This window comes from Atractosteus spatula, chromosome 2 (assembly GCF_055471065.1).
Source record: "Atractosteus spatula isolate fAtrSpa1 chromosome 2, fAtrSpa1.hap1, whole genome shotgun sequence".
Lineage (NCBI taxonomy): Eukaryota > Metazoa > Chordata > Actinopteri > Semionotiformes > Lepisosteidae > Atractosteus > Atractosteus spatula.
In genome coordinates, this window is record NC_142707.1 from 69,274,756 (window position 1) to 69,397,794 (window position 123,039).

The 123,039-nt window shown below is 42.1% G+C and overlaps 7 protein-coding genes across 10 annotated transcripts; 5 read left to right on the forward strand and 2 right to left on the reverse strand.

Annotated features, from left to right (window-relative positions):
- Window positions 1-3,076: 3,076 nt before the first annotated feature.
- Window positions 3,077-8,326, forward strand: smim8 (small integral membrane protein 8). The gene is made up of 3 exons (XM_088907304.1): window positions 3,077-3,143; window positions 4,238-4,397; window positions 5,914-8,326. Exons 2-3 carry the CDS (start codon window positions 4,260-4,262, stop codon window positions 6,070-6,072), a joined length of 297 nt encoding a protein of 98 aa, XP_088763430.1. The 5' UTR covers window positions 3,077-3,143; window positions 4,238-4,259; the 3' UTR covers window positions 6,073-8,326.
- A 3,821-nt stretch (window positions 8,327-12,147) lies between these two features.
- On the forward strand, window positions 12,148-33,639 carry LOC148840139 (uncharacterized). The gene is made up of 23 exons (XM_088905551.1): window positions 12,148-12,270; window positions 13,310-13,384; window positions 13,875-13,998; window positions 14,672-14,774; window positions 15,100-15,222; window positions 15,377-15,493; window positions 17,090-17,250; window positions 17,821-17,967; window positions 18,434-18,536; window positions 18,953-19,078; window positions 19,245-19,427; window positions 19,943-20,166; window positions 20,337-21,440; window positions 22,786-22,897; window positions 23,473-23,580; window positions 24,433-26,223; window positions 26,524-26,646; window positions 27,714-27,842; window positions 28,003-28,198; window positions 28,316-28,440; window positions 29,417-29,610; window positions 30,810-30,943; window positions 31,689-33,639. The coding sequence occupies exons 1-23, from the start codon at window positions 12,252-12,254 to the stop codon at window positions 31,919-31,921; spliced, it is 5,754 nt and encodes a 1,917-aa protein (XP_088761677.1). The 5' UTR covers window positions 12,148-12,251; the 3' UTR covers window positions 31,922-33,639.
- Window positions 33,640-36,530: 2,891 nt separating this feature from the next.
- Window positions 36,531-48,406, forward strand: cfap206 (cilia and flagella associated protein 206). 3 transcript variants are annotated; one of them, XM_088908806.1, is made up of 12 exons: window positions 36,531-36,638; window positions 39,452-39,535; window positions 39,900-39,990; window positions 40,323-40,511; window positions 41,125-41,288; window positions 41,559-41,777; window positions 42,848-42,971; window positions 43,520-43,705; window positions 46,098-46,238; window positions 47,326-47,519; window positions 47,858-48,019; window positions 48,179-48,406. In XM_088908806.1, exons 1-12 carry the CDS (start codon window positions 36,531-36,533, stop codon window positions 48,404-48,406), a joined length of 1,890 nt encoding a protein of 629 aa, XP_088764932.1. The 3 variants fall into 3 exon arrangements, with proteins under 3 accessions (XP_088764932.1, XP_088764931.1, XP_088764930.1); XM_088908805.1 differs by having other exon boundaries at window positions 42,848-42,967; window positions 43,507-43,705; window positions 47,876-48,019; XM_088908804.1 differs by having other exon boundaries at window positions 41,125-41,283; window positions 41,563-41,777; window positions 42,848-42,967; window positions 43,507-43,705; window positions 47,876-48,019.
- Window positions 48,407-51,115: 2,709 nt separating this feature from the next.
- Window positions 51,116-64,490, forward strand: slc35a1 (solute carrier family 35 member A1). Its single transcript, XM_088931321.1, has 8 exons — window positions 51,116-51,320; window positions 51,883-52,060; window positions 53,343-53,502; window positions 56,024-56,176; window positions 56,891-56,957; window positions 58,598-58,774; window positions 60,622-60,756; window positions 61,102-64,490. The coding sequence occupies exons 1-8, from the start codon at window positions 51,311-51,313 to the stop codon at window positions 61,233-61,235; spliced, it is 1,014 nt and encodes a 337-aa protein (XP_088787447.1). The 5' UTR covers window positions 51,116-51,310; the 3' UTR covers window positions 61,236-64,490.
- Window positions 64,491-65,979: 1,489 nt separating this feature from the next.
- rars2 (arginyl-tRNA synthetase 2, mitochondrial) lies at window positions 65,980-83,804 on the reverse strand. Its single transcript, XM_088931308.1, has 20 exons — window positions 83,633-83,804; window positions 83,248-83,321; window positions 82,593-82,695; window positions 81,928-82,011; window positions 80,421-80,521; window positions 79,782-79,837; window positions 78,762-78,845; window positions 77,290-77,366; window positions 76,517-76,675; window positions 75,540-75,646; window positions 74,352-74,447; window positions 74,019-74,079; window positions 73,753-73,829; window positions 73,334-73,458; window positions 71,460-71,527; window positions 69,773-69,882; window positions 68,671-68,766; window positions 66,641-66,715; window positions 66,487-66,550; window positions 65,980-66,163 (listed from the first exon to the last, which is right to left on the reverse strand). The coding sequence occupies exons 1-20, from the start codon at window positions 83,666-83,668 to the stop codon at window positions 66,077-66,079; spliced, it is 1,740 nt and encodes a 579-aa protein (XP_088787434.1). The 5' UTR covers window positions 83,669-83,804; the 3' UTR covers window positions 65,980-66,076.
- Window positions 83,805-83,887: 83 nt separating this feature from the next.
- On the forward strand, window positions 83,888-108,027 carry orc3 (origin recognition complex, subunit 3). The gene is made up of 20 exons (XM_088940192.1): window positions 83,888-83,980; window positions 85,332-85,386; window positions 86,573-86,670; window positions 87,636-87,780; window positions 88,210-88,314; window positions 88,720-88,889; window positions 90,614-90,753; window positions 92,171-92,330; window positions 93,928-94,041; window positions 95,144-95,277; window positions 97,108-97,171; window positions 97,606-97,722; window positions 98,345-98,424; window positions 99,596-99,729; window positions 101,020-101,117; window positions 101,751-101,848; window positions 102,664-102,805; window positions 103,650-103,766; window positions 104,252-104,331; window positions 106,549-108,027. The coding sequence occupies exons 1-20, from the start codon at window positions 83,957-83,959 to the stop codon at window positions 106,652-106,654; spliced, it is 2,181 nt and encodes a 726-aa protein (XP_088796318.1). The 5' UTR covers window positions 83,888-83,956; the 3' UTR covers window positions 106,655-108,027.
- A 1,547-nt stretch (window positions 108,028-109,574) lies between these two features.
- On the reverse strand, window positions 109,575-116,990 carry akirin2 (akirin 2). Of its 2 annotated transcripts, XM_088935352.1 has the most exons (6): window positions 116,750-116,822; window positions 116,413-116,654; window positions 112,825-112,968; window positions 111,203-111,352; window positions 110,991-111,062; window positions 109,575-110,264 (listed from the first exon to the last, which is right to left on the reverse strand). In XM_088935352.1, the coding sequence occupies exons 2-6, from the start codon at window positions 116,588-116,590 to the stop codon at window positions 110,254-110,256; spliced, it is 555 nt and encodes a 184-aa protein (XP_088791478.1). In that variant the 5' UTR covers window positions 116,591-116,654; window positions 116,750-116,822; the 3' UTR covers window positions 109,575-110,253. The 2 variants fall into 2 exon arrangements, with proteins under 2 accessions (XP_088791478.1, XP_088791470.1); XM_088935344.1 differs by having other exon boundaries at window positions 116,413-116,990.
- Between the last annotated feature and the right edge of the window lie 6,049 nt (window positions 116,991-123,039).

Genomic DNA, 123,039 nt, shown 5'->3' on the forward strand with positions numbered 1-123,039 from the left:
GCAAGCAGTGGACGCAAGGCAAGGCGCAACCAACGGCAATTGTGCAAACGCTCAAGGAGTGCTCATCATTTACTTGCAGAATGGGATCCTGATGATAAGACATTTAAACATTCTGATACCATTCAACCCATAACCATGTAGAAGTGATTGGCATTCATCAAGGTGTGAGGAACCAATAATTCATATATCCTCATGGTACAGGTACAAGCCTGAAGGAATAACCATCCATAACAGTCCTGTTAGGTCAATAAACAGAGATGTCACGATTGTAGTCCCTCCCCCTTAAGGGTGCTCTGGCTCTTTCACATTGTAGTTGATTTTGTGCACCTGCTCCCTGTTCCAGCCCACCTCAAAAACCAGACGCTGGTTTATTGCAATTTCTTGCATTAGGAATTTGTCTTTTCACATACCCCAACTTGCTCTCCATGAGACACACAGACAGGGAGAGAAGCTCGGGGTCAGAGCGCAGGGTCAGCCATTTATACGGCGCCCCTGGAGCACTTGGGGTTAAGGGCCTTGCTCAGGGGCCCAACGGAGTAGGATTGCTCTGCCAGGCGCGAGATACAAATCAGCAACCTTCCAGTCACAGGCATAGACCCTCAGCCACAGTGCCACCAGTGTATAGATATCATCAAATATTTTGAAATGATTTTCTCCAGGCTCACGAGCATGAACTTTTCTGAGGTCCTCTGAAATCTCTTTTTAACATGGCACAATATGTTTCTACTAATCTGTATGGTGAATACCAATCTCAAAGTTTCTAACCGTTATATACAGTAGATTCCTGATTGCCCGAATGCAGTCATTGTTGACTTGATTCCCAATTGTTTAACCATCTGATTATAATTGCCGCCTTAATTGTGCTACGTAAACTGGGGGTTCTCTTATTATTTCACATACACTGATTTTTTAATCATGTTTTGTACTCCATATGCCACTGTGTCTCAAAGAAATACATTGTTAAATATAAGGCCTCTTGAGAAAGGCTATTTAAGAAAAGACCAGTTTTGGTAAAACAATATTTTAACTGAAGATCTTTTCTCAGCGTTCTACATAGCAAATTAAATTCAGTGTAAGTAAATGTAAAATGTTGCATATTGGTAAGAAAACTATAAGAATTATGCCATAGAAGGAATATAATTAGAACACACAGTAAGAAAAAAACAAGTGGGCAGTCATTGATTCATTTCTTTCGGCGTCTACTTTTTTACAGCAATGCAAAAAATAAAAGGTAAAATGGAGTACATAGTAAGACAGCAAGGGGTGTAAAATACAAATCCATAGCAGTCATCTTTTAATAGGTAGGTCCTGAGTAAAACACACCCTCAGATAGAAATAGAATAGAAATCAGTATTCTTTATTTACAGTGCAAGGAATGAATGTAAACCACAAAACCACATAACAAAAGCCTAAGGTTTTCCTTTAACGTCTGACTTTTCCTTTCCCTCTCTAGCAATCACCAGGCAGTTTAGCTGCTTACCAGCTTCCAAACACCAATGTTCAAAGAGAACTTTTTTACTAAAAACTTAAGTTTATCTCTGAAACTCTCTTCTCAAAAACGCATGTCCAGAATTCTCAAAAGGTCCAGTATCCATTAAACACCAGGTTGGTCAGACACTTCCATTCCTCTGATGCAATCATATAACACAGGGTCAGCCCTGTGTCTCTAGACTACAGATGTTTTCTAGTCACCTGCTGGCCTCCACTCTTGTTTCAAAAGTCACCTGACCAACTGTCTTCTTCCAGCTGGCCAGGTGACTGAGGACAGCAGCTCATTCCCCACAGTCTCTCTTCATGTCTGAAGAGACTGTCCACACATAAACCTCACTCAAAACTGACAAATAGCCCAAAAAAGGTCCAGGATTTCGGTTTGGTTCAGAAAAGGTAAAGGATTCAGATTCACTATCAAAACGTTTGCAGAAGATAACAAAAAACACAAACACAGATGAGATATTTTTGAGGAATCCTATTAAGTATGATAACATAACATGTGGTTTGAAATCAGGTACTGGCCACAGTAGGGACTCAAGACTAAATTTTGGGACAGGAGCTGTATTTTTGAAGGGAAGTGAAGAGTTTTCTTTTTAAATTCATCAGACAGAATATGTCAATCTTCCTTATTTGAATGTAGTTTTTTACGGATCAAAGTTAGGCTCTTTTTCTGCCTCAGTTTACAAAAGCAGGCTCACCTGTGGAGAATTATTTTACGAATGCAGTTTTCCTTTTGAGTATAGACATTTAAAAGTAAATTGTTTTCCAGGACTTAATCAGGTGCTAATTGAAACGTACCCAGCACTCAAATTGTATCTGGGGGAACCACTTTCCTCTGAGTCTTTTTGTTCTGGACCCAGTCAAGTTCTTTATTGCTGGCAAACTGATTTCAGTTTTCTGTGTCAGTTGAGGTTTTACATTTTCTTTCAGCTCTCTCAGCTCTCTGGCTGTCTGTTCAGCTTCATCTGAAGATTTTCACTTAAGAGTTATTCAGTCGGAAGTGAGGGAGCTATTTCCTAACACGTTGAGGAAAGACTACATCAAGTTATGCGTGTTGTTGAAAATAATGTACTTTAAGTTATTGGTGACTCCAAGGACTGTGTGCAGATGAGGTTTAAAAAGCAGATCAATTACAGTGAAGGCATCTTTTACCGGGCCTCAAAAAATGATCAGGTCAGCAGCCACATTCCAGCTGTTCAGCAAAACCAGAGCTTTCTTCCTGCTGTTCGGCAATTGAATTATTCCGTCACATCAGTCAGTTTATTAAAACCAAAACAGCTGGCTCATAGTGGCAACTGCAAAATAGCGCCCTATGAAAGTTTTAACATAGCACCCTGGACCAACTGTGGCTCAAATCTGATGGACAAAAACAACAGTTCTGGATGATGAATACATTTTTACAGCTCTTTTAAATGTATGACACGGATATTTGTGTTAGCACCGGTATAGTTAGAGATCTACTGGATCTGCTGGAGCACCAATAAGCGAGGGGTTTCCTTGGCAACGTACAGTATTTTCAATGCACCGTGTCGGTATGCCCGGCAGCAGAGGGCGCTGTCTCGTTTGCCGAAGTATTTTCATCGCTCTTCACAATTTCTTCCCGATGGAAGTACGTTGTTTTATGTTGCTGCCTGTTACAGAGGAGTGCGCAGGTAACTAACTTTTGATTTCGGTTTAAAATATGAGCCCTGGACAATTGAGGCGTATTTACTGCTTCAGACCTTAACTAAGCAGATATACGATAATAGTGAAAAGGGAACCATGAATTCTTGTGCTTAATATCGTAGGTACAGAAGGCTAAATATATCGAGTATTAGAAGAGTATTTATTGTAGCTAAATACTCAATGAATATGAACCAGCAGGTGGGTTATATGTGATATAAATGTACAAGGTATAAATAGGGATCTTTTGTCATCATCGTCACCCATTTAGTCAATAAAATGAACCACTTCAACGAGACACAATAAAACTGCACTTTCGGTGTGTATAAGCAGTCACTGATCATTTGCGTTTTCTGGTTAATAACATTATCGTTCAAAATGTTCACGGTCGTCTGTTCTTTAGCTTTATGCGTTTGCTTAAATAACGTTTAGGGGCTTGAGCACAGCGCGTTATTCTATTATTTCTAACTAACAAGTGAATATGTTTCCTTCGGAAGACGAAGTTTAAAGACCTTGATTGTACATTTGATATATTTTATTTTTTTGGCCACGTGTATTCCCTGTGTATAACAAAAGTGTGTGATGAGGGCACATTTATTTTTTTTTTAGTATTAGTTTATTATTTGGTCCAATTGATTTGTGTTAAGCGGACGTTACACCGACCCAGTCAGTAGTGTGTAATTCAATGATCTCATCTCTCAGGTGTCAGTTTCTAGGACAAGTATAAGAATCACAGTCCAAAAGGGTTCGTAGGTAATTTATAATCATGGCCAAGAAAAGAGCTGGAAACACTGACAGCAGACCAGTTAAGAGAACAGATACAGTTTCCCCCAAGAACCAGGAGTGAAAATCAGTGCCTTATAGTTCTGAGAGCGTAATGCACAGTTACCATGGGCCAGTACATGACACTGCAGAACACATCTCTCTCTGTTATATTAATGTCACGGTCCTTCTTCTAATCAGGATGTAAGATGGTGCAGCAGGATTTTAAAGGTCTAAGCAGTGAATTAACGGCGGAACATAACTTGTGAACATAATCTGTGAGCGGGAGCAGTCAAGGACACTGATGCGTGCTTGTGTGCAGGTTCTGTGTGCAGGCCCTGACCATGTCCTCACCCTCTCCTGACCCGGCCAAGGCAAAGACCGAGCCGCCGAAGGAGCAGGGCTACAGAGCCCCGGGGCTGAGGGGAGTTCAGACTACCACGCTGTTCCGTGCCATCAACCCCGAGCTCTTCATCAAACCAGTAAGAGTTCAGTGTGTGTTCAGGCCTGCTAAAGGATAATGAATACCAAAGAGCAAGTGATAAACATCAAATGCTGAATACTGTCATTGTGAGACAGAAAACATAAAGATAACACTGGTTGGAAGTGTGATAAATTTCAGTTCTTATTTGGTTAGAAATCTGCTCCCTTTAAGCGAAACTGCCTTATCTTTATGGTACGATGCCCTGTCACTGATGATGTGGGAAGTTATGATGGACTGCTCACTTTTTTTACTCCATCAGCTTGCACTTTCCACTGACATGAACATGGTGATTCTGAAGCATCCGATAACCTTATGTCCATTGGGTTATAACTCTAGATACTGTAGGTAAATGCATAGTTCCTTGCTTAAACCCTCTCTTGTAGCTTGGAGATTGCTTACGAAAAGCAGTTTTCAAGCCCGTCTGCAGATTCTCAAAAGGATTCAAGTCAGGAGTTTAACTTATAAAGGTCAGCTTTATAATGCTTTCTTATACTCAAGCCACTACAGTGTTGCTTTTGATCATTGTCCTTCTGAAAGGTTAATTTTTGTCCCCGGTTTAGGTTTAGCTTAAGAAGCCAGAATTTGTCTGGAGCAAGTTTCCCTGTTTGCTTCATCTCCTGACAATCTTCCCAGTCCCTGCTGATGAAAAGCAGAGCTATGACATAATGCTGCCACCACCATGCTCAACAGCAGGGATGAGGCTGACTGAGTGATGCACCATGTTGGGTTTGCATTAGATAATGTCATGTTTTGCATTCAGACAAAAAGTTACGATTTTGTTTTGTCTGACCCAGATCCTTTTGTCACACACTTACAGTGTCATGTAGGTGCTTTGTTGCAAATCCCATATAAGATTCAACATGTTTTTTTTTAAGTTCCATACAAACTCCTTTTGTGTAATGACGGGGGTATGGTTGATCCATGGACATTTTCTCCATTACTGCCAATGAACAACAACTCTTTCAAAAAAATGAATGTTGATCATTAACCACTATTATTACTAACAGAGACAACTCAAATAATTGTGTGGTTTGTTAATGTGATTGTAAATTAATTTAGAATTGCCACAGCAAAGGCTTTGAATACTTATATGCCCATAACTTTTCTATTTCCAGTATCTTTTGTGTTTATTTGCTTCTTGCTTTCTGTTTTTCAATGTGTGGAGTAGGTTGTGTACTGTATATATTATTTGTTACTTTAAGTTGTTATGACTGAATGTTTAAAGCAAAATGTAAAAACTGAGCAAGGGTCTGAATAATTTTGCAACATATATGTATATTTTTTGTGTATATGTAATCCTGTTGCACATAAATATAGTTGCTGTTTATGTTCTCCATGTAATGGTTTTGCAAAGCATCTTTGTTTCACTAGATGCACTTAAAAAAGTGTAGGGCTTTTTCATCACTTTTACATGAGTGTCCTCACTCTTGTAAAAAGACACTGCTTTAGTGACAGTGTTAGACATGATGTCGGATGCTTATCCTATATGTAATGTTGTTGTTTCTAAATTACAGAACAAGCCTGTGATGGCTATTGGACTGCTCACACTCTCACTGTGTGTGGGATACCTTGGATATCTTCATGCCACCACAGAGAACAAGCAAGACTTGTACGAAGCCATTGACAGCGAAGGAACAAGACACATGAGAAGAAAATCATCCCGATGGGATTGATTATGTGCTCTGAGCATTGCTTTCTTGGGTATAATGGAACTGACCTACCAGTGTTATTTACTGTTTCAGCTGTAATGCTCAATACAACACTGGTGATAAAATAAGACGTCAAAAACTACAGTAAACAAATGCATGGAGAGTGTATAAATATGTCTTTTTTGGTGTGAGAGTCATTTTCAATATTCTTTTAATTTATCATGCTTGTAGTGTTATACATTTCTGATTTTCCTTCCATTGATTTTAATGCTGTTTTGTAAATCTTTTTTTCAGTTAAAAAGAAATATAGCCTTTAAATAAGTAAGCTGTCCAAATTTGCTTCTACTGTCTGTCATGTTTATCTAATCCTAGCAGTGTTTAAGGTTCTTAAACTCTAAGCTGAAATATTTTTTTCAGTGTAATAAACCCAACCATTATAAATGTGTATATACTGTATGGATTATATCCAGGGCACCATGGTGGTGAAGTGGTCCTCTATTGGCAATCCTCTATTGGATAAAGAGGTTAGAAGATGGATGGATTTATATCCAATCTTATGAATAAGATGTATTCTCCATGCTCCTGAACACCATCTTTCTAAAGCTGTGTGAAAGGCAGCAATATACAGTACTTAAACATTGTATGAATGTCAACAGAAGTACTGGACTGTGGGTCTACAGCCTGTGTTTGATTCAACATCTGAAAGGCAAAGTCCCTTTGAGACGTTGTTAGCGGATTTGGTTGAGATTACATAGATTAAAGTCTTTGCTAACGTGGCCATTGACTAGTTTATACTAGAGATAAATCCTAAAACATTGGCTCTATGCAATAAAAATACTCAAAAATCATTAGAAATATATTTTGTTAAACCTTTGAACTGTAAAATTCTTGAGAAACTTAAAAGCAGTATATATTATTTCTGGAATACAATTATACTTTTGCGTAGTAAGGGCGGCTATTCTGATTTTTAAATTTAAACAAAGCAAAATTAGAAACCTTTGGACAATTCTACTTACTGACTTTATGAAATGGTCAGCTAGTTAATATTCATACTGTATATCCCAACAAGTTCAAGTTGATTGTCTTACATACCCAAGTACAATGACATGCTTATTTGTGTGTTTTCCTCTCCTGACAAATGACATTACAAATAGTTGGAGACAGAAACATGGCAGTAGGTGTAATTTTAAGTATTCAGATAGCAGTGGTGTGCAAAATTCAGGTAGTGGCAGTATTTTGAGTTCAGTGTAAAAACGGGGGTGTCGGTGGGGGTGGGAGGATTTAAGAAGTGCAGTTTAGGAATCTTATGGCTGTGAGTTAGAAGCTTTCTTTGAATTTAGAGGTCCGGACTTTTATACTCCTCTAAGTCTTCTGCTGAAAGATTTACTCTAATGTCAGCTCTCTGTCATGGGAAGAACGTAAACAGTGGGGTTCTATTGCATCACAATAGCTTCACTCCAGAACTCATTGGACACAGGAGTGGACACAGGGCTATTTTGGTGTCCTGCTACAGTACATGGCACCTCACAATCAGTTGACTCATGATCAGTCAGCTTTGCTCAATACTGAAACAACATTTGGAGAAAACAATTATTTGTGCCTGGAAATGAAAAATGAGTTTGTTAAACTAGTATCAGATTACCAATGCGTTTGTAGTAATCCAGCTGGAGGGAGGCCATGTCTCATACAGGAACCTGTTTCCTTAGGACTCTGCAGTCCACGGGTGTGTCGGACAGAAGTATGCAGAAAGGAAGTGCTAATACTTCTTTCTCCATCAGCAAGTTGTATGAAGAATCAAAACCCTTTGGGACACAATGTTATACCCACATCAAAATTATAGGTACAGTATATTCAGAGTCTACTGCAATACAATTTAATTAGAATTTTGTCACGTGTCTTTCCACAGCTTGCGTTGTAAGACGTATGACACATTACTTACAGAGATTGGTGGAAAGATACACCAGCGGTACTTGAAGGAGTTTGAGAAGAGTAAAGAAGCGTGTAAACGAGAAGTTGTCGTAAAAGCCTGGTTACAGGTAAAAAGTTCACATTCAAACTGGACTAAACTACTCAATCGAGGCTTTTCATTTTGGAATGAGGTGCATTTTGTCAGATGGTAGGTTATGGTCAATCAATGTAATTAGAAAACTCTTGAGATTTTTGCACCCAGTCCTATAGTTTTCAAATGTTTGAGTGCATTTGTATCTGATTATACTGTACTTTACATTAATGCACCCTAAAATGCTATTAAACATACACCTTGACTGGTATAATAAAATAAGCCTCTTTGTGTGTTTTTAAAAAAACAGGATAGGTTTTTGTGATACATATCTATACGCAAGAACATTACTGTCCTCAGAGATAATCCTCACCCAGACTCTATAATCGGGAAAAGTTGTGACATTCAAGACATTTTGTTGTCGCCACAGAACAGTTCTGTTAGCATTCATTTGCAGTGCACAGTAAGTTGCTTAAATGAACTAACGTGTATGTACAGGCTGATGTTGAGACCGAAAGAGCCGTGTTAAAAACTCTTCAACTGGCCAGAAAGGAGCGGGAGAAACTCATGAAAATGGTTATGACTGGATGTGACAAAATACAGGTACTGTATGCAGAAGGGTTAGCAGTGTTGTTATGTTTTTCCACATTTTATTCATGGTACAATAATGCTGTAATGTTATGTGTTATATTTTCCAGGGTATAAGTCAGAATTCACAGAAAAACTGACTTGCAGTGAGTGTTAACACCATGTACCATGAAAGAGTACATATTGGTATTTTTTGGACAGAGAAGATTGTAGACTTTGAAAGTCAGTTAAAGTCTGTGGTACACTAAATCAAGAGTTCAAGGACTCTGACAGTCCAAAGACTTTCTTCAATTATTTAAATGCCTCTTATAATTATTATTAATTTAGCTGAAACTTCTGTCCAAGACAGCTTACAGGGCATTAGAGCTACTTTATATACAGTTATTGGTATCTGTTCACACTATTAAAATCTAGCAAAATCTAGCAAAATGACACAATGCATCACAGTTGAAATATTTATCAGAACATCTCAGCAAACACTGGCAAACATCTTCCGCTTTGCTTTGAAACTTTTAGGAAGCTTTACTGAGGATTCACACAAAAATGAAGCAGCAGATGGCATTAGAGATTCAGAGGGCCCATAGCAGTGCTGAACAGCTTGCGTCTCAGGAGGTCCAAGAGGCAATACAGAAACTAGCACTGCACCACGCCCGGGTCCGGGCTAGAGCAGAAAGGACAGAAAGACAGATAGCAGCTCACGCTGCTGCAGTCTTGCAAAAGTAAGTTGTCTGAGATCATCAGAAAAAGGTCCGTTAGCACCGTGCACCCCTTTAACTTGAACTGTCATGAACATGTAATAAATGAAATCGTCATTAAGCTCTAGTCACTTAAACCTGTTCTGGCTCATTTCCAAGTGATGTCCGAAAGATATCTGTGAACTTTATTGGTAAATAAAGTAACTACTGTATAACAGCTACATTTACAGTATGTCCTGCAAGACAGTTCTGTACTGTTCTATAAGAATTTAAGAATTTATAGAACATTATTATTTATTTTCACTTTACTTTTCCTAGGTGCATTAAAGTGAATATTATCTGAAACTGTTCATACTTTGTATAATTCAACTTTCTCAGCATTAAAGCATTAAATGTTTGCCAATTGAATTGCCTGACCCATTCTTCCCTTTTCATTTTTAGTCTGTCCTTAATTCTTTCCCCAAGTGTAGAGCCACATAGCCATCTACTGTAGCTAGATCACCCTATAATTCACAGCTGCCAGCCCACTGAAGCTCAGCAGGTGTGAGCCTGGCCAGTACCTGGATGGGAGACCTCCTGGAAAGCTAAGGTTGCTGCCGGAAGAGGTGTTAGTGGGGGCCAGTAGGAGTTTACAATACTGTAGAATGGCACCGCCCTTCGGATGAGACGTAAAACTGAGGTTGTTAAAAAATCCAAGGGTGTTTCTCGAAAAGAGTAGGGGTGCTGTTACCCTGGTGTCCTGGCCAAATTTCCCATTGGCTATACCAGTCATGGTCTCCTAATAATCCTCATCTATGATTTGGCTTCATTACTCTGCTCTCCTCCTCACTGAGAGCTGGTGTGTGGTGAGTGTACTGGCGCACTATGGCTGCCATTGCATCATCCAGGTAGGGCTGCACACTGGAGGTGGTGGAGGGGATCCCCATTACCTGTAAAGTGCTTTATAAGTGGGAGCAATTATTATTAATTATTAAGTGCTATAGAACAATTCTTTAAAAGGGACACTTGAACAAACTTTGTCTTACTGTGCTGTCCTGTTCAAGGGAGTTTCTATGGCAGGCGGAGCAAGCCCGGATTTTAGCCAGAAAGAACAAGGACGAGATCCTGGAGGAAATCGGGCTGGAGATGAGGAAAGAAGTGGCCTGGACCCGCCGGGAAGAGCGGGAGGCGGCGCGTCTCGCCCGCTCCGCGCTGGAGGAGAAGCAGGGGTCTGAACCGGCGGGGCTGAGGAGGGCCGCGGCCGAGTCCCGGGCCCTCTGTCGCAAGACGCTCCGGGAGCTCGCGGCAGCTCTTGCGGAGAAGGGAGAGCTGGAGGCGGACCTGGAGGAAACAAGGAACGCTTTCCAGCTGTTCATCAGCCAGCAGTTCCCGGGCCTGGGGCCACACCAGGCTGGCTTCCTGCTGCCGGCAGAGAGCGGTCCTTGAGTGCCCGTTCGCCTGCGCAGTGCTGTGACATTGGCATCCAATAAAAGTAGCACTCACTGCACTGACACGTGGCATGGACGGTTTTCTCAATTAATCAATAAGTTCTACAGCACTCAATAATGAATAATAATTGCTTCCACTTATATACAGTAGTGCTTTTCTGGACACTCCACTGAAAGCCCTTTACAGGTAATGGGGATCCCCTCCACCACCACCAGTGTGCAGCCTGGATGACACGAGAGCAGCCATAGTGTGCCAGTACTCTCCCCACACACCAGCTATCAGTGCGGAGGAGAGCAGAGTGATGAAGCCAGTGTAGAGATGGGGATTATTAGGAGGCCATGATTGGTGAAGGCCAACGGGAAATTTGGCCAGGGCACCAGGGTAACACCCCTCAAAGAGGAAAAGGTACTTGGGAAGCCCATTAAAGCAGCCGAATGAAAGTGGAAGCAGGTACAAACCTGAGACCCAGTATTTTAACCGTCAGCAGTTCCGTTCAGTTCACTTCTTCAAAAACATCGTTAATATGCTTTGGTCCCGGCACAAGTACAGTGAAACATGAGGTATGACAAAACTGTGCAGAATATTTGATTTACTTTTTATCATCAATCGGTAATCCATACTTGGAAACAAAATATTTTTCTGCCCAGTGCTGGGAATTCCACGGCTCTCTATGTCAACAGAGGTCATTTGCACTAACAGACAATGTATGTACAGTATACCTCAACACATTTTGACTGAGGCAAATGTGCCTTTACTTCAACGACCCCCTGAACGTGCAGTTCATTACATTTGCAAATCAGTGCCTTGTAGCATTTATTTCTTGTAAAGCGTAATTTACGTCTCTGTTGCAGTTTGTGTTTGGTTTTCATTAGAATAGCAGTAAAAAGGAACTTTCTCCGCAGTCTTTGAGGTGACATTTACAGTACAACGCAGTAATAATCTTTGTGGTAGTGGTTAAGGATGCAAACATCGCTTCGCCAGCTAGGTGATCTTGTGATTAACCTTTTCAAGACCAGTCCGTTTTGAACTGCGAGCGGTGTGGGTTCTGCTCAGATATTAAGTAAGCAGGCGCGTGAAACAAATGAATGACGGCATTAACACATACCACCACGACTGCCACGAATAACAAAACACATACAAGAGTTTCTTTCTTTCCCATTCTTGCGCTTGGTGAAGTACTACGCCCCCCTTGACACCGCTTTGGTCAGTCCTGGGCCCCTGCGAAGTTATAAATTGGATCTCCCCACGGGCTGTAGGTAATCCTTCAGCTGCCTGATCCTCACCGGACTGCGCGCAACATGGCGGAAACTCAGGGGCGACGCATCCTAATTATCTTCTCTTAAGGTTGCTTTGTAAACCATTTTATTTCCAAAAGCTGCACGTCGGAGAGGACGAGCCGATAGTTTCTTCGTCCGTGTTCAATATAGAGGGATCGTGTAGCCTCAAACTATGGAAACCGGGTTACCTTGTGTGTGTATTGGAGAATTCACACAATGAGTAGCAACGCAACAGGTAGGAAACTTCTGTACTGGTACAGTCTAGTTACTGGTTACTCTGTATTGCCCGATTAAAACGCCTATTTTTTTTAAACATGAAAAAAACTCCACATAGGCGTTACAATACTTGCGGATCACACGTTTCTCATCTGCTGTTCAATTCAGTTTCTCTTTACCAGCTGCTGCTAGATTATAATAAATGGTCATTTGTATCATCTTCTCGGGAATTGCCTGCAACCATTACAAGTCTTTCCCAAAGTTGATCATTTTCTTTAATGAAATGGCTATGATGCCTCACAAGAAATTACTTGTTTAGTAGTTATCGGTTACAGTAGTAGCTTAGTCTAACGGAGTCCAAGCACTTCCAAGCTTTTCTTTTAAAATGTCAACAGTCCAGCGTCGTACTAGATTATTTTAAATGTTAAACGTCGAATGTACTGTTATAGCTTATGTGTGAACTTTAAGGTTTAACTCGCCCATGTACAGAAACTGAATATATCTCCATGGAAGATATTAAAAAGCAGTTTCCTGGTGGTGCTAGAGGTGTTCTGTGCTCCACAATTGCTTATTTCGGTACTGGGGTGGAAGTTCATGCGTAAAACCGTATAATACAGTGTTACGATAAGGGTCATCATATACTGTACACTGAGATTGACTGTGAATCAGACAGACTTGTGACTTATTATTGAGACATTTACTTCACTTTGAACAATTCTGTTCACAGTCGAGGTGCAGCGTACTTTTTAAACCCCTCTCGTATTTCTGATATTGAGCTGAAAAGTTAACCGTCTAGACGCATTTGTAGTGAAACGTGTCGTTTTGCTGTGGGGATTTAGCCAAATAGAAATGCAGTCTTTTCATTGACAAGGACACCTATTTCAATTAACTTCACGAGGAAGTGGAAAAGCTAGAATTCCTGCTTGGAGCTAAAATAGCAAACAGTAAAAAAGGAGGTTGGTGCTGCTTTGCGGCTTTGGCATCGCATATCAATAAACCGCGTGATCGTGTTTCGCGTGTTTTTTTTTCTTCATAAATTTCTCTTTTTTCCCGCACAGGAATCCAGGGGTCTTCTCCCTGTTTGCAACTGCCTGCAGATCAGGTTTTAAACTCGGGAGCGGTCATATTTCACGGTAAAAACGTCAAAAATAAATTCTCTAAACCAGTTACGTTAAAAAGAAAACTCTTCTCTGCCTGGCTCCAGTGAAATCTGGTGATGGGGAATGAATCCGACCGCAACCTCATCTTGGTAGGGTTCTGAGAGAATTGTGTTTAGAGCAAGGGGACGTTTATGCGTTTGTATGCACGTTACTGCAGTCGTAGTCTCGTTTATTTTAATAGGACATGATGTCGCCTGTTCATGTTTCTGCTGCAGAATCACCTGTGAAACAGGCATCGGACAATACAAATGGGGAACTATGAGGAAGTAGTGTACTTTTAAAACCCCAAACAGGGAGGCACTCTTTTACACAGAGGGTTGTGGGAGTGTTTTGTGGTGCAAGATGCACAGCATTGTCCTCAGAGCTGACAAATGGTTACTAGGAACTAAATGAGCACAATGGTGCAAATGTTTTGATGGCGCTGGTTTTCTTGTGCATTAAGATCTCTCCTTTTTTTTCCCAGGTGGCTTTGATCAACAAGGATGCCCACTTGTTGTATTTCCTGCTGAAGAGCAGAGCAGATTGACTACTGACCTCGCAAAAGAAGACGTTGTCGGTTTCATAAGATATTTCCTGTATCTGCATAAGTAAGCAGCACGAATGCTTTTCAGTCTTCACTCTGCCTTTCGGGCAGGGAGTATCACGCTGAGACCTCTGTTCCCTGAGCCCCACTGATCTTGTTCACCTCCAGTTTTTACCTGCTAGCTCTAATTTTAAGTCAGACCTGGTTTGTTGGTCGTAGTTGCTAATTGAAAGGAATCTGACCCTCAGCGACTGGTGTCCTCCTACCTCTAGCTTCCTAGAAAATGTCCAAAAATGGTTGCTTAAAATGCGAGCTTGTACTGTGTGTTCTCCCTGTGTTTTCTATGTGGGTTTCCTCTGTGTGCTCTGGTTTCCTCCCACAGTTCAAAAACGTACTGATAGCCTAGTTGGCTTCTGGGAAAATTGGCCCTGTGTGTGCATCTGTGTCTTTGTGTGTGCTTTGTGATGAACTGGTGTCCTGCCCAGGGTGTATCCTGCCTCATGCCTGTTTCTTTGCTGGGATAGACTCCAGCTCCCCTGAGATCCTGAACTGGAAGAAGTATTTAGAAAGTGGACGGATGGGTTGCACAGAATGCAGTTGGAGGAGTTTGGCTCGGTTGTGGCAATATTTGCCTCGTTTTTACATTGTGTAGGGAAATAGCTGCCTCCAAAGTGTTGATGATCACTTTTAGTTGTGCAAACAGAATTAATGATAGCTGTAAATGTTTTTTTTCCCAGTAAATACCAGGAAAAGGAAAGTTTGATTTCGGTGGTGCTCGATCTACGTCAAGCTACGCTAACGGCAGCAAAGTTTATTGGTGAAGCCCTCTTGCTGCTTGAGGTAAACATCGTTGTTTAATTGCACTTAAACACAGTCACATGTGAACCTATGCTTAACCAAGTCTGTCTGGCTAGGAAACAATGCATCTGCTCACTTTTATCTTTTATATTCAGCCTTTCCACGTTTTGAGCTTTCTAAGCTTTTACTAGGCTAATAATTGGATCAAACTTCCCTTGGGCATAACTTTTTAAATTTCAATAACTTAAGGTCTATACTTTCTCATTTTTGCCAGTTATTGTATTGTAAATTGATTAAAACTGCCTAAAGTTTTTTTTTCTAGTGATTATAGAATACTAACATTATTTTCATCACCTTTCTTTTAAAGCAATGTAAGAGGTCCATTAAGACAATATATGTAATCCAGTCCAAAAAGAAGGATGTACATAAACATCTTTTAAAAGTGTTAGGCCTGAGTCCCTCCAAGAAATACAGCTCAGCTCCCTATAAGGTAAGATGCCTCTTTGAATATAGAGCATGAATTCTGCAGTGTCTGATGTGTAATTTTAAGTTTTTGAAAGTTTCTTCCAGAATGGAGTTTAGTACTAAAGACATTTAATTACATCCATGAATGAATGTCAAGTGTTTTTTTTTTCTTGCAACAGTGTGTTCTCCTGAAAGAGGTCTGTGAACTGTATAATTACATTGACCGCAGCCAGTTAACTGCTGCTCTTGGCGGTTACCTGGTTTATTGCCACAGAAGTTGGGTGCAGTTCATCAAGGTAGGATTTATTTAACTACTGAATTTCTAAGGTACTGCATGACGTCAGTGTAGTTGCATTGCTGCTCTGGATGTTTTTGTGTAGTCGTGAATTTCATTTCAGCTTACCTGTTTTCACATTTGTATTGAGTGGTCTTTTTGTCCTTGCAAATATTTGTGCATTTTATGTCTAATGTCTAGTTCCTGAGAATTATTCTGTCCTGCACTTAGTTTTATTTTAATGAACTGCTTGTTTTTGGTTATAAAAAATTGATTAGTGGTAATTGTTAATCAATTTGGGATGGTCCTATGGCTTGGTACAGCTTAAAAGTAGTAAAAGGTAGTTCTTGAAATTACAGCAGTTTCATACATTTAAGACGTAAGCGGTTGTTTCATAAAACTGAGTGTAAATAGTGGTACTATCAAAGGAGCAGTTTCCACTTTCAATTTAAGTCGTATTGTGTTTTTTAGACTGCTTCCAAATTAGTTGAACTATTCCAGTTAAAATTACTTCCAAAGACTATTAAGGAAGAGTAAAGAGGAAAGAAAACATTTGTGGTCATGAGCAGTATTCCAATTCTGTTTTTTATGGGCATTTTGTGAATGGAGTTGTTGAAAGTTAGGGATTCATTTGGGAAGCTGATGTAATGACAAACGTAAGGAACAAGTCGAAGGACTTGTGCTTTGTAGCTCAGGAGGCCCCTTATTCCATGCAAGTCTCTCCTAACCTTTACGAATCCATTACTTAGATTAAGTTCTTTTGCATGTTCCTCCAATGTTCTGAGGCATCTGGTGTTCTTTACAGATCACAGGAGCTTCTGCGCACTGAGGTATAGTGCGCGCTGCGGCTTTAATGCGTCATCTCATGAGTTCCCCAGCTGTGGGGAATGTTCCATTTGTAGCTCCATTCATGAATTGATGCAATGCTGTTCCAGCCTTTTGTCCGTTACCAAGGAGAAGCCTGCGTAGCTCTGAAAGGAATTCATCTGACCTCATTAACAACTGAAAAGGCAGTTCTATTCATTTGGTTTCATAATATTCAGTAATGCTCTGAGGTGCACTTAAAAAGCATCATTGCTAGCGTTTCAAATTGTACACATTTTACCAAAATGTGACTCAGTGTTCAGGTGACCATTTTTGGTTATTAAAGGTGCAGGGATTTTACAGCAGTGGAATAAAGGAAATCCTTTTCGCTGTGGGTTTGGACAGAAACAGGTTAGCACTTGGATTGTGCTTGTTGCCCAGATGAGTTTGTGTAAATTATGATGTTCACCAAAATGGCTTCATGTTCATTTCAGAGGTCTTGGTAATGTTTTCCTATGGATATAAGCTGTGTAATAGTTGTGTAACGCAGGTTAGGAAAGAATGTACGCTTGAATACATGCACTGAAAATGGTTCAGTATAACTGTTTTTGTTCAGTTCTTATTGAATTTGAACTTTGATGCCATACGTAAACGGTACATGTACTGGTACAATGGAATTCTTACTTACAGAAAGTCTCTCAATTGTTAAAACAAGTGTAAAAACACAAAGTGCAGACAGTGCATCAAAACAATATGGCAAAGTTTATTTTAAAAAAAGACTTGAATTATACGTGTTTTTCTCCTCCCACTGCAGGAAATCGATGCTTTTGTCAAGGAGTTTTTTTCAGTTGTGCATAGGCTGCCGTCCTATATAGCCTCCATCCAGGAATTATCTCAGCAGGAAGTTCCTCGTGGGTTCGAGGAGCTCCGATTGTACTGCTCCAGAAACGAGGCCCGGTTTCAGGCACTGAGGAGGTGAGCAGGTCCCTGAAGAAGAACCTGTGCATTTTTTATATGAATGAGGAAGGGTCCTTGCACAAACCTTTCATGGGTGCTGTAAGCACGGGTTTTTTCAGAGCCCTCTGTACTGCACTTTCACTCGGAAGGGTAAGATTTCACAGCTCCTGTTACAAGGCCTGTGAATTATTCCCGCTCGGATCGTATTCCTGCGGCAGTTATGTGTCCTGTTCACTTGTTTTCCTTGTCACTTTTAGTGCTTCAAGTGTACAACTTAAAGTTCAGTGCTTTTTTTTCCCCCAATTTGACAAGTCCTTTAAAAATGGAGAGGTTTGAAAATTAGCCACTTAGTTTCTTTTAATGCTTGTTTTTACAAGAAGAATTTGGCGTTTGTCAATTCTGCTGTTTAGCTGCTGAATGGTTTGCATTTGTTGGATTTTCAATAGTATAATACTGCTTAATAGGCCATGTTTGTTTGTTGTTTTGACTACTGATGTGCCTTGGTAAATGTAAGTGGTTGAGTTCAGATCAGGAGCTGCTCCGAACCTGAGCCAAAAGGGGTTCTTCTTTCTTTCCTGTGAACGCCAGGGATCTCGGCCTCGATGAGTTACTGCAGCACTGCAAGCAGATAGTGGACAAACTGCGGTTTCCAGAAAATGAGCCCTGCTACCAGGCCATGGCTGGGACTGCCCTGTTCACCCAGACCGCCTACGAGATGCTGGAGAACTATAGCAGGTGCAGCTGCCGGTTTGGTGCCTTCATCTTGTCTGTGGAAGCCTGGCAACCAGTATCTCTCTTACAAAGAGCCTTATTTTGTGGGATTTTGAAAGCTACCACTGGCTTTAACATTTAATGAGTATTGTGTGCTTTTAATTTTTCTTCAGCGGTAATCGGTTGAGTGTAAGGGTGCTGATATCCGGGCAGATTTGGTTAAGGTTGTTCCAATTTAACATGCAGTGAGTTGTACAGTAACCACAGTATGTACGGTACATTGCAAATTCATTTTCCTCTGCACCCAAGTGAAGTTTGTTTGCTCTGGGGGCAAGAGCTTGTTTGCAATGTGTCAGTCGGGGGAGGGGGGAATTTAGATGAGTGGATAGGAGGCTTAAACAGCCACAGAGCCATTCCGCTTTCCACATTGAAATCCTGCTTGTGCTCCTTTAGGGAAGCAGGTTTATCTTTATGCTCGCTGTCTTTATAGGATAACGGCTGCGGTGGAGAAGGTGGAGTTACTGTGGCAACAGGCTCTGTCCAAGGCCCAGCTTCAGCTGGCGAGACTTCAGCGCAAGAGTGAAGCCCTGCAGGTACAGCCCGGCCTTTTCCTGTGGGGTCAAAACGTCTTGGCGCCAGTGTGGTTTTCCCAAAACTTAAACCAGGATTGTTTTTGCTCCTCTTTTTAAGTATTACATTTTAGCTGCTTTATTGAATTCAGTTTATTTTTATATAGTGCCTTTCACAACAGGGTTGCCCCAAGGCACCTTGAGCTGTGTGACAATACACGATGTTACAAGACAAAAAGGCCGGGAAACAACACAGGAGAGGAACCAAAAACTCCTCAGTAAGGAGGAAAAAAAAACCCTCTAGGGGTCCAAGGTCAACTGGCTGCCCAACCCCTCTGGGCATGCTAACATTCTACAATTTACTATTTGCAGTGACAGTACACTGAGAATTAGGTTTGTTTCATTGTCCAAATGTTTCTTCCCCCCACCCTCTCAAACAGATCACGGAACAAATTCAGAAAGAAATGGAGAATCTGCAGTCTTACAGGGTTGAGGTAGCTAAAGATGCTACCAAAGCAGAGATTTTCAAGTCTGAGTTTGAGGCCACAATCTATAATCCTGGTTTGGTAAGTGACTCCCCCACCACACACACACTTGTCTCAACACCTTTTTGTCCTCAGTCACTTGGCTTAAATTTATTTCATCGTTATGGCTTGGTCCTGAACCCAGGAGTGTGAAACTCCGCTGCTGTGGTTCAGAGGCGTGCTGCAGGACTTGGCTCTCTGTTCGCAGGCCCTGCTTCAGCGTGCCGATGTGCTGCAGACACTCATCGAAACCACAGTGCTCCGGGAAGGACAGAGCCGAGAGGGCTGGGCTGAAGAGTTGTACAGGGTGAAAGAAAGCTTCCGTGCTGCTGTTGAACTACCCCGACAGACCCTCAGAGCAGTGTCTGACTTTCACTACTATTTTAATAAAGTACGTGTCTAGATTTAAGCTTCACTTTGGGTTTTCTGTTTTATCTGCCATGAAAACAACCTCTTTCGAAACGTTCCAGGCCATTTACTTGTGTTAACCTTGTATTTAAGTGTGCACACTGGATCAGCCGTTGTAAGAGGGCGAGGGTCATTGACTGCTGGTTTAGACCCTTACTTTCCCCAGACATATCAATTTCTGTACTGTGATTTGTGGAAGGAAGTATTTTGCTGCCATTGAAGTCTGTTTGTGCATATGATGTATAAAATCAATAGTATGGTGGTTTAAAATGACTTAATAAAAGTAAAAAATGATAGCTCAGCATTCTGAATATTTTATTAGCAACAGCTAAATATTTTAGTGTTAAGTCACTTCATTGCTGCTAAGGATCAGGACTGCCAGCTTTTTGTGTTGAATGGCCTGTTTAAGATGAGGCGTCCTGTGATGTGTATATTTCAGCGTTCATCTCGTAATTGTAATATTCTCCCCGGATCACCTTTTCTGTCCTCCCCCAACAGGCCAAGAGGTGGCACAGCGTAGTCCTGTCTCAGAACTTCTTCCACGAGCCCCTGTGGAGCAGAGCCGGAGCCCGAGCCGGCATGGCGGCGTGGAAGCGGGAGGTGGGCGATTTCGTGAGGCGCAACCCCGCGCCGGAGATGGAGGAGCTGGTTCAGCTGGCGCACCTGTGCGACGCCATTCCCGATGTCCTCCCGCGCAAGTCGGGAAAGCAGCTCTCTCAGCGGTGAGACTTTTTTTTTCCCCCCTTCCGTCTTGCAGTGCCCAACTAGGGAATGTAGATGAAATTCCAAAGTCCTACATAGAAAAATATCCATCGTGCTTTCACATCAAGTTCAAGTGTCTTGCAGTCTGGATTTCTTATAAATTCTTACCCTTTTTCCCCTCTCCTCCTAGATGCATGCTCCTGCGGAAACTGCTGACCTCCCCAGGAGCCATCCCTGTGCCTGACCTACAGCTGGCCCTTCAGTGGCAGCTGCAGTTTCTGAACAGCACTGAAGCATTGCCCCCTCAGTGCGGTGAAAAGGCGGGCACTGAGGGTTTTGAAGGACTGGACAAGAAAATCCCCACCCCAGAGAACACCTGTGGTTCCTCCAAGGCCTGTGGGAACACCGGATCGACAGATGTGCACTCTGGGGGGAACGTCCCCACCAAAGCCATTTCTCAGAGTAATATCAGCCTGGACAAGCGGGAGCCAGGAAAGGGACTCTTAAGGCAAAATTTCCCGAGCACCGCCACAGGCACCTTGGCTGTGTCCGGGAAACCACCTTCACTGTGCTCTTTTGACTCGGGGTTTGATGGAGCTGGAAGCTGCCATTTTGATGGTGCTGTGAGGGAGAGCTGGGAAGTGCCCCACAGGCCCCAGGGAGTCAGAGAATTCTCTAGATCGGTGGCGAGCCAGCCCCGCGTTCGCGAAGACCTCTCGAGCGTTTCCGACTCGGAGGACTGCAAGGGGGAGGGCGACCGCGGCGCCGGCGGGAGGAAATCGCTGACCAGAATCCAGATTGTTCCCAGGGTTCTGGTTGACTCTCTGAATTTTGAAGTCAAGGTGAAGCGATCCGCCACCCGGCCTAAAAACCCGTGGCTGAGCCTCCCCCTTGAGGACCTGGAGAATTCTTACACTGTGACCATCACGCCAAAAAGGCCAGAGGAGGCAGACCAAAACGATTCCCCTGGTCCTCCTGCATCGCAGATATCCGAGGCGCTGGAGGCTTGTGGGAAATTGAAAGACCAGCGAACTCAAACTGAGAGTCCTGTCTGCGATGTGCCCTCTGGAGGAGAAGGGGCTTTCACAGAGTGTGGAATTCAGATGGAGGAAAAAGCCGGAGTCCCTCAGGGCCTCCTGCCTAACTCCTCTGCACTGAGCCCGATTTGCTGTGCTCTCTCAAGTACCCTGAATGACAGCCTGGATCAGCTGAACTCATCTGCCGACAGGACTCTGCTCTGGGACACCTATGACCTTCACACCACCACACCAAACGCAGACGGCCATCATCAGAGGTGCAGCTTTTAAAACCAATCACTGGCCCTTAGCTGCAGTCTTTCCAAAGTGTAAAGTCTTATGACTATTACATTTCTACTGATAGTTCATACCAGGCTTGTGCAAAGTGACATTTAGTAGTATTTGGTTTCTTTACCATCTTCTTTGTAGTGGTGTTCAAATAGTTCCAGTACTGGTTATGCCTGTGTAGATAGTGTAGTATAGGAAGACTGGAGGGCTGTTATTTAACTAACACTGATTGCATCTTCATTGAGGCACTTTTGGGATTTAAGCAGAGTGACAGTGTTCTTAGGAAGGGGCCTTCATATCTGGTACAACCAAACAATTTGGACACGAGTTCGTTTTGGAAGCCAAGTATTCTGTGTTCTGGCCTCTGTGGTATATTAGTTTTGCATCACGGTGTATTCCAGGTGAAGAGCGCAGGATTTACTGATGGGGAGTGATGCTACATTAAGACAGAGCCCTAGTTCAGATCTCCCTCGGAGTCAGGTAGTGTGAACTAGGTTTCACAAGCAACAGAAGCCAAACTAGCGGGCTAATTAAAGACCATTCTTTAAATTTTTTACAAATGGTGTTCCACACTTCTGATGGCTAGTACAGAGGAACCTGTAAACTCCTTTTACATCTGTGGCTTAAAAAACAAAACCCCAAACATAACCTAGTCAATTGAAAGGTCACATTCAAATGAGTCATTTTCAGAAGATCTGGCAATGCCTTTGTAAAGGTAAGAGGCACAGAAATGTTGGACGGACCTGATATTTTAGTTCTGGATGAACGTCTTGGGTGGAAAATACTTGGGCCTGCATATTGATTCTGCTCCAGCCCCTCCCCCCCCTTGCCCTCCAGTGTCAGTGTGATAAAATACTCAATGCTTGTGCTGAAATGGCTCCTTACATACAAAAGTGGCTGTTTTCTGAGTGTTTGTTTTGCTGTTGAATTGGTCTTGGGCAGTATGACGATTGTCAGCACCTTTCAGTGCTGGTTCACTTGGGGGGGGGGGGGGGAAATGCAATCTTCTATCTCAACTGTGTAAATGTAGTTGTCTGCTGGTGTGTGTTGCCGTCTTGAAGGTTCCCCAAAGTAAACCTGAAACTACTATTTAATTTTGGGGGGTTGGGAAAGCAGCATTTGAGTTCAATGTGCTTTTATGGATCTTCATAAGTTCTGAAAGTCCCCCAGGGCAGAGGTTTGTTCTACAGCTTCCCATACCACGCAGTGATTTATTAGGAATTAGAGCAGATGAATGATGCTCCCTCTGTGAATGGATAAAATCCGGTTTCCGTTTGGGAATGGCTTTGGCTAAAGCAGTAAATCCTGGGAGTTACTTATGTGGAATCTCCTTAGGTGGTGGAATCCCGTGGCTGATGAGCACTCCTTCAGCGACTGGGACCTGAAAGAGCAGGAGAGCCTCAGGGAGGTGGAGAAAACACTCCACCGGGCAGCTGGCATTCTGGAGGCTAGTGTATTTAGCTCTGTTTAAGCAGCAGTGTGAAAACGTGAGGATGGGGTGTGAGCACAATGTGTTTTGAAATGATTTTTAAGAGATGTGCAGTAAGTCCTCATCTCCATCTCAGTAGAGTTTTCTTTAGTATACAGATACTGTACATGTAAGGCAAAACTTAAAATGGTGTGCTTAAATTTCAGTTTAAATGTAATTTAAAACATTTTACACATTTGGTTTTGCAGTTTGAGAAGCTTATAAAAACCCCTGGAATAATATCCTTAGTTCTTAAATCTCAGCGAAATAGCATGTTAGAATAACATCCAAGATCTCAGACGAAAAGATGCTTATTTCCCATTAAAGTGACCAAAGATAATCTTCTTAGTAGAAGCCAGCCAATAGTGTAGTACTGGTGAAGCTTGTTTTACTTCCTTGAAGGCATGTCAGTGTTATTTAACCATTGCGAGGATATTAGATGTTACAGCAGTGTGCTCTTGAATACAGCTATCTGGGGAGTAGTGTGAGGTGTTACAGTAGACGGGCGTGTTGTGGGTAATGGTTTTTACCCTTGTAATGTGTGCCAACACTAGGAAGAAGAGAGCGTGCTGAAGCAAGAGGAGATGCTGGATCTCTTGGTGAAGACGGAGAGCTGCAGCAAGCAGTGGGCATTGTGGGGCAGTGAAGACCGGCTAAACGTGGTAGGGTTTATAGTTTGCACTGCTCGTCTGGAGTGTGGTGTAAGTTCCACTTACTGTAGGCTTCTTTTCTAATAGATGCATAAGTGTTCTGTCATTAATCAGTTCTGATGTAATGACTTGCCCCCCATGTGTGTTTGAGGGAGAAATCATTAGGACGTTAGGTCAAAGACTTTGCACATTGGACTGCAAGTGTGTAAGAACTAGAGACCACTGCTGATTCTTAAAACAATAACTGCTTTCTGAAGACTCACAGGCTATCCACATGTTAGCCAAGGCCTTTCCCTAGGTATTGTGATTTTAAAGTTAACCATAGGATGCATTCAAACTATTTACTGAAGCATTCCTTTTAGTTCAGTTCATGCTGCTTCCATGTTCTGTTGTGGTTTAAAAGAGGTGTGGAGTGGCCAGCCCTGGCCCTTCAGAGCCACAGTCCAGCAGGTTTCATGGATCACCCTTAAGATGTAGCTTTCTTAGCCCTTGGAACAATTTGGTTTGACCCCTTAAGTAGAGATCGTTTGAAGTGCAAAAATACCACCTCCCTGTTGCTCTCAAGGACCACGGTTAGTCCTTGCTGAGCTAGTTTAGTATTAAATTGTTTAAAGCTTGCATGTTCCTGGTCTTTACATGTTGACTGGCTCTGTAGGACAAGGACTGGTCGTCTGCGGTGTCATGGCTTCAGTATGCCTAGCGAGAACTCTCGGTCCAGGTATAGTTTGCTGGAGAGGTTTTTGCTTTGGCCAGCATGTATTAGATACCAGTGAGAAGCTGGACACGTTTGGTCCGAGAACTTCTTGTACTTTGTTTCGTGGAACGTGAATTGTCAGCGTGACGCCAGCTTTACTTCTTTCCTAGACACCGATGACCTCCACTGAGCTGGCAGAAGCAGGCGTTCTTGGCATGGAGGGCTGCCCCCTGCCTGGCACCACTGATCCCGAGTTTCTGCACAGCCCACCTGGCACTACCATCCAGAGGAATGGTGCAGCGGATCTCAGCCCAAAGAACAGTACAGAAGCCAGTATGAGCTTGGCGGGGAGACAAAGACTGTCCAGCCGCCCCAGTAGTTCTGGTTTGCTCGAAGAGCTTAAAGGCCTGCACATCATTGACGAGCAGATTTTTGAGGAGAACCTCAAACTAATTGAGCTGAGGCGCTCCGAGGAAGAGGAGCTGTGGAATGAAAGGCACTGCTCCCAGGAAAGTTCGCGCAGGTCAAGGCCGGAGAGGGATACGTTCTTGGTAGGACTGGAAAAGGAGAAACGCGAGGTGGAAGAGATGGAGAAGAGTCTCGACAGTGAGAGAGCTCAGAAATCCAAACCGAAGCACAGATCAGGTCGGGGCTCTAAGCCTGCCTGCAGCAGTTCGCGGTGGTCTAAACCCCCAGAAGATAAAACACTTCAGAATCAAGTTTCAGTTGCATCATGCTGTAAGGACAAGGACAAGCCCCATGACATTGTACATACTGACTCTCGTCTCCCAGAGGACAGTGCTGACACTGCCTGTCACATCACAGAGAAGACTTTAACACATAGTGACCAAAATCACACTGATAAACCAGATAAGTCTTATGACAAACCAGTGAGGCTGAGCTGCGTAGCAGATTCAGAGACCTCTTTTAATTACGTCAGTGAAGCGAGTCGTAGCAGACATGCTCATGGAGAGATGCTCCAAGGGCAAGCACCTCCCTTAAGCTCTGTTTCTCATAGTGCAGTCAGTCCTGAAAGTTTGAAGAGAGAACTCATGGCTGATGCGATGTGTAAACCAGCCTGTAATTCAGCTGAGATCTCGGTTGTCAAATGGTCTGACAGCTTTAGAAATGAGACATTCAATACTTTAGATGACTGCACAAGAGAGGGCCAGATTGAGAACAGTGGTTTAAGCACACCAGGAACTGACAGCCTGATTTATCTCAGCGTTGAGAGGAGAAGCAGTCTTCTAAAAGTGGATAAGAGCACAAATGCAGTTTTTGTAACACCTGTAGGAAGTGATGGCTTTGACCCCAGTGGCAGCATCACCAAGACTCCAGTACCAAAACCAAGACGACTGTCTCGACAACCGAAAGCTGAACAAAGTCCGCTGGACGTGTACTTGGAGGATCACAGTGGTGAGACTGATCAGGTTTCCCTGGTAGCTGATAGAGATGATCATGTATCTGCTGAGGCAGCAAAGGCTCAAACACGCAAGGAACCTCCAAAACCAAGGGAAAGGAGGACCGTTAAGCAGCTTGAAAAGCCTGATGTTGGTTCAGTTGGAAGAAAACCCAGTGGTGATCAAGCAACTGCAACAGAAGGAAGCCCGGCTTCAGAGTTCGCTCCTCGAGATGTGGGACTGGCAAATATGAAGGCCTCTTCCACAAAAACAGCATCTAGACCTGCTCCTTTGGAGGCTGAATTAGATTCTGGTGCTGCTCTCAACTGTGATGTAAAACTTCCTTCTACAGCGCTGAGTGGGGAGAAGTGCTTATATCTTGAATCTAATGACATCGACGGAGGAACCTTATCTCCGATGAATGCTTCGGCTGAAGCAAGGGAGCCCAGAGACCAGAGAAGCCCAGAACTTGAATGTTTGACACACTACAGTGCGACTGCAGTTTCCTCTGCTTGCTGGGTCCCTTTCAATGAACAGCATTTTGAGTTAACTACAGTACAGGTAAATGCCAGTTAAGTCTATAAATGATATTCCTGGGCCTCTGTTTCTAATAGTTATACAAGTTTTAAATACATTAGTGGGAAAACCTCAGATTTTGTACAGTTGATCAATTTCACTAGTGATGAGTATATTTGGTGCCTCTTGCAGTGATCCAACCTTTCAGAAAACAAACTGACAGTTGAAAAGAAGCACAGTGTGAACTTTCCTTATTTTTTGTTTGGATGTTGTAAATTTCACAGTTGATGAGTACAAGTGCTCTTGTATACCTTGTATAATGCAGGTTCTTGCTTAAATTCATAGGTTGATGACTTTAAGACCCCCATCGTATTAGATACTGGTTCAAGCCTCATGAAAGCCGGCTTTGCTGATCAAGATTTGCCAACTACCATATTCCCCACAGTCATTGGGTGGCCTAAATACGAGGTAAGATTTTCTGTTTGGGTATTTGTTGTACGAGGAATGTCAGTTTGTCACTCAGCACTATGCATACTTGTTTAAACTGAATTTTGACACATTTATTGTAGAAATATTACTTCCCCATGCATAGAAAATGTCTTATCCTTTGGTAGGATAGACCTATTAAGCCACAAGCCAGCTGGTTACCCCAGACTGACTTTCCTAGTAATTGCCATTCAAGTTCAGATTATTCAGGTCTTTAAGCAGTAAAGAAGCAGATTGAACTACAGTTTCTAGGGCTTAATGAGACATTTTGTGCATGTCTGATTAATTGAAGGGAGAAATGGCTCTCTTGTTAGAGGTAATGAGATTGGCCTTTGGCAGTGGCTTGGTTGCAGTGTCTGGCTGACAGTGAAGTCTCTTTCCAGTTCAGTTGCCCATTTAAAATTCTTTGTGGGAAAGAGGATTAGCTCCACAGGACTGGCAGGCACAGCATGGGTGAACTGTGATTGGCTGCCAGCAGCTATATCACTCTGGAACTCACCACTGCCAGCCCACTGAAGCTCAGCAGGTGTGAGCCTGGTCAGTACCTGGATGGGAGACCTCCTGGGAAAAACTAAGGCTGCTGCTGGAAGAGGTGTTAGTGGGGCCAGCAGGGAGCGCTCACCCTGCGGTCTGTGTGGGTCCTAATGCCCCAGTATAGTGACGGGGACACTATACTGTAAACAAGCGCCGTCCTTCGGATGAGACGTAAAACCGAGGTCCTGACTCTCTGTGGTCATTAAAAATCCCAGGGCGTTTCTCGAAAAGAGTAGGAGTGTTACCCCGGCGTCCTGGCCAAATTTCCCATTGGCCTTCACCAATCATGGCCTCCTAATAATCCCCATCTATGAATTGGCTTCATTACTCTGCCCTCCTCCCCACTGAGAGCTGGTGTGTGGGGAGCGTTCTGGCGCACTATGGCTGGTGTCACATCATCCAGGTGGGGCTGCACACTGGTGGAGGGGATCCCCATTGCCTGTGAAGCGCTTTGAGTGGAGTGTCCAGAAAAGCACTATATAAGTGTAAGCAATTATTTTTTTTTCCCTTCTAAGGAGGTAATGAATGGGAAGTTTGAACGTGAGTCTTACATTGGACACGAAGCGCAGCACATGAGAGGAGTTCTGACTCTAAAATATCCAATGAAACATGGAATAATACAGAACTGGGACGAAGTAGAAAAGGTGACTATGGCTTTCTACTTATTGCTTGGCTGCAGCACAATTTAATTGCAGTCCAGACTTCCATAGGTTCACATTCCAGTCCTGTCCTTGCCAGTGATTGGTATCTGATTAGATTGGGAGTTCACCCCCAATGCGGTTCTGATGAGCTGTTTCATGGCAGATCTGGCATCACACCTTCCATCACCAGCTGCATGTCGATCCCGAGGAGCACCCTGTGCTGCTGTCTGAAGCGGCTCTGAATCCCCGCGAGAACAGGCAGCGAATGGTAGAAATCATGTTTGAGGCGTTCGGCGTGCCCTGCACCTACGTGGCCATGCAAGCAGTGCTCGCCCTTTATGCGTCAGGAAGGACCACAGGTATGGTGGCGCTGGCCGTGGCGGTATCCCTGCAGGTCACACCTTGAGCGCTTGGGGCAGCTCTGAATGGAGATTTTCTTGCTTCATGTTCTCTCTTATTGTCCCCTCCACCACAAGGTGTGGTGTTTGACTCTGGGAACGGAGTTAGCCACAGTGTGCCCGTCTTCGAGGGATACAGTCTGCCTCACGCAGTGCAGCGCTTCACTCTGGCTGGGCAGGACGTCACCCTGCATCTGACAAAGGTGCGAGAGAAACCGTTTCTCAAGAGACGATTAAAACTTGTTTTTTTACTGAAGTCCCTGGTGCATCAAGCGAGCCGAGTTGGAAATGAGCTCTGTAGGACTGAGATTGCGTGCAATCATTGAGGTATGGTTTTATTCCTTGCAAATGGATTCTCATCAGACTTGAATATTGTGAGTAATTGGTACCTTTAGGGTTGAGAGTGTGCCTCAAACATGGCAAAAAATCAGTTAATTTGAGGCGTTACTACTAGTTTAGGTAATTCAGCTCATAAATACTTGCTTTTTTAATTTTATTGTTAAATATTTGGGGATTTAGCATTTTCTCCGTTTTGATCATCTGGCATGTATGAAACCATCACAGGTTTTTCAGGTATTTCAAGCATTTGTTTAAACTGTTCTTTTGAGAGAACGCATGGATGTAGGGTTTTACCATGTATTAAAGGCAAGGGTGTGAAAATGATCTGCTCAGAGTCATACAGACTTGTCAAATCTGCTGTCACATTTTTAAACTTGGACAGAGAAATCTAGCGGTGTAGAAGATGTGGTTTTGATTTGCTGTACCAGCCGCAGCTGAGCTAACGATGTAGAAAAGGCAGCAGAAGCTATTAACTCCCCAAAACCACCTGCTGATTCATGCCTTTGTAACTTCACAGTGACGCCCTTGGCTCTCTGTGGTCATTACAAATCCCAGGGTGCTTCTTGAAAAGAATAGGAATGTTAACCCTGGTGTCCTGGCCAAATTTCCTCCTGTACTTTACCAATCATGGCCTCCTAATAATCCCCATCTCTGAACTGGCCTCATCACTCTGTTCTCCTCCGCACTGAGAGCTGGTGTGTGGGGAGAGTACTGGTGCATCATCCAGGTGGGGCTGCACACATTGGTGGGCATCCCCATTACCAGTCAAGTCCTTTGATTGGAGTGTCCAGAAAAGCGCTGCGCAGGTCAGAGGAATGATACGGTCTTGTGCCCCTACAGCTGCTGCAGGAGAGAGGGTTCTCCTTCCGCACCACGGCCGAGCTCGAGATTGTGCGGGAGATCAAGGAGAGGTGCTGCTGTGTGGCTCGGGACTACGAGGCCGAGCTGAACAATGCGAGGAGGGCCGCCGGCATGGACATGTCGTACACGCTGCCCGATGGGCAGGTCGTCAGTTTAGGCACGGAGAGGTTCAGGTAAGTGTGCTCTCCGGTAACACGCCAGCTCTCTCCTGAGCCCTTTATAATAGGCTTGGCTTCAGACCCTTGGCACTGTGGCACGGTGGAGGGGGGGGGGGAGCACAACTTAAGTGGCTGGTGGCTGGGTGCATCTCAAGTCGGTTTCAACTTGGATGACTGAAATTCTGCAGTTTTGAGCCCATGTACAGTAAAGACTCCATAGTTAGGACATGGGATGTTAGTGTGCATTCAGTGCAAGCCGCAGCTTTAGCTAATGAATCCTTTCATGTGAAAGATCCTAAAAACGACTCCACCTTAGTTGAAAACTGGTGTTGTCATCCGAATGACAAAGTCCAGGTGTCTGTGTAGTAGAAGTATCTTTTTTTTATATGCATATGGAAGAAGGGCTTGGAGCCACTGAACTAAAAAAAAAATGGAACTAAAGATGGTCTTTTATACCGCAAAAACAAACAAGTTACTACGACATTCTGAACAAATGATCACACAACACATGCCAATATTTTTATTAATCATATCTAAGTTGCAGACTAGACAAAAGTTAGTTCCTTTCATATGTTCTGGGCACACAGCCAGCTTACCTCATACTGTACATGCCCTTTAATCCTACTGACCAAGGACGGGCAGCATCTTTATATATTTGGGTGCAAAGCCAACTACAAGCCACTAGACTGCATAGTTTGCAAAAATACCAAATGATATTCTCACCTCCCAGGTGTCTCCCTTATCTCTTCTGGGTACACATGTGATATACGTTCATACAGTATATCCAAAAGCCAGCAGCTTGCAACCACTTCAAGATCAAACTGAACCAGTCTTATGTAGCTGCAGGTCAAAACTTTGTAGGGTTTAAGTTTTTTATTGTTATAGAATGAGTGTAAGCAGAAGCATTATATGATGTATAAGCATTTGTCAAGGAAAAAAGGCTATCCAGACCAAGTTTATCTGCTTGTAATTCTGGTGTTGATTAACACTGGTGGAATGACGACCTCGTGGAATTTCTTTAGAAAAGTGCAGCTGTATTCTGACTACAGTCCTCTGACAACATGATGCAAGTCTCAAACCACAAAGCCTGGCCTGGTTCCCAGCCTGGAGCTGCCAGTATATCCACCTGTTTGAAATATCAGGCTGAAACGGGGCTGCTTATGTGGCTGCAGGTCAGAACGTGGTCAGGTCTAATAGTTTTTTTCTTTTATCAGAGCCCCTGAAATTCTTTTCAGACCAGGACTGATTGGAAGAGACCACTATGGAATGCACGAGGCCATCTTCCGGTCCATTCTGCGCTGCGACATCGACCTCCGGAAAAGCTTTGTGGGAAATATTATTCTGTCAGGTAATTCGCTGTCTTTGTTGGGACGGGCTCTGGCCTTTCATCAGGCACGTGCAACATTAGATGGCTGAGCGACATGGCTGAGCCCGCCTGAACGCTACGCAGGCTGGCATGTTAAAAGCAGGTCTTATAAGGGTATATGAGGTTCCAGCAGCAGCCTTAGCTTTCCCAGGAGGTCTCCCATCCAGGTACTGACCAGGCTCACACCTGCTGAGCTTCAGTGGCCTGCCAGTTGGGAGTTGCAGGGTGCTCCAGCTTTTGTGTGAAAAGTAAGGTAGATGCAGTAAAGGAATTGTGCCACCTACAAGAGGTGTTTTTAGTCATTTAAATGAACCCAGTTTCCTTATGGACCCAGAGTCATGAATGTTTATATATTATATAGCCGGGTAACTGCTGGCACAGAAGGCTGATGCATGTGACCCAGGTGAGAGCTGTGCTTCAGTGGTATATCATTCCAAAGTGCCAAGTGGCTCACTGGCACTTGAAGAGTGTTTGGGGATCATTTGAAAATAGTGAATGAACTTATATAAATAGTTTCATTTTTTCCATCTCACTTTCTCGTAAGACTGATTCATTTTTTTAAATGAACACTTGGCAAGAACAGAAACGGCTAAATGAGTTTTTTCCAGTAGGGTCCAGTAAAGATTGGTGCTTTACGCTTAGTTTTTTTTATCTTCCCTCACTCGTGCGCGGTGCCTCGAGGTGACTAACAGCCCGCCATGCGCGCGTGTGTGTGCTCTGGTTGAAGGCGGGAACACGCTCCTGGCCGGCCTGCCGCCGCGGCTGCAGGAGGAGATTGGCGGCCTGGCGCCCGCGGAGCTGTGGGACAGCGTGCGGGTGGTGAGCCCCGAGGACAGGGACTGCGCGGTGTGGAGCGGGGGCGCCGCCCTGGCCAGCCTTCCCTCCTTCGCCACGGCGTGGATCACCCAGGCCGAGTACGAGGAGTTCGGCCCCCAGGTCGTCTTCAGGAAGTGTTTCTGAGCCTCGCCTGCGTGGGCTCTCATCTTCAAGTGCAATTTTGTTTTATACAGAGATTTTAATAGTGCCATTTTTTTTTCTTATTTTAAATGTCCTACCGAAAAGTGTTCAAGGATTTGCTTGTTCTGCTGGTAGAGCAGGTTCTGTCCTATTTATCGGGTTTTAACTTTGCAAAAATGTTCCATGTGATTTTGTTTTTTGGTGAACAAGCTCAAAGTGGTGGAAGGTTCTTTGACAAGGGCTATAAACTAGAGGGGTTCAGCACCCATTTAACAAGTTATTTAAACATGCTGCTAATTATTTTAAGCGGATTAATTGCAATAAAATGGAAGGTGCACTTGATATAGCTACTGTGAAAAGGCTTGTTCATTGAAATTTTGTCTAGTTACTTGATAGATTTGTTGAAAGCTAATTTTGCCACCCGCATCACAAGCTAGTTTCTCTTGGACTAGATAGGACATAAGCAATGTTACTGTTCTTTTGAAGGAGGCCGTTTTTAAGTCTTTGCAGTTAAACCAAGTACAAATAAAGCTTGAACTTGGCATGAAAAGCTGATCTCTGAAACTCCTGGTATGTCTGGTCATTGCCCCAGTAGTTTTTATGAATTGCAGTGGTTTAATCTTTAAACATAACCTTAGTCTAAACAGACTGGGCCCAAATGAATAAGTGTAATGGGGGAATGGATCTGATGCCTTTATTAACATCACTGCTTTTTTTTCATTTCTATATGTAAATATCTGTTGTCCACTTATGTGTTAAGGACGTACGTTTGTCTTTTAGTGCACCAAGCCATTTGGAAATGTTATTTTTCTCTTAATTCATTTTTAAATGTTTTTTTTTGTGTTGTCTTCTCAATGTTTACTTGCTGCTTGAAAGACAGATGGGTCCTTAGCTAATTCTGGGCAAGTGATCTGACAAACAGGACAGGAATGTACATTTTCCTTTAATGCAAACAACTTAATCATTTGTAGATCTTGTATTGCAGGAAATGGCATTTATTAAATTGCCTTATGGTAAGGTATTTTATATTGAAAAAGGATCTGCCAAGGCATCTTTAGTAATTGAATCTAAACATCTTCCCTAAACGGCTTAAGTAGTGCTCTATGGTCATTTTCCACGGAATGACGATTTTTGTATGCAATTTGGACAAGTGGATTTTGGTCTTTGACATTTTCTGGTTTTTAAAGCACTTTGAGTTTATACTTTCTTCAACCTAAATGCACCATTTTCTTATTGAGTTACAATTGACCACCGATATTCAGATTTAGGATGTTTTACTACCTGAATCTTTGAATGTTGACCAAATGGTTGTTAAAGGTGACCGGACATTAGCACTGTCCAGACTTGTCCTTAGAATCTGAGGTCTATGCTGTTGAGGATTTAAAGCAGGAACAAAAGGAAAAATGTTACATAAATGCTTTAATTTAGAATGGCTATCATGGCTTCTTAATATTGTATTGTTTCCAATGTTTTGGAAAAACTAAAGTAACACTTAAAGGCATCTATAGCTAAAGTGTATCCTTAAGCCTTTCCAAAAATATATTTTCCTGGCAATGGGTAAACATCTGTGGTAGCCTTAAATTGAGTCATCCAGGAGTCCAGATTTTTAAAATATCAGTGTTTCTTCAGGGTACCAGACCTCCACTATCATTTGTACAAAACAAATATACTGTGCTAATGTATAATATCTGTATTTTTATAATAAATATACTATTGTTAAATGTTTCCTTCTTCAGAAGGATCTATCATTACCCAGTAGAGTATAGCAATCTTTAAGCACTAATTGGTGCACACAAATTTATCCCATTTTATATAATACTGTTGCACTCATGGTGCTTTTCTGGACACTCGACTCAAAGCCCTTTACAGGTAATTGGGACTCCCCTCCACCACCACCAATGTGCAGCCCCACCTGGATGATGCGACAACGGGCAGTACGCAAGTACACTCACCACACACCAGCTCTCAGTGGGGAGGAAAACAGTGATGAAGCCAGTTCAGAGATGGGGATTATTAGGAGGCCATTATCAGTAAAGGCCAATGGGAAATTTTGGCCGGGACACCAGGGTATCACCCTACTCTTTTTGAGAAATACTGGGATTTTTAATGAGTCAAGGTTTTTGTCTCGTCTGAAGGATGATGCCTTTATTTTTTTACAGTGGAGTGTCCCCATCACTATGCTGGGGCATTAGGACCTACACAGACTGCTGGGTGAGCACCCCCTACTGGTCCCACTAACACCTCTTCCAGACGCAAACTTAGCTTTCCCAGGAGATCTCCCATCTGGGTACTGGCCAGGTTCACACCAGCTGAGCTTCAGTGGGCTGCCAGTTGTGATTAAGGTAGATGTAGTATAGGAACCTACAAGAGGTGTTTTTAGTCATTGAATGAACCCAGCGTCATGGATGCTATATTATATATAGCTGGGTACCTGCTGGCACAGAAGGCTGATGCATGTGACCCAGGTGAGAGCTGTGCTTCAGTGGTATATCATTCAAAAGTGCAAAGTGGCTCACTGGCACTTGAAGAGTGGGGATCATTTGGAATAAAAAAACCTACCAATAGTGAATTAACTTCTATAAATAACTAGTTCTATTTTTACTTCACTTCCTCATAGAACTGATTTTTTTAAAAACAGTTGGCAAGAATAACGGGAACAAAGGCAGAAACAGCTAAATGCGTTTAATGTATTTTCTAGTAGGGTACAGTAATGACTGGCACATTACGCTTGGTTTTTTTTTATTGCAATTTAAAACGTAGTACAAAAATAGTACATCTCTGTAATCTTGGTACTCGAAGACATTCTGAGGAAAAAAGGCGGGTAGAGTTTCGGTTATGTTTTTAAATACTGTTATATACAGTAGATTTTGTTGACTAATTTCTCCGTTTAATTTACTATGGATATCCGTCGTGTAGAGACAGGCGGTACCCTTCTTTTATATCTACTGTACATACAGTATTTGCGTGTATACCCGTTTGTTTTACTAGGGGGTATTTCACTTCGAGAAGGATAGCATAGTACTACGGACTCGGGAAGTGGATAATTTGGGGCGGGTTATAACTTCCGATAGTCTGACTAAATACGTTAAATTTTTATAGTCTCTTCACCGATATTGAAGTAGCTTGCAGTTGAATGCTAAAAACATGTTGCTGCTGCTACAGGAAGACGTCGCTTCACGTTAAGGTTCAACGTTTACAAGCGGAATATACGCTTTTCCATAGGGTTTCATTCATTCAGTTCACAGATTTTTTTTAATGGATGGGGGAAGTGACACATTACAAATACCCCCCGTTTTAAACTCACAAGGCAGTCAAAACCTGTTATGAGTATTTTATTGCTATAATCGTTGTAAAGCTCTACATTAAAGAATGAGAACGGAGTCGACAAAAAAACTTCTTGCTGGGTAGCCATAGCAACCGTACAGTAAACAGGGGACCTGCTGCAGAGACCAGGTGGGGCGAACCGGCGTTAAAGTTTGTTTTCCGCTTTAGAAATGTTCGTCTACAGCTTTTTTTTCCCATATCATACATGTTTCACATTGCTATACCGACCCATGTTATTTTGCTTTAGTTTTAATGAGGGATTTTCAAGTGACTGTAACCAGTTTTGTAAGTGTGGGATACATCGCGGCGGCCGGGAGGTTGCAGTAATTTTGTATGTTTCCAGTTTTTCCATTGTAATCAATGCACACCAAATACTCAAAAGTGCTGATCTCTTGCATGCCAGGACGCTTGGCACTTTGAACTCGATAAGTCGTGTTGAAATGTAGGCTTTGTTTTTTTTAACTTGAACATAAATTCATGTCATCAATAAAAAGAAACGTCGTAGCTCTGTTTATACTGGCGATATATAACCCATGGTTCATGTTTGTTTTTTTTACGTGCTTTAGAGATAGTCGACCTTATACTCGAACATGTACGTTAATCACAGGAGCTGGCTTGGCCACCTGCTCATGATTCCCGATTACGTTTAATTAACAGGAGAGTTTAAAAATATGTGCTGAACAGGTGACGTTTGATGCATTAAACACAAATACAGTTTATGACATCTATAAATATAAATGTGCATTTCCGTGAAGAAGGAATAAGATGTCCAGACCGGTACCTAAAACTAGTCTTTTATCCTTACTAGGTGATGAGTCGGGCACAACCGTGAAGTTCAAAAGACATCAAACGAACCCTGTCTCGAGTCTATACCCACATCTAGCAGAAGAATCAGCGCTAAGTGGGGAAATTTAGAGTTTGATTCAGCACTAATTAAAAAATTGCTTAATGTCTGTAGCTGTTTCCTGGTCCTGATGTATTATTGTATATTGTTGTGGGAATACGGCCTTAATGTTCACAAAGATGGCCATTCCCATGTTATATTCTTAGCATATGCCTTTACCCAGTGCAATTAACCAAGTATTCATGCATAAATACTGTATAAATGCATAAATCCCGAAAATAAATCATTCAGATATACAGTAGGACGGGAAAAAAGTAAAAATAATTATTGCAATAATACCAAAACCGCAAGGCGAATTTGTTCAAATGCAATGGAACTTGTTTTGTTGAATCAAAGCGAAAATAGTTGTAAACATTTTTTTTTTCCTTGCGGTAGCTCTTGAAGATGTCACGCGCACAGGCTGAGAGTGTCATCAAAAACATTATTCGTGAAATCGCTCAAGAATGTGCTGGCAAAGGACAGGCCGTGTCCGAAACACTCGTGGCTTTTATGGTAAGAATTGTGCACGGACAAATCTGGCGGAAATGGAAATCAATAGGAGCAGTACAGGGTAAAAAGCCATTTATTGTGTTTCATAAACATTCTCAAAGTTATGCAGAGCTCTGGAAAAAGTCCAGGATGTTCAACTTTTAATAACTAAAATTGATCTTATTTTTACAGGTATGCCTTTTTTTTGGTATTAAAAACAAAAACTAACACTTGTTATATCAGGTTATGATGCTTTACTAAGTAAAAAGTAAGATAGCAAGAATGCAAACACAGTCACAATTTTTCTAGTTTTTAGACTAGAAGAGGCAGAAAGGCATTACTTCGTTTTTATTGAATGCCACAGTTAAGACATGTGTTGCTTATTTATTAACTGTTTATCTAAAAGCTTTTAAGCAAAGAAAATACAGGTGTATGTTAGAATCCAAACCAGGAATCATATAACGTGAGAAAAGGAGTTAAGCAGAGCCAGCTTTATTTGATCTGCAGAAAGGTAGACTGTACAGTGACAAAGTCCACCATCACACAAACAGTTCTAAAAAATCAAAAGCAGATGTAGCTGCTTAAGTATATCTTATTTGTCACAAAGCTTGTTCAGACTAATCATTCTAACGAATGTTTTTACTATTTGTTATATCTTAAGGAACCCAGTCAAGCATGCAAAGGAACAAGTGATAGGTTTATTCCATGCTGAAAAGAGAAGAAAGAAAACACAACATTTCGGCTGTGGAGCCTTCTTCGGGTGTCAGGCTCCACGGCCGAAACGTTGTGTTTTCTTTCTTCTCTTTCATGCTGACGCAGCTGCCCACCTGAACTAGTCAAGCATGTCCTGTCTGCTACCTCTCAGATACACTTCCTTGTTTTTCTTTTCCTTGTGCTCCCTGTTAGTATGTCTTTCTCGTGCTTATTAGTGTGCTAGTGTTCTGCGAGTTCATGGTTAGGTGTTTGGCCTGGACTGCTCAAGCCTTTCAGTATACATCATGTTTGATCACAAATTCGGAATGAGAATGTGATATAATTATGAAAAGGGGTACTAGATGCATCAGTAGCAACACTGGGAAGATAATAACACTTCTAAATGCACAATATCCAAATTTATTTATACCCCATAAAGGTATAGAAAATAAATGCTGCAAATTTAATTCTCGTTTTCAGTCATCTGGTATTTTCACAAAGCTCAAACGTTTCTAGACACTTCTGGAAACTTCTTGAAGTCAGTCTGTTTGCCCCTGAGTATTAAAAGTGTAGAGGACATAGATGTACAGTAAAAGACTGATTATCATATTGTCATGAGCAAAGCCAGAAAATTGTCAAAAGATCTACATCAAGAGGTCTAAAAATAACTAAACAATCTGTAAAGTATCCAGTTTCGATTGTGGTGCCCATCTTCATGATATTTGAGGCTAATGTGATGGTTGCTGCCCTACCAGGAAGAGAACAAAGCTTCTGCCTATGTCTGTGGTCAGAAAAGTGGTTTGGGAGAATAACTTACATTCAGACACAACAACTGGGAATCATCAAAACGCCCAGGCGTCATCAAGACAGTATTTTGAAGTCTGCCATTTAAGGGTCCGCTCATGAATCTGTGGTACAGTATGTGGCAGAGCTCTAGGACAGCATAAAAAGAAATGAAATGGCCAAACAGAAGCTAGGTAACTCCCAAGTGAAATGGGACCACATGATGTGGTTGGATAAAGTACAAATACAGTTTTTGGACAGTCTCACCAGAACTGCAATTAGCACAGAAAGGTGAAGCTCACGATGACATAAAGAAAAAAAAATGGAACTGTTCAGCTTTTAGGTTGGGTTGCGTATCCTAGTTAGAACTGAGAAACATATGGATTGCCACATTATTGTTACTAATAGGCAGTTACAAGTTAAAAGTACAAAATAAAGGGGGTAAACAATAATTAACATAAATAATTATGAACTCCAAATTATAAAGATGTGCTAGAATTTACCCAAGTGGTTGGTATAGTTAGATGCACTTGAATTCTTTGTTCTCAGGCTCAGCTCTGATGAAAGAGTAATTCATCAGAGGCAATCTGGGATTAACAAATATTTATTAACAATGAAAATAACACAAATTAAACAACGCACAGCACAACGTACAACTTATTCTGTTTACAAACAAGGTGTCTACATCCTGATCACCCAGAAAAACCCAGGACACTAATCAAGTACTCAGAAGTCCGATGTAATGGGTTACAGGCCAAAAAGTTAAACCTGTGTCCTAAATAAAACAGAATACAAAATGGAGCCATCCTATAAATCTGGATGATCCAAAGTGAATGGTAACCTACCTATTCTATAAATCCATATAACTCCCTATTCCATCTCTATCAATAAGAGTTCCCTAAAGTAATAGAATGGCAAGCTCTCTTTGACCAGGTTCAGATATTTAGCTAGAATCTGGTCTTTAGGGTTGATTCAAACAAGGTCCTTTCAAACACTTCTCCTCTTTCCAGCTATTTCTTCTCAGTCTGTTCCTCTCTCTCTGTCTGCTTGTTTGTGTTTTTATCCTGTGCTCTAGTTTCCTCCCAAAGTCAGAAGACATACTGGCAGGCTTCTGTAAATTGCTCCTGGTGTGATTGTGTGTGTTTGTGTCTGTGTGTCTGCCCATCCAGGGTGTATCCTGCTTTACTTCCACTGTTTGCTTGGATCGGCTCTGACTCGCCTGCTGTACTGGATAAAGCAGTTTAGAAGACAGATGGATATATTAAGAGTTAGGCACATTTGTGTTTATTGATTTATTGACATTGTTGCTACATCTCCTGAAGTGTTTATTATTCTTTTAAAGTTTGCATTCTATTACACAGGTAAAAGCTGTTGTTTTGGATCCAAGGAATGAATTTAATGTTGATCGAACTCTTACAAAACAAGATGTACAGAAATTAATCAAGGTAATTTTAACATTTTTGCAACTCAGCATTTCTTAGTAAAGGAGGACTCTATCTTCAAATCATCTCCATAAAATATACTGAATCAAATGTAATCAAAACTGCTAATCCACTTTGATCAGGGTTATGATGAAATAACTGGCACCTCATTTCTATGTCAGTTGAAAGATGAGTTACAGCATAGTAAACACACAGACGTGTTTTATGGTTCAGCAGCTCCATCTAAAGGCCAGTCAAAAAATAGTTTTGAAGATTCATTCATGCATTATTGCACTATTGCTGTTCTTGAAGAAATCTGATATCAGCTGTACATTTAATATTGCCTGTTTTATTCCTTTACTTTGTTGTTTTTCCCAAACCTTTACAGCTTTGCGTGGATAGACTTTTGGATCAAAAAAGCCCATCTCTTGACACAGTCAAAATGCAGGTTTATTTTGACATGAATTACACAACCCGACGTAAGTATTTTCATGTGAGAAACGAATGTTTTCAATTCAATTATGACAAATGAAAATGATTAAGCATTAAATGCTATTTTATTTGTTTAGATTTGGTGCAAATTAATTGAGTTACATACAGCAGTACACCCTCAACATTTTTTGTTTTTCCATCAGTAGAATTACACATAGTATCTGTTTCAGTTTCTTTCATGTACTAAAAACTGTTACCTGTATCCAAGTCCAAAGATTTTAGAAAATAGTAATATTTCAGCAGGAAGATTTTTTTAAATGAAAACGTTCCTCTTTTTAGCTCCTCAGGCCTATTTGTATGGGGTTTTTTTTGCGGCCAGGTGAGTTCCTGGAGGAGAACCAGCGCGTGCTGCAGTCCAGGCTGGCGCCGGTGAGCCGAGAGATCACAGACAGCCGCGCCCGCAGCCGCGAGGAGCTGGAGAGCCTCTACCGCAAGATCGTCAGCTACGTCCTGCTACGCTCGGGCCTGGGCTCTCCCACCGACATCAACACCGTGCGGGAGGCCACAGGTGGGCACCCAGGGCCTGGAGGAGGAACCACACGGCCCACCGGGCCTAATTCATGGGTCTGGGGTGCTGAGGCTTGTTAACTGAAACTCAGGGCGACTTTTGGACTTCTTTGCAAAGGAACCAGAAATTTAGCCAAAAGCCATGAATATGTTCTATTTGCATGATGCAACCTCATTAATGTTCTACATTTTTAAATAAAATATTAATCACTAAACTCTTGGTGGTACATTAAAGGCCACAGGTGCATGCTTTACAGTACAGTTGAAAAAGTTAGAATGTGTGGAAAAAACAACTAAGAATGAAGATAATAAATGCAAATGTGCAGTCAGGTAACAGAAAATATAATAATCTTTTTTCTAAATATTATTTCTTTGTATTTGTTTAGTTTGATATTTTCATTTATATACCACGGGTTAAAAGTGAATTTGGGAAAAGGGATAGAATAGAATAATTTACCTTGTATTTTTGGTAGATTCAGAAAGAGAAGTGCCAGCTGTATTATTTCAACGAATTCTCATGTTGAAATAATAGGCTCGTGCCTGTACAACTCCTACCAGTTTCTGTTTGTGTCTTTGGAGCAGTGAGCATGACCTAATAGTGATGTCTTTTGCAGCTGCCCTGCAGAGTGTGTTCCCTCAGTCTGAGCTGGGCTCTTTCCTGGCTCTCATCAAGCGGGATAAAGAACAGCAGCTGAGTGAGCTCACCATGATTGTCACAGGCATCCGCCTCTTCAACAGGGACAGCGGGAAGGGAGGGGAAGGCATTGAGGACCGTGAGTTCAACTCATAACCAACAGATTTCTCCTTTTAACAAGGAAAATCAGGTTCCCGTTTCGTCAGTAAGGCCAGAGATGCTCTTAAAAGAACTGTGGTTAGCGCACAGGATCGAGCATTTTTTCCTTACTTTAAAGCATATTACAAAGTGTACTCTTTTAAATTAACCCTTTGAATCTTATTGCAAATATGTACAATTATAAAGTGTACTTTTTAAAATTACTGCAAATACTCAAAAGGCCTTCCTCATGCTTATGACTTTTCTTGTTAATGTTTAGTGCCTGCAATCCTAAATGAGGCCATTCCAGCCACCAGCAAGCACATTGAGTCAGAGCTAAAGGCGACGCAGAATCTGGCGTATCAGTACACGGCCATACTGGAGCAGCTGGACCACACAGAGGGTGCAGGGAGCAGTCATAGTGTCCAGCTAGATGTCTTGAAACAGGCCTTATATAATGTTCGACAGCATGAATCATTTTTAAACATCATCCTGGTAAGACGAAACGTTGTTATGTTTCTGAAGTAATAAGTAAGAAAAATGTATTGGATTGCAATGATCCAGCATAATGGGATATAATTCTTTTTTTTATAACTTCAAGAAGTTCAGCTTCCACTGAAATACCATTTGAGGTCATGATTTTCCATTAAGAAAACACCGCTCATACAATTTCATACATTTTCCATACTTGACAGTTTCTGAATGTTTGACATTGTTTCAGAAATAAGAGGAACCACAATGCTCTTCCTCCACCTTTCGTTTTTTTCTCTAGAATGACTATATGTGATATACAGGATGTAAACTTGTTACAGAACAAGCAATGCACTACAACTGTGCAGAAATCTAAGAGAAATAAACAGACAAATACAATCTTAATCACGACACAGGTCTATTGTACCAGGATTCCAGATGATTAAACTTGCTTTACTTTTCTATTAAATTAAATGGGGGTGAATACCTAAATATTATGGTAATATAATAATAAGGGAATATTGACATATATGGAGGGTTTTATATTATATATCTGGACAGATAGACCGAAAGATAAATTTTAGGGAGCTAAAAGCAATATTTGTTGCTTCCTGTTGACAAATTGTATTTTCTCCCTTCATCCTTATGTACTGATTAGAAATATTTTTTTCTTTTTCTGAAATACGTGCTGTACAGGCGTTAAATTCCTGGGGCACTATCTGCTTGGAGTTTGTGTTTTCTCCCCGTGTTTGTGTGGGTTTCCTTCGGGTTTGTCTCGTTTTCTCCCATAGCTCCCAAAACATACTGGTCAATTACTTTGCTTCTGGGAAAACTGGCCCTGGTGTGAGTGTGTGCGCGCCTGTGTTTGTGTACGTGCGTGCCCTGGGATGGGATCCCATCTACAGTAGGTTGTCTTCTGCCTTACATCCATTGCTTGCTGGGATCGTCTCTGGTTTCACAGCATCCCTAAACTGGAAAAAGTGGTTAGAAAATAGAAAAATGTATTATACTATATGTACAGTATTAGCAGTTATGAATATACTGTATCTGTGCATTACATCAGTGATGTCTTCACTCTGCGTTAATCTTTCTAGGCTGACGTGGTGACATGCGCAAAGCAAGTGGAATCTCTGCAGAGACAGCTTGGAGTTCAGATGAATGAGCTGAAATCCACAGTGCGAGCTAAGATTGCTGTTCCCACTGCACAAGTTTATGTAGGTGTCTGTAAAGCGCTGAAGAATTGTTTTAGATTTGTATTATTCTGTTCTTTCAGACTGTGATGGGAAGTAGAATTTTCATCACATGGGATGTGACAGAAGTAGAATTTCTTAAACTACAACAGATCCAAATAGAGATGCTAATAAGAACAGTCAAACATTAAATTTGCAGATAGCATATTCAGAAGCAGATTTCAGATACCACTATCATCACACAGCTCTCCACAAAAGATAATTGTATGTGCAATACAGATGTATTTTTATCTTGTTGTCTTCAATAATAAACCATTATACTGTACTGTTACTATAGCCTGTGCAATTACAGGTGATCTCATATATAACCTTTGTCCTTGGGATTCCTAATTTCACTCAAAAGTTCTTTTGTAAAAGAAATAGAGGTAAGGCTGTGTGTTAGGCCATGAGTTTGACAGCGCTTGCCTGGCTAATTTGCAGTCTGTCCTCTTAAATAATAATTGTTACTGTTTTGTTTTTTTTGGTTTCTGGTTTAATTCAACGCCATTCTGTCTTCTTATTAGCCCCATTTCACAGCCATCTCGAAGTTATGGTCAGGGCTGCAGGACGAGATGGTGCTGTTAAGTGTTCTCAGTAACATGGTGGCCAGCTTGCAGCCCTTCCTGGAGACTCAAGCCCAGCTCCTTCCAGACTCCCTCCTGGCGCCCCTGCTAGAAGGCCTGGAGGTACAGAGTGATGAGCAGAGAATGATCCAGTCTTCAGGTGGGCAGAGGCATTTTGCACACTTCTTCCTAAGTGTTATCCTTCTTCCACAGAATTATCATAAGCTACTGTGAGCCATTATTATAGGTCATGGGGTGCCCTGCAAAAATATTAACACCCCGTTAAAAAAAGGTGGTGTCTGAGCTCTCAGTTATGACACTATCAAACAGGACTTCATATTTAGAATCTGCGCAATCTAGACCAAACTGACAAAAGCTAAAAAATACTGATAGTATGTGAATTCGATTTTTAAAGAAAATTAGAAGATTCTCAGTTTGCATAAGTATTCAGTCCCTTTGCTATGGCAACCCCAAATCAGATGAGCCGCAGAAGAATACTTTGCAAGGTCACTAAATTAAAGTAAGGTGTAATCAAGGTGGTTTAACTTGGCTTCAGGGTAAATGCGTCTATCACTGTAAATTCTCTCAGATATTTAATTTCTAGCCACAATTCATATGATAATATGAAAAATTCACCATGCAGACCAAGAAGATCATATGAAAGTTATTTATCCTTTTGAGTCCAGTGAAGTCCATCATTAAGAAGTAAAATATACATCATACCCCCCAGAGACTGCAAATAGAAAACTGAGCACCCAGGCAAGGAAGAATCACGTTAGGGATAACAATGGGAAGCCATCAATGAGCCTGAAAGATCTGCAAAAACATGTGTCTGGAATGGGCATCACTGGGCATACAATTACAGTGTCACAGTCCCTACACCAATGTGGTCTGCATGCATGAGTTGGAAGCAGAATGCCTCATCTTAAATCTTGTATGAGACATACTGGATATGTGTGCTAGAATGTTTTATGGTGAAAAGGTAAACCTTTTGATCTTGATGTTAAGTGTTAGATCTGATGCAAACCCAAGACAGAACATCACCCTGCACTATCCCAACTGTCAAAGGTGGTGGCAGCAACATGTTATTGGGACGCTTATCATCAGCAGGAACTGGGAAGCTTCTCTGCATTGAGAGAAAAGGGATGGTGAAAGGATAGTCAAATCCTAGAGGAAAAACAGGAATTGACAACTGGGTCAAAAATTCACGATTAAGAAGTACAATTAGTAACCATACAAATTCACAATTACTGAGGAATTACTGAAGAACAACGCCAAAGGCATAATGAGTGGTCAGACGAGAAAAGAATGAATGTCCTTGAGCAGCCCAGTCAAAGACTTGAATAGACCACAAAATGTGTTCTTGTTAGCAGGACAGCACTATAGAGAAACAAACCTGTGGGTGCTTTGAGGTAGATATTAGAGGGAAACTAATTGAGATGAGCGAATACCATTTTACAGTAAAAAGCTAGCTAACACTGCTAAATTTAAATTTAAAATTAATTAGATCACATTCACCTGGTAAATACCTGGCAGATGACAAATGTAGGCAAGTGCGTGTTTTTTTGTACAGGTAGTAAAAATATACAAAATGGAAAATACTGAATTTTAGAAAAAGCTGCTTATGAAAATGACTTGGGTGTTCGTTTATTTATGCATTGCTTACATTTTCCAGACTTTCTTTGCTTTGGGAATGTTGTTAAATAAGGAATTAGCTAGGGAAAGCTAGGGACATAAGTTAATCAGTCATGTGGTTGAAGCCAATACTTTGGCTTCCTTCAAAGAAACAACTGGATGAGATCCTGTGATCAATAAGATACTAACTACCTAGCTGGTCAGATGAACTGATTGGCCTCTCATCTGTAACGTATCTTTTTATGCTGAGGCCTGACAGTTGCAGTCGTTAGCAATCTCCAAAGAACAAAGGCAGGTTTGCCAGGTGGGTCTTGCTGTACAAAGCAGGTTGAGACCTTACCAAAAATACTAAATAGCAGTATTTGCTGGCAAGGGCATTTCCCCCACGTACTGTTGAAAACATGCAACGAGTAAATATCACTTTGTATATCTCTTTGAATGTTTTGATGACTTTCAGCGTCCTTCACATGTAAATATTTTCAGTTTCATCAATACAGTTTAGAATAAAGTAAAGTATTTTAAGAACAATTATATACAAATATGTAATTCATCTTCTAGTCTAGCAATTTTATTGTTAGGTCTAAATACTTTTGCAAGGCACGATATAACAAAACCCGAACAACATGTCTGAATTTTAGAACAAAGCTATAAATGTATGTTCTCTAGTGTTTCTCAATCTGCCAAGATAAAACATTGCAGGCTATTTTTATAAGACTTGTACCATTGCTCAAGGTGGCTGGCCACCTGATCTTCTTTGTGTGAAAACAACACAAGCTGAGAAGCTTGTGAATAATTTCATGCTTAAAAAAGCTTTTAAAGCTTTTATGATTATGGCCCTGCTTGTCATAATTCTTGATAATTAGAATTATTAAAAGCTAGATCTACAAGAACTGTTTTGAACTTTTGTTTTTCTGTAGGAAACCGTATCATTGCTAGTGAGCATAAAAACCAAGACTGGCTTTTTCCTGAGACGACAGCTAACTTTGATAAGCTGCCTCTTCAGTACGGGGGAATTTGTGGCTACACTCTAGTGAAGAAGAACGGTCTCTTGCTGCCAGGTATGTTGACTGAGTTACAGAAACACACAGTTACTGCTATCAGAATCTGGCAAGGCTTCTCCTGTTAAATGACAGAACTTCTCACCTACAGCACATTTTCCCTTCACGGGCAGTATCTGTTGAAGAAGCATGAGGGTGCTGTGGAATATAGGACACACAAACTGCATATGGTGTATAACAGCTGCAGACCATCAGCTTTTCTAACCCTTTTTAAAATGGTTAATTTAAAACAATTTAAAGGCATGAATCTGTTTTTGATTTCAATATTGAATAAGATAGTGAACTTATAAGCCATATATGATTTAAGTGCCGATAGTAATATTATTTGGTCTCTACATCAGGCTAATCCATCTAAATATTAGAAAATATGGAATGTGTATAGAATGTAATCGTGATCTGGTTAAGGTGGAGTATTCACCTCAGCCTGCAGCAAATCACTCTTGACAGAGACATTTTTCAAATAAAAATAAACAATATCATACTGTTACCTTAAAAATCTCCAATTTGTTGTTTTACGTGGACGTGGGTGTAGTTTCTTTTAATTAGTAAAGGCATTTGCCTAACTCTTTTATCCAAAGAGACTTTCATTTGTCCCCCCATACTGCTACATTACAATGGCAGTCTGCTCTGTTATTTATCTCAAATTGCCTCAGAGCCAATTTAGTTATTTTTGGTGTTCTTTACCCCTCTTAAATTAAGAACATAATACAGGTTACTAATGAGAGGAGGCCATCCCATCTAGCCCATTTGGTGGTTAGTCGTCTGAGGATCCTGACATTTCTTGAAAGAAGATGTTACCGACTTCAACAACCTGGATGTGTAGCTTGTTGCAATCTCTAGCAAAAAGATGTGACAAATTCTCAAAATTTAGGAAGAACAAAGGTGTGAAGAGACACTGAACTCTGATTGGTGGTTGCTAAGTACCAATCAGGATAAATAAGACAAATGACGTCCACTTGTATGCCACCATTCTGATCAGTTTTGATTATGCGTTTGTACAGGGGCAAAAAGCTTTATTAGTTTGGTACCACCTCGTGTTAATCATTATCGTGAGGTAAGAAAATGACAGCGATGTGACTCTTCCCAGGTAATCCAGATATTGGAATTTTGAAACACAGGGATAAGTACTACATCTTTAGTTCCACGGAGGCAGCATGTGGATTTGCTGAAGACCCAGAAGGGTATATAGCTCTGGTTGCAGAAAGGGCTAAGCAATCTGCAGAGCTGATACAACTCTTAGAGCTCCATCACCAGTTTTCCTCCGTAACTCCTTATTCAGAGGTGAGCACTGTACTACTATAATAATCATGATGCTTAACTTTTAAGCAATCTAAAATCATTAGCTTGAATATTGAAATAACTTGAACAGCATGCATTCATCTGCAACTCTAGCTTTCTCCTTATTGTATTTTCAGTCTTAAAATCCATTCAATACATAGTAAAATATTGTATTCACATTTACATACATTGTTGTACTGCAGTTGGCTTTTGTATGTGATATCTTAAATCAACCACAGTATTGTTTACCCAGTGTAACCAAGAATTTTTTTTAATTGTGAAACTTGTAAAACACCTTGGATATTAGTTTTAGTCAAATAAATAACAATAATAATATTGAGGCAGTTTTGTTTCTACAGATGAAATCTGGGGAGAAGCTGCTGGTAAAACCAATTACGAAAAGTGAGAGTGGCACCCAGACGGACACCCATTTTGTGGAAACGAACATTGTGAAGTCTTATGAATGGAATGAATGGGAGCTGAGAAGAAAGGCAATCAAGTTGGTCAGTATTCATTTATTTTAACCATGCACGTGCATTGTCTCTGTGTGATACATTGTGTACTGTGAGGTGTAATATAAAAAGATGAATGTTTTTAAATCGTGTCAGATCATTGAATAATTTTAACACAATTCTATAAAACACTTGTATTTTTTTTTCTAGGCCAATTTGCGTACTAAAGTAACCCACTCAATGCAGACGAATCTCAGCCACATGAGAAGGGACAACATTAGCCAGGTGTACCTCCCCAAGCAGGCTGCCTGCCAGACTAAGAGAGATAATGTGACCAATGTACCCAAGCCAAGGGTGTACCTGGCTGGCCTGCGTGGAGGCAATACCAAAACAACACACATGGTCAAAACCAACTTGACAAGAGGAGTGGATGAATAAAATACCGTTTTTGGTGCTATAAAAGTAATCACTCCTGGCATTATTTCAATGATGTTAAAATATTATAACATGTTTTGAACAGAATATAAAAAAATACTTGTTTTATAAATCTATGTACTACATTAGTGTATGTACAATGGACTGGTTTCACAGATCCCTATTAGCACTAGTTCTGGATGAATGGCTTACCTATAGTAACATTAGGTTGTCCAAAATCTGTAATTTTGGACTACCTAATGTTACTATAGGTAAACCATTAAACCAGCTAATCTGGATCAGTGAAACTACTCCTACAAGTATGCAAAATAAAATAAAGGCTAAAGGTATATTTGTTATTTTGCTTGTGCTACATTTAATAATTCAATTCATGTGAAAGTGTTACACTTATATAGCGCTTTTTTGGACAATGTGCAGCCCCACCTGGATGATGTGACAGCAGCCATAGTGCATACAGTACGCTCACCACATAACAGCTGTCAATGGGGGAGGAGAACAGAGTGATGAAGCCAGTTCAAAGATGGAGATTATTAGGAGGCCATCATTGGTAAAGGCCAAGGGAAACTTTGGACAGGACACTGGGGTAACACACCTTCTCTTTTTGAAAAGCAGCCTGGGATTTTTAATGATCATAAAGAGTCAGGACCTCAGTTTTATGTCTCATCCGATGGACGATGTCCTTTTACATTATAGTGTCCCCATCAATACAATTAGGACCCACATAGACCTCAGTAAGCACCCCCTACTGGTCCCACTAACACCTCTTCCCAGCAGCAACCTTAGCTTTTGCAGGAGGTCTCCCATTCAGCTACTGGCCAGGCTTATACCTGCTGAGCTTCAGTGGGCTGTCGGATTTATTACTCTTTAACTCACATGAATTGTAGTCTGAAGTTGAGGAAAAATATTTTCTTTCAAACGTGCCATTGAATTTCCAGCAGATTATTCAACAGGGAGTACAACATATACCTATACGATACACAAAAGTTTTCATTACATTTCTAGACCAATAGTAATCACACACAAAAACGTATAATTTGCTTTTATTATTGCTATCCTACACAGTCGAGGAGTTGTAAATGTATTTTTTTCATAAGTACTTCTCCAAATTAGGTATTTTCCCATCTTAAATTGTTGATTTTTTTCCTTAAAACATGTAACACATTATTTTTAACGACATCTGTCTGGGGATTGTCCAATCTTGAGTACGGTCTGTTTATTTAATTTTCTTTGTATCTTTAACGGTGTTTGCTAATCCTGATACCACAAAGGACTGCAGTAAGTATGAGAGCGACACTGACGTATGACCCAAAAAAGACAGCATGCAAAAATACGCTTATGAAGGAACAAGTAAAGGTTTATTCCATGCTGAAAAGAGAAGAAAGGAAACACAACGTTTCGGCCGTGGAGCCTTCCTCACACGCGAACAAGGCTCCACAGCCAAAACGTTGTTTCCTTTACCTTTACTTGTTCCTTTGCAGCCTCGAAATGTTTCAAATGTTTTGTCGTGATTAGGCATAGAGAAAATTAAGCACAAGACGATAGTCAGGGATCCGAACATTTTGACCCAATACACATAAATGAAAGTTACAAAATGATATCTGTTCCCCGATTTTTGAGTGGGTGCTAATCGTCACCTCATTTGCCACACCCTCGAAAAATTGTAAAAGTTATATAAAGCCTGTCTAAGCCTCAGTTTTTTCGCGAAGTCTTGCCTCAATCCCCTGAGTGTCTGTACTGAGCCGTGTTATTACTGTGAGCCCGTTTTTCTGCATCCAACTAGTTTCTGTCTTTGACTCCGAGCCTGCCTAGTCTACAGTACCCTGTGAGCTCCTGTTTGAACCTTCAAACGCGATTGATGTAATGTACGTTTATTATTAGAAACAAATGTGATATTGTGCAAATGATTGAGGAAGAACATCTTGCTGTAGATCAAGTGTACAAATTGTTCTACTGCAGCATACCAGGATGTGGAATTTTAAGTTGTCTGGTATTATGCTTGCAGTTTTTACACACACACGATCTCTTTACAGCATGTAATAAACCTATTATTTGTTCCTTTAAAATACACAAAATACAGACAACATACAATATATAGACAATTTACAGGTAAACAAGTACAGTTAGAATTAAAAAAAACACACAATGCAGATATGCAAACAATGACCGCAGATGTTCACAAAAAAATTATAAGGTAGGTGAAGTAGGTGTGGTCCGAGGTACGTGGCCAAATGTGTCCGCCGTATAAAAATTCAAATCAAGCAATTAGACAACAGATGATACCAATCTCATTGTTTATTGAATATTACAAAAAAACATTGTCACAGGCATTCTGTTCTTTGCACATGTTTCTCCAAAACAGTGTCTATAGTGTCATAATGAACGCCTTGTTCCTCCTGCAGTTTCATCAACACAGTTTACATGATCCGATCTCGTCCGTCTGCCAGACGGGGTATTTGGCCACCAGATGTCACTGTGATGCGATGTTTCGAACGTTTCAATCTTTTTCCGATTCAATCGTTTCATTTGTTCTGATCCCTCAAAAGCCCCATTTCTGCTGTCAGTACTAAAATCCATTGCCCGCAGCGGTATCCCTGTACGAAAACAATTTCACCATAGCGATGCCATCGCAAGACCAGTAACGCCCATCTCGTCCTATCAGATAGAACGCACAACACTATCCGTCACTCTCCAAACTTCCGGTTCCGTCTCGGCAGTTTGACGTCACGACAGAAGAAAAGCCACGACCGCCGTGCAATGTATACTGTACTGTATTCTGAAAGCAATGTAGTACGAACACTGTATGTAGATTTATTGATCCGTGTAGCATGCGAGTAATATCGGCGTAGTTATTTGTTCTCAGAATATATTATTTGCTGCAATAACGGACAGCAATATCAACCGATAATCATGGCTCACGGTAAGTAAATATTACTTTTGCTCCATCATTTGGGAAAAACGGATCTCCTTTTTTAGGTTTGGCTATTTGTTAAAATGTATTGCTAAGATACAGGCTTTTTGGTTTATAGCTTCTAAAGGTAATAATTGATTGATTCAAAGAGATTTTTACAAGATTTTTTCAAATTAACTTCACGTAAGTTCATATAGGCTTCATGGTTTCAGTATCTTTTTGTTTTTGGAAGGAGGATTTTAAAATTAATTTTTTAATCACTAGTGACGCGTACCGTGTATGCATAAAGTGGCATTATTTGAAGTGTTTTAGTAACGTTATTAGTTAGTTCACTCATTTCATATCGCCTCTTTGCCGAGTTGTTCTGCACATAGAAGACCTGGGGAAACGTGATTGATGCTATACAGTATGGGGCGTTTTTGACAATGTTGGAATACTTAACAAGTAACTACGTAAATTTGCTTTTACTTAAATGAAGCTCACCTTGGCAATGCCTTTGTTAAAACGGACATCACCGCGGCAAAGTAACACGCAGGTTTTGAATAGCTGAATCCGCTGTTTTGTCTTTCAGAAAAAGTAACTGTTCTTTTCAAGATGTATTGCCTGGCAGTAATGACGCTGGTGGCGGCGAGCTATATCGTGGTGCTGCGCTACACCAGGACGTTATCGTCGGATTTGTATTTCTCCACTACCGCGGTCTGCTGTACGGAAGTTATTAAATTAATTTTGAGCCTGGGAATGTTAGCAAAGTAAGTACCGTTACGTTTTTCTCACTAATGAGTGAGTGGGTTTAACTGGCTTACCGCCTGCCCTACTTGCCACTTGAAATACCAGAGTCGGAAGATAAGTGGGCTCTTTGGCTCAACTGTGATAAGTTTCTACGCAGCCTGAACATGTAGTATATCGCAGGTAAAGCGAACATATATGGAGCAGCTTAATACCAAAGGGGCCGACTAGGAGAGGATTTGGGAGTTCTCTTTAGTTCTAAGTGAGCACAGACAAAGCAGCCGCCGAAGACAAATACCGCTCCACAAGCTTTTACTCATCAGAGACTTTATTTTCTATACAGTAGAGCTTTTCTAAGCAAGCATCTTGAATGTACCTTACCATGCATGGAAAGCACACATCACAAAAAAAATCAAATTACAAAGCTGCATATGAAAATGATGTAATCCATGACTAAAGAATTTACATTCCAGATGTGCCCTTTTTGAAGAGTTGGCTCGTGGCCAAACCGTAAGACCAAAACTATGTAGAAGTGCCTGGCATTCAAGTTAATATCAATCTTCCTGAATCAAGCAAAGGTGACAAATCGGTCAATTCGGTTGAAAGGCACCGTTATACTTTGAAAACTTGTAGATTTTCTTAATAACTGTCTACTGGGGAGTAGAGACATTTAAGGTCAGATGCTCAAAAGATGAATACCTTAGGTATGGTTTCAGGTTTCAGAAAAAATGTCAGTGTTGTGCAACACATTCAGACCTCCTCCGTGACAACTGGAATGATGTTTCTCAATTCATAGCCAGGTATAAAGTGCGAGTAAACACAAGGCGGTCGCTCTTGTTGCGTACGTGAGGGTTCAGTTCAAGTCGGGCCAGTTTTCTGTCTTTGATCATTAAGCCATGATTGGGCTGATTCAGTGTATCTAAACATACCTGTTCAGAGGGAAGCAGCACAGGTGCACACACACAGCAGTATCTGTCTCATTGTTTGCACATCTCACCTTTGTAGAACTGAACAGGTTAGTCATTGCTTGACGAGAGCAGTTTCACTGTTTCACTGTTGTTCTTCGAGCATACCTGGTCTTTACTTTGGTGGTGTCTTGGAGATGAAAAGCGATTTCAGTTGAACTTGAAATCAGAGTGAAGCACGAGGACCTGAGAAATGACAGGTGGACCCTCTCAGTGCGTTGAAAGCCCTCATTATACAAAAATGACACTTTCTGCTGCTGTATTCATACCATTGTTGTCAGGGTTTGTTTTCTGTGCTTTCTTTGTAGCATGTTTTTGCAATTGACATTTCTCGTTGCAGAGAAACTGGGAGCTTTGGGAGGCTGAGGTTATCGATCACAGAAAACATTTGTGGGAGTCCCAAAGAGCTGATAAAACTCAGTGTTCCATCTATGGTCTATGCTATTCAGAACAATATGGCCTTCGTAGCACTAAGTAATCTCGATGCCGCTGTGTTTCAGGTGGGTATGTCAGTTGATGTTTTAGCACAAATTCCATTTTACAGAAATCAAGGGCTTTCTTATTTCTTCCTCCAGTGGTCTTGGGAGCTCTTGCAGAGGGTGCTACATTTTATTTTTGTGGCCCATCTCATCATTTTTCAGTGATGGTCAATGAAAAACCACGTCACTTTTCTAGTGACCTTCGCTTTATTTTTATTTTTTACAGACAGTGTAGTCTTTGGTTCAGCACAAGTCTAGCACATCACTAAGCAGTACTTACAGTACAGATTACAAGACAGGACAATAACACAGATCTTCATTAAACAGAAAACTGTAGGCGTCACGCCCCTGCGGTCGTGCTGTACCTGTATGTATGTCTTGATTTAAAAAGTACTTTAGATGGAAGTGGGCAAATGTAACCCCGGCATCCTGGCCAAAATTCCCATTGGCCCTTACCAATCATGGCTTCCTAATAGTCCCCATCTCTGAACTGGCTTCATTACTCTGCTCTCCTCCTCACTGAGAGCTGGTGTGTGGGGAGCGTACTGGTGCACTATGGCTGCCATCGCATCATCCAGGTGGGGCTGCACACTGGTGGTGGTGGAGGGGATCCCCATTACCTGTAAAACGCTTTGAGTGGAGTGTCCAGAAAAGCGCTATGTTAGTCTATATAAGTGTAAGCAATTATTATTTATTATAAACCCAGAGATAAAAACTTAACTTTGCAGGTGAGAAGAGGTCATTCAGCCTCTTTTCATTTTCAGTTACCTATTCACCTGTGGGTTACATCCACCCATTTCTCAGACGTATTTGAGAAATTGTTATTGTTAACCTTACACCCCGATCTGCTGGTTTGGCAACCTGAATCTGAGAAGCAAGAACAAGCCTTGTGAACAGCCTTGTGAAAAGATGTCAGAAGGTCATTGGGGCTGATCTCCCAGCCCTCTCCTTCATTTATCATTCACGTGTTCTGCGTGAAGCAAAATCCATCTGCGACAATCCTTCACACCCCTTGTTTAAGAATTTCCAGTTACTCCCATCAGAACGCAGATACCGACTCCCCAACTCCAAAACCAACAGATTAAAGTTCTCATTCATACCTGTAGCCATATCGTTACTTAACACTTGACCCTCTATGCAAATATGCATGTATATTGTTGTTCCTGTCTTTGTTTTTCTAATGTCCTTCTGTACACCAACACTGCTGCTGTAAAACAACTTGCCCCCCCGGGGATAATAAAGACCCTGTCTCTCTAAAGGAGCAATGGCACTGGCTTTCACAGCTACAACCTTTTGCGTAAAGATGTGCCTCCTGGTCTCAGTTATAGAGGCGCATTGGTATTCATTCAAGTTTTTTTTTAATTGTTAAATTCCCCCTCTTTTGATTGTGAATGAATATGGTGTTCCAGAGGGGGACACGATCACTATCTAGCCTGATCTCGTCAGATCTCGGACCCTTAACAAGGCTGGGCGTGGTCAGTACTGAGATCGGAGACTCCAAACTAAAAGCATTATTTGTAAAAACAGGAATGTCAGCCCTGATGCCCTGGCTAAATTCCACCTTGGTCTTGTTCAATCTGGTCTGTCTACAGGTCACCTTTATATCACCTGGTGTAAAAGTGTAAAAGTATTCATTTGCCATTGATTTGTTTTGTCATCTTCATTTAATTAAGGGACGTCATGTGGATTAGAGTGGATTTCCAGATCTGTCATCTGTGTTCTTTTCATTAGGTGGTCTTTGGTATTAGACTCATTGTGTTCCACATGACACCTGAAACAAGTTTCTAGTTTCTTTTTGCTCTGAATTTCATGTAACTTTTTCTAAGCCTCCCTCCCCAGCGAACTCTGTAAGAAAATAAATCTCTTCCAGATAACACAATGTGCAATTTCCCCTTTGTATCAGATAACTGTGAAAACACTTATTTCCAACTACAAATCTCAGCATTCTTTCGGTTACTATAAAATGGTGCCATAATATACAACAGCTTGGGCTCCTTCTTTCAGGCCATCAGGGAAGGGCCTCATGGCAAGTAATGATCTGGATAGAGGCTGCTCAACTAAGGGCTTCTGATGGCTTGATCACTTCCCCTGTTAGTGCACAAGACTAACGTGACAGGCATAGTGACCAGCAGTGTATCACAGTTGGTAATGGAAGATTAGTTCACGTGACGCCCAAAACATTTAATCAGTAACTCAAATCTGTTTATTTTACTTATGCCTGTGCATTTTAAGACACATTTTCAAAGTGATGCGTTTCTTCTGATGCTCAATATATGATCTGTCTAAGGGACTGTGGGCTCTCTGCACATGTGTACGGATTTAATCTTGAAATCTTTGCATCCCTCCTTTCGTGGGAGGCTTGCAGTTGTTAAGCATCTGGGGAGGCCTTTCATTTGCTGGTACCCTGAGTGGGGACTGCGTAAGATTGTAGTACTGTGGCACGTTAGCAGTTGTATCTGTAGTGATGTGCCAGTGCCTGTCATGCAGGGCTGGACTTGTAGCCCTTGGCGTTAGCCCTCACTCCTTGTTTTTCTCGGTGAAGGTGACCTACCAGCTGAAGATCCCCTGCACTGCCCTGTGCACGGTGCTGATGCTGCAGAGATCCCTGAGTAAACTGCAGTGGTTCTCCGTCTTCATGCTGTGTGGCGGGGTCACCCTTGTCCAGTGGAAACCCTCAGTGGCAACTAAAGTTCAGGTACGGAGTTGGGTTGACCTGCCTGGTGGCTGTTGTGACTTTTCAGAAACGTGTGTTTGTTCGCTTTGAGGGGACTGCCGGGGAGTAAAGACGCACAAAACATGTTCCGTATGCATTGACAGATCACAGACCACACGTTTAGCTGGACATGGAGAAACATAACTTTTTTTTTAAGTGTTTATCACCTTTGAGATTTTGTCTTTAGTAAAGATATTAGATAGAAACGTGTATCTTTTCATTTCCATAATGGAAGCAGAGATGTGACCACAGTCAACGCCACTATAAATAACGTAGCAGTGAATGAATTTGTTAATTCCATGGCACAGGACTGTGGATTTAGATCTGATGACTTAGGAAAAATCCTTTCTTTAGGAACGAATGACTGACACATGGCACTATGTTTCTGTGAATGTGAGACATATTTCGTTTACAGCATTTGCCAAGAGTCAGTTCTTTAGAAGTTGTTTCTTGTTAATGGGGAGCCTGTATTTCTAGGAAATAAAAGTATTTCTTATCCACATGGAAGGTAGTGTTTGTTGGAAATCAATATGAAAGGCGTATTTTACTTCTGAATAAAACACGCATCTGTATTTGCTGACACAGTATTTGTGCATTCATCAGACTGACATCCACATACATATCACTTCAGAAAGACCAGAAGTCTGTGTTATTTCTACTGTGCTGTATCATGATGGTTTATTTCTTCATTTACAGATTGAGCAAAACCCATTTCTGGGTTTTGTTGCTGTTGCAATTGCTGTTCTGTGCTCCGGATTTGCAGGTACGTGGGCATGTTTGTTTAAATAAGGCCATTTCTTCAACGTTACCAGGCAAAGAACATTTTTAGTTCTAACACTGTTTAAGCATTTAACTGCTTTTTGTAATACCCATCAAACACAGATTCACTTTTAGAGTCAGCGTTAAAAAGCACGTGTGTCCCTGTAATTATTATTTGGAGAGCCAGTGGAATTACACAGAGATGTTGTTATCGAAATTAAAAGGAAGAACTTCATTGATTTCTGCAATGTTTTGCTCACATTACAGATGAGAGAGGATGGTGTTATGCGTTTACAAAAGAATGTTTCCAAAAGGAGCGTACTTAGCCCATATCGCCCATTTGGTAGTTAGTAGTTAAGTGATTCAAGGGTCTCATCCAGCCACATCTTGAAAGAAGCCACTTATGTACCTGTACCCTTATTTTCACTAACAATAAAAGCTTCCCCATAGAAAAATGTGTAATCAAAACTGAGAAGAGTGGTGGCAAACAACAGGACATCGTTAGTCTCATTTAGCCTGATTGGTAGTTAGAAGTTAGAAATAACTAATTAGACCAAACATGTAATTGAGAGGACAGTTTTTAATTAAACAAGGAGGCACTGGGTTCTTTAGGAACTGAGTTTTAGACCCTTGTCGAGGTGTGGATTTGGTTTATAGCAGAGCTGTATGGTGTGTATCTGCCCTTGATAACAGGTTTGTGTGCATTTGGAGTGGTTCTCCAGTGCTCTTATTTTTGAGTGTGCCTTTGCATGTTTTTTGCTCATTAAGATCTTTTGTGGAGGAGGGGCTCTTCATTTTCAGAAATTAAGTTCATAATTAATAAGTTTTATTTTCAATGACATGACACCCCTTTACACTCAACCATAAGCACATTCCGTTTCCCAGTTTAAAGCACTTAAGTTCTTGTTAAATAAACCGAGCTCTTTGCGTCTCCAGCCTCATAAGTGCGTGAAGCAGAGCTGCAGGTGATGTTGATGACTAATTCCAGAGCCTGTTTAACTCAAGTTTCATCAAGTCTTGCGGTTTCACAGATCTCGCCTAGAGTAGGTTTTTTCTTGTGGAGTCTATTTACATTGGCAGGTGGCGTACACAACGTTGAGATGAAAGTCTTTCTACAAAATGGAGATATTTATAGCATGGAATGTTTAAAATACAAAATAAAAAGTCACCCCTAGTTCAGAGAGCAATAAATGCTTTTCAATAAATGCTTTTCATGACTATTCAGTGACTGCGAATTGCTAATTACTGTTTATAGAGACATGGGTAAATTTGGAAAGTAAAACAAAAAATGAAGAGCCCTATAAATATTTTTTTAGCCACGTCATTTTTTCTCCTTGTTACTTCTGTTATGTGTATTATGTTAATTCCATGGTATTGCCCTTTAATTTCTTGAAAAGCACTCGTGACTGGTTTGCATTAGCCTGCACTGACAAGGCGATCTTCCTAAAATGTGTGTCTGTATTTTTGAATACCCCTGTCTGTGGTTTGTATTGTTCAATCTTTAAGTAGCTGACATGAGTTTTCGCTTCAGTTTTGTTTATTGGTGTTGTTGAAATAATTGCCCTCTGGTCTTTTAGGACTATACCATGGTTAATAGTTCCATGCTGTTGTGACTAAAGAGCCTGATACCTCTCTCTCTGCCAGGGGTCTACTTTGAAAAGGTTCTCAAGAGCACAGACACCTCCTTGTGGGTGAGAAACATCCAGATGTACCTGTCTGGAATTGTGGTCACTCTGATAGGAGTCTTTGGGACAGACGGAGCCGCAGTGATGGAGAAGGGCTTCTTCTTTGGCTACACACCATGGGTCTGCCTTGTCATTTGTAAGTTACTTTCCAATACCTCAGGTATTCGGGTTATTGTTTTGGCATGTGTTCCACGATGAAAATTAAAAAAAAAAAAAGATCAGTATTATTTTTGTGCTACAAATTCTTTACATTATAGTATTTTACATGACTGTTATTATTCACAGCATTTTATTATAGAAGCTAAACCCTGAGGTCCTGCTTCTTTTGAATTGGCGGTGTTAGGAATTAAAGCTGCAGTCTGGGCTTCTGACTTATAGAAGGTGAACACATTTTATTACAGATTTTCTCTTAATACCAAGGAGATTCAGGCTTTTAGCAATGATAAGCTGTGACCGATCTAACTGTAAAAACATACTGACATGGAGGTTATTCTAAAACAGATCAACAACAATAGAATAATCTTTACTATCAATTTTACAACAGTTTCAGTTTTTAAAGCTTTTAAATTGATTCGGTCAAGGGATCAGAAGTTCTAGTGCCTTTAAAATAAGGTGGTTTGCCCACGCAGTGTTGCTTAGCCTATTAATTCCAGCTTGTTGGGCTGATGCCCCATGGGATGACATGTTATATTAATTAACAGCTTTCTACCCGTTTGAGCATCAGCCTGATGCAACAACACATCCCTTCGTTATCAGGAAGCCAGCAAACTAGCCTATCCCAGAAGCACAGGGCACGAGGCAGACGACAACACCCTTGTCCTTGGCCTGACTCCTGGGCGCAGCAGCAGTCAGAGACAGAATATCTGGCAAAAACCCACACCGATGTGGGGAGACCATGCGAATTACACACAGGACTCCTCAGGCCAGATTTGAGCCAGGAACCCACTCACCACTCACCTTAAACGCAAACGTTTAGCAGCATTGTGTTAAAATCTTCACATCTTCCTTTGTGATTTATTTCACTGGGAAAAGGATTAACCAGAACATGGTTACCAGGAGTGTATTAAAAATATTATGTGATTTTATCTGGTGTTCAGCGATGGATTAGGCGGGATCTTATTGTTAGAAACCTAAATGGACTTTCTGTCCTCATGTGCAGTAAACCTAATCATCACCTTGTCTGCTCTTAAGTTCTTTTTATGTCTACTTAGTGTCATTGCAAGGAAAGATGGGCACTTTTCTAGTCAATTTTATTCTTGCAGTATGTAGAACTTTTCAAACCGGAGCGTTCTCACTTAACGTAAGTTATACATTTAGAAGAAGTTTTGGGAGCACAAAACAACTTCAAGTGGGTTCTTACAACCCCCTTGAGTGCAATATGTTTTGTGATGTGTTATAAATGTTACATGTTGTTATGTGTTATACTGTACATGTGCAATAGAGTGATGCGCAATGTTTTTTTTTGTTTGTATTCTATTTAAATGTACAGGAGTGCTGGGTGTCCATAAAAAAACTCCCTCAGGGGACAATAAAATCATATCTATCTTATCTTGAAAATACCATGTGCAATTACATGTTAAATGTGTCATTGAAAGAAAGAAATAGATTCCGAATTGGAAGACTATTGAAAAGATGTACGTTTCGAGGATTCCAGAGACGCGGGGCTGCCAGTGAAAACGCTCGGGCCCCTAACCGTACGATGCGCAGTCCCAGAGCCTACTGCCAGTGTGGGCCGTGTGGGGATAGCAGTTCCTGAAAGTACACAGGACACGGACCGTGTCGCGCCTGGTCAGCCAACCAGAGAATGTTAAAGTCTGTCCTGTGAGAGGCTGGCAGCCAGCGAAGGTTTTCCAGCGCAGGACAGTTATATTTGGATTTTGCGTACCTGGGAATGACAAAGCTGATTACTTTTTAAAGTCTTTTATTGTTGTAAATCGAGTGTGTAGTTTTAAGAGATGCTGACAAACGGGTCCTTTGTTGCAGTTCTGTCCAGTGTGGGCGGCCTGTACACCTCGATAGTGGTGAAATACACCGACAATATAATGAAGGGCTTCTCTGCGGCTGCTGCCATCATTCTCTCCACCATCGCTTCAGTGACCCTGTTTGGTTTACAGATCAGTGAGTAAAGCGACTGCTGTCTTTTTCTACTGAATATTTTGTGTACTGGTGTGTCGTTTGGCCTGGTTGTCTGCATGCAGCATGTTCTTCAACGCAGTAACTTGCTGCACATAGATAACCGGGCATAATTAATGCACGTTTTGTGTTTTAAAATTTGAGGTTGGTGTTCTTGTTGGCTGTTGATGTGGTTGTTTGAGGAGGATTCTCAGTCTTTGCCATTTTTTTTTTACTTGCACTTGAACAGGCTTTGCCCACTATACGTCAAATCCTCTTTTTTCTCCCCCAAAATGTCATGTTAAAATTGGGCAATACGTTTTCACGCCTTCTCCCTTCCTCTTGTTTCAGCTGCTACCTTTGCGACCGGGACTTTGTTGGTGTGTATTTCCATATACTTGTACGGCTTGCCGAAGCAAGACACGACGAAGCTTGTGAGGGACGAGGTGGACCGGGAGGCGAAAGCCAAGCTGATTGAGGTGTGAGCGCAGCCGGCAGTGTGGCGAAGGACAAGTGACGGAGCTCCGCGAGGGAGGAGCCAAGTCTTCACCCTGCTGCTCGCCGGACTGACGGTTCCTTACATAGCAAAACAAGCAAGGAAGGAACGGCCACTTTTTTTTATCCTCGCGGTAAATTATTTTTGGTGTCGTCGAGGAGCGGAGGAGTACGGTTCCCTTTTTTTGTGCTTTGAAACCTGTTTTTTTATAGTTGCCATCGTTTTTTATCATTGAGAGATGAACGACGCGTTTTTTCAACGCCACTCCTTATTTAAACTCTTTTTCAGCTGGTGTATTAGAAAGGGCTGAGTATTCTTCACATTACAAGGAAACATTTAAAGCCTTAACCGGAAAAGCATATCAATATCGCGAACAGCTGCCAAATTCGGGCAGTTCCTGAGTCACCTAAGGCAGTTTGCCAAGCGCCCAGCCTCTGTGGGCAGATAGCAGTGACGTCTCTGGATTGACATCACTTTGGTAGCTCCCTGGATGGTTCACGATGTATTCTCAGTGACCCTAGAGGTTAGCAAAGAGAGATTTAAGCAACACATTCAATACCATATATGATACCATTCAGCATTATAGTGTTATATTTTGAAGACCAAATCTCTGGAAATGACAAACAAAATTCCGGCTTCCACCAGTAAGCAACCACACCTGAATCTCTAGAGTAAGAATATTGCTCGTCGGGCATCATTTTGTAGCGAGAGAAAATCAGCCATGTAGACAAAAAGGATATTAATCTGTATGGAACAATATGTGACTTTTGTGGCTGCTAATACCTCATCTGTTCCAAAACATTTGCAAAAAGTACATTTCGGCTGGACAGATGCACAGACTTCTAATGCGTCTGTGCAGCAGGAAACCCTCACACATTTACATCGTGTGCACGCCTTTGTTGAAATTGTGTGACGCCTGCGGTGTTACGAGTCAAGTCTTTGTCCTCTGGGCTGCCGTCACATTCGAAGAGACGGGGATACTCGGAGGAGGCACGGGCTGTCTAGGAGCAGAATCCGGGACCCCTGCCCCAGATAACACTGTAAATAGAGCATCTTAAAGATTCAGAGAGTCATCGACTTGAAAAGAAGCAGGATTTTTGTTGTTTGTTTTAGATATAGGGGGCCAACACTTTGCTTAGCAACTTTATGTGCGATCCAGAAAAGAGCGATGTATTTAATTCTGGTTTCAGATCCCTGTGGAACTACAGTGGTGTCTGTCCAGTAACTGAACACTTGGGTGCTCTGATCCAGTGGATGTTCTTGTATTATTAAGCAAAAGAAGACTGATAAGCCTTTGTAATGGCTTTTTAAAAAAAAAACCTTCAACAGACCAAGAATAATAGGTGTTTTGTTAAAATAATATATTACCTTTTGAGCATGAATCATGAAATGCAGTCTGTCGCCGGGAATCAAACAGGATTGATATCCCAGACATGAAGTTTGCTGTTCAGCTCTGAACACAGACTGGATTATCCAGACACTGAAGCGTAATTGAATACGCCAAGATTTCTGGTCAAACTATCGCAGTATAACGTCTGGGATTTTGAAAGACTCTGAGCAGGGGGGAAGTGTGCAGGTTAATAATTGTACAATTGTCACTGTTTTAAATGTACGCCGTTTGTTGCCAGACTTAAGGCAGGTTAAACAAGAAAACCAGTTTTAAATAATTGGAGACAAAATAGTGTCTTTTGATTTAAAAATGAATTGATATTCTAAACTTAATGCAGCAATTGTCACTGGAGGATTTTTATGTTGAGCAGGGAGCAGCAATCGTTAAACTATAACATACAACCTGGCACATATTTTTATGTGTAATGGAAATATTTTGAAACATCGCCGTTCAGTTATCAGTTGATAAGCTTCTCAGTGTTTCCCAAATCACTGCTCTTCTGAACTGCAACTGTAATTATGATTTCCTGTCACCAAATGCAGTAGCATTCACTTTAATGGCACTGAATAACTCTATATTTTCTCCAGATAAGTTAGTTAGAGTGACGACCTGGCCTGACGTTTGCACTATTGCTAAACAAAATCTCAGGCCAGCTGTCTTGTTTCACTGGGGGTTCCTGATAAATAAGTCGGCCAGCACACCGGATACAATAGCACTCTTGTCCTTACTGAGAGGAGGAAACGTTTTGGACTCTCAGCATGGCTGCCAGCACAGCATCCTTTTCTGGAAGTCACTGTTTCCGTTTCCAGTTTCCACTTCCGATTTTAACCGGTTCTTAAATGTTAAGACAAGTTTCAGTCATTTTTGTTTTTCAGTAAAACCTTTTACCACCGATATATGGCTATAAGTGGACCAGTCATGTATCTTTTTCTAAGAGTTCTCCACTCGATATACTCTGCCAAAGAGCTTGCTTTTGCCCAAATAGGCTCAAGTGGCCATTTCATACAAATAGAGAAATGTGACATTCACTGTTAAGTACTAAATTGCTACTCCTTTATCTTTAAGCCAGTGGTTCCCAACTCTGGTGATAATTGAGCCTAATTAATGTCACTTAATCCATCTGCTTGTTTTTTTTTAGGCTTATGACTTCTGCACTGTCCTGGTTTGTTCTTCAAGTATAGTCTTCCTAATGTCCTCTGCATACGTAATGTTACACTTTCCTCAGCGTGTTAAGCTTTTGCTACTTTATTTCTATCTTTATATCTTTGCTGCTGGATGCTGCACACTGGTGGTGGTGGAGGGGAGTCCCCATTACCTGTAAGGTGCTTTGAGTGGAGTGTCCAGAAAAGTGCTATATAAGTGTAAGCCATAATAATAATTATGATATACAGATATGGCTGGTAATATCAAGACATGTCACAGTCCCACAATGAGCGTTTCCTTTTTTCCCTTCTGCAGAGGACAGATTGGTTACTGTTCTTCTAAATTTCCCAAATGAGTGGAGTTTTTTTCAAACTTAGAAAGTGGTAAAGGGTTGATAACATTTACAGCATTTAGCACTTAAACAAATTTCTAAATCTGTTCAGTCAATCAAATTTAAAATTTAAATTGATTAGCCTGTAACTCACAGAAGACCAGGGTTGAGAAACACTAGGTTGGCTGCAAAATATTTTAATTATGGTTTTAAATTCATTAGAACAGAATTGTTAAACTTAAAATCTTAAGTTTGTTCACTGGAATTTTGCCTAATTTTCATTTTCAAAGCTAAGCATGGGACCTCAGAAACAATGACCAGCTTCACAAACACAAATGTGACCACAACCAACACGTGCTTCTGAATAGTCTGGCCCAAAAGGAAAAGTCACAAGAGAGAACGACCGTGAGCTTAAAGCCTGGGGGGCAGTGTTTAGTTTTTTAACAAAAACGTACTTGGGATGGTGGGCTGGAGTTTCAGGAATCCATGGAGTAGTTTCCACAAGGCTTTGCAGAGCTGGATATCTCATGTCTAATTAACCCTGGAAGTGGACCAAAGGGGAGCTGGTGTGATGGGAATCTGGTGGTCTTGCTTGGTTTCATGTTTGGCAGGAGTCTTGTTTTTCGGCTTTGTAGTGGGTACAGCACCCCCTGTCGAGACTTCTGTTGCAACTAACTGTAAATTTTCATATTGAGAGGGTGGGTGCGGTGTTTTTAGAATACCCCTCTTTACTTGCATAACTGAAAACAAGTATCCCCAATTTACAGTACAAAAAACCTAAAACAAGTGCTCTTGTTCACATTTAAGGTTCTGATTTCACTGTACTTGAAGCACCTTCCTGGATGCAGCAAACCCAGCCTTGATGGGTCATATTCATTTTATCAGATCTCTGGAAGTGATCAAAAGCTATTTGCGGTTTTCACATGACACCTATTGATCTATACTAGCAGGCAACTAAGCTGTACCTGGAATCACAGAAACATGGCTAACATGAAATAAAGAAGATGAAAAACAACTTTAGTGCACACTGTTCTGGAGACAGGAGAGAAGAGGGGGAGATATAGCACTATATAGCTTTAAAAGAGTATTCAAGTGCAGGAACTAAACATAGGAGAAGCAAGAATGTATAAAAGTGAAACTGGTCAAAAAATACCAAAAGTATAGTGTTAGGAGTATGCTATAGACCACAAACTATAATTCAGCACTGTACTCTATATAATAAAATTAACAATTCATGTGCAAAACATGAAGTAGAGTTTGTGGAAGACTTTGACTTTCCCTTCATAAACTTGAGTACAGCTGATAGCAGTGGAGACTGGGCTGCTGACAGATTTCTTGCACAGTTAATGGGAACATGCAAGAGGCAATGCTTGTATAGCTCTTTGTCTTATCAAACAAGCAAGACCAGGGGCTAAAGGGAATGTCCCATACCGACCGACTGAAAGAACTGAACCTTTTTAGTCTTTAGCAGAGAAAACCAAGGGAGACATGATTCAAGTTTCCAAAACCCACAAAGGTACCGACAGTCAACCTGTGAGATCTTTTCAGAACTGACAATAAAACACAAACCAGAGGACACCAGTGAAATAACATTAAAGTGCATTTAAAACTGAGAACAGAGGTATGGTATTCTTTATCCAAAGGGTGGTGGGAGTGGGGAACAAGCTCCTCAGCCATGTTGCTGAAGCCGACACCCAGGCTTCTTTAAGGAAACGCCTGGATGACATCCTTCGTTTCTAGCTAGACCACACAAACTAGAAGGATCAAATTACCTTATCTCGCTTTAAACCCGTCTTAATGTCAAACTTACTCCATCATTAGATATGCACAGCCTTTGGGGGCCTTTCCATGAGTAAACTTGCACAGCAGTTGAAAACTTACTTTATATTGGTTCAGTATTTTACATCACTACATTTTAGGTATGAACAGGTCTTGAAAGGAATCCAAGATGGAAATGTTTTGGAATTCACATCTTCTCGACGGGCGTTATGCCGAGAATCCACAAGCCACTGGCCAGCACGATGCACGTGCTCCGAAACAGCTGCAGCCTTGCCTGCGGAACAAGAACATTTTGTTTTTTTTAAAAAAGTCCCGGCCATGCACGAACAGACCATCAGGCTCAGAATTAACAGGCGTCATCCCTTCATTCCTGAGTAGACTGGCCCTGCTGTGTGCGATAATAAAAACCATCCATCCTTCCCCAATAACTTATTAGTACAATACGGGGTTATGGTGTTCCTATTCAGCCACTGATCTTCCAGCTTCGTTTGCTAAATCCTGACTGGATTGTTCTTTTCCTCTCTTTCTTTTGTGAAGAAAGCATACAGTAGTTTGTCAGGGGCTTTGTGTGGTTTCTTGAACAGCAGTATGAGGTACCTGGGCCACAGCAGGAGGACTGCCCTTCACCGGCAGAGTCTTATGAGCCACAGCCGCCAGACGACTGCAAGACAAAACAAGGTGTTTTTCACGTGTAATTAACGCACATTTCTTCAGGAATCACGCACAGCACGGAAGGATGTGTGAATCTTACCAAAGTGTCAGCAGAAAGTTGACGAGGTGTTTGGGCTGGAGATCCTGTGAAGACTGAAGGAGAACTTCATCATACCTAGGAACAAGCACACAGCACAGTCTGCGTCAGCCAATATCTTCATTTCCGCAAGCACCCCTGAAATCACATTATACGTTTTATATGGTGAACAATCTAAATGTGTTTTGATAAAGGCAGAACCCAAGTGGCCAATGATATGGTGCATGTTTCAGTGAGAAAACTCTTTAAAATCTATTTTCTAGGAATTAAGTGTCGAAATAAGCCCTTTTCTGCCAAAAACATTTTTCCTAGATGACAGACAGAAGAAAATTACATGTTAATGTATAATTGAACTGTACACAATATCATCTGGGTGCATGCAAAGTCAGCAGTTATAGGGAGAGGAGTCTGTGTATAATCTGTATAATTTCATAGTCTTTGCGGTGAGTAGATGCACTCTGTGATGTTTATTTTACAGGTCTGTAATAATCCTTACCAAGAATCCCTTCTCTGATAATAGACAGCAATGACTGAATGTACTTTGTCACTTTATTAGGCCAGATTAAACAGCCCTGCCTCATTTTACAATATGAGCTCATGGCACAGGTTTGTACAAAAGGGGGCTTTCGCGGGTATATGATTAACTCCCTTTCTCCCGGAAGTCCTCAATTAAACAGGACAGATTTGAAAATGCCTCACTCAGGCTCTGAGGTGGAGTGCTGGGGTGTAAGAAAACAATTAAAATCCAAAGGTAAAAAAAACATCCAGGGTTCTAAGGAAAAACAGAAATAATTCTTGTAGGCAAAACCAGTAATTCATCAACTCATCACCCACAGTTAAACAGCTGCAGCTAATGGGTATTTGAACTGCTGGGGAACAACAAAAGCCTGGAAATTTTTTAAGAAAGCATTCCAGAAGCAGCAACTATTTTCAATATCATTAAATGATTGGTGCCATACTGTAACTGAATTTTGGAGATTGTGTAATTCTCGCACTTCTGCACTATCAAACCACCTGTTTCTCAGTGGGTTAAAATGTAAATAGTTATGTTTGCCTAAACAGCAGGAAGCTAACTAAACAAGTATTAGCAGTTCATCTCACATACATGTTATTGACTTAACCCTCCAGCAGGCACTTCTTGTAGCGGCAAACCCATGTTTTTCTTTTTCACACCCTCCCAGGATGAAACCCTCAATTGTTAACGAACTCAACACAAAGCCTGTACCAGCACAGGGTGTGTATGTGGAGGAGGAGAATTAAGGACACTGCATGCTTTCCTTTGAAACCTGCACTTATTGGAACGTTCGCACTGATCGGAGGAGTGATACTGGGCTCAGGGACACTCAGGGAAGATACGAGGAATCTCGCATAGGCCCAGCAATGCAAGGACGATGATCCAGCTGCACTGACAGAGCTGTGCAGAAACTCCTTCATCCTCGCTGAGCACAGCCCCAGTCTCCTCCAGCTCCTGTCTGCCCATGGAAACACTCAGCACTTAGCAGGTGCACACGCGAACCAGTTGCACAACAAACTAAACAAGAGTATATGGTGATCTTTTGCATAAGCATACCAAGGCTTCTTAAACAAATTTGCCATCACCCTACACACTACCTGTGACGTGGAAGGGAAAACACAGTCTGTATGCTATCCAGCTCAAAACCACGCAGGCAAACCGGATGTCCAACACTGCTCGACACCGCATGTCCTGCTTCTTTTTGATGAGACAAACCAGGGTACTGACAGGACTGAAAGCTACCCAGTCCGACTCCTTTACAGAATTTCAGCCTTAAGGAACAGAAATGGAGGCATTAACCTGAGATATTCAAACGTTTTCAATCCTGAAAGGGCCAGAGGAAACACTTATAAACTCAGGTCGCTTGACAATGACCAAAACGAAGACACTACGCTGAGTGAATGCGAACTGCAATTTGTAGAACGCACAGACCATGCTGAGGTAGTAGGTGTGGATTCACAAGTGGATTAATTTCCCAAATTTATTTTTCATTTTTATGGTCTAAGACAATTAAAGTTACCGTAGAAGGTGCTGAAGAATAGCAGTGGCCTCATGGTCCTGAAGATGAGAAGGATCGAAGGTCCTGTCTTCTCCACCATTGCACATTCTCAGCAAACTGAAACAGTCAAAACCGTGGTGGGACAACTCCATGTGGGAAAAGCCTACGTTAACACCGAAAGGAGATTAACTTCATCCAGTATTTTAGAATTCACCAAAAGCAGAAGGCGTTTGCAGTCCCCAAAAAGGATTAAATCTGTCCCATTTAACAACATTCCAAGACAAAAATTATTTTAGAAAGAGGAAGGATTTGATCCTACACTTTTTATAACCATAGTAGTTACTGGAGAGAAGCAGTTGAGGTGTCAGGAATTCTGAAAGACAGGGCAATTGTCATTCAGGTACCACTGCACAGTAGTCGTCATCAAATACCCAGGAAGGGGAACAGACAACTTAGTAGGATATTACTGTGTCGAGTTCTGCAACGATGCGTTTCAGTTCATATCAGTGAATGAAGTGGCCTGCAGTTAACGGAGAAGCCTGGACCTCCCGCATTGTACTTCTTATGCTCCAGGCAATGACGTACTGTATACGCATTTAAGGATGGAGGAGTTGTTTGCTTTTCATTTGTGTTTAGTATTTCTGCTTTGGTCTGGTTTGCTTGTGAAGAGACACAACAGGAGGGAAAGACCAACAGCAGAAGAAAGGCTGGGTGAGTCCCCCTCAAACTCCAGAGACAACCAGAAATGACTTCTAAATTTGACTACAGTGGAGAAAAACGAAAGTAAAAAGGTGTGAACAATCAATATACATTCCTTGCCAGCTACATACTTCATGTGCAACATCGATCGGCACCCCACAAGAAACACTAGCAAAGTTGAACAGGAGGTACTTTTGTTATTACACAAATGGTTGTGGGAGACTGGAACAAGCTACCTAGCCATGTTGTCAAAGATCCACCTTTTTTCAAGACATGGCTGCATGAGACTCTCGGATCAGTTGGCGACTAATTGTGTCCACTGGCCTCCCCTCCTCTGTAACTAGTCCAGTGTTCTAGAAACAGGAAATGTCAAGTATCTTTGGAGAAACCCACAGAAGGCCAAGCAGGGAGACAAGTGCCTTACCTCCGGAGCCTGGCATGTGTGTATTGGAGGAACACTCCTGTGTCACCCTGGCTCTGGAGAACTCTGTCCCAGTCAAACCTGTAGTCAGACAGAAGTGGGCCTTTAAAGTCCTGGAAATGTGGGAGAACAACCAGTCAGAATCTGCTTTTTTGTGTGATCTCTGCATTTCTGGTCCACTGGCCCACTTCCAGTGGCTGTGTAAAGGATGGGCACGGTGCCTTGGTAAATATCTCTCAAGACAAACACATGTGACTGTAGGCCTTACAGCATGCTTGCTGACCGCAGCAGAAAGAATTTAATTTCTTTGTCCAGCCAGCTGTTTCACTGTATCTAAATCGTTTCAGGAAGTTTTTCGGCAAAAATACAGGGAGTGGTCACCTAGGGCCTTAAGGGTAACCAAGGAAAAACCACAGACGCAGGGAGGACATGCAGTCTCCACACAGAGGGCACTGCAGTCAAGAATCCATCCAGGGACCTGAGAGCTGTAAGGCAGCTGCACTTACATCATCGCTCAAGGCTGGACATGAATACTGCCATTGCCAAGATTAACACAGCAAATGTTTTACAGAATAGCAAACACCATAAATTACTGAGATGATATATGATGTAAATATTGTTACAGCTTTAGGTGACTTAGAAGTGTCTCTAAGATATTAGATAAAGTTTGTGACACTGGGAAGAGTAGATACTTCTAACTTCAAATCAGAGAGGATGTTTGCTGAGCAATAGTAAAGTTTACACATCAGTATACCTAGGGAAGTTGTGGATTAATGATTGTCAAGGAGCAGCACAGAAAGAGAAAATATAAGGTCACATTAAGAGCACAAAGAAGAGGAGAAAAAGAGAGGAAACAAGAGAAAGAAGGAAGAAACAAGGAGAGGAAGGAGAGAAGAGACAGGAGTCCAGAGGAATTGGGACTTGAAGCTTGCGCCAGGCGAGAGCCCCTACTTCATGATCATCCAAATCAAACCTGACTGGAGCTCAGTATTTGAACCTTGTTAGACAGAGCGTGCTATTCTGTGTTTTAGGGGACTTGGGTTTCCTGGGTAAAAGATACCTCAGTTAGAAACGTCTTTCCTGATTAGGGGGCATTTTATGGATAAGGATACAGGCTCCCATTTATTTTGTGGTATCCAGGGTGCAGAGAGAGAGATTTAACTGCAGGTTACTTTGTATTTAGTTAGAAAGCAGCTCATCTCTTGTGCGGCCTCTGTAGGCATTAAGAGTTTAGGGCTTAGTAGCAGTCTGGGGTTTTCTGGGTGACCAGAATGTCAGGCCTCTGAAACGCCTTGTTTGTAAATACTGTATATATATAAAGTAACTTTGTGTGTTGTATGTGGTGTGTAGTGTAGTTTGTGTTTTGTGATTGTAATAAATATTTGTTTTAACCAAGTGTGCCTGGATTATTACTCCTCTCAACAAAGCTGTGCCAGAGAATAAAGAATTCACCTGCCTCCCTCTAGTTACACCAGCCACTCGGGTAATTACTAGAAATGACTTACAAGATGGGGGTTTTGAATAATTATTTCATTGATTGACTAAACCGCTCGGTCAAATACTGATTTTCACCATTTTCCTAGCCCCCCCATTTGTGACAATATTTATCAGTTGTTGTTTTTCAAATGTGTTTGTTTGTTGTTTTTGAGGCAGTCCTTTTCAGAATGAGCACTGAGGAAAACCTACTTACCTGAATGATTAGTGCACTGACACCCACTTTTTCTGCAGTGCCCTCAGGGTCTTCCAGGTCCTTGCTTGCTGCAGAAAAAAGAAACACGTTCCCGATCGTTTCATTCAGAAGCCACGAGCTGCTCTCAGACTGGGCGATTCGGACAGGACAGTGGGGCCTCATCTTCACACACGTTAATGAACTTTGAAACCTCTTGATCTGCAGTGTGGCCAACACACACACACTGTTCAGGGCTTTGTTCACAAGACAGCCACCGTCTAATGTTCACAACGCGACTGCTGCTTCTGTGAGCGTCGCGGTTCTGCGCGGGCTCGTGCCCTCCGTTCACCTGCCCACCCGCAACACCTGGGCGCGAGCCGGGGTCTCCGGCGTAACGCAACAGGGAGCCAGCCGAGTGAGCTAAAGGAGACCCCCCCCAGCCCAGGAGGCTGAGGTCCCTGCTACGTGCAGGGAGGGCGATGATGTCCCCGTGTCCAAACTAGCTCCGCTACACTTCCTGCGCCTCCCTGCAGGTGGGTCCAGTGGGTGTAACCGGAACCCGCCTGGTCAGAGAAATGGTCTGAGCACTCCACCGGGGTCGAGTCAGGATTAGTCAAATAAGGAATGTGACAACGGGGGGAAATTCCTAGTTTCCCGCACTGACAAACTGTTTCATCTGCAAATGGGCTACCAATCGCGTGCGTGTTAAGAGCACCATTTGTAAAAGGCAGGCAGCCTGGCTCCAGAGGTCCTGGTCCAGAAGAGGCAGGCAGCGGAGGATGCAGCCTATGGAAGGCCAGGGGGGAGCGGTCAGGCAGAAAGCGACGAGGAACTCAACAGACAGCAGATGAGCCCCCCTGGACAGCAGCGGGAAGGGCAGGAAGAGTCCCAGCCAGCCAGACCTCAGTTGTGTGTTAGAATAATGTCACAGAGCCTGACCACTCACCTTCCATTGACTTTATATGGGCGGCAGAAGAAAACACACACTTTAACATCAGTGCACTGTAACCGCATTAAACGCCTGATTCTGAAATGTTACTAAGACTATATTGTAAAACGCAAATTTCGATATCCAGTTTATTTCGATGGGATAGTCCAACTGTCATTCAACCTTACCTGCTGATGAATCAACTATATTTTGGTATAATTATTACGCCTACTGAAGTAGTGTGTCCTGGAAGCTCAGGGTCACAGTGATAATCAGACACAGAAAAACACTGTTTGAAAAAGGGTTATGTGTACTGTAAATGGCCATTGCCTACACTGTCACAATATTATCAATGGTTTGAGTTTGCAATGTTTTACACATTATTTTTCTTTAATTTAAATCTTTAATTTTTTGTTTCCTGTGAATTAATCAACTTCATACAAGCAAGAGGTGTATTAATAGTGTACACTTGGTTTACCTAATAGGTTTAAGTGGAGCAGGTTTTTAAGCCAAGCCTGATGGTCTCATTTACAAACAGGATGCTAAAACCACACAAATCACAGGAGCCTTAAGTTGGAGAAGAAAAGAGGTGTTTTTAGGATGAAAGAATATAAAGCAGTGAGTGTTATAAGGCGTGTACAGCGCAGCTCATCTGCAGTCTTGACTCTTAACCCGTTGATTAAGAGCAAAACCTGTTCTTCACTTGGGACACTTCTTACGCCCAACACCCCAAGCCATTTCACAAAGCATGCCGAGGACAATGAAAAAGAAAATGAAACAAGCAGTGTGGACCAGCTCCGCTCCACTGTAACCGAGCGCCTGTTGAGCAGCAGTTATTTTTTATGTCTACCAAATCAATCAGCCGATCAGTCAATCAACCGACCAACCAGCCATACAATCATCCATTAATTGATCGATTCATTCATTCATTCTAATTGTAGCGCGGGGGTCTCTGCGCCCTCCTTACTTCTGGAGTCCCTCATGTTTTGGAGCATCCTCGTGCGAGCTTCATCGAGCACGTCCTCCAGGAAGACCACGGCCCCCCTCCGGGTCTTCATCCCCTGCACGAGGCCGAAGGGAACGTGGCGGCAGCTGCAGGGAAGCCAACCACGTCGGTACGGCCAGAAGGCAGACCGAAAGATGGGTGAAAAATGGCACCGTCGTTTACAAACAGCCCGAGACACGAGTGCAAGATTTCACATAGATTTAAAATAGTTGTTACACAGATTTAACATTTACAGGAGATGTAAAAACCGGCACGCGGAAACAATTGTGACTTAAAAAGTCATTAAAAGACTCGAACATTTGGTAGGTTAGTGTACTTGGTGGTAAGCCTATGTTTCTTTCTCATGATGGGAAGACTGCAGAATAATTGAAACCTCTTACCTTTCTGCCCACTGGAATCCCATCGCCTGAAGGACTTGGAAAATTTGCTTAAAATGGGTTTCCTGACTTTTATCCGTCTTAAATATAAGCATACAACATCATTAACATAAAACTGGAAACTTCATTTTTGCACACTGAAATTTGGTTGGGGGAAAATATAAAAACTTTAGGCGAGAGGATAGGATTGAGCAATTTTCATGGGACTGGATTAGCATAATACTCTCTAATTAATGGGGGAAAAAATAAATGAGTGTAAAAAGACCTACCACATAAATCATCTCATCAAAATCATATTTATTCTTCCGATCTACAGCAGCTGCGAGATCTCTGCAAAATACAACAGACAAATACAAACTAAAACCTGTCATCGTTTACACCAACGCAAGGCCAGGTACAGCACTTCTCCTTGAACTTAAATTTCATTAGCTTCCAAATCTGTCCGTGCCCATGATGAACTTTAAATATTGATTTAGCAAAGAAAAGGCAGGTGCAAATGAAGAATTTGAACACATGAATTAAACTGGCCCTATTTAATCCCGACCCTTCACAGTTAAAGACTGAGCCAGTCAAGGCAGTATGAAGGCCTTTGCTCGACTTGCCTGGTAATGTACAGAGAAGTCCCATCACTGCGTACGACGGTAGTAAACGACGACATATCCTTGGCTGGGGAAAGGTCAACTACACCGGTTCCTCTCCTTAAAGCAAGCAGAATACAATCACCGCAGATTACGGGAACATACACTGTAATCACAAGAACATATTTTACTCCACTCTCTCTAAACATCTTTCTTTAAAGTTTAAAGAACCTTTTAGTTTATGGCACGGTCATTTGAATTGACCTTTTAGCTCACCAAGCAACTTAGGAAAACTGCCCTACAAACTGAAATGATTTCTTACAGCTCTTTTGCTGCGCAGCTCACTGTTAAAACATTCAGCTCAAGCCTCCGACACCGAGAACAATACAAAGCCACTTTCTCTCACTTTGTTCTTGACTTATTGGTTACTCCGATTCTCTAGTGCTGTGCACTTATTTCTGTCCTAAATTCGCAGAATTCAGCCATGTGTAAAAAGAAAACTGATACATCTTTTATCTCAACAGGCACGTTGCAGGCTAGCTTTTCGGGAACTCTGGACGAGTAAAATGACTCACATGCAAGTCAGCGATGAAGATCAGGATCTGTGATATCACAGACCTGTGGGGCAAGTAAATACTACTACGCTTCCTGTAATACACACGCACAGTATTTTCCCCTGTTTTAAAAAGTCCTACCCGTATTTATTCTGGAATTTCCTTTGATTTGCCATCTATGTACTACCTTCTCTGTTCAGGCTTCACCACACTGTTAAACGTACCAGTAAACCCACATGCACAGATTCTGCATGGCTGCTGATCACTGTGAGAAAATGCATCCACCCAGAAGCCAGTTAACCTACCAGCATGTCTTTGGACTGCGGGAGGAAACCGGCACACCCGGAGGGAACCCACGCAAACACAGGGAGAACACAAAAACTCCCCGGAGATACAGACAGCACCCCTAGGTCTGGAATTGAGAGCCCCTAACAACTGTGCCGCTGTGACGTCCTCTTCAAATAACATGCCTTGATATTGGCATTTTGCACTTGTATGAAACGAGCACCTTGACTCACATTTTAGCCCCGTTTGTTTCACAAGGAAAGGGCATTCTCATTTACATCTCATTTACGGAGGTCTAACCTCTGTCAAAGGGCTCTATTTAAACTCTGCTCTAGTTTTATCTTGCAAAGTTTTTCCAAAACCTGTGACGTACGGTGTGGTCTTCAACAGGCCCCTGGAGCGGAGCAGATGAAGCACCTCCTGGGTCTTCCCCTGGTAGGCTGACTCCCCCGAGTACTCCCCAAAGCGAACGCCGAGACGCTGCACGGGCACACAGGGAGCGGAGATCGGGAATCAGACAACACGCCGTGGGCGGGTGTATGGCAAAAAAACATTTCACGTTCTCCGTGTTCTTCTTCGGCGTGAGAAAGAGCGGACTTCCCTCTCTTCCTCACACCCGAAGAAGGCTCCACAGCCAAAACATTGTGTTTATTTTCTTCTCTTTTCAGCAGGGAATAACCCTTTACTTGTTCCTTTGTGGCCTACGCATGCTGACGCAGCTGCCTACTTGAATTATTTCATGTTTACCGTTTTATTAGAGGTTTGAGGCATCTTCAACCAGGGGTTACAGACTTTTTCTTAGAAACAGTGTCTGTGCATGAGGGGATAACGTTTACATTGTCAGCGTGTTTTATTTACTCTTTTCTTTTTCACAGTTGTAATAAAATACCAACAAAATGGGTTAGTCTGAAAATATCTGCACTGCAAACACGAATTCCCGTTGGAAATATTTCACTAAAAGGCTCAGGACTTGGGGAAGACTGGGTTTAGCCCAGTCTTACTTTCACCTTTAATGCAATCCTTTTGGTTCTACATCTACTACGGCCTCAAACCGTGCCTTTTAACAGAGTGAGTACATTTACCCCTTAACTTCGAGGCCTTTTTGTCATTTTTACTTAGTTTTCTTCAAAGTTCACATGCAATGAACTCATGGCTTTCAAACGGAGCCTCTGCACGATTTACTAAATTCATACTGAAGTGAAGATGGAGCAAATAATAACAATACTAATAACAACTGTGTTTTTACACAGTCAGGAAAGGTGATTGGAGAAACCTTTTTTGAAAAAGCTGACCTAAGGCGATGAACAGAAAGAGAAAAGGCACAACAATTAATTATAACAGAGTTCTAACCTCATAGACTCGTCTGTACTCTACAATACTGATCTCTCTGAAGCGCTGCCACAGGGACAGAGCGCTGCTCTCTCCCGTTTCCAGCCTCCTGAAGAACTCCCGCGCAGCTTCCTGCATGTTCTCATCTCTCTCAGCTTCCTTGTGTACTCGCACGTACACCTGCAGAGCGGACAGCAGCAGGAGATCAAGAAATCAATGAAGCACACAGAGATAATTCTCGCTTTATACCAGTTATGAACGTTTTGTCTTTATAGCTCCCTTCACACCACAGCATCCCCAAGACCTGGACAGAATTAAATATTATGAAAACAAATTCATGTTTATTTATTACACAATTTTAAGGAAACAATAGTCTAATCCTACTATCAGGAAATATGCAGAGAATTCTCCTATTTCTCTGCTGTCGTGCTTCCCTCTCTGTGTCATCCACATAGACAGGGGAGAGCAAGTTTCAGGTTTCTTAAAATTCTCCAAAGTGCTTAGCTTCAAGTTTGAGACAATTTAAAGATAATTTCTCTCATTTTGTTGCATTTCAAGCAAATTTATTTTGGTTTCAAACCATTCCATTTTGTGGCAGTTGCAATTATTGTGTATTGTACAAATGGCCTACGAACATCAAAATATTTTGTTGCTAAGTTACATCAGACTATGATTGCAATTTCAGTAACAATGGTTTGCATTGGCTTTGAAAGTATCACAACTTCATCTTGGTGTACTCTCAGAAGAGAAATGTTGATTAAGAGGTTTAAAAATCCAACTATATGTTAACTTACATCAAACAGATGTTGTAGAGGGTTTACTTTTAACTCTTCCTCTGAACCAAACTGCTGAAAGCCAGCTCCCAGCAGACCTGGAATAACAACAAAACCATCAGGAGAAACAAGTCTTCAGTTTTCACAAGAAAACGATTCCAAAAATTTGAATAAGAAAATAAAATGTAAATGTAACAGACAAATGGAAGCAATTAATAATGGTACACATTTTATTCCTTAATATTAAAAGTATGATGTACATCTGTATTGTGACAACATAATAGGCATTTAACTAAAATTAATTAACTGTAATGGTGTTCATCTAAGAACCTAAAACCACCAGTTTGTCCCCACAAACAAGTTTTAATTGTGACCAATTAATACAGTATACACACGTACACATCTGAAAACCTTGACTTGTGGTTCTTAAAAAAAACCTGACAAGCAAAGTTATCTTTTCAGTCATTAAAACTGATGCAGCATGACTGCTTTCAGATACTTTGAGATGTACCAATAGGGTTACAATTATCAAATATTAGATATCTTATTGAAATTATTGGAATTCTGTTCTGCACAACAGTAAAATAGCTTTTTAAAAAACTGTTCAATGTTAAATGTCACTATTTTCACTGTGGAGACCTACAGTCCTTCCTCTACGCACTCTGTTTGAAACAAGCCACACTGGGGAAGCCCGTACACTGACACTTTCATGAACAGATGGATGAGATAGATAGATACTTTACTGATCCCGTGAGGGAAATTGCAGTGCAACAGCAGCTTAACACAGTCAACACAGCACAGTGTAACGAATGATACAATAATAATACAATACATTCAGATCAGATTAATTAGCTATTGTTAGCCAAAGGAACGACAGACAGCTTAGCCAAATGGACTCCTCTCACTTGTAACCTTTACTATGTTGAGAATTCATGTTCTAGAGATCCTTGAGAATGGGGTTCTTTCAGAGGAATGCTCAGTGTCTCGACACGGATATCGAGTTCCTGATATAAATATCCCAAGTCACTTCCATGGGTTCTTTCTACAAGTTGAAAAGCCTTCAACTAACTGTGTAACTAAGTCACACATTGACAATCAAAACAAATGGAAATGATAGGAAAAAAAGCGCTAATTGTTTTTAAAACCTTTAACCTTTGTAAAAGCTACTGATTGATTGGACTGCACCTAGAGTAAAAAGAAAGAACAGACCTCAAAACCCAAACCACTTTGCTATGAAATGCGATTTGGCCTTAACTCCTCTCTCTTCTCGTATAAGACACACCCCCAGTAAAAGCGGGATTTTTGTTTCAAGCTCAATTTCCTGACAACAAAGCAGGAGGATGTCTGGTTTGCATGACCCAAAGCCTTGCCCTTCTTGTTGCAAACGCCCGCAAGAACTCGCAAAGATGTGCCTTCGGGTGTTTCAACCGTGGGCCTTTGAACTTTTCATCTGCTGCTCTGAAAAGCAAATAGAAAAATGTATTTGCACTCACCAAACTGCATTCCCCAATCACCCAGATAATTAATCCTTGTGACGCAGTTGCCCAGGACTTCCTTAAGGTTAGCTATGAAGTTACCTGTGGAAAACGGAATGCATGCTAACGTCAAATACTGAGTGAATCATTTTTTTTAAAATATGTTTAGCAACCATTTATGGATTACACATAAGAGAGCAGTTTTTTAGGCGATTCAGTCATCTTTCGTTAAGCAAAAGCTATTTATAGAAACTCCGATTGCCACAGACTCTTAACCAATAGTTCAGGAACAGCCTGGGGGTTAATGAACAAGATGATTTCCCATGAGAAGCCTGTCCCCTACTGGCGTGAAAACACATTAAACTTTTCCGTCCCTTTCCGAGAAACACCGATGTAGCGAGCGTGAGACGTTGATCCACTCAGCAAAGGGCTCAATGATGACCCCTTCACCTGTGTTGCTCATCTTGACAGTAGTGTTTAAATAAGAACAGAAGGAGATGAGGTTTGTGATGAGTGCTGTTCACTTAAGCAGGCAGTGGAAGGACAAAGGCCAGAGTTGTAATATGCTACTTTACTTTTACTTGCATTGTACCAGATGGGAAATTTGCTTTGCAGGCAGGTGAAAGACATAACACAATACACAATACATCTAACACAACATGAACCTATTAAATAAGAGACATTTATATATGATGAAAAAAAGATATACTGTATATAAAGTAAAATATGTAATCAATTATCCAAATTAAGGAGGTCAATAGCTGAGAAAATAAAAGATACTGCATTTGATCTAGGTAGTCTAAACCCAAGCTAAAGTACTGTAGGGAATTGTTTACTTGCTGTGTCAATTTCTTTCAAGTTCTGTTTGCACTGTTAAATCCGTAATGGTTAACAGCTTGAAAGAGGCTTGTTAAGAGAATGATGGAATGGATGCAATAATTTGGGCCCAGGTGGTCCTGAAAACAGAACAGCCTCTGGAAGCCCAGGACCAACACTCTCATCACTGGGAGAAGATTTTAATATCTGCAGAAGCCTTACCGATGATGGTAGAGCGCAGATGTCCAGCATGGAACTTTTTTGCAATATTTGGTGAACTGTGAAACAAAAATGTGACAAATCACGATCACGAGGAGAAAGGGTGATCAGGACAGAAGACATTCCACAGATTCATTCATTTACACCACAGGCAATTTACAACCAAGACAAGCAATTTGTTTCCTCTTAACAGAAGGGGAACTAAGCAAAATAAGGAAACAGAAACTGACTCAGTTAAGAAGCAAGTGGTTAATCTGACAAGTGGAGGCATTGTCTCTTTTCTGATGTTCTGCATTACGCTAATCTCTCCACACACTAAAATGTTCTCTGTATTGGTACTCTCCGTAAATGGTACGAACATTTAATTGTGGAGTTTGGTGTTCATTTAAAGTGTTAACTGAACTGTAAAAATAGAGAAGAAAGGGAGAATGACTATGTCGTGCGCTGGCTTTGCTGGAGTGTAGGAAGTACACTAACTAGCTTTTAATTAGTATTTTGAATTGCCTACAGTGTGAATTCTAACAAGCTCAAATGAGGTTACTGAGCTTGGGTGTCAGCAGTATTGTTTTCTCTGTCAGTCAACAGTAAGATGTATTGTACGAGTCGGGCATCTAAAATATTATAAGGAGGCAAATCACCCACCTGAATTCTACCACAGTTTTTTTCCCTTTTTGCTGCTGATTAAAAAGTTCACTTTTCACACCAAAATCTGAACCTTTGATGGATATCTCCTGTAAAACTTTCTAACAAAACGAGACAAACGAGACAAAAAAAAATCAGTGTAGATGCCGTGCAACCGAAGACAACTACTATGTGCATCATTAGCTTTATATATTTTTCTAGTGTCTCAATCCTGAATTTTCTAGAAAAGCTCCACAAAGGCTTGATAATCTTACTTTTAATTTTATTTTCCCTTTCCCTAAAAAACGGAAAACACGTGGATTTCTCTGATTTAAGAGCTACACATTTATTACAAAACTTTACTGGCATAATGTCAAAGGGGTTAACCTTACTGCCCAATCTCATCTAAACACATTTCCTATAGTACCTTCACTTAAATTCTATTCTGTGAGCATAAGAACATGAGGTGTCTTTCACTCATACAATGACATAGGGGTTAATTTCTCAAGAAAGCCCAACTTGGACCACAGAATGACTGAATGACAAAACCCCATATTCTCTGGTTCATCATATTGCTATATTTCAAATCAAAGTTTATTTTATTTTTTATTTAGCTTATTCCTCTCATTTTTATTGAAAACTTTCCTCCGTGTATTGTATCAGTGCCCATGACACACACAAATGTCCATCTGGCTTAAAAAACGGCACATCACAATAACAGTTTTGCCATTCTGGAACTTGATGAATTCTGCACAGGGGATTCCTTACATTACTTTTAAATATCTGACCACTTCTGTTTTTCAAAGCATTTGATGGTTACAATTACGTACTGTAGCTGTATTCATTTGGAAAATACATGATTTTGTTCCAGTGCAAGATCACTTCACTTTAACAGCAACATTATGACCTTCATGCCTGATCTCATAACTACTCAAGGCAGGTCAGGACCTCGAACCAACACTATTTTGCTGATGCAAGCCAGCGTTAGCAGCGCTTGTTTCCTGGATAACATAACAGAGTAAGAAGCAATGCTGTCAAAAAACAGCGATTTATATGTGGATTTTAAAGAATATGAAACTAAAACAGCTCCGGTGTTTCACTTTTTTCACCCACACTAATAATCAAAGGAATTTAAATGGTTGTAGCTGTTTTGTAGTTCTGTAGTTTCATGTCCAATAATCCCATCAGCTCATCCAACTGTGTGATCAAGCGCATCACCCAGCTCGATTCAGATTTCAATTAAAGACAAATACTTGAACATTCAAGAATATTTGAGAGCTACGAGACAAGAAGAGTCCACTTGTTACATGAACATCTTTCTCTTTTGTTTGCTAGAAAGTTAATTTTATACCTCAGGTCATGGTCCTGAGAATGCAGGAATGTTACATCAATAACCATCCAGCTGCATCCTTCAAAGTGTCAATAAGGACACAAAGCAATAAATCTGTGTTATCTACACCTCAGCATTTCCAAAAATTGATAAATTACCAAAGTTCTTAAAAACCCAGTGAAGACTAATAAGATTCACCTCCGCCAAGAGTGCCCGGTTTATTTTAAAATGGATTACTCCAGCGCTAACTCCAACGTCTTCAACCACACTGTCCCTCTTTATCTAAAAAAACAAAAATATTAGTTAAATGATATAATGCATAAACTTAAAACAGATGGACAAACTTCTTTCTATCTAAAATGAATTCATCCTTCTGAATGTTAATAAAAGCACAACACAAATTAATATAATTTATTAACATGATTAGGTCTGTCTCTTGCTTGCCAGGATAGGCTCCAGCTCCCCTTCAACTCTATGTTAAATAAGTTAGCAAATGGATGGATTTATACCTCTTGAACTTCAGGCAGCTTTTAATCTGTGGGTGGGCGATAATTTGCATTCCACTGTTTTGGGTTAAAGAAATAGGTGTTTTTCTTTTGAATTTGTGACTGCTGGGGAAGCTGAAGACCAAACAATTGCTTAACTGAAAGATTCAGGTATTAAGAAATTAAGAACATTACATTTCAGATCGGATAACACATCACAATGTGCAGACATAGTCAGTACAAATTATTCATGAAAAACTGGGCAAGACTGCTTTTCCAATTTGCAGCTTTAAATAGATCAGTCCCATCCCTCGTTTATGTATTTATTCCACAGCTGAAGGATCACCTACAGTATGTGTGGAGCACTATGGTCAATACCTGTTGAGCAAGCAGTTCTGTCTGAGTCTGGATATCCCCCGCAGACTGGAGCAGGCCATTCTGCACCAGGGAACTCACAGACACACGGAAATCAGGAGACTGCCTGGAAAATAGCACAGCAATTCTAAACTTGTTGAAGTCCTTTAAAATAGTAAATGAAAAGTTACAGAAAATACTACAAAAAATAGTGGATAAAAAAAATAAATAAATGGGGGATACCACGCTCATGGAAATCAAGGGCTTCTGCACTGGAAGATCAATTAATCAAATAACATGGCAGAATGCTTAGGGTTATGTACAGAACTCCTGGACAGGCCTGCTCGTCTCTAATTACGGTTTGAATGGCTGAAAGAAGACACTTCAGTAACTTTGAAAGAGGGGTGATTGTTCGGGTCCATGCGGTGAGCAAGACAGCCCAACTTGCTGATTCTTCCCGAGTAACGGGGTCTGAGGTCATGTCAGCATGGAACTCCGAGGAGAAGACATCAGCAGCCAGGACCAACAGTGGGCAGAAGCGCATATTCCGGGAACGTGAGATGTGTTCATTAATTCACGGTGCAAGACAAAAAAAGAGAGAACGAGTGCTGACCGACTGATTGCAAATTTCAACCTGGAGTGCGAGCAGACAGTTTCTCTAAAGAGGGACACACTTAACTGTTTTTTTGAGACAGGGACAGCCGACACTGCTGCAATGAAGGACTCCTCTGATGACCCCAGGACCTTGGATAGCTAAATCAGAAAGTGCAAGTATTACAACGTGCACAAGCAATTTCTTTACAGTAACCTTGACATAGAACAACACTGTAAATTCTAATCTCATATAACTTACAATTTACAATTCAGAAATTTCACAGTTATGCGTCACTAAATTATTTACAATAACAAGGAAAAGTTAGACGTCAGAAGCACACTTGTATGCCCGCTCAATACCAGCAAAAAGAAAAACAAAACACATATAGTATGTCAGTCGTGCATGCAAACTTTGCAATATGACTTTGACACCAACATCTAAACGTAGAGGTATAACTACAGAGAACTACCTTTGATGCAATCGTTCGTCTGAAATAGCAAGCCATGTGTAAAATGAAAATCACATTTAATAGAATATCGTAAGTTTTCAGATTGGTATATACATCCTAACTCATTTTCTGGTTCAGAGAGAGGACTTTCAGTCAATGCTCCCGATTTGCGTCTGATCTGACCTTCGAACTTACGTTTACGTCTGTATTTCGGCCAATGAAAGCGCTCCGTCTCCGAATCCGCCCACCGTGACCTCATACGTCACTACCGCGGGAAAACACATTTGTGCTGCTCTTTTTTGAGAGAGGAGTTGGTTTTCTTTTTAAGGCTGAAAGAGCTTACAGATGGCCACTTCTTCCGTGTCGAAGGTAATGCTGAAATATTTTCTTCGTATTAGTATTCTTATCATTTTAAAAAATGGTTAATGTTTTATGAAAGTGAATTCACCCGAGTGTCAGAACATTGTTTTATTAAATCGTGCGTTTATGCAAGGTAGTAAGTTAGTTTGGGGGCTAAGCGTTTGCTCTGTTTCTGTATGTGTTACATATTTGATTACTAGAGCAGATGTTGGAATTAGGACTTGAGGTGTCTAGATGCTATTTGATCATTATCTCTACATTGTTGTTTTAATTTTAGGCACTAAGTGGTGTTCGGCACATCTTGCAGTAGATGGTTGTGAATTTAACTTAAAGCATTTGGAAAGCTGCAAAAAAAAGCAATTTACGTTTTACGTTTCTGAGACTGTAAAGGACGGAGATTTTGGACGTCTGAACGGCCAGGGTGTGGAATTCACGGATGGTTCACAGGGCTGGTCTGGTGAACCTGGTACTTCTCCCTGCTTAATAACCGGGAGACCATGCGAAATTCTGACCCAATAATCAGAAATTTTACAAATGGACAATTAGACCGTGAACCATATTAGTCAAGAACCTGCGCTCTGCGTTTCTATGTTGGATGGTTCTGTTCCAAATCATCCAACGCAGGTGATCCTATTATCGAGATTACAGACACTATGTTAGCGCTGTGTCTTAGTTAAACTACAAGGCTTGGCTGATGTTATGGCTTCATCTATGACGTCCAGGTCAATACTTTGTGTCAAACCTACTGTTGAATGCCTGTTGGGAAACGCTGCCAGCTAACTTGAATGACCTATGATTTGCATAATCTAGGCTTATCCCACTCCTTATATTTGTTAAATTTTAGTGCACAGATACTTCATGGAGTTCTTATCACTGTATTATACTTGTCAGCATTGATTGGTTGCTTCATGAATTGTAATAGAAACTGTAGTTCCCTGACTTGTGCCGTGTTGAGTTCAGGTAAAGCCCTGAGGAGTCTGAGCTGGACTGCAACCCCCAGAGCTCCAGATCCTGCTGGACTTCATGGGCCTTAGTACATGTGCATTGCGCATTCAGATCGGGGTTAATTACGTGCTTACTGCAGCAGTGCAGCAAGCTGTGGGAAAGTACAGGTTGTGTTTTGCTTGTAGACCGGGGGGGCTGCCAGTCGGTCCATGCTAGTGTGTGCTGAGGTTGTCAAGATGAATGCAGTCTGGCCTGTGAGCTCTGGACGGCCTGTTGTGCACTTCTGACCTTCTTTTTGTTTGCTGCTTCTGTCTGATATGAAGAAAAATGAAAATAAAACAGTGAAAAAATATCTGAGTAATTAAACTCCTTAAAACCCTGATTGTGCCAATATGTTTTAAATGTCTATTTTTAGGGCTGCTTTGTGTTTAAGCCAAGTTCTAAGAAGAGGAGGAGGACTCTAACAATAGGTGAGTGATCTTTGTGCTCCCTCTCAAGTGTTGATCACATTGCCTTATGGAAGTGTCATCGTTGCTGTTTAACTGATGGTGTTAATAACACACAGAGTATACGTGCTAATCAGAAGTCTAGATTTGTCTTATTAACAGACTTCTGACCTCATTTCAGACATCGTTACAGTAATTGCTTGTTTTTTTTATGTTTTGCCGATACCGTTTTTATATAAAGGCTGAGAGGCAGTAAAAATGCTACCCCACAACTTCAGCTTGTTTCATGGCTCCACGCAGGTTTAGCAATACAAACGCAGGCCACGCTGGCACGGATTGCTGGCGTAGTACCATGTGGCCTGAAATCACGCAGGCGTCACTGATGCCCGTCCGTGGGTCCACCTCTGGTCCTGGCGGGTGCCTGCGATCCAATAGGCATGGCCTGACAGATGTCCAGTTGTTCAGTGATGCTGTCAGGGCTGTAAAGCTGCAGGGGCTTGTGGTGGAGAAGGTAGGTGTGGAACACAAGCACCCAACCCATTCCAAAGTGTTCAACTGGATTGGCAATGGGCTGTTGGAAAGGCCAGTCCAGCACTGGAATGCTGGGTGGACAAGAGATATTTGCACAGATCTGGCTGCATTTGGGCTATGGGATGGTTTGGAATGAGAACTGGTTCCAAGTTTGCATAATCTTAATGAAGAGAAAATACCCCTAAAGACGGTGAATGTCCTTGAGTGGACAGTCAAGGTCCTGCCTCAAAGCTGATGGAAAAGGCATGAAAGTAAAACTGTCCATGGTGTCTGCTTCAAATTGGGTTTAATGCAGCACTGATGATTGATGTAAAAACAGGAAAATTCCCAAGTTTTTTTCTCTAAGGCAATATAATTCCTTAATACTATATGAACTTCAGAAGAACTTTACTCTTGACTGGTTTTAAAACATTGTAAATATGGTATAGAATGTCTAGCTATTTATATCTAGCTGCATTCTAGTTTTTGAAAAGCATACTTTATGGAAATATTTTTTCTTGTTGTTTATGTGTTTAGCACAGGCTATGGAGCAGCTAATAAGTTAGTAAAATTTGTCAAAGTAACCACAATTTAAAGCTGTATGTATTTTATCTATACGTGACTCACAGCGTGACAGGTTACCCCCCCCCCCCCCCCAAAAAAAAACCTATTTGTTTTATGTTTTCAATCTGGTTTTCAGAGGACTACTTTCAAAATGACAACATTGACCCGGAGACCAGTACACTGCGGTTCCAGACCTGTCAGTCGCTATGGGAACAGATGAAGACGGAGGTTGAGGTGAGGACTCTTGCCATGGCATTGAAGCCATAACCCACAAGTCCACACCTTTCACAGCGCGTACGGGCAAAAGACACTACGATTCCTCGCGCGGGCCCCACAGCCGAACGGAACGCCGCTGGGCGTGGGCGGACGTGGGCCTGCGATGACTTCGCTCTCGGCCAGCAGCCCCCGACGCACTGCCGAGGGCCTGCGAGGTTGCAGGGCACGTCGGCAGGAGGTGACGCGGTGAAGCACGAGCCATTCAATGACCGTGTGGACGTGCTTCTGAAGCCGAGGCCCTCGTTTGCTCTTAGCACCGTGGGAGTCTGGAACAAGCAGCCTTGAGGCTGAAGCCGATAACTCGAGCCAATAACTCAAGTTCCTTCGCGAAGCAGCCTTGGGGTCAATTAGCTGCAAAATGGGCCCAGATGGAAGGAATAGCCTCCCCTCCCAAGTAAACTTTCCTGTCTTCTTGTCTCTGCTCCACGTGGTGCTGATGGTACTATAATCATAATTGCTTACACTTATATAGCGCTTTTCTGGACACTCCACTCAAAGCGCTTTACAGGTAATGTAGCACTTTACAGCCATAGTGCACCAGTACTCTCCCCACACACCAGCTCTCAGTGGGGAGGAGAACAGAGTGATGAAGCCAGTTCAGAGAGAGGGGGATTATTAGGAGGCCATGATTGGTGAAGGCCAGGGGGAAATTTGGCCAGGGGTGACACCCCTACTCTTTTCTCCGCGTGGTGCTGGCGGTGCTGTAAGTCACCGTGGAGCTCACAGCGCCTCACGGCGAGTGTCTGTCAATGTCGTCTTTCCCCTTGTGTGGTCAGCAGTGCCCAGTTCAAAATCACGAGGGTTTCAAAAAATTGTGATTCCCGTTATTTATTGATTTTTAAGAAGAGAAATGCAAATCCTTCCAGCTGTCTTGGTCTTTGTTACCTTTTTAAAAACAGATTGGCACTTCCTTTCATACGCAGGTATTTCAGGAAGAGCTCAATAAGAAAATACTGGACCGCTTGCTGGAGTTCGCCCGGAAGTCCACCGCCACCTCCCAGTCGACTGCGGACGACTGGGCGTCCCGAATGAGGTCCAGCGAGATCCCCACTGCGGCTCTGGTGCTAGGTCAGTCCTGTCAGGCGCGACGCAGTGACCTGCTGGTACAGGCGGCGTTGAGGGACCGTATGTCAGTATTTAAAAGCAAGAGAATTTATGAGTCAAAAAGCACAAAGTCAGTTAATGCGTCAGAGGTTGCTGGGTTCAGAATGGGGCTGAAGAGTCCTCCGGGATTCAGACGATAAACACTGTGGAAAGATTTCAAGAGAATGACATTTCAGTGATGCAGTGCACTTTATATGTGAAGAAAATTAAGATGGGTAACTCCAGAGTAATGATTCAGTGTCATTTTTCTGTTTTTCCCCCCTTCTGATGCTTCAGATAGGATTTGAACATTTTGAGTGTTGTGCAGAGCTACTGCAGGTGATGATGGGAATAGGTCACAGCCGATCTGTCTGAAAAGTAAAGCAGCCCGCCTCTCTTGTCTTCCTCTTGAAGGGGTCAACGTGCCTGACCACGACGTGACCCTTCGGAGCTTGTCTGAGCTTCTGCAGCAGTCTGCGACGCCCTTTGTGGTCTCCCTGCAGTCGAAGGAGTGTTCTGGTGCGTTGCAGATAGTTCAGTTAAGGGATGTGTGGGAGATCTGTGTCAGGACATGTGCAGTTTTCTACTGTAATCCAAAACCGATGCTCTCAACTGATTGAATAAATAATTGGCTTCAGTAATTGTACTGGAATGTGTCGTCATGAAGGTTTGAGGCAGACCTCATTAGAAATCATTATTTTCTTGCGACTCTGTTGAAGTGGTGGAGGTCTGTAAAGTGTTTTATGTGTAAAAATGAGTGTTCCCTTGGTGACCAGCGCTGCACATGATCGTGATCTCCATGTCTGCAGTTTGATTGGGGTTGGCCTTGAGTCTTTACCTGACCTGGGCTGGCAGGCGTCCTGCTGTGGAAAGTGTTTAATGCCGCCTGTGTGTGTGTGTGTGTGTGTGTGTGTGTGGTCTTAGCCCTCAAGCAGATGGTCCAGAAGGTGCTCGTGCAGCTGATGGGCTGCACTGTGTCTCTGGATGAGGAAGAGGAGGAGCAGCCGGCTCTGTCCGAGGCCGCGGACCTGCCCAGGAAACGGGCGCACTGCTCCCTGGCCACGCTTTGCGACTGGTACCAGGCTGTCCAGAAGGTAGGATGCTTGCGCATTTTTTCTATGTTGAGGTCTGAAGAAAAAGACTGAGTTGATGAGTTGAGTTTCCGTTCTGCTTTGGATAGACTGTTTTGAGTGGAGCAGAGCTATGGTAGCCCTGGGAGCTTTTGCAGGACTGAAGTCAGTCTGTTTTTCCCTGTTCTTTGTGAGCTGTTCTCTTCGTCTTGGGAACCAGTTCTGCTGAAGTGTAGAGTGGTGGAGACCACATTTGTCTTGGCCAAACTGCCTGCTGTTCTGAAATACCCGACCAGTGATAAGGTAGTGCTTTGTGGTGATGTTAACTGACCCCCATTGGTTTTCCTAGTCTGGCCTGATTGTGAAATGCCAGCAGATGGTGAATTAATCTCTTCACCAGCAGAGCCACAGAAATTGTTTGCAGTGGGCTTTTGTTGTAAACAGATTTTTTTTTTCCATCAAGTAATGTACGCCTTAATTTATTCTTGTATTTTGAAGGCTTCAGTCCTTTCTTCCTTAAGTAATAATTCTGATAATCGTAGAATATGCTTAGTTTCCCATCATTTGACCTTTATTTTTTGCCATGTGCATCCTTTTGCTGATGTAGGGACCAGGGTCTCAGCTCATCCAAGTGACTTGTGAGACACTGCCATCCCAAACCCTTGTCACAGCTCGCATTTTGGATTTTCAGGGATGCAACATTGCTACAGTGTGTACAGTGTACAGTGTGTACATTATGACAGTATTTTTCATCACAAGATCCTTTTGGGAGCTTAAAAAAAGCATGCAAACTACTACTTCTAAATTTAAAAAAAAATGCAAAGAAAATAGACGCAAGGGCCAATAATTTTTTAGAAGAACAGACCAAACACTTCATCATATTAAGTTAATATCAATGTCTGTAATACTGTTACACTACTTGTAAATAAAATGAATAAAGGAACAGATGAACGTCTGTAATTAGATTATTCCCTCAAGTATGTTATTACCAGCTGTAAGGTTGCTAATTTGAGATGTGTTTCTATGCAATACTGAAAGCAGATGTCTCGCCAGACACCCTCTTTAGAAACGGTAACGGCTTTTAGTTACCGCTGTAGATGTGGAATGAATGTTATATGACTTTTGGAAATCGGTGACACTGAAAAATAACTTTTGGAATGCAGGTGTAAGACTTGAGCTGACCTGGTGGTGGTGGTAGGTGCAAATTGATCTTTGTGCATAGGAGTGCTAACATTGCCTCTCATTTATTTCTACATTGTTAAGAACCCTTTTCCCCTCTCCTAACAGAACATTTCCAGTCTCCTGCTACACTTCACAGGAGGAGGAAAAGAGAGCCAGTATTGACAAGTTTTCTTCCAAGACGCATTAATTAGTATCAGACCATGAGTTTAATATCTGTTCGATACACTTGTACCCTTACACGTTTGTTTCATTCCTTTTGGCAAAACGGAACAGTTTGACATCTTTGTAGAGCAGTGGTCCGTGATGTTATTGGCACAGCTTGTATAATGAGAAACGCAGGACACAACTGATGAAGTGTGTCTATTCACAGACAACTGAAGGAGGTTTCATCCTATCAGGGTGCAGTTACAATTGAAGGTGAAATAGCCGTGTTCAGACACGGGATGCCAGTATCCATGTCTTTAGCTCCACTGAGACATGTGAGTGTTGGTTACATACAGTACAGTACATGCTGTATAAGGGTGTGGGTGTGATGGTGTTCCTCCTTTGTGCCTGGTTTTGTCCAGAAAGCTGCTGTGCCTTCTCCGTGTAAGAGCCGCGGTTCTCCTGGTGACAGTGTCGGACAGAGCCCGCCCGTTGTGGTGATTTTTAAGGACTTCGAGAGCTTCAACCCCAGAGTGCTGCAAGACTTCATCATCATTTGCAGGTAAGAAATTAGAAGCTGGAGCTTTCCAGAATTTCTTCTTCTTCTTAAGGTTATATGCTTGTCTAGCACCTCTTATCCAAGGTCATCTGCGTTCACAAACATTCCTGAGCCATCTAAGTTTTGTGAAATAATTAGTGTTGGACAGCATGGTGGCACAATGGTTAGCATTGTTGCCTTGCTTCCCTGGGACCCTGGGTTCAAATTCCAGATGGGTTGCTAACCTGGTGGAGTTTGCATGTTCTCCCTAATTTCATGTGGGTTTTCTCTGGGTGCAATGGATGCACGATAGTAGCGGTGAAGACAACTGTAGGTGCAGATGGGAGGACCTGCAGGTGCAGTCACTAGGGGGCAGCTGTCCTGCGCCCCACAGTCCAGTTGGCCCCCTTCATCAACGCCATGGTAGAGGCAACATGTACCGGCGAGCACAGAGCAGATTTCTGAGTAACATCTTTTATATGATTCCTCATTCAACATCTGCGTGACGCGGCGTGAACGTTGAATCTTGTGTCACATGGGGAATGTAAAGAGCAGGTGTCCATGCACACACGCCAGCCTACACGTGTTGTAGTGTATTCACAGCAGGCTGCTTGTAAGCGACACTGCTTTACAGTGGATGTCGACCAAAACCGCTGAACGCAAGCAAAGTTAGGGAAACTTTCAGAAAGTAAAGTTGAGGAGCAGAGGAAGGAGGAAGAAGAGGTGGATGTGATGTGAAAAGGCAGCAGGAACTGTACTCTGACATTCGCAGCAATCTCTCTGTTGAACGTGACTTTTAGAACCCAGACTGCTGGCCAGATTTATTTCAGAACAAGATGAGAGGCGTAATTGTGTAAAGAGGACCTCTGGGAAATATGTGGTAATGATTGCTTTTCCAGAAGAATGATGAAAACCAAACTTCCAAACTTTTCCAGAGGAGCTCTGCAGGAGATTGCCGAATGGTGCAAGTATTGAAACGGTTTAATGTCTGTACCCCAGGAAATTTTTTTGTTTCATTGTCAATTCTTACGACCAAAAACGTCAAGAAAATTATTTAATGAGGGGGAGTAATGACAAGGCATCTGAGTGAAAGATTGCAGTCTCACGAATCATCTATTGAACACATTAGAAACTTACAGTAACTAAACGGTTTAATGGGTTAGAGGTTTTTCCATGACCACAGTAGAAGAGTGTACACGCTGAGAAACGGAGCAAAAAAATATTTTTTAGATTGTGCTGTTAGTGATCACTCGCTGATCTCAACCTCGGTCATTAAGCATCAAGCAGGGTCCGAACAGGAGGTCCGTCATCCCCTCTTAGCTCATTTTAGCTTGGTGGCTTAAACATCCCAGTGCCTAAGTAGACATCGGGTCAAGAGACGTTAACCTGAGACCAGAGAAATGAAACTGTCCTCGCTTTCTTTCGTGTCCGTCTAAACCAGCCAGTACATCCAGAAGCTGCCCCTCACTTTCGTCTTTGGGATTGCCACCTCCCCGATCACCATCCACCACGTGCTGCCCCACTCGGTGTCCTCCCTGCTGTGTATCGAGCTCTTCCAGTCTGTGCCCTGCACCGAGCACCTGGCCATGGTCATCGACAAGGTAACCGGGGAGCGCCGAGCTCGGGCTCAGCGGCCGCGTGACGCCGCGATCGTCCACGTAGTGGGACCATATTGAAGGAGCTGTTGTACGAGGCCGCTCTCTTTATGGAACTGGCCATTGGGCACAGTCTAGAGTTTAACCGGGCTGTTTGGTCTTGCTCCTCATCTTCGGTAAGATGTACGCACCCGAGCTTTGTTTATCAGCCTCAGCCCCTGTTTGTCACCATTGGGTTCTGCTGCACAAGTCTCTGCTCCCCTTCTGAACGAGAAGCATCTGTGCCTGGAGAGAGACTGGGGGTTGATGTTTCTGGTTTGTGCAGTGGGGCCGAGGGGGGGGGGGGCTGTCTTGGTCCATTGCTATGGGAACATCCAAGTGAAAACTTCCTGTGGAGCTGTGTATTAGTTCAGTATGTTTTGGGGTTTTGCATTCTGATAAAGGCTGTGTCACGTTTGTTCAGTCGTACCTCTGTATACACTGGACGGCGAGTTGTCTTCTCGCGATCTGCGTCCGCCAGATATAGCAGCGTACCCCCAGTATTTTCCTGTCGAAGATATCTTTTTAGGTCACAGGACCACTCTGTCAGTTTTGTTTAAGGTTATTGTGTTCCGACTTGCTTGACAAAATCTGCTGTTTAATTTGTTCCCATTAAACTGAGGTGTAGTACGTTTGCAGCTTTAATGCTAATGTTTTAATTTGTGTATCTTTGTTTTTCTTTAATAATACTTCAGTGTTCAGGAGGTGGTGGTTAATTGTCTCATACAAAATTTGGCAGGAAATTTTTCATTTCACGTCTTAGTTATTGTAGTTGAAAATAAAGGGGATGCCAAAATTAAACCTTGTTTGAACTTTGTTTATACTTCATTTTAAAGTACAGATTAATTTTAATAGTCTCTAATTGGGACTGATTTTGCTATCGGCAGTTTGTCAGTATTTGGACTAATGTGGACAAAAGGTCTGTAGGTGAATCTCTATGCTGTAACAGAACCGAAGGTGGACACCTGAGCAAATTGTGGGAAATAGGTGGTAAGGGTGCTGTCCCAGTGAAGGACCGCAAGGAGTCACAGTGCAGTCCACTGATGGTTTGAGATGAGTTTAATGGTGACGGAAATGGACGTTCCCAGAGAACACTAAAGGAGAGGCACACAAGGTGTATTTCCCACAGTACCCTGAATTGCAGCAGTGTTACAGAGGGTTGTATAGTCCAAGACCAGTATGTTATTACCATGAACAGGTTTACGAGCCACCATTCCACTTGTGGCCCAGTGGCTATTCCTGATTGTTATTCCGCCTTTCAGCTCTTTCTGAGGGGTCATGCACAACAGCACTTGCCTGTTTAAAGTTCCCTTAAGCCAGTTCTGGAGTAATAGCACCAGGCCAGACTCCGATTTCTACACCAAGTTACATGTTTGAGCCGGGTGAGGTCATAGGTCACAAATTTGTTTTCCATGTTGTACAAAGCATATCACCAATATTCACGATGAGACTTTCAAATGGGGCTGTACTGTATGATGTTTAAGACTCCAAAGCCTTTGCCTTTGTGTTTGATTTGCTTTATCAAACAGGTTGAATAAACTCTTGTTTCCCTTCACCTCCACAGCTTGTTTTGACCACACAGTTCCCTCTCAAGCTGAGTGGCAAGGTGCTGCGTGTTCTCATTGGTATTTTTCTGTACCATGACTTCTCAGTGAGGAACTTCATCAAAGGCCTGCAGGTGAGGTAGAGGTGAAAGATGTTACTGGTTTTGCCATTACATATGACTGAGCTCAGGTGATACTGGGAGTTCAGTGAGGTTCCTAGTGTGAGGATTAATTCCCTTAAGATAATGGGTTTGAGTGTCTGATTTTATTTCTTCTCAGTTATGAAATGGATTTAATTAAAAAAAATATATATAAATAGGTAGTTTATAAGATAGAGCTTTCACTGTCTTTACTCTCAAACTGTCTCAAACTGTCCCTCATCTCATATGAGATCTGATCTTGATTTTGGAAATCTGTAGAGCTCACACAAAAGAAGAGCCCACAGACATCACCAATCTCAGATTTACTCTGTAGTCTCCTTAAATTGTAAAAAGATGTGTCTTGTTATTTATACCGAAACTTTCATTCCTGTGTTCCCTGCTGTTCTGGTTTGAAAGAATCAGCCTTGAGTGCATTTCAAACCACAATGAAAGTAAAATGTGCACAATACCTTGTAAAACCTCCAATTTACATCACAAAATAGACCTAATTTCCAGGTATGCAAAGCGCCATATTCTGCAATTCAGAGTGAGGCAACAAAAAGTCAGATGACGTCTTATTACATTGTAAACAAGCAGGCTTGTGAAGACATTGCTTTAACCCAATAGAATTATTGCTCTTGACTTCGAAGACAGTTTTGCCAAAAAATACTACTTGGTAACTCTGCGTGCAGATCATGTTGGAACATTTCTGCAGTGAAATGTCTGCTGCACAACCTGTACTTATTCACTCGTACGTTACAGTACATCAGTCATCACAGTGACTAGTGAGCAGGAAGGGCCGATTCACGTCACAATTCTTGCGAACTCGTGCTCTTGCCCGTAGCGAGACCAGGGGTTTGCGACAACACGGCGACCATGCGTTGCATTCACAAAGATCGTGTGTTTTTGCAGATTTTGTCAGATTGTTCTGTACCGTCAATTAATTTATTTTGCTATCGAGATTCCATAACCAGCCCCAGAAACCGGGAGCGCAGTTGCCCTTTGAGCATGAACAGTGTCGATGTGCGGGGGCGATTTTGCTCCGCTTGACTCCGCCGCGTCCGCTCGTGTTGAACGGGGGTTGTTGCCTTGGCAGCTGGCCCTGCTGGAGCACTTCTACAGCTCGCCCCTGAGTGTGCTGTGCTGCAAGAAAAGAGAAGCCCTGTCTCGAGCCCAGCAGCTCAGCCACGAGAACTGCGAGGGAGTGCGGCGGCTACCGTCGTTCATGAGGTACATCGCAGCCCTGGCGCTTTACTGGCGCTTGTCTTCAGTTGCACCATCAAGGCCCCTTTCGATTTTAGATCTCCAGCTTCATATTAATGGGGTTTTGGTTACAATATTCACCCTCTCTATTACTTACAATATTACACATGGTAACTGAGTAGAACTTAAAATACTTTATTGATTGCAGTTTCCGATATTCCCTCGGTTGTTTGTTTGTTTTTTAAAGCACAAAGTTCTTGTGAAAAGCAATTCATTTACAGAATTTCTAGTAAGGGAAACAGTGCATTTTCCCATCATGTGTGTAAAATCGTTGGGTTTCTTCTGATATTTGGTTTTTAAACTTTAATTGGCACGCACCACCTCTAGGCTGTACCCTGTCATATGTAAAGAACAAATAATCAATGACTGAGAGTGACCACACAATTTTCTTGAATGAATGGAGATAGGTTTGGGTAAAAGTTCATGAGAATTACAGGAATCAAGTAAAGGATTGTTAGGGTTTTGTGTTTTTAGAAGGACACTAAAAGGGCCTCATGGAGACTGGAAGAAGCTTTCCAACCATCATTTGTTGTTTTTATTTTAATTTTTGACTCACTTAAGAATCGCCCTGGGTCAACTGTGTATTGCAAAGTGTGCTTTGAACTGGAGTTTTTCTTCATATTTTTTTTTATCTGAAGGGAAAGCAGAAGTTGTTTACAGAAATACTACTCGTGAACTTGGGTTCTTCATTCCCATGACATTTGAAACTGTCAAAACCTCCGAGTGTTGCCTTTCAGTCACTGTACAGGGCATGTACAGTAACCATCTAATGCTGGACCAGCTCCATGGCATCTGCTGATGAAAAGTCAGATGAAACTTTGTTTGACCTTCTTGCTTATATAAGCTAGTATAGTCTATTTTAATAGTCTCAAATGGGAACTGATTTTCTGTGGGCATTTGTCAGGATTTAAGTAAACATGGACAGAGTTCTTTAACAGCCTGTAGCTCAAGGATGGTATGTCACTTAGATCTAATAATAAGAATAAGATCACTGTATTGGCCATATACAATTTCTTGTATTAGGAATTTGTCTTTTCACATACCCCAGCTTGCTCTCCATGAGACACACAGACAGAGAGAAACTTGGGGTCAGAGCACAGGGGCAGCCATTTATATGGCTCCCCTGGAGCAGTTGGGGTTAAGGGCCTTGCTCAGGGGCCCAATGGAGTAGGATTCCTCTGCCGGACGCAGGATTCAAACCGGCAACCTTCCAGCCACAGGCGCAGATCCTTAGCCACAGTGCCACTGCACTGCCCCAATGTAATGCAATGTACTGCTGCTTACATTGTGAAATGTAAAATTACAATATTTGAGGATTTGCTGACGTTTTAAAACTTTGGAGATATTGATAAAGATAATGCAGGTAACAAAACTGCCTTCCTTGCTGGAGCCCAAGGCAGGAGATACTTCCTGGAAAAAAGGATCTGGAAGTCTGGAACAAAGCGCCCAGCCTGTTTCAGAAGCAGAGTCCCAGGAATCTTTCAAGAAAGAGCTGGAAGACATCCTTGGATCAATATGCAACTTGTCAGACGAATGAGAATGATGAAATGCAAAAAAGTGCACAATATGTGTTTTATGATTTTATATAAAGTGGAGCTTCTCTACATATTTGTGAAATGCATGCACTTTATACTTAGTAGATGTGCCTTTTTAAATGTATATCTTAGAACAAAAGTTTTTTTTGCTCACTCAGAGAGGAGATCGGAACGTTTCTGATTGTGCTGAAAGTTTACCATGTTCACAGTTAGACTTTTTCCAAATACTGCTTCTCACATTCTGATCATCATTTTTCATCAGGTACATTGAAAATCAGGAACCTCAAGAGCAGATTAAGCTGTTAACAAATGATCAGCACTTGAAGGTAAATAATTTGGAAGGGGACTGAACTACTCATAGATCAGCACAATTCCCTAATTGTAATGTCTGTAGTTTATTTTTATTGAGGTTTTTATTTCAGGTAATTTTTTAAGGTTATGAAAATTTGAAAGGAACATTAGGCAGCCTGTTGTGTGCTGTCATGTGTCTCTTGACTTTTAAAATACCTTTTTTTAAGGATTTGATCTCTTTCTGAGGTGTTCAGTGGATAACGTTCTTGGCATGCGTTTGCAGTGAATTCTTTTCATGGCTGACCCCCTTATTTAAAATAAGATTTTGTGTGACAAAACCTTAGCATCATAAAGTTTAAAGTGTCCTCTGAGCTCGATAATGAGTAAAATTAGTTTTCACGTCGTGCTGTTCGATAGCGTGGATTGTGATGTAGACTGATGTATTCTTTTGTTTTAAAATTCATTTGAGGATGTGTGTCAAAGACTGCTTCGAGATCTTCACACTTACCACAAGCAGTACTACCCTGTCCTCAGGTGCCTGCACACTCTGACTGCCACCCTTCCAAAGCACCCCTTGGGCAAACAGGTGAGCACGGAAAGATGCAAGAGGGATTACGCTCAATGAAATTGTAAAATATTTCAGGAATTTGCAAAGGCAACAGACTTTATGACCCAGAAGGAAAAAGAAAAGTGTTTAGTTTTCTCAAGTTAAAAGAGGGGAGATTTTTTTCGCCTGCTTACTTTTGTTACTGCATCACATGATTTGAGAAATACCTGATTTGCTAGATGCAAGATTAAGTTTTCCGAGAGGATAAAATCTCAGTCTCTTTAGCACAGAAAAGACCTGGCGGTTTAAGATCTCAAGTCTTGGAAAAAATTCTCGAAGGAATTGACCGCATCAACCCAAATACCAAATACCTGCTCAGTGTCAAGCTGATAGCCAAGAATGGGGTCTACTAAAGAAAACAAACGGAAACCAACTGCAAGTGGATATACAGCTGCTTGAGACAAAGGAATAACGAGTGTCCTGTCTCATTTGCTCTGCTTTAAACTAATTTGTTCAGATACAAAGGGGCATTTTCCACTTGTGGAATTAAAAAAAAAAAGATTGCCTCACCCATCTCGCACACACACGCACTGGCATAACTGGCTGCCCTGTAGTCGGTTTTAGATCCTTTCACGTCCTGTTTTTGTTTTGTTGTCCTCAGATCCGAGAGCTGCATGTCGCATGTCTGGAGAGGAACGTTTGGGAATGTGAAGAGTACGCTTCCGCTTTCCAGCTGCTGAGGTAAATGTGTCCGGAGGGACTGGGCTCGTTGTCGAGGACGCCTGTGCCTGAAATGGTTTTAGAGGGGAGGGTGAAAAGACTTCTGACGAGTGGGAGGACGCCGGCGGGCCTGGACAGCAGGGTCACGGGAAGACCTCATTGTCTAACTCGAACGGCACAGCTCCCGAGAGACAGCTCTCCGTCTTCGGCCTTTTATAAGTAGAGTACTCTGTTGTGCTCGCGGGGCAAAATTCCCCTACAAGATAATTACTGGTTCCAGCAAAGTTTAAACTTTTATTTCCATTTGTGGAACTGAGAAAAGTCTGGGTTTTGTGAGTGTGAAGGGTGGGGGGTGATTGTAATGTAACTCTTCTGAAGCCAAAATGACTTCTGATCATTTCTGTCCTATACCATAATAATAATAAACTTTATTTTATATAGTGCCTTTAAAGGTGGCTTCTCAAAGCGCTTTACAGAATGACAACAACAATAAATAAAAAGAGTACACCAGATAAAACACAATTACAATACACAGAGGAGACCGTGGATGGTGGTACTAAGAAAAGTAGGAGCAGAGGGGTAAAGAATGGAACCAGTTCAGTAAAGGCTCTTCTAAAGGAGAAGGTTTTGAGTCTGGATTTGAAGGAGTTTAGAGAAGGTGACTCTCTGATATCCTTGGGGAGAGAGTTCCAGAGCTTCCAGTGTCCTTGGGGAGAGAGTTCCAGAGCCCTGTCACCCATACAATGTAGACGGGCTTGGGGGACAGTAAGGAGGGCAGAATTTGAAGAGCGGAGGTGGGGAGTAGGGCGATTAATAGTTCAAACAGGTACTGAGGTGCAAAGCCATGCAGGGCCTTATAGGTGAGCAGGAGGGTTTTTATGTCCACATGGAATTTGACAGGAAGCCAGTGCGAGGTCTCCAGGACTCCAATATAATGTGACATCTGGATCTGTCTATTACTTTTAGTTTCCCTTTCCACCCCCGCCCCATTCATGATACAACTGGAAAAAATTTTTTTCCATGCAAGTGATACATAAAGTATCCCATACATTTTTCCTGTAACTTTATAATGTGGTACCTTTTACATGAAATGCCTTATTGGTCTTGTGGGGTCAGTATCATTAATGTTTCCAGTTTTTAACCTTAATCCTGTTAACGCCAGGTTTATAGATTACACTGTGATTTCTCCTAGGATACTGGCGAAAGACGAGCTTGTGGCAGCTTTACGGCAATGCTCAGGAATTCTGGAATCTGCCAAGTCAAAGGAACTGAGATGCGTGTCGGAGCAACTGAACGATTTCATCGGAAGATTTGAGCAGCTGGACAGTAAGTTATGGAATCGCCATTGGATTGCACATAAAACGGTGTTGGGTTGTAATTATGGTGCTTCTGACGCCCGATTCAGATCATTCATGCTTCTCGCAAGAATAAAAACTACATGTAGCCTTATTGTAGGCCTTCATTCAGATACACCTTCTGTAGACCTGACAATGATCTTAGGGAGGGTAAGGATGTACCCCACTGGCAGCTGGAGCTGTGTAAGGGAGACTTGTTGCATTTATTTCTGTGAAAGGGGAACTTTCTTTCCTTACCTCAGTGGGCAGCTGGATCTGACGCACCCGCCTGGTACACAGGGTGCAGGAGGCCTTGGCTGTGTCCCAGTATCCACACTTGCAGTCTCGTGCCCTTCGTATGGGTGTTCCCACTCGGGGTGTCCCATTTCTCATCTGTGTTTCACAGGGGTAGTTTCCTGTTCTAACCTATCAAAGCTGAACAAAGTTGCCCTTGAGAATATTGTAAGTTTTAAAACTTGTGTGTAAAAAATGTCATTAGACTGCTTTAGATCCATATTTATACTAGGTACAAAGTGTTAACATAAAGCTATTATTTCGTTATAACATTTCCACTGATGAATATTTGTTTACTTACAGTGTATTTTGTACATTGAAATATGAAGTATTTAACAGTACAAAGCTTTGAACAAACAGAAGGAGCTGTTGCCAAGTTTTCCTTATTTAATTTACTTGGCCCACTTTGAATCAATCCTGTTTAATGTGAATGAACATGTTACGATCCCTGTACTGTCATTTCTGTACAGGGAAAGATGAAATGAAACATATTTAATTGTACAAAGCTCTGAAAAAACAGGACAATTGCCAAGTTATCCTTATTTAGTGTACTCTGCCCGTTTCGAGTCGAGACTGCTCAACATGAATGAACACGTCGCAGTATGGCCTTACTTTTGCACAGGGACAGATGAGGTGACACTCAGTTGAATCAAACAGTGACTGGAGAATGAAAAATTCTTTAAGGAATTCTCTGCCGACCCGCACTTAGCCACTGGATAAGAAGCAGCGCAGAAGTAGCAACAACAGACAGCATATTGACTGTGAGCCATAACTATCGAGGGATGGCATCCGAGAGCATGCCAAGGCGCTTTTAACAACAGTGCGTGAGCATTCAGGGGCGCATCTTCAGTCCCCAGCGGCTCTTCGTCATAGAAGTGCGGTGCTGGAGAAAGGGCTTGGGGCCGAGTTCACCCCCTGGGACTTCGCCCTTGTCAGCTCCTCAGCTGGGGTGGGGGGAGGTTTTTCTGATGTGTTCCTGTCCGCGCAGAAGACCGCTCTGCTGAGGGAGAGTGCGCAGAGGAAGGAGAAGACGCTTCCCCGCGCCACCGTCTGCAGAAGAAGACGGACCTGTTCCACCTGCAGAGGGTAGGGAATCATGTTCACGAGCGATGGGGGCTTCTTTTGTGTTATTGGACAGTTTACCCCCGAGTACAATCCAACATGAGCCGCAGGCGCTTTTGAGAGCAGAGAGTTATTTACTCCCTTGCTTGATGGATCACGACTGTATTTTTGTTGTTTGCATCAAAATAGCACACCAGTGTAGTGTCTGTGTATAATACAACACCGTCGCATTAGCAGCATACTGCCTGTGAAGGTTTTGATTTCACTTCTTTCAGTGAAGAATTGTTACCACTGAATAGCTGGTGTAGAAGCACAAAATGCTGGTTTCACAAACCTGGTGCATTTCCGCAACATTAGGCACATCAGAGGTCGATGTGGGGATGTCCCTCTGCCTGTGGCTGACATGAAGCTTTCTTTCTTAACATGTTCAGTTTGAAAATGTGCTCCTTTTTTAAACTGTTAGACCTCAGGGCTCGCTGTCCACCCATGACCTCCGAGTGTTGCGGAGACCCAGCAATTTCAACACAAAGATCGGTCCGACGTTGAATAAATATTGAACTGCATCAATTTCTGATAAAGCCATCACTTTTTGTCCTTATGACTGCAGATGTTTAGTGTTATCTGTAAACTTCAAGAAGCAAACGCTTCTCGTTCCAGACTTTGCTGGAGATGAAAGAATCCAGGAGGACGAAAAAACTTAGCCGGTTTGAAGTTCTCCGAAATGAAGCCCTCGACTTTATAGAAACCCTTGTCAAGTAAGTGCTTTTTAAATTTGCTTTACAAACGTCGGTGTGTGTTGACATTCACCTTGGCTGAGCTGTCCCGATAATGAAGCATGTGGCTGATTTGAAAAGTCAGTAAATCTAGGTGGCCACCAGCCATATCACTGCAACTCACAACTGGCAGCCCAGTGAAGCTCAGCAGGTGTGAGCCTGGTCAGTACCTGGATGGGAGACCTCCAGGGAAAAACTAAGGCTGCTGCTGGAAGAGATGTTAGTGGGGCCAGCAGGGGGTGCTCACCCTGCGGTCCATGTGGGTCCTAATGCCCCAGTATAGTGACGGGGACACTATACTGTAAACAGGCGCCGTCATTCGGATGAGACATAAAACCGAGGTCCTGACTCTCTGTGGCCATTAAAAATCCCAGGGCATTTCTCGAAAAGAGTAGGGGTGTAACCCCGGTGTCCTGGCCAAATTTCCCATTGGCCCTTATCAATCATGGCCTCCTAATAATCCCCATCTATGACTTGGCTTCATTACTCTGCTCTCCTCCCCACTGAGAGCTGATGTGTAGTGAGCATAGTGTAGCACACTATGGCTGCCATCGCATCATCCAGGTGGGGCTGCACACTGGTGGTGGAGGGGATCCCCATTACCTGTAAAGCACTTTGAGTGGAGTGTCCAGAAAAGTGCTATATAAGTGTAAGCAATTATTTATTATTATTATTATTATTATTATTATTATTAAATCTGCATGATGTATAGGTACAGAACTTCGGAGTTTCGTCCTAATGAAACAGGTGTTGGCAGTTTTTGTAAATTAACTATCGTGTTGCATCTCTCCTCCCAGAAAGCACCTGGTGCCTCCGGAAGCTCAGGCTCTTCACGAGGTGTGCTATTACAGCTCCCACGTCACTGTGCGCTGCCGCCTGAACGCTGCGCCTCGCACCTCCATCCAGACCGCCCTCAGCAACCCTTGCTGCTACCTCCAGGTGACGCCCCCTACTCGTTCCTCTTCGCGCATGGGGGGTCCCAGCACCGGTCCTGGAGCCCCATGCTCTCGCCGCAGGTCCCCACAGCCCAGCTCTTGAGTCAAACAGATCCTTAACTGAACCAGCCGGCTGCTCGGCTTAGAAACCTGGCGAGATCTCTCGCCACTTGAGCGTTGGAGACCTTACTCACGAGCCGCGAATAGCTAAAAGTCAACCTCCAGCACGTTTAGGAGCTGAACGCAAAGGGCTCAGATTAAACATATAATTTCATCCGTTAGGGGCTCGGTTATTATAGTTGAGCGCTCAGGAGGGATACAAATCGAAAAGTGCGTCTTCCCAGGACGAGGATTGTTAACCTCTGGTTTAGAGTGCTATATACTGTGCCTTCGTTAATTCGTTGCCACTCAAGATTTTATCATCTTTAGCTACCTTGCATACAAGCTCTTCAACTTTTAAGGGAGGATGTGCTTTTTTTTTCAGTTGCAAGTTGAATTAAAACAGCTTTTAATCAGTGGCAGAGCGTAACTGAAATCTGTGCAGTTGCAGTTAGTTCACGAGTCCTTGCCCTGTGCCTAGGGTAGCCTCAAATACAGGTATTGTTCAGAAGTAGTCATGTCGTGAGCACAATATTTAATATTTGATTGTTTATCTCAAGTGCTTTTTTTTCTGGTACAGCACTCTAAATGGTATTTCAGAGTACACTGCCACTGCTGTGATGATAGTGCCGAGAGATTGTTTTTTGCGAATCTGGCGTCTTCTCGCTTGTCTCTAAAATTCCTGTGCAACCCGTTGAACCTGCCGAAGGAAAGACGGCTCACCAGTTGTAAAAACACCGATTTTGCAGAACGACGTGCTGAAGAGTGAAGAAGGGGCCATTTCAAACGCAGCTCCAGACATCTGCATTGTGTATAAACTCCATCTGGAGTGCGGGAGGCTCATCAACCTGTACGACTGGCTGGAGGTAGGGAACAAACCGCACAGGGGCAAGGTCTGGGGGTCTGGGTGTTGGTGGGCTTTTCAACCAAAAGCGCCAAGAAGACAAGGGCACAAAATTGTATTGGGGTGGATTATAGACATTGCATGGTCTTAACCCATGTTATTGGAATTTTGTTCAGAAATGAAGGCACTTAAGCAAAGAATGTGAAACTGTTTTTTTGACCGCTGTCTTTTGTTATCCAGTAATCTTACACACGTCACCTTAGGTATTAGGTACCCTTCAGTTCATATAGATTTCAAAGAACGGAGCAGTACCATCCAGTATATATAGTATAAAGTCCGAAATGAACAGATTGTGTATTGTATGTGGCCCACATATTTTCAACAAATCGGGATGTGCATTGATTGTTTTGCACACAGTTCGTGTGGTATAGCTGGTGAAGTTTTCTGCCGTGTGTGGAAGTGCTGCACTGCAGGACTCACTCCTGTGCATGGGTTTGCTTTGGACAGGCGTACAGAACAGTTGTCGCAGCAGCTGAAGGCAAAGACCGTGATGGCACTGAGGCTGGGAAATTTGACGAAGAAAAGCAGTATCCTTTCTCACTTACGTGAGAGCTTGAAAGTCTTTTTTTGCTGTTAATATTTACTGTATGCTGGGTTTCAGAAGTGGATATTTCAGTTGTTTCAAAAAAACATCTTTTAGAAATACAGAAATGCAGGTACAGTGCTTTGAGACCCAAACGTCCACTCTCCTTGGAACATTTTTGATATCCCCAAGGTTTAAGAAGTTAATTTAAAACCGTTAAAAGCTTCAGAGCTTCAGTTTTTGAGGGCTATCTTGATACGGACCATTGGTTAGAGATTGCCCTTTTCAACATCAGATTTTATCAGCAAGGCTTTATTGATTTTTTTTTCTAAATCATCTTCGCAGGCTGCAGTGAAAATGGAATCTGAATAGTCTCATCTGTCTGCAGTGCAGTTTTGATCTGTTCCCGGCTTTTACCCTATGATTTTATTGCCATCAGAAAATCCACCCAAAGGAAAAAAAAAACTTTAAATTGCGCTCGGCAAAGGGAGGCATGATAACTGTATTGAAGCACAGTTAACCTGACTTCATTAACTGGAGCAGGAATTACACTTGTATTATCCCACTGTCTTCATGACAGTAATATGAACAGTGGCCCTCAGCCTTTTAATATGTTGCAAAGGAACAAGTAATAGGTTTATTCCATGCTGAAAAAAAGAAGAAAGAGAACACAACGTTTCGGCCATGGAGCCTTCTTCAGGTGTGAGGGTTCACACCTGAAGAAGGCTCCACGGCTGAAACGTTGTGTTCTCTTTCTTCTTTTTTTCAGCATGGAATAAACCTATTACTTGTTCCTTTGCAGCCTACGCATGCTGACGCAGCTGCCCACCTGAACTACTTTTAATATGTTGCTTTACGTGAAAGGATCCACGCTTGGCATTCATGCTCATGAGTGTGTGTGGAGATGGGTGGCAAGAATTTCGCTGTGGAAGTTTCCCTGTATTGTCAGGGGGATTGGGGTTCAATTGGGGGTGTTGGTCGGGCCTGCTGTCTTGTTCCAAACCGAGCCCTCCTAAGGAAGCCTGTTCACACTACAGGAAAACATTTGTTTAAAGAAGATAATATTGCCTTTAAATGAGATAACATTGTGTTTAATTGCAATAATTACTTAGTGAACAATATTGCCTAATATATCAATACTGTATATGCAATAATGTCCCATGCAAAGTACCATTGTCATTAACAACAGGAGAATATTGTCACGCTCCTCTTTGTGTAAATTAATTGGTCAGAAGGAGCACGCGTAGGGGTCTTGTGTTACACCCAGTGATTGAGCTTTCTTGGGTTACCCATGTGTCTCTTTCACCATTTCCTAAACAGATACGGCTTTCTAAACGTATTTCATTCTTCATGTTAAGCATGGAAACTATGTTGATAGGTTGCCTTATCTTTACACGTTCAACAGCTTTACAATGCCTTCACAGTAAGACCTGTACCTACTGTTGGTTGACTGCTAGTGTTACTGTAGGTGTTGGTCAATCGTTGAATATTTAAGCACAAAAACTTTCTTCTTGTGCTTACATCAAATACATTTGAATTTAGAATTACACAGGAAACTTGTCATTTGAAGGGAGAAGAAACAGTATTTCTGTGTCGGTTTGCACAGACATGAATGCAATGACACTTCTGTAAAGAAACAAGTATTGTTTTTTTAAACGCAATGTTATCTCATTGGTTGTGCTCACAAATCTCTTTTCGTTACATTCTTCGGCTCTGGGATGTTTCTTTAGTAACTACCTTAAATGAAGTGGGTATTTGGAATGATCAACTGTAGAAGACGTTAAGCAACATTTTGTATACGTCTAAAAAAATAATGAGGTCAATGTTTAATTAACGACTCGGGCTGGACAAAAAAGGCAGCAGACGCCAGCCCCCCCCCCCGGAGGCGAGTTTGCCCCCACATCCTCCTCCAGTCTAAATCCTCCTTTTCTGCTGTCTCTGTAACCACACCCTCCCGAGCAGGCGAGGTTTTTAAATTACACTAATTACCACGTCTTTACACGGAACTTTTCTCGTGCACCGTTAATTTAAGAGTGCGGGGAGGTCTGAGCTCCTGAGGTGCTTCTCCTTACGGGTGAGGAAACTCCAGCTGTTTCCGTTCCAGAATAAGAAGTTTGCCGAGGAGTTGGGAGGGGGGGGAGCCGCCGGCGGTGTAGCGCAGGAGCGTGTGCAGTAGGAGACGGCCACTTTTCCGTTCTTTTCCCTCAACGCCTACCCGCAGTGCTCGCTTCATCCGGGCGGTGTCGGAGCTGGAGTTCCTCGGCTTTGTGAAAAACACGAAGCAGAAGACGGACCACGTGGCACGACTGACCTGGGGGGGCTGCTAGGCCGCTGTAGCCCCCCGCCCCCCTTCGGTACTGAATGTAGTAAACCCAGGCTTTTTCTCCCCCCACACACTCGGAAAAGACTTCGTAACTGGCAGGATGCCGTGCTAATCGTTTTTTAAAAATTAAAACAATGAAAAGAATTCCGTTGAAATAACCTGCCTACTTTTATCCTCAAATTAAACCTTTTTTTTTTCCCAGAAAAATCGCCTCTGTGGCGTCCTTCGGGTTCTAAAGGTAGAAACTCCGGAAATGATGTAAAATACACAACACGTTAAGAACTTAAAGCGGTTTGGCAAGAATTAAAACCGGGTCTCTGCAGGAGGGATGCAAGAAAATATGGCCCTCTAGATCATTAGATTCGTGCTCTTTATCTGAACAACAGTATTTACAAGCAGCTGGATCCAAACAAATGCGCTACAGTGCAGTAGCTTTTCGATATTTTTATGAGGTGGCTCTCATGAAGTATAGATGTGCTATATGTCGGTGAAGGCTGAAAGTGTTGAAATCTAAACAAGAAAACGTGGAATCCCTTGTTCTGTGCCATCTTGATGCCTGTGTGGAGCATTTGTCCAACTGTATTGCCCAAGTGGTTCTACCTACTTAACATCTTCTTTGCTCAAAAAAAGTTTTTTTTTTTTACTTTTGGTTGATCAATGGGGGTCCAGACTGCAGTTACTTTCTTACAAGTGACGGACAGTGCCGTTTCCACCATTAAGGCTTGGCTCAGCTGTGGTTCCACAGAATGTGGGAGTTCCTTCAGGTACAGCACCAGCTGGGGCAGCTTTCTGGAAATGAAGTCCATACAGTGGGCAGTTATGGTGGGCATGAAAGGAAAACCAGCATTGACATCGGATTATAGTGTGTTCCATTGAAATTCCATCCATTTTCTAAACAGCTGTACAGGGTTGCAGGGGAAGCCGGAACCTATCCTGACAAGCAACAGGTGCAAGGTAGGATCCGCCCTGGATGGGATGCCAGTCCATCGCAGGGCAAACATGTACCTGTACCCTCCATAGCCAGAAGGGTGTTTCAAATGGTTCTGTCACTTCAAATATTCTTAAATTGGATTAACTGTTTTGGTACCACCGTTCTTGTTTACTGTCAAAACCTACTGTAATCTATCCTGCTCAGAATGAACATTTTCTGTCTGGCACTATGTGATACCGATACTGCTCATGTGCGATTTGATACTTTCACATCCATTGGGCCAGACATCCGCTTGCTGTCTGTGTGCTTATGTTTAGCACCGAGAGAGGGTGAGGGGAATATTATGGTACATATTCTCTGCAGTGTCTGCATTTAACTGCTCTGAGAAATCAATACAAGCCAGTTAATGAAGAATAAAGAGAGAATACACAGAATGTAATGGACAAAATAACAACTCTCAGTTGTCATGTCATCTGTTGAAAGTTTTGGAGGAGCACATTTCTCCTTCATTAGGTACTGGTTTTGAAATTTGCTGTTCATAAATGGACTAAATTGGTTGAAGGTTTGAGTAGAGGCTTCATCGTACTTGAATAACATGATCCAAATCCTCACTAACTCTTACTTTCTGTACCATATCACCACTAGATTCAGAATTTGAAAAATTGTCATGATAAATTGTTACTTTTTGTAATGCTGGGGACCAATTTTTAGTGCACTTTTTAAGTCTGAGTCATTGAAAAATACGGAAACTACAATTCCACCCTATTTAACCACCACCACTAAAATCTCACATAGCTATTACTATGAAAATTCTGGCATAAAAGATATAATCATGAACATGGTTTTTAGACTTTGGCATCTACTACCCAGCTTTGGTCTTGGCTACAATACAGCTCAGAAGTGTGGCTACAGCAAAAGTATGTAGTTTATTAGCATTTTATTCACATCTGCTTGAATAAACTCCATCCCTGGGGCAAAGGGGTGAGCTGACCAGGATAGACTCTGCCCCCCCTGTATTGGATAAATCAGAAGATGGATGGGTGGACACTATGGATGTTAGTGGCAGCAGATGAGAAGGGTATTTAGAGAAGGTTCCAACTCATTTACTTTCATGGACTGACATTTAAATCCTAACATTTCAGTGTAATGAAAAAACAAGACTGTAAATTTAAAAATGGCAAACATTTAAAACCCCAACAGTAACATAAAACAATGTCTTGCAATTTTTTTTTGCAATGACTGTTCAGTTCCCTTTTCATGATGGCAGAGCGAGACACGAGTAGGAGGGTCAAGTTCCCCCTAACTGTGCTCCTCATGTCACTGGTGAAAGTGATAGCAAGCAGAGGGCATAATTAGTTCTAACTTGTTTAAATTTGAAATGAACATCTGGATAAAAAAATCAATTTTCACTACACTTATCCAGGCAAAGGTCACAGAACACAGAACATGAAACACGTAACAGATCCATTGGCTGGATTTCTGTGGTGAACAAAGAGACCACATTTCAAGGTTGTGAAAATGACGGGGCTCAAAGTCCAGAGTTGCAGTTCTATTGGAGGACTCTTATCTCGGAGCCTGCATCAGACACACAATTGTTCTACCATGCAGGTCTATGAAATCCATACCACACAGCTGTGCTGGGTTAAAGGCCACCACTTTGGGCAAACTGGTAATTGTCGGCTATATACCCAACCTAGGTTACATGCCGTTACTGTAAGAGTACTTTTTATTCTGACTCCCCCTAGAAGTTTGGAATTATGAAGTTCTCAAGAGCACAAATTACATTAAAATAAGCAGCATAAAAGCACACTTAGCACTGGCTGTTTGCTAAAGCTCGAAAATGACTGTGCTGCTGCTGATTCCTAAGCAAAAGCAAAATCCACTTTAGGCTTTGCACTGCTCACTCCTGTAACCCTCAGGAGAAGAAAATCAGTTAAGTCATATCAGGTCTTCGAAACATGCTTTTAGAAGTGACAGGAAAGAAGGCTGTATATTTAGAACACAATCAAATGTAAACATTTTATTTTTATCCAACTTAAGTCCATTATGCTACATGGGCAGTAAAACAATGATACAATGAAAAATGCAGAAAAAACATTTACTAAAATAAATAAAAAACGTATCTTAAGAAGGAAAATAGATAAATCACTGAACCAACGGTGAACCCAATTAATGTCCCCCAGCATGCAGTAATGCCCACCCTTGGATCCTGGAATCCAGAAAGAGGGGAACAACAACCAGGGCATCTGCAAACATGCGAACATCAGGCTTCTGACCATCCCACCCCTTCCCAGCCTAAATATCTGCTAAACTTACATGGCATACTACATTGCTTTATGATACACACACCCAAAAAAAAAATCAATGAAGGGCAGATTCTGGAATGCCAGATATGTTTATAAAAGGAATCAGAAAAAAAGCCTAATCAATATTAATACAGCAAATGAAACATAAGGAGGCCACTGGTAAGAGTAGTAGGTAGCAGAGGTCCATATACACATTAACATCAGGGAGCACTCCAAATACCGGTTGCTGAAGAAGTGGTTACCACTGACAAAAGCTTGAAACAGCCTGTGCCCACAGGGGAAATATGGCACTGCTACAAGTCTTCACTAAAAATACCCAGCCCGCAGCAATTGAAAGGGAACTGGCAGTCCAGTATAAGCAGTTATTCAGGAAACATCTGCAAGGCAAAGAAAAAGAGGAATGAAGTGAGATGCCACCGACCATACACTTTAAAAATCCAAATCTATAAAAACAGGAACATTTAGCTTAAACCACAAGTCATCAAGGTTCAACATGTTAATCTCTGAAATGAGGCAGAAATCGTATTTCATAGTTAATCTTTAACCCTTCAGTGCCATTTAAAAAACAGATATTTTACTGGTCATTTTAGATTTCAATCATTCCATACTATCAGAATAATCTAAATTTTGCAACATGAAAAATTGATTCAAATAAATCATCACTTCCCTTAACAGGGCTATTCTAAAAATCATTACCTATAGTTTCTGGAGTGTCATCTGGACTCCTCCATCTTTAGCCACTAAACTATCATGTTTTCTGTCATGTAAGGATTTTCTGGTGCACAATAAGAACACACGAGTTGCAGAGAAGAGGAAAAACTACCTTAATAGTTTTTCACATATCTTAGCCATAATCTTAATTACTTAAGTTACGAACTTCTAATATAATGAGCTATGAACATGATCCTTAAAGCACTACACTCCACTGAAAATTATTCATTTTAAAAATATTAACTTATTCTTGATAATCATTTTCAGTTGTTAAATATCCAAATATCTGTACATCCTGTGTATTTACTCAACAATAATTGAATTGTAAGTAAAGGATGTGTTCTTCTGATGTTTCCTCTTTACAGTTTTAATGGTTGACACAAAATACTTACAACTAGCAGGTTGCTCTCCAAATCGTCGCATTAACTGGTCATGTGTGAACTTCACAAAAGCGTCATATTGTTCTGCGGACAACAATGCATGTAAAATTAATCTTGGGACAAAACGCCAATATTAAACTAAACAGCACAAAATTCTAATAGAACTGGTCTTGATTCCATACTTCAGCCAGGACGAGACTTACAAAGTCAAAAAGACCACATACCTGCAAGTTTTGAAGTTAATATTTCCTCATATTCTTCTCGAATTTTATCTTCACGTTCTTTTAATAGACGTTCACAGATCATTCCAACTTGTCTTAAGGTAAATAAAGGCTGTTCTTTTCTTGATGGAGAAGAGGCTCCAGAGGACGTACCTTTAAAAACACAAACATGCTTAGACTCCCCTGGGATGAATCCCTCTATCCATCTTGGATGGATGGATCTATTTTTACATTGAAATACAAAATCAGAATGAAGTTATTAAAAGCAGCAAGTCATCTTATAATACTAGTTAATTAACTGGAGCATTAAAGCATTACTCTTCATTACACATCAAGAGAATTTGCACAAGGTTGTCACAGTCGCATTGTGCATGACTGAACACTGAAATGATCTGAACTGATTTAGTTATCTCTTCAGAACTAACATCATTGAACCCTAATAAATTACCTTAAACACATTACTAGAGACACCTGTTATGTCCATGAAACATTCAAGACCACAGATAATGATTAAAACCAGGAGTTTCAAAGCTATGCAGCATTTTAAATCTATGGCATTACTGATTGGACTATCACAGTTTAAGACAAATTGAAAATACACACACTGACATTAAAACACACCACTGAACTATAGACTGTGACAGCATATGGTACACACTTGACTCACAATATACAGGACAATACTGCGATTTTACACAGAGCAGTAGCTCTGCATGAAAACTGAAAGCATGTTCCTGTCTCAGCAATTATAAGCAAAACCTGTCACGAGTCAGAATTCAGGTAATTGTTTCATCGCCTCACTGAAAGACAAATGACCTAGTGAAAGCAGCTGCTTACAAAAATAGTTTTTTGTCTCAACATCTTTCTTTTGAAATAATGACGAAGGGAGAATAATCTATGCCTCAAAAAGCCCATTTTAAATTATATTGTAACTGGTACTCCCACAGGTTCAAAATCACATAATTAAACCCCAGGAAGGTTAAGACCGACCTCACCCTCTAAAAGGGTGTAGAGGACAGGGAGCTTAGAAATATGAGGTCTACCTATTCCATTAAGACATAATCTGTACTTGGACCGGTTTGACTTAGTCAGAAAATTCTAATATAACAGGATGCACCACCAAAACTTCTGAAACAGAAATGGAAGGTGGCAGAACTAAACTTGGTTTTACCCAATGACAGCACCAAGCAGTAAAATAACGATGCAACCATCCTTAACACTTTTCTTACGAGCCACACAGTTTGAAAACTACGGCACCATATAGCATAAGCCAGTAGATGCAAGTTTTAACACCGTGGTCTATCTAACTCATTAGCTGTGCTCTGGGAAACAACCGAGACTTTGAAATGGGAAGACAAGATAAGCCATGGAACTACGAAAAGTCTTGGCATTTATAAGGCACACCCGAAGAAGGCTCCACAACAGCCAAAACGTTGTTTTCTTTCTTCTCTTTTCTGCATGGAATAAACCTATTACTTCTTCATTTTATAAGGCACTTTTCATCTCTAAGGACCACAAAGCTCTACTATAACTTATGATTTTTAAAAATCAACTCGCCCAGTCTGAATTTTGAACTGAACATCCGTGTTAAAAATAAATGAATAAGTGGGCACCTTCACACGTACCTGGCAAAGTGGGTCCACTGAGAATGGCCGCATGGGGCTGTGTGTCGGGCGGACAGCAAGCGTCTGTCTGCTGAAAACTACTCTCTAGGTGTCTCCTCTTCTGCATGCGCTTGTACTCCTGCTTTATGTTGTACAGGATTTGTTCTGAAAGAGAAGACCAAGGTTTCTGTAAATCAGCCTCCCAATGGACAATATCCCCTAAAACACCACGGAATGGAACAAAGCCAAAACTAAAATGCAAAGAGTGATGGGTCAGACTCATTGCGACAGTTTTATATTTTTGGATAACAAAGGATGTAATAATTCCTTACACTTATATAGCGCTTTCTGGACACTCCACTCAAAGTTCTTTACAGCTAATGGGGACTCCCCTCCACCACCAATCTGTAGCCCCACCTGGATGATGACAGCAGCCATAGTGCGCCAGTCCGCTCCCCACACACCAGCTCTCAGTGGGGAGGAGAGCAGAGTGATGAAGCCAGTTCATAGGCGGGGATTATTAGGAGGCCATGATTGGTAAAGGCCAGGGGATAATTTGTCCAGAACGCCAGGGTAACTACTCCCTACTAAAAATCCTAGGGCATTTCTCGAAAAGAGTAGGGGTGTAACCCTGGTGTCCTGGCCAAATTTCCCATTGGCCCCTATCAATCATGGCCTCCTAATAATCCCCATCTATGAATTGGCTACATTACTCTGCTCTCCTCCCCACTGATAGCTGATGTGTTGTGAGCGTTCTGGTGCACTATGGCTGCCGTCGCATCATCCAGGTGGAGCTGCACACTGGTGGTGGTGGAGGGGATCAACATTACCTGTAAAGCACTTTGAGTGGAGTGTCCAGAAAAGCGCTATATAAGTACAAGCAATCATTATTATTACTTTTTGAGAAATGCCCTGGGATTTTTAATGACCACAGAGAGTCAAGACCTCAGTTTTACATCTCATCCGAAGGACGGCACCTTTTTACAGTATAATGTCCCCATCGCTATACTGTGATATTAGGACGCGTACAGACTGCCGGGTGAGCACCCCCTACTGGCCCCACTAACACCTCTTCCAGCAGCAACCTTAGCTCTCTTCCCTGGAGGTCTCCCATCCAGGTACTGACCAGGCTCACACCTGCTGAGCTTCAGTGGGCTGACAGTGGTGAGCTGCAGGGTGATATAGCTGCTGGCTGTTTTGCCAACACATTCAGGCTCAAGTTCTTTCTGAAATAAACATCTACAAAATAGCCTTTTACTGAAGCATTTTCCCTCAGTACAGAAATTCTTTGAAGATCTAATGGAGCATCACAGCCCAGGGGCTTCTGCCACAAAGGATAACAGTGAATCTTTCAGAGATGAACACGAATCTGAAGCTGTAATGATCAAAACACAGGGATGTCAGGTAACATCTCTGAGAATGTTTTTCTGGTTAGTGTGCAAGCAGAACTGTCAGGTCTGTCTTTGAATAAGCTGTAACAGCTCACTCACAGCCTCCACTGAACAAGAGAAAGTAGCACATCTCTCATGCTCAAGCCCTCCCCACACACCCTTGTCCCAGGAAGTGTATATAAAAGCACAAAAACCACCAGCTTCAACCGCTTGTGGTTAATGGCCCTGCTCGATGGCAGCCAGGGTACATTAGCACCCCCTCTGCTTCCTCTCCTTAAACAGCGCATGGGATTTAAAGACTTCATCTAAGTAGACATCTGAAGCTCTGCTAGGACCCTCAGGGTCACTTACCAGGGGGGCTGTAGGTTCAGGACTGAAGGGGCGTGAAACAAACCACCCAGCCTTGTGGTTGAAGCTGCCACTTCCGCTTCTGTCAAGGAACAGCTGGGTGAGACCCTTAGAACAATCGACTGCTAACTACCAAACCGGTTAAATGGGCAGAATGGCCTCTAGTTTGTAAGCAATATGGTCTTCTGCACCAAGCCACTGCAGGGCCATTCAGGAGCCTTACACGTGGGAAACTGGGTTTGCATTCAAACTGTGACACCTAGCTATAAGACTCCCCCTCAACAGAGTTTTAAAGCCATACTCGAAACCATAAACATTAAAAAAATGAAACTTCACTGAACATACTACCCAAACTATTCCAACTCTTACTGGTCACACTTTGTACTTTATGACACCAACACACAGAGATTTTCAATTTTGGAAGTCTGAACAGATCGGAGCTGAATGCAGACCTGACACAGATGCGACACCACCAAGAAACCAACAGCCGTTTTTTAGCTGTAAAGGAATCGTGAGCTCACAGCGACATCACGAAAAACTCTGCAACACCTTGTATCAAAAAAAAGAAAAGTCTTTATCACGAGAAAAGTGGGGCTGCGCACATTTCGTCACGTCACAAACCCAAGCGAGTGTACAGGAGTCCACCATGTGACACCCAGCACCCGAGAATCGCGGGTCAGATATTAGTGCAAAACGACCAGTCAACCAGTAATAACACCTGAAATATTTATCTCACTATCAAACCGCACAATGACCCGAGAGAGGCCAATTTGGAAAATGATCGGGCGCCTATCTATTCCCAGGCCTTCTGAAATACCGAACCTCGTCACTGCAACGAGGCGCAGCCCCCGGGATACTTGTTTCAAACAAACTTCAAGGTGTTTTTTTTTTTCACCCAACATCCAATTCGGCTTCTTAAAACCCCACCCCAATAAACAAAAAAAATAATCAAAGCCTCCATCTTGAGCTAAAACGCCAATGAGCACCATTTTAACGCAGGCGAAACGCTCTCTCTTGCCGAGGCATTTGCCAAACAAATAGCTGTAATTACACCTCACTAAGCACCGCCGATCCTCACATATACCGTTGCCAAGAACGGGAAAAAAATCGATCTGGCTTTGAAGAACCTGGGTTTCCAATTCCCCCGAGCACTGTCGGGCGAGAGAAGGGGGAAGTTTCACATCCAGCGGCGGATCAGCAATTGTGCTGGAAACACAAACGTTAAGAAGCAGGAAGGTTTAGCTCGCCCTGCGTGGAGCGGACCGAAAAAATAAGCGTACTTCTCCAACAGAGCTGATCAGTCTCTTCCCCCAACCCCCCCCATCTCCTTATCTGCAAGCCCTAGTGCAGCCATGTTTCACGACTACCCGTGTGTGGCGAGGCCATGTTTGTGCCTCCTACAAACACTGGCGTTTGAACACAACGAGCGACGTGTTTCGAGGGAACCCCGAACATAACGGTTCACAGCTCAACCCCCCTCAAAAAAAAAAAGTCAGAGCAGGGACACGAGAGAGAAACGAGCAAAAACAAAAAAAAAAGAGAGAGAGAGACACGTCCTCTTCAACCGCCCGAGTTTAACACGAAAACAAACGAGTACAAAAAAAAAACACACACAACAAAAGCTGGACCTGCGGAGTCCAGCCCGGCTGAATTCACGCGTATTTTTTTTCCAGAAAGTCATCCGGCAACAGGCCTTGTCGGCGACGCTCTCCCCACCACAACCCCCCCCCCGACACCCACACCCGCCCCCGCCTGTGCCCCGGCCTGGCGGAGCAGCAGCGGCTCCGGGGGCCGCGCCGCTCGAGCGGCGGCAGGAAGCGGCCGCGAGGGGCCCCTGCCGCTCTCGCGCTGGGGACAAGGGCGCACGTACCCGTCGTCAGCCGCGAGGACACCTCGCCGAAGGGCGACGGCTCCAGGCGCAGGTACTTCTGGGGGGACGCGGTGGACGCCGACGGCGACATGGGGGCGCATCTCCTCCTCTTGGGGGACGCCTGGCTCATCAGGGGGTCGAAATCCATAGTCCTTTTCAAAGTCGCCCCACAAGCCATGACTGCGATCCGGCCGCTGCCACCACCACCAGCGCCAGCAACAACAAGAGGAACGCCGCTAGGACTGAAATAATTCAAAGGAAATAAAAAAAACGAGACGCGGGCGAAGTCCCGTCTCGTAGCTGGAAATAAACAGGGCTAAAAAAAAAAAGTGCCAACCCCTCCGGTGACTCTTCTAACTTCTCTCAGGGGAGACGAGTCCTGCGGAGACAGCCTCGTATTTTTTGCCTTCTCGATGGTCCCCCGTCTCCACTACCCAGCTCCTGTCGTCCGCGGAGCTGCTGCAAGGCTTTTCCGCGTTTCTCCTCCCAGTTTAAAACGCAACAAAAACCCAGATGAAGACGGATTCCAGCCTGAATTGCAAATCACCCGCAGCAGCACTCCCTATTTCCTTTCAAACAAGCAACATGGCGTCGCCGACAACGTCAGACTTCAACAATGCCTCCACGCGCATGCGTGTGAGCCGCTGGACACCGTGGGGTTTGTAGTTTTTTGTTGCTCTAATTGCGCGGGATGGATGCCGGCCGTGGACTACATCTCCCATGACACCATGGAACAATGCTTTTCCGGGATCCAATTTAAATGCCTCATTGGTACGTTTGAGTGGATAGAAGGTTTTGAATAAAGCCAATAAGGTTGATTTGTTTTTACCAATACAATTGTTATGTTACTGTCAGACAAAATGACGCATTTCTGCACGTAAATTTAGCTAGCTCAAGCTACCCAAAACAAATTCCCCAGTATTCAATATTAGGAACGAGGCTCCTATATTTAAACTGTAACCTCATTAAATTCGAGTGTTAAGCATCATTTCAATCGGCAGTTTTGTTTAGTCAACCGTTTTGTTACAAATACAGTATCAGACAACCTGGCGACACAACCACAAAATTAATCTGGGGAATATTCTAGAGATAATTACCGTGACAGAAGGCGCTTGGTCATGTTATTGTTAATGTCTTTAAATTTGGAAAATAGAAAATAAAACCCATGACAGTAAGCCACAAAATAGGTCTTAAATGATGTTTAAAAAAAGTATAAGAGTTTATAATAAAAATAAAATCTTTGAATTTTTATGCAAAAATAGTTATTACAATTTAAACAAATAAATTTGAAATTGAAAATAAAAAGCCCAACTTAATCCCAGTTTATTTCAGTATGGAAACGTAACCCCTATCCAGTTGTACACATTCTGTACAAGAGTATTGAGCCCTGTCCTGTGGTGTAATTAGAAAATGATGTCTGCAGATTTATTCAAACTCATCTTGCTGTTGCCCAGAAGACTTCTAATGGTCGGATGAATCACAGTTATTGCCAGCAAGAAATAAAAGGGAAAAATGAGTATGTTGATTGTAGGTTTTTTCTATTACTTTGCGTCAGAACCTTTGGTTTATCACCTTGAAAGAAACCTAATGCCAGTCACTGACCTCACAACTATGCCTCAAACCAAACTCTCACCAAAATTTAAAGCTGTGCCTAATCTGACACTTGAACTGCATTAACAAACCAGTATAACCCTAAAGGAACAAGTAATAGGTTTATTCCATGCTGAAAAAAAGAAGAAAGAGAACACGTTTCGGCCGTGGAGCCTTCTTCAGGTGGGCCTTCTTCAGCCTTCTTTAACCCTAAAGCCGATTTAAGTCTAAATAACTCCTACACTCACTCTAACCCTAACTCTACCCACAGCCTAAGTGCTCCCTGAAACCTGAATTGCAGTCTAAAAGTGTACTAAATGAGTAAAAATACTCCCAGGATCATACTTGAATGCTAGCATCCATCTTAGCTTTGTCTTCTGGGCTACAAACTATTGGCTTTAGGTCCAATCCTGATATCACCCTTGATCACAGCTGTAAGCTTAATGTAGAGCTTAATCTTTTTTTATGTTGTGGGAACAGTATTATGCAGGGTTTCCTGAATGTGGCCTAACTAAGGCATATTGTCACGTTTTCACCAGCATCTCACCTGATATTTATTTCCCACTCTTTGGCCAAGCTTACACGACTGGTAAGTTCCTTTTAGACACATAACGCTAACGCTGCATTTGTGGAAAACATATTTTGAATACCGGTCTTTGATATGTATCCTCGTGTCTCTTATTGTGGCTTCTGTGTATTCTGTGTATCTGGACACTTGCAAAACTAGTTCTGCTACAACACTATCCGGTCGTTGCCAGTTAGTGCCTGGTGTAATGCAATCATGTCCAGGGGCAAAAAGACCCTTCAGATTTGCCCTGTTGTTCAAGCGACACTAATATTCGTCGTCACATATGAGAAAGAGGGGCTCAGATGCAATCTCTCTCATCAATAAAACACCTCCTCAATCGAATCCCTTCTCCTCCTGTGTATTTGTTGGTAATGCAACAGAATCAGTTGTCTAAATTAATTTACTTTACTTGGTGGGAAAAAAGGACCATATTTCTCTTACCCCTGCAGTTTTTTTTTATCAAGATAAGACACAGCTTTCCCCCCCAATCAGAACATAGAAGAAAAAAAGACTAAATTATAAATGTGCTGAGATTGCCATATAATCCCTAGTTTTTTTAAATATTCTCCTGAAATTTCCTGTTTTACTAACAGATCCTCAGAAATCCGTCGCATTAAAGCCAATCACGTCTTACTGTACAGATCTGACGCTCGTTTGTGTGATGTATGTGTTTGTGATCTGCAGAGCATGCTGGTATACAGGTCTTTATGGAGTCATCAGAAAGGTTACAATGGAGTCAAGACCATTTACTCAAAGCGTTTGGAGTCAACTTTTAATAAAACAAGTGGCAGTGACTTCATGAAGAAAAATGTTCTCTCCTGATCTGCTGCACTTGGTAGACTTCATAATAAATGACACGCGTTATCACTTGTCTCCTAGAAATAAATGGGACATTTCGCGATTCTGGTGGTAGAAATGGTGTGTGTGTGTGATCTTTCCACCAGTTGGGTCCAGATTAAATCAAAATTAATTCCATTTCAAAATGAACTCGTTTGACAATCAGAGATTACAAACCCTGCGGGCTTCAACCTCTCACACAAACACGCAACCTGTACCGGTTCTTGGGTTTGAAATTCACAAAGCGGTTTGAAATTATTCCTATCTCACACATTCAGAAAATGCTAACCTTTTAATGAATTTTTCATTCTCGACTCCCTAGAATATTGCTGTCTGACCCAAATGCATTTTCATAACATCCCTTAAGGATTGAAAACGTTTTCAATCAGTCCTAAATTTGAAAGTAACTAAGATCTTTTTTATTATTAAATAAAGTGTGATAGATAAGCAATGGCATGCACACTAAAGTATTAATGCTTTGTTGGGGGGGGGATATAGCAGTTATTTTTAACTTATTAGATCTTATTTTAAAATAAAAGAAGAAATCCACATTCAATGCGGGTTTTACGGAGTCGTGAGCGTTGCTTTATGTCCACCAGAGGGCGACATAACTATAGCTAAAACTGGAGTTCCTGCGAGGTGGTATATAGGAGCTCCAGCAATAATACTGTACCAGACTGGAGCGTCATTACAGACATCTCTGATCACATGCAGGGATGAGGCCAAACAGAACTGGTTGCCACAGAATTGGAGCAAAACGAAGTTTAACAGAAACGCGACATCTATACATTGAGCAGTTCAGGTGGGCGGCTGCGTCAGCGTCAGTAATAGGTTTATTCCATGCCGAAGAAGAGAAGAAAGGAAACACAACATTTCGGTTGTGGAGCCTTCTTCAGGTATACACTAAATCTATACATTGAGTATGTTTTGTTGAGATAGTTGTAATGCTGAAAGGTAAAGCAAAGAAAAACACAACGTTTGGGCTGTGAAGTCATTGTAATTACTATTGTAACCTTTTCCTTCTAAGAACTTCTTTTATGAGATTCAGAGGACAGTACTGTCTCAAGGAGTGCTTTTAAAGAAAAGTTACAAAGAAGAGGAGGCCATTCAGCCTGTATAACTACTGTATCTTTTTAGAACTATCCCACAGACGGCTACTGACAGCAGAAACATGTAGTTTACATAAAGCATTCGTGCGATTTTCATTGTTTCTCATCTAAAATCTCCTCAGATATGGAGGAGGCTGATGGCTCTCGGATATTGTCCTTGATCCGTCCCTCAGTATTCATACCTCTCACATACTCTTCCTCTGCTGAGGAGTAGTGCTCCACGCAATGGGCAACAGAGCCTTCTCCTGTGTGGGCCTCACTGCCCAAGCCCATGAGAGACTCTACTCCTGTCGACATTTTTAAACATCTTCACTAAGGCTTTCGGTTTTATTCTTGGCTTTACTAAATCATTTTGCTGTGCTACTTCTACTCTTCTAAGTCCTGTTACCCCAGTGGCAGGGCGGTGCTGTATACAGTATGTATTTATCATGCCCTAGGCGATTTATACATAAAAATGTAAGACGACACCATAATATTCTGAATAAAGTATTTGAATGCTGAATGAATTAATAGATACATATTCTAAATAACTCTATAAAATTCTTATTAAACACAGTGTTATTTGATTTTAGAACCGATTCAAAATAACCTCCCCCAGGTATTTATATGAGCACCATTCTTGTAAAATAGCCATTAAGTAATAAGGTACCTCGTCATCTTTTCACTTAAATACTCAATTTTCAGAGCAGGCAGTGAAAATTCAAATGTTAATTTCAACGCCACAGTAGAGAAACAACATGCTTTCTGAATTTTCCTCATCACTGTTCTTGTTATAAATGTACGGAGCTAAATAATTCAATTCTCACTCTAAGTGCAACTCATCAGTTTCATCACCTCAGAGTCACAAATGCTCCAATATGTGGAACTCCAGCAGTCCAAGATCACCCGATCTCATCGACAGGACATGATGGCAAGACTGTCAAATCTCTGCTGGTTTCTGGTGGCTGTCAGTGTCTTGTTAATTGGTCCCATGAGTCAGAAGAATGTTTCTGCAGAGCAGTTCATACCTTGCATTGACAGGTGAAGGTCGTGCTGGGCCGTGGTGACATTTGGAAATGCTGAAATCCCATGAGAATTTGGGATGAGCTTCTACCCTTTTCCTTCGTGAAGTGAAACATCTCTGATGGGAAGTGTTGGACCAGAACTACAGAACAGGTGTACTTGAGCACTTGAGCGTAGCAGCGCAGGAGCTGTGCACTTACAGAGTTTAGTTGCTTGCACTTCTTGAAGTGGTTACACGCACAAGGCACGGGTCCCGATTTTTCTCGCTGAGCCTCATTCACTCGCTTGCTTTTCTTATGGCTGTGTTTTTCTATGAATCTCCTCTCCTCCTCCATGTGCCGTTGCATCATCCAGGTGGGGCTGCACACTAGTGGTAGTGGAGGGGAGTCCCCATTACCTGTAAAGCGCTCTGAGTGGAGTGTCCAGAAAAGTGCTACAGTATATAAGTGTAAGGAATTATTGTTATTGTTTTTATCATCATCATCATCAGCATCAGTCCTTAGCTACTATGAGCATCAGGCATTATTACTAGACAGCAGAGGTTCTAAATGTATCATCCTACAGATTGCTTGTTTTTTAACTCCTCTATGCGCCAATGAACAAATGATCCAGTCGTTTTACCCTGACCTGGGCCTTCTCCAGGTGACACTTTCCGTGGCTATGCTGCTGCCTCACAGCTCCCGGGCTCTGCTTTTGATTCCTGACTGGGGGTGCCTTCTATGTGGAAGTAGCCTGTTTCCCCATGTTCGCGTGTTTTGCTAGCGATAATGTCACAAGCCAGTTTCCTGCGACGGCATGCTGACTCCATGAACAGGGGACTTGAAAAGGCCCCCGTGTGTGTGTGGCCCCTGCAGTGGTGTCCCTTCTGTGTGGTCCCTCCCTGCACTCTGCACGTCCAGAAGAGACTCCAGGTTGCTGTGACTCTCGTCAGCGAGAAGCCATGTTCTGATCATGGACGGGTGAATAATGATAACGTTTTAATTGGAGAATGATTATGTTGTTTACTGTCGTAGTGTGCTTGAGCAGAGTGTTGCTGGAAGTATGTTAGGAGTTTCGTTCGATTCATCTTTTGGACAGTCCGTTCAGTTCTGTTAGAATGATTTTCGGAGGTTGAGATATCTGGAGATATCCAATTCCAGAAGCAGAGTATAAATCCCCCCAGTGTTTTTGTGTATGTTGTATTATGTATTTGCCTTAGTAATTTGCACTATCTGCACTTTGCACTACGTATATCCCATCTACAATGTCTATGTCAGTGTCCTGTCTGGATTTGCAGCATGAACTAGGAGGAAAGATATTTCGGTCCACTGTATACATGTATATAAACGGCTTCATGCAGTTTTAAGCAATTCTTCTTTGCAGATTTGCTCAAAGGCTCCCCAGTGGATTGGGACCAAGCCTCTCCAGAGATTCTTAATAGAATTCATGTCAACACTTTGAGATACTCAAGAACATTTACTTTCTTATTCTTAAACCTTGTTCCCATCACTCTTGACAAGCTTCTCAGTCCCCGCTGATGAG

Bases quoted from the DNA above. Each gene is read 5' to 3' on its own strand.
- smim8 (XM_088907304.1), top strand. From the start codon at position 4,260: ATGTCCTCACCCTCTCCTGACCCGGCCAAGGCAAAGACCGAGCCGCCG. The intron at 4,398-5,913 runs GTAAGAGTTCAG...TCTAAATTACAG, and splicing joins CCGAGCTCTTCATCAAACCA to AACAAGCCTGTGATGGCTAT.
- LOC148840139 (XM_088905551.1), top strand. The intron at 15,223-15,376 runs GTAAGATGCCTC...TTCTTGCAACAG, and splicing joins ACAGCTCAGCTCCCTATAAG to TGTGTTCTCCTGAAAGAGGT. The intron at 19,428-19,942 runs GTACGTGTCTAG...CTCCCCCAACAG, and splicing joins TTCACTACTATTTTAATAAA to GCCAAGAGGTGGCACAGCGT.
- cfap206 (XM_088908806.1), top strand. From the start codon at position 36,531: ATGTCACGCGCACAGGCTGAGAGTGTCATCAAAAACATTATTCGTGAA. The intron at 36,639-39,451 runs GTAAGAATTGTG...TCTATTACACAG, and splicing joins AAACACTCGTGGCTTTTATG to GTAAAAGCTGTTGTTTTGGA. The intron at 41,289-41,558 runs TTCAACTCATAA...TCTTGTTAATGT, and splicing joins AAGGCATTGAGGACCGTGAG to TTAGTGCCTGCAATCCTAAA.
- slc35a1 (XM_088931321.1), top strand. The intron at 53,503-56,023 runs GTGGGTATGTCA...TTCTCGGTGAAG, and splicing joins TCGATGCCGCTGTGTTTCAG to GTGACCTACCAGCTGAAGAT. The intron at 58,775-60,621 runs GTAAGTTACTTT...CCTTTGTTGCAG, and splicing joins ATGGGTCTGCCTTGTCATTT to TTCTGTCCAGTGTGGGCGGC.
- rars2 (XM_088931308.1), bottom strand. From the start codon at position 83,668: ATGGCTTGCTATTTCAGACGAACGATTGCATCAAAG. The intron at 80,522-81,927 runs GTGAATCTTATT...TCGTTTTGTTAG, and splicing joins ACCGGGCACTCTTGGCGGAG to AAAGTTTTACAGGAGATATC. The intron at 76,676-77,289 runs GTAAGTTAACAT...TCCGCTCTGCAG, and splicing joins CTCTACAACATCTGTTTGAT to GTGTACGTGCGAGTACACAA.
- orc3 (XM_088940192.1), top strand. From the start codon at position 83,957: ATGGCCACTTCTTCCGTGTCGAAG. The intron at 86,671-87,635 runs GTGAGGACTCTT...TTTCATACGCAG, and splicing joins AGATGAAGACGGAGGTTGAG to GTATTTCAGGAAGAGCTCAA. The intron at 97,723-98,344 runs GTGAGCACGGAA...TGTTGTCCTCAG, and splicing joins AGCACCCCTTGGGCAAACAG to ATCCGAGAGCTGCATGTCGC.
- akirin2 (XM_088935344.1), bottom strand. From the start codon at position 116,590: ATGGCTTGTGGGGCGACTTTGAAAAGGACTATGGATTTCGACCCCCTG. The intron at 111,353-112,824 runs GTACGTGTGAAG...GTGTTTTTAAAG, and splicing joins CAGTGGACCCACTTTGCCAG to GTACGTCCTCTGGAGCCTCT. The intron at 111,063-111,202 runs GTATGTGGTCTT...TGTTGTCCGCAG, and splicing joins ATTAACTTCAAAACTTGCAG to AACAATATGACGCTTTTGTG.